The 121,896-nt window shown below is 53.5% G+C and overlaps 10 protein-coding genes and 1 long non-coding RNA gene across 19 annotated transcripts in view; 4 read left to right on the top strand and 7 right to left on the bottom strand.

Annotated features, from left to right (window-relative positions):
- Window positions 1–244: 244 nt before the first annotated feature.
- TMEM80 (transmembrane protein 80) lies at window positions 245–6,095 on the bottom strand. 2 transcript variants are annotated; one of them, XM_040066507.1, is made up of 5 exons: window positions 6,051–6,095; window positions 3,665–3,768; window positions 2,462–2,534; window positions 2,268–2,360; window positions 245–1,348 (listed from the first exon to the last, which is right to left on the bottom strand). In XM_040066507.1, exons 1-5 carry the CDS (start codon window positions 6,067–6,069, stop codon window positions 1,143–1,145), a joined length of 495 nt encoding a protein of 164 aa, XP_039922441.1. In that variant the 5' UTR covers window positions 6,070–6,095; the 3' UTR covers window positions 245–1,142. The 2 variants fall into 2 exon arrangements, with proteins under 2 accessions (XP_039922441.1, XP_039922442.1); XM_040066508.1 differs by having other exon boundaries at window positions 3,360–3,768; window positions 6,051–6,087.
- Window positions 6,096–6,681: 586 nt separating this feature from the next.
- Window positions 6,682–26,033, top strand: DEAF1 (DEAF1 transcription factor). 2 transcript variants are annotated; one of them, XM_058420926.1, is made up of 13 exons: window positions 6,682–6,892; window positions 7,688–7,785; window positions 8,820–8,949; window positions 9,799–9,945; window positions 10,698–10,837; window positions 11,434–11,499; window positions 12,430–12,556; window positions 14,432–14,560; window positions 15,286–15,414; window positions 17,232–17,482; window positions 22,675–22,740; window positions 24,316–24,405; window positions 25,342–26,033. In XM_058420926.1, exons 1-13 carry the CDS (start codon window positions 6,682–6,684, stop codon window positions 25,444–25,446), a joined length of 1,689 nt encoding a protein of 562 aa, XP_058276909.1. In that variant the 3' UTR covers window positions 25,447–26,033. The 2 variants fall into 2 exon arrangements, with proteins under 2 accessions (XP_058276909.1, XP_058276910.1); XM_058420927.1 differs by lacking the exon at window positions 6,682–6,892 and adding an exon at window positions 6,946–7,048.
- A 2,306-nt stretch (window positions 26,034–28,339) lies between these two features.
- On the bottom strand, window positions 28,340–37,292 carry DRD4 (dopamine receptor D4). The gene is made up of 4 exons (XM_040066423.2): window positions 36,986–37,292; window positions 29,847–29,959; window positions 28,959–29,506; window positions 28,340–28,542 (listed from the first exon to the last, which is right to left on the bottom strand). The coding sequence occupies exons 1-4, from the start codon at window positions 37,214–37,216 to the stop codon at window positions 28,340–28,342; spliced, it is 1,095 nt and encodes a 364-aa protein (XP_039922357.1). The 5' UTR covers window positions 37,217–37,292.
- A 14,749-nt stretch (window positions 37,293–52,041) lies between these two features.
- CDHR5 (cadherin related family member 5) lies at window positions 52,042–62,941 on the top strand. The gene is made up of 15 exons (XM_040066365.2): window positions 52,042–52,120; window positions 52,309–52,484; window positions 53,454–53,504; window positions 53,839–53,931; window positions 54,046–54,144; window positions 55,239–55,349; window positions 55,669–55,845; window positions 56,191–56,281; window positions 57,460–57,557; window positions 57,849–58,055; window positions 58,589–58,705; window positions 59,211–59,283; window positions 59,980–59,985; window positions 61,362–61,516; window positions 62,366–62,941. The coding sequence occupies exons 1-15, from the start codon at window positions 52,042–52,044 to the stop codon at window positions 62,939–62,941; spliced, it is 2,109 nt and encodes a 702-aa protein (XP_039922299.1).
- Window positions 62,942–69,895: 6,954 nt separating this feature from the next.
- LOC120753815 (uncharacterized) lies at window positions 69,896–71,340 on the bottom strand. Its single transcript, XR_005701234.1, has 3 exons — window positions 71,232–71,340; window positions 70,152–70,448; window positions 69,896–70,062 (listed from the first exon to the last, which is right to left on the bottom strand). It is a non-coding gene; the product is annotated as an uncharacterized LOC120753815 (long non-coding RNA).
- A 9,537-nt stretch (window positions 71,341–80,877) lies between these two features.
- On the top strand, window positions 80,878–83,278 carry MPEG1 (macrophage expressed 1). Its single transcript, XM_040067960.2, has one exon. The coding sequence runs from the start codon at window positions 80,916–80,918 to the stop codon at window positions 83,070–83,072; it is 2,157 nt and encodes a 718-aa protein (XP_039923894.1). The 5' UTR covers window positions 80,878–80,915; the 3' UTR covers window positions 83,073–83,278.
- A 394-nt stretch (window positions 83,279–83,672) lies between these two features.
- DTX4 (deltex E3 ubiquitin ligase 4) lies at window positions 83,673–91,812 on the bottom strand. Its single transcript, XM_040067961.2, has 9 exons — window positions 91,567–91,812; window positions 88,536–89,253; window positions 87,647–87,708; window positions 87,346–87,507; window positions 87,175–87,236; window positions 86,786–86,938; window positions 85,926–86,087; window positions 85,576–85,665; window positions 83,673–85,323 (listed from the first exon to the last, which is right to left on the bottom strand). Exons 1-9 carry the CDS (start codon window positions 91,775–91,777, stop codon window positions 85,090–85,092), a joined length of 1,854 nt encoding a protein of 617 aa, XP_039923895.1. The 5' UTR covers window positions 91,778–91,812; the 3' UTR covers window positions 83,673–85,089.
- Window positions 91,813–96,110: 4,298 nt separating this feature from the next.
- Window positions 96,111–97,122, bottom strand: CNTF (ciliary neurotrophic factor). Its single transcript, XM_040068592.1, has 2 exons — window positions 96,847–97,122; window positions 96,111–96,593 (listed from the first exon to the last, which is right to left on the bottom strand). The coding sequence occupies exons 1-2, from the start codon at window positions 96,955–96,957 to the stop codon at window positions 96,111–96,113; spliced, it is 594 nt and encodes a 197-aa protein (XP_039924526.1). The 5' UTR covers window positions 96,958–97,122.
- Window positions 97,123–97,965: 843 nt separating this feature from the next.
- On the bottom strand, window positions 97,966–112,308 carry ZFP91 (ZFP91 zinc finger protein, atypical E3 ubiquitin ligase). Its single transcript, XM_058421060.1, has 11 exons — window positions 111,974–112,308; window positions 111,275–111,300; window positions 106,116–106,331; window positions 105,870–105,906; window positions 105,335–105,424; window positions 104,874–104,996; window positions 103,269–103,319; window positions 102,658–102,736; window positions 102,269–102,383; window positions 101,676–101,775; window positions 97,966–101,348 (listed from the first exon to the last, which is right to left on the bottom strand). The coding sequence occupies exons 1-11, from the start codon at window positions 112,306–112,308 to the stop codon at window positions 100,838–100,840; spliced, it is 1,683 nt and encodes a 560-aa protein (XP_058277043.1). The 3' UTR covers window positions 97,966–100,837.
- Window positions 112,309–115,201: 2,893 nt separating this feature from the next.
- LPXN (leupaxin) lies at window positions 115,202–118,072 on the top strand. The gene is made up of 9 exons (XM_040067859.2): window positions 115,202–115,323; window positions 116,077–116,180; window positions 116,292–116,347; window positions 116,570–116,675; window positions 116,747–116,899; window positions 116,972–117,145; window positions 117,213–117,294; window positions 117,474–117,622; window positions 117,700–118,072. The coding sequence occupies exons 1-9, from the start codon at window positions 115,311–115,313 to the stop codon at window positions 117,964–117,966; spliced, it is 1,104 nt and encodes a 367-aa protein (XP_039923793.1). The 5' UTR covers window positions 115,202–115,310; the 3' UTR covers window positions 117,967–118,072.
- A 348-nt stretch (window positions 118,073–118,420) lies between these two features.
- The window catches only part of CTNND1 (catenin delta 1), a 26,870-nt gene continuing 23,394 nt past the window's right edge, over window positions 118,421–121,896 (bottom strand). For 3 of the 7 annotated variants that reach the window (XM_040066748.2, XM_040066749.2, XM_040066759.2), the window contains 6 exons: window positions 121,821–121,896; window positions 121,616–121,730; window positions 121,045–121,132; window positions 120,680–120,727; window positions 120,456–120,553; window positions 120,088–120,309 (listed from right to left, as the gene is read on the bottom strand). The exon at window positions 121,821–121,896 is cut by the window's right edge and continues 117 nt beyond it. In XM_040066748.2, the coding sequence (XP_039922682.1) occupies window positions 120,199–120,309; window positions 120,456–120,553; window positions 120,680–120,727; window positions 121,045–121,132; window positions 121,616–121,730; window positions 121,821–121,896 (536 nt within the window). In that variant the 3' untranslated portion in view covers window positions 120,088–120,198. Of the gene's footprint in view, window positions 120,038–120,087; window positions 120,310–120,455; window positions 120,554–120,679; window positions 120,728–121,044; window positions 121,133–121,615; window positions 121,731–121,820 lie in introns of those variants that run through there. The other 4 variants (XM_040066751.1, XM_040066754.1, XM_040066755.1 and 1 more) reach the window with 4 other exon arrangements.

Below are 121,896 nucleotides of genomic sequence, written 5' to 3'. Positions count from 1 at the left end.
CTATCCCCACCAGAAAGCAAAGAGCAGAATGGCTGAGGTGCCACAGGCCTGCATCTCACAATCGTCAGCCCCTGGTGAATGCAAATTAGCTCAGACCTTCTCAGGGAAGGAGAAGGGACTACACACCTCAGCAGGATCAGGATCAGAAGAGGTTTTCACACACACCCAGGCTTGCTCAAGTCTTCCTTTGGGTGACTTAGTTAGCCCAAGATCTGAAAAAGATGCTCTGCATTTCAAACACTCCTTAGATCTAAACCATTATTTATTTGAATGAATAAATAAATACAAAAATAGAAAATTCTGAATAGAAAATAGGCTTCTTCAAAACCCCAGGAACTCCCAAAGTTTTCCATTAAAACCTATTTTTGAAACAGTAAAAAACTCTGCCCTTGCACCAGTTAGAAGTTAAAACACAGGCTTGAATGTAGTAATTTTTGCAAAATAGTAGAAATAAGCACTTTTAACACGAAATATAAATAAACCTGCCAACATTCTGTTGGACTTTTAAACAGGACAGAAGAGAGAATGAATGGTGAATGGTTTTGTTCATTTTAAAGCCATCCTGTTTAACCAAACATCCCCTCACGTAGTGTGTAAGAACTGGCTGCCAAACCTTGTGGCTTGGCTCTCTGGGTATGCACAAAACCCAGTTCCACTCTCCCCCACTGGGATACATCAGGTTCTGCCCTACTAAAGTCAGGGAAATTACCACTGAGGTCTGGAAACAAATGAGAGCAGCAGAGCAGCTGTGCCCTCGAACACGGACGTGTGTGTGGCAAGGCACAAGTGAGCCTTGGCCTGATTCATTTCTGTGTCACTTGGGCTGCACGTTGCTGCTGTGCCATGAAAACTCCCACCAAGCCAGCAGCACTGGCTCCTGTCCTGTGCTGGGAATGGATATTTAGTACTGATCCCTGCTGAATGCCAGAGTGTGAAGTGTTTTGCTGTTCATCCCTTGCCTTTGCCCATAAATAAGCCAATGGTGGACAGCATCACACAGCTCCTGGGCAGGACATCTATGTCCCCAAAACTGCTAATTTAAACAGAGAAAAGCTTTGCAGGGTTTTTATATACAAAGGAATTTAGTAGTGGAAACGAAGGCCCGGTCTTTCAGAGAAGGAGTGGGTGGGAAGGGGCCGGGCTCAGCTGACAAAGGCGGCGATGGCCGTGACCTTGAATCCCGACTCGAGCCCATAGGCTGAGAGCAGCACCGCGTTGAGGAGCACATCTGCCCACAGCACGTAGGTCTGCCACAGCAGCAGGTACACACACAGCACCACGCTGCCCACCGTGATCCCCAGGCTCAGCCCCAGCGGCGCCTCTGCTTCTGTCAGGTTACCCTTGAAACCTGCAAGGAAACAGAAACCAGAGGTCTGATTTGTTCTGCTAACAGCTCGAGCTGTAACTTGACAATATTCCTGCTCAGAAAAGGCCCTGGTTCTGACTTTGCTCTTATTGACTCCTAAAAAAGCTCAAAATACACTGAAATACCAGCCTGAATCAAGGCTCTGCCAGCAAGCCAACACCAACACCAACGGACAATCCACTTCAAAACAGGAAAACTAATCCAAGTTAATCTAAGTAAGTTCATCAGGTGATAGTCACAGCCAGGACACCTTATCACAGAGAATCACTTTTGAAGATGCCTCCTTCTGAGTGCCCAGCTTCAACCATCAAAGTCTCCTGAGCCCCCAGCCCTGTGCTCAAACACGGTGACCTTGGTGCACTCCTGGAGTCCAATCCTCTTTTTCAAGTCTTATTCCCTGATAATCTATTCCTTTTTCAGATGACTGTCACTGTGGAGAAGCTGTCCTCTCTTCCTTGCAGCTTATTTCCAAGCCCAGCTCAGTAGATTTTGGTGTTTAACTACACTAGAGCTGAAACCCACTTCTTTATTCATGGATCAGGCTCCAAGCAAATACACAGAGAGCTTTAAGGCAGCAGAATAATGCCTTAATGCCTAATGCCAGTCAGATTGATTCAAGGGCCCCACCCTGCTTAAATGTCTTGGGAATATCGAGCAGATTTTAATAGTCATTTGGGCTTTTTAAAAATTGGACTTGAAGAAGTTTTAGCAAGCTCTGGACAAGGTCAGGAGGCCCTTCCAACCCTTCTTAGTAAAAGGAAGGTGTTGCTGCTTGCAGGTGTCCTCAGGAGTGAAAGGAAAGGTGTAGGGGTCTTCAAACATCTGCTCAACTGATGGACTCCCTTTCCAAATGATTCATGTTTACAGATTACATTCCAGTTGCACTGATAACATAACCTACCCAAGTACAATCGAGGCACTTCCAGAATGGCCATAAGGAAAAGCACGGCAAGATCAGGAGCCAAAAGATCATCTGGATAACTGAAAACTTGACCTGAAGAATAAAACAGAGCAAATAAAGCAGGAAAACACAGCAGGACAAAACCCAGCTGTGCATCAGCACAGCCTGCTCTGGGGACAATACCTGTGACTTACTCTTGTAAATGATCATTGCAAGAGTTGCCAAGAAGTAGACGATGTAATAAATCCCATTTACGTAAAGCAGGACCTGTAAGGGGAGCGATGATAGCTGAGAACTGTTGTTAAGGATTTCTCATAGCGATGAGGTGGGATCCGTTCCATAAAATCACCATTTCCCAGTAACCCCAAAATATACTGCACTCCCTCTTTATACTGAATGGTCCAGCTATGCCTGGCCTGTGGGGAGGGGTCAGGAAGGAAACTGAGGCTGTGAACACCACAGCCTGGGATAAGAGCTTGCTGTTTCAGGCTTGGCTTTAGTTCCTTCTGTAAGGAATTTTATTTGGTCTGTCGTGGGGCATCCGTTAGCCTGAGGAAGTGGGGGGGATGCATGTGTACGTTGCCCCAGACTACTTCAACCCTTCTTAGTCAGCGTTAAGGAAGTTGCCAGAGTGTTGGCAAACTCCATCAAACTTGTATTTGGAGAAGAGGTGGCTCTGTGCAGCAGCCAGGCCTTGTTCCTGCCCACAGCATGGAAACGCTGTGCTCGGTACCTGTCTGAGCCCAGCTTTGAGATGCAAATTCCTAAGAAACAGCCTTAATTCACTCCCCTCTCTCCCCCAGCCCTTTTCAAATCCTACAAATATCTCCAAGCAGGGATTTGATCCCAGGCATCTTTTACAGGAACGGCCCATCCCGTTTCTAAACCCACCCACGCGCTGTGGATGGATTCCAGTTCCCAGAGCAGCTCATTTTATTAACACAGAACCAGGTTTGGGGGTTTTTCCAGTTGAAGGAAGGTGGAGCAAAAAATTACTAGATAGGTTCTAAGCATGGAAATCTCCAGAGCCAAGGGTGTCTCCTCCTAGGAGGTTACTTGGATCTTGGCAGGAGTAAAGGTGGGGTGACTTACCATAAGAGAGGAGGAAGTTACTACTGAGAGCTGCTTTTACTACCCCTTGTCAGCTGTGTCAGCTGTCTGTGAGCTGTGATGCAGGGGGTGTGTCCACCAGTCCATAAATCCAATTTCTAACCTCCTTTCCTAAGAAAATGGTTGAAGTCATGACTGCAGAGGGGCTAAAGGGCTTTCAGCAGGAGCAGGAGCCCATCAGGGGAAAATCCCAGCTAAACCTGCACAAAACATCTTCCTTTGGAAGCAATGTGGTCCCAGTTGTGCTTCCTGTGGATGACACTGATGGAAAACTCAGGAGCACACACCCAGCACTGGGCAGAAGATAGGAATCCACTTGAGGCAGTTTTCTCCAGGATGCTGGCATGGAGGGACAAGTGGTACAGAAAGGATACAATCTCTGATGTTCTTCCTTTTCATGGAAGAGAAAATAAAGAGAAGAAAATAAGTCTAAATCCAGAGACATTCTAACAATGGTATCTAAATTCTGGGAGGAATCTCTTTTTTCATCTCCCAGGAACATTCATTGTTTTCCAGATCGTGGACTTCAGGTTCCAAAAATAACCTTTTCAACTAGACGAAGCCTCAAATAATTTGGGGAAAATCCCTACTGGGAAAAGCCACTTTCAGTGAGCGACTTGAGACTCTTTCAAAGCCTGAAGGAGTGCACAGGCATTATCCAGAACTTGTTCATCCTGTCTTTTCCTAGCAGATGATACTTCATCCCCTCTAACTATGCAGGAAGGAGATGAACATGGGATCCATTTGCTTGTAAATTGTGAGAAAGTTTGTGGAGAACACAGGGCTCCCGGGTTACTCTAAATACCATCCCTCCAAATGTCATCCCTCCAAACCAGTTCCCTTCACAAAGTCATTCCACATCCAACCTCAGTGTGTTCTGATGGCCCACAGAAATCAAACCAAGCATTTCCAGTGATTCAACCAACACATTTCACTTTTGTCTTTAATATTTTCTGCAAAAACCACATAAATTCCCACGCAACATCATAGCACTGACCTACAAAAGCACCTCTCAAGTTCCTCATTAATGTTTTCAGCCTCTCTCAGACACATGAGGAATTGCACATTTGGGATTTCTGTTCCAGGGAGAGTAAAACCTGTGAAAGGCCATTTCACCTGTCTCCTCAGGGAAAGCTTGTCATTGTCACCATGCCATCCTCATCCCTGGATTCCTGAGGTCAATGTCCTCTTCACCTCAGAGTTTCATGCATTCAGGCCCAAATTAATTCCCCCTAACTCCAGACAGCTAATTAAGGTGTCCAGTTTGGGAACACAGTGGGAACAGACACATGATTTTAGGTGATTCATGTGTCCATGATCTGAAATGTCTCCTGGACCTGATCCTCTCCTCTCATCTTTCTGTAGGGACTGGGGGCTCCCAACACTCATCCTGTCACTTAGGAGTGACAGGACAAGGGGGAATGGATTTGATATTGGGAAGAAATTGTTGCCTGTGAGGTTGCTGAGGTTAGCCTGGGAAGCTGTGGCTGCCCCATCCCTGGCAGTGTCCAAGGCCAGGCTGGATGGGGCTTGGAGCAACCTGAGATAAGGTGGAAGGTGCCCCTGCCCATGGCAGGGGGTGGAACTGAATGAGCTTGAAGGTCTCTTCCAACCCTAATCATTCCAGGATTCCATGTTCATTCAATATCCAAAACTGCAGCTACACCACTGATGCTGAATTGTATGATAGTCAGACTCATGGATTTCCCACAGGGAATTCTGAGTGAATTCCCTCAGGACAGTTCCCCAGCTTTATATGAGCTCTTCTTTCCTTAATCCTTTCCTAGGAGAGGGCAGTGAGCCTCCTGCAGCTCTTCCATGCCGGGATGGCAGCCACTGTTCCTGAGGATGTGCTGCCTCCCTCAGAGCAACCAGGACATCTCACAGGGATGAACCCTGAAACCCCACAGCACACCTGGCAGAGGGATTGACTTGAGAGGGATTATTAAACTGCCTGAATATGTCATTTCAGTTCTTTACCTGAAAAAAACCTTGGTTATCTATTCAGGCTGCTGCTGATTTTAGAGTGAGTGACACTGAGAATGGGGATTTGAGCTGGAACACGGCCCCCTGTCTAACAAAATGGTTTCATTTTTAACATAAAACTGTATTAAAGGCTGCAGCTGTGGTTAACATCACCCAGACGCATCCTTCTAAGGATGCACATTTATGCACCTCATTGCACAAACTTGGGATTAGGTTTTTTTTTACGAGTTCAGCAAAAATTTTCTAAACCACCTTATCTACCCAGGGCATAAATCTGCAGTTTTGGGAGAAAAGCTTGACCTCTGTGAAAGACTTGGAAATTAACGATTTTGACCACACTAAGGATGTTTGGTTTTTTGGTTTTTTTTTTCTTTTTTCCCTCTGAATCCAAGCAGTTCCTAAACGGAAGCAAAGATCTGGATTTTCACGAGGCCTCTCCCGGCCTCAGGAAAGCGACTTCCCCGGGGTCAAGGTGCTCCTCAGCCCGCACATGCGCCAAGCCCTGCTCACGGCGCCCTCTGCGTGTCGGGGTTGTCGCGATATGTCAACGGGGTTCGGCCTCGGCCCCGCCTCGCTCTAGTCGTGTCCCCGCGCGAGAGGTCACCTCTAGCACGGTGGGAAACAGCCCCCAGTGCCCCGGAAAGGGCTGTCGTGTCGCTGTCGTGTTGCTATCGCGACACCGCTCACCTGGGCTCGGCACCGCCATCTTGACGCCCCGCCCTGTCCGCCGGTCCTCCGCCGTCCCGGCAGCCCGCGCGCGGCCGTTCACCCCGCCCACCCCCCCTTCGGGCGCGATCGGAACGTTCGGCCCGGTTCGGTCGCTTTCGGGCGGATTCGGGCGCTGCCCGTTCGGGCGTCTCCGTTCGGGCCGGCGAGCGGAGCTCGGGTGCGATCGGAGAGAACTCGGCACACATCGGGGCTCCTCGCCACCGCCTTCGGCAGAGATCGGAAACGGCTCGCGAGCGCTCGGGACTCTTCGCCTCTCCGGGCCGCACCGCTCGGGGACTCGGCCGCGTTCGGGCGGGCTCGGGTCTCAGCCGATCCGTCAGGTACCGCTTCGGGCCGCGCCGCGCGGACTCGGCCGAGCCCCATTGGCCAGCCGGCAGGGAGCGCGAGCGCCGGCCGCCTTCGCGCGGGCCCCGAGCGGCTCGGGCCGCTTCGGGCCTCATCGGAAGTCGATCGGAAGGCCCCGAACACGCTCGTCAGAGCTCGGACAGGCTCGGCGCCGCTCGGCTCGCCGCCCCCCCTCGCCCCCAGGACCCCCCTCAGGCGCGCCCGGGGGGGCGGCGGGGCGGGCTCGGCACCCCCGGGCCCGCGCATGGAGCACAGGGACGGCAAGCCGGCCCCCCGACAGCTCGGCTTGCCCGCGGGACCCGGGCCGCAGCAGAAGCCGCCGCAGGCAGCGGAGAGGGAGGCGGAGCCCGCGGAGGAGGCGGTAACGGTGATGGCAGCAAACGCCGGGCACATCGAGATGGGAGCGCCGCCAATGCCAAGCACCGACGAGGCCGCCGCCGCCGCTGCCTTCGCAGGTCAGGGCGGGCAGCGCTTCCTCAGCCCGCCCGGGGCTCCCCCAGCCCGGGCTCCGGCCCGCACGCAGCCCCCGGGGCTCGGGCTGGGACAGCGAGCTCCCTCAGGGAGCGCTCCCACCCGCGCACCGAATCCCACACTGCGCCCCTTCACACACGGTAAAGAGCGGAACCCTCCCAGTGCACCTGAGCTACAGCCCCGAGTCACCAGCAGGGTCGTGCAGCCGAGCTGCGGTGCCACAGAATACAGAGCCCGTCCCTCGCCCGGGTGTCTCCGCCCGAGCGCCTTGTTCTTCCTGGTTGTTCTTCCACCTCATCCCACGTGGAAACCCAGAGATTTGAGCCGGGCCAAGCGCTGCGCTCCACAGAAAGGCTAGGCTGTAAATTTGGGCAGTTCTTAACTGGACGAAGTGCACAGGCCATGGCACCATGGGAGTTAATACATGACAGAGACAGAGTCTGTTGTTCAGCTTATCCTGATGTTTGCCAGTCACCCCTATTTAAGTAAAAGCACCACAGCTTGGAGGATTCCTAATATAGGTGCAATACTTATTTTTCCCTTAGTTCATCACATGCTGATAGCGACTGCCCTGGTTTCAAGGAGGTTAAAGCCTGTTGGGCCCAAAGATTAACAGAAATCAAAATGATTGTGTTCGTAACAACTTACAAGTGCCATGAAAAATAAAATTAATTTCGAATAGGAAGGAAGAATTAATTTATTTTTATTTTTGTTCAGCTATCTGTCAGGCTGTCTGCATGCAGCAGAACATTAAATTATAACCCTGTTTTGCATTCCAGAAGTCACCACAGTGACAGTAGCCAACGTGGGGGCCTCTGCAGACAATGTTTTCACCACATCTGTGGCCAATGCAGCTTCAATTTCAGGACACGTGTTGGTAAGTCTGTCCTTTCATTTCAGGGCATTTGACAAAATTTCTCAGTGTAAATGAAGAGCTGTAGTAAGGTCAAAGGCTTGTTTTTATTATAATATCCAGGCTTTAAGCCACAAACTCATTAGCTGGGGTGATTTATTAAAGAAATATGGGTATTGATCTAGTATCGATACCCAACTGTGACGGACAAAAACTCTCTAACAGTTTAAAGTTAGAAAGTGTATGTTTATTACGGCCGGGCAGCACACGGGATATTTCCCTAATTCGCACTGCGAAATTCACAGGTAATTACAAAGTCTTTTATTTACAAAAGTGTTGAATATCTAAAATGCAAATGCATATTCATACCCCTGTCACCTCCCATTCCTCGCTTCGTATGCTAATTGGCAAAAAGGCTATTAAGCATGCGTACTTTGTTTCTTAAAATGAGTCGGGGGTCTATTTTGGGGAGGGGTCACCTAAAATGAGGAAGTAAGATGAGTCTTCCTCGTCCTGACCTTTCTACCTTTTCAATGCATTCGTGACAAATGATTCCTTGGTAGAACTTACAGTTTCCTGTGTTCAATGGGTCCTTTAAGCAGGAAATCTGCAGCTATCTTATGTCTTATTTACCACATTCTGTTTTTCATGACAAGGACAACTACATAAACATAAACCTGACAAGAAATGAGTTACAAGATCCGGGGTAGCTTATCTAAGATCCGGCTTCTGTTAACTGCGAACAAAGATTACCTATCTACTTCAGCTAGTTCAGCAACTTATTATCTTAACTTTCCTAAAAAATCCTTAGTTCCTCAAAATTAACGTCTCAGGGGGACCTACAGGGGTTTTATTCCCATCTTTTTTTACCTTCCCACCTCCACGTACTCATTCTCTAAGAGAAGTGGTGGCCTGGAACATGAAATCTTTGAATTTGCTTGTCTGAAAACTCAAAAGTTAACCTAATAAATGCCATATTGATTGGAGGTTTTGGGGTACCTGAAATCAATTTGTGTTGAAGTATTTTAATCAGTTTGAACTCTTTATTTCTTCTGTAGTCTGGGAGAACAGCCCTCCAAATTGGGGACAGCTTGAACCCTGAAAAAGCCACTCTGATAGTGGTGCATACAGATGGCAGCATCGTTGAAACCACTGGGATCAAGGGGCCTCCAGCACCTCTCACACCAGGTATTAGACAGTCCGCTTGTGGTGGGTCACTCTCCCAGAGGGATAGCTTCTTCTCCACTCTGCTTGTCTTTCTGGAATCTAAAAATATTTCCATAATTTTATAAGGATGGTTTGCCTTCTCTTAAAACCATAAAGTTGTTGAGGTTGGAAAAGACCTTTAAGGCACCAAGTCCTCACACAGTATTTTGTGTATTTCTTGGGAGTGAAAGAAGGCTTATTATTTTTAAAATTTTTTCCTGTCAGAAATATGTTTAATTTTCTCATTCTTTGCCCTAACCCTGGCAAAGAAGCTGCTTGAAAAATCTTGCCCGGCTACTGGGCTTTCTACACCCATCCCACCCCCAAGGGCACCAGGATCATTTTGACGTGGTTAATAAAAATCCGAGTCTCCCAGTTCTGCACGTGTTCTTTCCAAGGGAACACATTTTAAATGTCCCGTTCAGGCCATTGGCTGGTACTTCAGCGTCTCTGTGGTTTTGTTCGGGGCTGCCTGGCAGTTTCCTTGATGCCCACGAGATGGCTCAGCAAACCTTCGGTACTCTAACACTTCCCGGCAGGATGGGCTCTGGGAAGGGCATCTCCAGCTTCTTACACCATAGCTTACAGGTGTGAGGATCAGGTGACAATCTCAGCTTTTATTCCCTGTTAGAGCCTCTTTCCTCGGGTCTTCTCTGCTTAATTAAGGGCCCTTCTCAGTTCATTCAGGCTGAGTTTTTTGTGCTGCTCCATTGTGGGGGGATTCCAGCTGCTACAGTCAAAGTCCTTGGCGTATCATACCCAGTTGAGTGTGGGATGGAACACCACTCTGCCTTTTGGTTGCTATCACCTTTCTTTTCTCTTTTCTCCAAGGACCACAGTCTCCTCCTACCCCTTTGACAGCTGTCCAGGGGAAAAGTGGAACCAAGTACAACTGGGACCCGTCTGTATACGAGAACGAGCTCCCGGTGCGGTGCCGGAATATCAGCGGCATTCTGTACAAGAACAGGCTGGGCTCAGGTAACTGCCACCCGGCCTGGGGGTGTTCTTCAGGGCTCATCATGAGAGGAAAAAAACCACAAGAGAGTTTCCAAGCCAGCCCAGTGCCTTTTGATTTTATTGTTCCCTTTTGGTTTGCTTTTTCTTCAGAGGCTTTTTAACTTTTTTTTTTTAACCTGCAGATATCCAGGCTGCCATGCAGTGAGTCTTCTCACTAATAGGCTGTCTCCTCTAATGATTTTTTTTTCTCTCATGAGTAGACTTGTATTTTTGCCAAGCTCTGAAGAATGCCTGCTGGAATGCAAATAGAGAGTTTGTCTGCTCATGGGGCTCCTGGGCTGTTCCTCTTGTCTTTTATCCCTGTGGGGAAGCAGCAGCAGAAATTGCCAGCCAGCCTGGCTGCCCAGTGCAGTGCTTGCTTCGTGGACAGAAAGTTTTCTTCAACACAGAAAAGCTCAGAAATTTAAGTGCAAATCAAGGAAATACTTAAACTTGTGGTGTTTTTGCAGTAAAGACTTTTCTTCCTTGTGGAGGAGTAATTTTAATAGTCTTTTGAGACCTAGCGCTGGAGCTCTGCCTATGCCCAGTTATTGTCACAGCCATGATAATTAATGGACATTCCCAGAGCAAAGGGAAGCAGCCAGTGGGCATATTTAGTGGTTCTTACATATTAACTGCTCTTTTATCCAGCAATTTCCATATTTTCTTCTTTAGAGAAGTGGCAAAATTATCCTTAACCTGGACTAAGAGTGTATTTTGGTGCTTTACTTCAGGAGGCCGTGGCAGGTGCATTAAGCAAGGGGACAACTGGTACAGCCCCACGGAGTTCGAAGCCATGGCAGGGCGAGCCAGCAGCAAGGACTGGAAGAGGAGCATCCGCTACGCTGGGCGGCCCCTGCAGTGCCTTATCCATGTAAGGTTAAGTTTGCTCCCTCCTTTCTGCAGCAAGGGGCAGCTGGAGCCAGGTGCTGATGGCACCAGGAGCAGCACTTGGTTTGGTTGAGAGTCAGTGGCGTAGGGGGATTGGTTTTGATATGTCTGAAATAGCACACTGGGAATCTTGCTTATACAAGGCAGGATGAAGCTCATCCCACAGGAACTGAGCTCTCATCCATGATACTGTAATTCAGTAACCTGAACTCCTTCAATGTCTTTGCCTGCCACGTGTTCTTCACTTTCACGGGTCATTATTTGGGTCCTTTATTTGAGTCTCCTGGAGAACTTGGCATTGCCACTAGGCTGACAGTCGATTTCTGTTTGGGCAGAAATCAAGTCTCAAATTCGTATAGCCTGGCCTTTGGGTGTGGGAAAGGTTTGGCTTTCCTTTTCTCCCCTCTGACCCTCTCTCCCCATTGCTCTGGTGTGGGGAACTGGCCTCTCTGTTACTGTACAGCATCCAGAAGGGAATGGATACCACTCTGGGAACCATCCACAGTTTTTAACAGGATCAAGGTGTGCTCTGGGTGATTTTGGTGATTGTCATGCTGAACTGGTCACTTCTGATTCCAGGACGGGATTTTAAACCCCCATGCTGCCTCGTGTACTTGTGCTGCTTGCTGTGACGACATGACTCTGGTGAGTGAGTGGGAGGCTTTACATCCATTACTTTAGCAGGTAATTATTGTTGTTGGACAAATTAACCAATCCAGCTGCCTTGGGTGAGCAGGTCATGAATGTCCTGGGAATTGAGTGCCTTGACACATGAGTGTTCAGGGACAAGTGCTTTGTCCCTGCCTCATGGAGAAAGGGCATAAGGAACTGCTGGCGTTATTGCAAAACAGCCTCAGTAAAACTAGATCATACTTACTGTTTTTTTCTTCTTTTTTTTTTCTTTTTTTTTTTCCTTTTCTAATTAATATATCTATGCAAAATGCCTTTTGGGGATGTCAATGCCAATCATGACTTTTGACTCAAATTTCACAGTATTTTGAGTTGGAAAAATATTTTTGTAAAGAACTAACATCATAATCATATGATAGATCAATATTTTCATTTTAAAACTGTGTGGGTTTTTTTGTTAGTTGATTTGGGGTTTGATTTTTCACTAGTTTGTTTCAAATATGAGGTTTAAGTCCTAAAGCAGAAGCAGAAGACTTTGGCTTGACCTGGCGCTTTGCTTTTCTTTTCTGCTATGAACTGACTGATGTGCTTGTTTTCTAGCCTGGAACTGATTCCTCTCTTCTCCTCCCTCTTCTTCTCTTTTCTTCCACCACCTTGGCCAGCAAGCTGACTATCTGTCCAGTTCTACTCCTTAAATAATAGTGGGAAGAGATTGGATTTGTGCCTCTTCAGGGAGCTGAGTTTAACATTTTTTTTCCAAAGTTCTTTTTGTTCGGAAAACTTTTAAGTGCTTTGGTCTATTGCTGCAAACCACATGGTATCCATGGGGTTCCATGCTGCTATTCCTGGAAAGATGAGAGTAAACTCAAAGACTCCAAGGAGATGCCTCAGCTAATGCCTTTTCCTTTTTTCTTTTTGTTTTCTTTCTGGTGTTTTTCCACCCAGAGTGGCCCTATACGACTCTTTGTGCCATATAAGAGGCGGAAAAAGGAAAACGAAATACCCGCAGCTCCAGTGAAGAAGAACTGCTCCAAAAATATCACTCTGCTTCCAGCCACTGCTGCAACCACGTGTAGGTTCTTTTCTCGTTTTTGGAGAAAATTGCTTCCTTTCTTTGGAGATTTGCCCTGCTAGGTGTTTTATATCTGTTAGTGTCCCCTTGGAACGGTCCAGCTGAGAAAGATGTCCTTTTTTTTTTTGGTCACATTCTTTTCATTGGGTGGTTTTATTGGCTCAGTGTCGCTTCCTATTTTATAGAAAGCAGCACAGTGTTGCCACATCTGGACACGAGCTGAATAGGAAAAAGTGCAGCTCTAGACTTCCAGGAGATCTCAGGTTTAAGCATCATGACATCCTTGTGCTGTGAACAGTAGGTTTCATATTTTGTGCTGAGAGAGGTTTGGATTATGTCCTGTACCTCAAAGTGTTCCAGGCCAGGCTGGATGGGGCTTGGAGCATCCTGATTTAGTGGACAGTGCCCCTACCCATGGCAGGGCGGTGGAAGGAGATGACCTTAAGGTCCCTTCCAAGGCCAGGCATTTCAGGATTCTCTAGTTATAGTCTATGATTATGTTGTCCCCTGTACCAGCTCTCAGTGGGAGGAGAATTATGGGGTCCTGGCCTGGATCCATAGTGGATTTCAGGTAGATTTTTCACAAATAACAACTGAGAAATTTCCTGTTTGAATTAGGTTTTGGGGGAGGATGGCCCTTCTCTGCTTTGCCAGAAATCCCCATCCTGTCCCCTGAGCTTCTTTGTGTCCCTCAGAAGCTGGAGTAAGATTTGTGCTATTCCTTGCAACACGTAGGAAAAAGAGTCTGGAAGCAGCTGGAATGAAACCCCCAGCCTGAAAGTCGTTAATGAAGGAGGCAGAAGGTGATGCTTTGATCTGTACATCCCTCTCCAACATTCAACTTTGTTAGTTACTGGTTTGATTGGCAAATCATCTGTGTGAGAACAGGAATTAATTTGCGAGCTGATCCAGCTCACACATCCCCAGTCACATCCATGTGTCCTCCTGCTCTCAGCACACTGGCACTCGTCATCTGCACAGTAACAGCACAAAGTGAGTCGAGGAGGAAGCAACAGAAATCTAAAAAAAAAGAACAAAAAAAAGTAAGCATCAGCAGCTTAAGTAAAAAAGTAAGATCATCAGCAGCAGTAGGAGAAACACACAAGGAGTCTGCAAAGTTGTTTTATGGCTTTGATTTTTTTTAGCCCCCAAATAGGTTTAATCTGTATGTGAGATGCTGTGAGGCTGCTTGTTCTCTCATGCTGGCACTGGAAGAGAGGACTTCTTGTTTTGGTGGCCACATAGTTCACCAGCCAGGAATTTGTAGCTACAGTGTTTTAAAATTTAATTACTTTTGTGCCACAGAATCAGCCCATCAACAATTAATGGTATCAGTTAACTAATCCTCTTTAAAATAGGTTTTAAGCATTCTGAAGCCACTCGGAATGATTTTGTGCCTTGTTCCTTGCATTGGCCAAGTACATTCTATCACGTTGCGCAGATAAACAGCTAAAATTGTCCAGCTGTCATGGAATTAGCTGTAATCCACAGGTTGTTAGGTTGATTTAAGTAGCAACAATCACTCTTGCTAAAATTGTCATAAAGCAGCCGGAAATTGATGGGGGGTGTGGCCTCACTGAATCTTATGGGAGGTGTTTTGTGGTTCATAAAATAACTGAAAAGGTGGTGATTTGGGAGGTATTAGGCTCTATATTAACATTTTGGCCTCATGCCCCCAGAGCTTTCAGAAGCCCATTGGGGCTTTTATTCCCATTTCCAGCTGCACTGGTCACAGGTGTGATCCAGACTGGATTATCCCAGGCTGGTGATCTGTGAGTCCCTGAGCTTGGATGGTGCAGCACAGGGATATCACGAACTGGACAGGCATGTCCTCCACGCTAAGTGTTAATTATGAAAGTGCTTTAATGTTTCCAGTCACCGTGACTCCCTCTGGACAGATCACAACCTCCGGGGCGCTGAACTTCGACCGGGCGTCCACCGTGGAGGCCACGGCCATCATCTCAGAGAGCCCAGCACAGGGAGATGTTTTCACTGGAGCCACTGGTAAGAGCTCAGGTGTCTCCTGGAGGGACACCTCCACAGCCTTGGGGAGAAGGAAGAGAGGTTTGGATGCCCGCTGCTGTGGGAAGGAACATTTTGAATGCAACACAAAGGATTTGTTTCACAAGGGAGACACTGCATCAGGCACTGTCCTTCCTGTGAAATCATTTCAGCAGTTTGAAATCTTAGCAGTTGCACCAAAGGAGAAGCTTTGCCCAGGTGTAGCAGCTGCTGATGTTCACCTCTGGCATTTATGTTCATCTCTATAATTTTTTTTTTTTTTTCACTCCCAATTTAACCTAAAATACTATCAAAAAAACCCCTGAACTAGGCGAGGGTTGAAACGGAGTGAAAAATGCCAGGATAAATCAAACAAAATATAAATGCATGACCTACATTTCAGTTCTCTCAGTCAGAGTCATGCTTTGGGTTGTGAGCTCTCCTGGGGGAATGATCCTGCTCTGAGAGCCAGAGTTTGGAGCCCTGGAGTGATGATTGTGGATATTTCGATGTGTGGGATGGAACCAAGGAACCTGTAGCTCCAAAGATGAAAGCAGAGCAGGGTGAAGCCAAGACCAGGATTCCTGGCTTGCTGTGTGAGATCCTGCTGCTGTTTCACACTTCTAACCCTTGGGAATTACTACTGAGTGTAGGAACTTGTATAAAATGTAACAAAAAAAGGGTGAGTGCAGCCTAAAGTGATTCCCAAGGCCCTTGTTCTCCTGCAGTTCAGGACAGCAACGTCCAGCAGCCTTGCCGGGTGTCTCATCCAGAGCCTCACTATCCCAGTTACCAGGACAACTGCCAGATCTCACCTTTCCCTGAGGCTGCACTGCCAACGTCTCATCCCAAAATCGGTACGTTTGCACTCACTGTGCTTCAATTTCCTCCCGTCTTTCTCAGCAAAGGTAAAGATTAAGAGCGGGAAATTAAACTTGGCTCTATTTTGCTTGTGAGTTTTACAGATACTAAGATTTGGACAAGTAGGTTTCCCCTCTGTGGGAAGTTTTTTGCTCTTTATTGAGAACTTTGATTTGTTGATTCTGCCAGAGGCAGCTGCTGTGATTCTGCATCACGAGTTGTCTTGCATTCCCTACCTTTCCTAAAGTTCTTGCTTCCAGACTTCTGTCCTCTCTGGGCATTGTGGCTGAACATTTATTTAGTGTTTGATCTGAGGAGAACAAACCCTGTTAAAATCATGCCGTAGAAGCTTTTGTAGACATCCTCATGTGGCTTTATGACTCCAGTGGTACATGCTGGGGCTACTTTTGGGCAGGTTTGGTGTCAGTTTTCAATTCCCTCTGTATTGTCTTTATTTATCTATTTGTTTATTTGGAGAAGCACAGGATGTTCCTGGTCTCCAGAGTCAGATCTTCTTGTGTTTAAGACTCAGTCAGATCTTGATGTTACTAATTAAACATTGATTGTTTTTTCAATTTTCATTGATTGGTTTTTTTCCTGGTGAATACTTTCTCTTGCCTGATGTACTTGTGCCAAAATGAGGAATCTGAAGTAATTCCTGTTTGATGTGTTATCAAATCTCATGCAGGGATAGATATTGTGCTGGAAATGGAGAGTGGGAAAGGCTCTTGTGCAAACAGACACTGATAAAAAAGACCAGTTTATCTCATATTCATATCTAAATGCAAATAGTTCCTTGCCACTTGTGTGCAAATTCATTAAAATTACCGTTTTAATTAAGAGTATTTTGAGGTAAGAACTCTGCACAACCCTGAAGCTGGTGGTACCTTCTTTTCACTAGCAAAGAATTCAGTGAGGAATATCGAGGTCAGTGTTGGTAGATGTGAGTGTCTTGGACTGAATTTTATGGCAGATGGTGAGTATTTATTGTTAGGGTTACATTTAGGAATAGTAAAGCCAGATAACATTTCTTCCTGGAATGTGACCTAAGCTGAGCTTAGGTAACTGTACATGGTGAAGTTCCTGGCTCTGGATTTAATTTCATCATATCCCAATCTCCCAGTGTACATGCAAACCTGAGGTGGAAAGTAGCTGGTTCAGTGACACAGTAACTGCTGGGTTATTAAAGGGTTGCCCAACCTATGGTTTTGGGAAGTCCATGTTTGGAATACACTCACTTGGAGGTAATGGTGACTGTCTGGGGTTAAATCCAGTGTCTGGCCAGGGTTATGTAAAGATCAGAATTCAGGAAGCACAGAGAGTGATGTGGATCAGTACCTGAGTTTTGTGGTTTGCAACCTGAGAATTGACACCTGGGTAGGAACATCAGGATGTTTCTGTAAAATACTGGGTCACTGAGTGACTTACTCTATCCTTACCTAGCCATGGCTGAGGGAAATGTTGGCGGTGGTGGAGGAGTTCCTGGGAATGCTGCTTTCACTGCATCATGGTGCTTCTCCACAGCAGTGCTGGGAGATGTTAAACTCTTTCCAGGGTCATCCAGGTCAAGAGGACTCCTGTGGGTTTGAGAGTGCCCATGGGCTTGTTCTGCACAGACCGGCACTTGATGTTTTTTTTTTTTTTACCAAAAACTTTCCTGGACTGGAAATTTTGCAAACCATTTTTTAGAAAAGAAACCAAACAGCACAGAAAAAAACCCCAAACCCACCACCACCCCCACACACCCACACACACTTTATGGAAATGAAACACCCTAACTGTCTATGTATTTTCTTTTGTTCTTTGTGTCCAGTGTTGACCTCTCTGCCCGCCCTGGCGGTGCCCCCCCCGACGCCCACCAAAGCCATGTCGCCGTCGGTGGTGAACGGGCTGGAGGTGACGGAGCAGCGGAGCTGGCTCTACCTGGAGGAGATGGTCAATTCCCTGCTTAGCACAGCACAGCAGCTGAAGACTCTGATCGAGCAGGCCAAGCAGGCCAGCTCCTCCTTCCGCGAGGCCGCTGTCACACAGGCCAAGATCCAGGCTGATGTGGAGAGGAAAGAGGTAACTGTGCCACAGGGGCTGAGGGGGCTCAGCCACAGGCAGCTCTGGGGCTGAGTGGTGAGCAGAGTAGCTCCTGGCTGCAGCAGTGACACTGGAAATGGTTTCTTCCGAGCCTTGAAAGCAATGTTAGCAAGAGAAATCTTCCCAAGTTATTTGTATCTTGGGGAAAGGAATAAAGCGTTCTGGGATTCCAGGTGTGGGCAGCAGGCTGGTTGTGCTGTCTGGTGTCATGATCCTGAGCTCTCCCATCAGCTGTCCATAAATTTATGGGATGTGAGCACTGAGTACTGGTCTGAGAAAGCTGGTGAGTGTTGAGCGGTGCAGTGGCTGCTCTCAGGTGAGCCGGGCTGTTGGAGCCTTTCAATGGGATATGCGGAACAGCTTATCCCAGAGTTGATGGGGAAGTGTTTTGTCTCAGTGTAAAAGAGGGAGTCGGGGAGGATTCTTTTGGATAGATTTCTCAGACAGAAATAAAGCGCAAATGCAACAGTATTATATCTGAATATAAAGAAGTGTAAGCGCCCTACTGAAGGGCACAGAAGAGAGAGCGCAGAGGACAAAAGAGAAACGGAAAAAGAAACAGAAGACAGGCACAGCGTTACCCCGGGAGCGCCGGCGCTGTGAGCGCCAGCCCGGCAGCGGGCGGAGCCTGCGAGTTGCGAGGCGCGGCTGTGGTTGGTCGGGCGCAATCTTCAAACGGCGGCGGCAGCGTGCCCCTGGCCCCGGGCGGTGCGAGCCGCCTTGCGCCGGCCCTGGGGAGCTGCGGGCTTGTCGGGCTGCAGGCGGTGGCAGGCGGGTCGGTCGCGGCTGGCTGCAGGCGGCCGCAGCCGCCCCTGGCAGGAAACACGGCGGAGGCTGCTGGCTGCGGCGGCGCCCGCTCCGTCGGGGAGGCAGCGGAGCACAAGGCGGTCGCGGAAACAGTGGAAGCAGGGCAAAACAGGTAGGGGCAGGGAAGCGGGACCATAGGGAGGAAAAGGTGAGGGGCGTGGGGGTGGAGAAGAAGGGCCAAGGTGACTCTCGGAGCGGGCCCCTGATCCCTCCAAGAAACTCAAAGCAAAATAGCTCACCGTTTTGTCGCAGTTAGATGCTTTTATGTGCTAAGGCTCCTTCCATAGCCGGATTTTCCGGGCATTCTAAGTGGGCTTCCCGGCATTTGCCCCGCTGGCCCGTGGGGCGGGTCGCTCACAGCCTGGTCATGGAGGCTTCTTCTGCCCTGATTGGCTGCCAGGCGAAGCCTTCCCAGGAGCGGGGTTGCCAGTACATGTACAACCCTTGGAGGAATCCTTCACCTCGTGTGTAACATGCCTTGAGGCGTAAATAAAAATCAGATTGATCCCTCTCGGGAAGATAAGCAGTAAAGTTTAGAGGTGGCTTGCTGAGAGCTGTGCAAGCAAAGCTGACTCGCGCAAGTCCTGTGGTAGGCCTGGCAGGCTGCCTGGCCTCCCAGGAGCCCTGACTGGTTCCCATCTTCTCTCTCTTGTGGACAGGGATTATCCACAGGGACTGCCCTCTTTTCCCTGCAGTTCTTCTCTGTGACTGACGCACGGTAGGGAACTCGGGTCCTTCTGACCACTAGCTCGTGCATGCACCCAAGTATGGCTCCATACTGAATGTGCTCTCCCTCTCCCACAGATCCACAGCTGCTGGTGTGGACTGGGGAGAGAGAGGTGAGGGGCAGTGTTGGAATTGGTGTCGCTGTGAGTAGCTGCTGGGCTCCCTTCCCAAACACCACATTCCTGCTGGTGCCATCAGCATTGTGCTATGTCAGCTTTCCACTCAATCCCTAGGCACAAGTGTGCAGCGACAGGCCTGGAAGAGAGGTGTGGGAAGACTTTGCTGGAAGCTGAGGACCCCTAGGACAGTCCTTGCAGCCTTCTTGATATTCTTTGCCACGTTGGCTCTGTTAAACTCTCCCGTATGCTGCATCTTTGATGTGCAGGTGTGTGATATGTTGGGAGTCTAATCCTTCACTGCCTCCCTCCTGCAGAACAGGTGCTGCTGCTGCTGCCCAGGTTTGGGCTGGTTATGGCTGGAAAGCTGCATAGAGTGTGGGACACTGACACACTGGAAGCTTTGGCACAGTTCAGAGATAAACAACTGCTTTTGTTTAACTTTTCCAGTCTGTGTGCATCTTCCCTTCTGTTTATCCTCACAGTGGTTTCTGGAATGGCTGTTCAGTCCCATCTTCACACCCTCTAATCCAAAACCAGCTCTTTGATGTTCTTCTAGTTACTTCTTGTCCTGGGAATGGGAGTTAAAATTCCTCCTGTGTATGGATGAAAGCTGACTTGACATGGGAAAGATGAGCATGTGATTGTTTCCAGAGAAAACCCCTTTCCCAGGAACTACTGCATCCCCATTTACACCACTTGTGTGTCACCATTCTCAGTGTGTAATGGGGACCTCCACACTTGTGCACTGTAGTGAAACCACACGCTCATGGTGGTATTTTTATCATCCAGACAATTGCTGCTGGAACGATCCAGGCAGTATCACAAGTAGCTCTCTCTGAATTAATTCCTGCTTGTGAATTCCATATTTGGTCAAAATTCTGTGTTCCTGGATTCAGGGAAGCAGTTGCACTAAAGGTCAAAGAGTTGGCTCTCTGCTTTTGTCTTGGTCAAAAGGCCTTTCCCATTTTCCTAGTGCTTTGTAACATGAGTCTCTTTCCCACTCCAAGTATGTGTGTGGTCCAGTGGCTTTTTGGGCAGTTAAGGTATATGAGAAGCAGATAGAGAGGTCTTCCTGCCCTTCAGGTAGGGTTTTTTTTTCTGGACTAGGTCTGAAGGACCTGTTCCAAGTGCTGGAGCTAAAGGCTTCACCAGCAGAGAGGTTTTTTAGCACATAATTTAGTATTTTGGCAGTTCTGACATGCACTCAGTTGCTCTCTTTGTACTTCTCAATTTCTGTAAATTTGTTCAAGGGTCATGGTTTGTTGGGCAAATTTCAGGACTGAGGATCTCCTTCAAGTTTTGTTTTCATCTTTCCCACAAGTCATTTTGATGGTCCTGGGTAAGTCCTTGGCCTCACTGTGTCTCAGATGAAAATAACACTTCCTTCCCAGAGAGCTCACGGGCAAGTTTGCAGAGCATTAGGATCCTCTGAGTAAGGGAACATTTGTGTTACTTAGAAGTCCTGGGGAATGATATCCCGAAAGAAAAGCAAACCATGAGTCCTCCAGCTCCATGTTTATGTGAACTTCCAAAATGCATCATGGTTTTGCAAAAAATGGAATTATGGAGACATTTATAAGGTTTTTCTGAATTGCAGCATTTTGTTTGGGATCAGTTAAATGCAGCTGCTCTGGTGGAATTTCATGTGGCTCTTAAGAAACAGCTCTTGAATATCATTAGTAATTAGGTTGTGGCTGAGTATCTGACCCCTTGGTTAACATCTCCGTGTTGGCTTTGCTGCATTTTTTGGTGAGGGAAAGACATTTAGGAATTCAGGGTGAGTGGGCTAACAAAGGTGTCTCTTGCAGTAGATATTTGACATTTGCAGATCAGGCCCAAAATGAAGAGATTAAAGGCAGGACTGACGTGTTGTGTACTTGGGCAATGTAATTCGTTTGAGTGTGCATTAGTCCGTTGTTTATGTCAGATAAACTTTCAGGATGGGGATATTACGCATACCAAATTCTGTGCCAGAATTGCTGGGGGATAATAAAGAGATTCAGGAGATGTGTTAAATGGATTTTCTGTCTAAGTTGAAGAGAATCAGTGTTGAAATCCCACAAACGTTTTAATTTTAATAGCCCTCTGTAAAGCAGGGATGCTTCCAGAGCCCTGCTCGTTTGAAAGCAAGGTGGGAAATTAAAGCAGCAAACAGCTGGGGATCTGAATGCTTTTTTAGAAAGATTAAAGCAGTTCAGGGCTGGAAAGTATGAAATTAATCTGGAAAGGGTTGGACAGTTAAGAAATGTGTCTCTGGTCAGCAAGCAGTGGCTTGTGTACTCCCAACTAGCAGTGGTATTCTTGGGAATTGGAGGTTCTGGGTTTTGTGGAGTTGTTTCTGTGAGAGATCTGAATGTGTCTGGCTTGTTCCTCTCTCTTATCACACCGTTTCCTTCTCCGTGGTTTGTGCGTGGCCGGAATTGCCTTTGTCAAATAGGGCAAAACCAAATCACACCCCTGGCAGGCCACAGCAAGAGGGTCCCCTGCCTCTGCCTCCATCTGCCTGGAGTTTTTTAACCTAATTTCTGTCATGGTAATATCAAGGTTTTGAAGGTTGTGGTTTCACAGGAAAATAAATACTGTGCTCTCAGGTCATACACTTGTGAATTAAGCCTTTAATCTCCTTATGTGTTGAGTCAACTCCTGGATGAACCTGCTTGGCCTGGAGGAAGGGGTTCAGCTTTTTTCGGACTTTCTAACTGTTCCAAATACATTTAAGCCAGGGTTAGCACATAATTAATTTGGGATTGGGTTTGGATGTCATTGGTTTGGGACTCCTGTCCCCCATTGCTGAGCGTGTTGCTGCTGCAACAGGTACAGCAGCACCTGGTTGGGCTTGAGCTGGTGTGAAGTGATGCTGCCAGGCAGCCGAAGCGGGCTGTGAACATCACCTCCAGAGGAGTGTTGGAGTCACAACTTGTTCTACAGCCCTCTCACTCTTTTGTTGCAAGGTGCAGTCATGATTATGCTTAGTGCTGCTCCTAAAGTCTATGTTGTGTTAATTTTGTTTGGACTTTTTTCCCCCCCAGTCCTTCTTTTTGTTGGGCTGTACCTTCCCTCCAGACTCCTTTGCCTCCTAGTGCATTAGGATCACTGGACTTGACCCTAAATTTGGCCCTGGAATGTGCCACTTGGCCCTGTTACGTTGGCATTTTCCTCATGTTTCCTGTGCTAGTTTCCCAGTTCCCATGTGTGGGGGGGGTTGCAGTTTTAAGGACATTTTAAGGACAAGTGTGTGGCTGGATGAAGTGGGGAGCTGGGCTTGGAGGAAAGGCTGTACTGAACTGGCAGTTTGTCACCTCAGGCCGTTTTCTCCCAGACTCCTTACCCTGTCTCCGTGTCAGGTGACAGTGTCCCTCTCCTAGAAGGGAGGGGTGAGGGGCCACCCTGTCCTCTTGCAACTGCAGTGTTGGGCTGGGCAAACACAGCTCAGTATGACCCTCTATCCCCGTGCCCTTTCCAACCCCTCATGTCATGCTCTGGCTGGGAAATGATATGCCTGGTGTGTTTTCCTTGCAGCAGTACCAGAGCCAGTTATTCCAACAAACAGAGGATGTGGATGGGAAGACAGAAATCATCATCAAGGTAGGCTGGGGATGTCTCGTGTTGTGAAGAGCCTTTTGGTCTTTGTCTCGTTCCATTTAAAGACACAGAGGTTTTGTCACTGCTGTGGATTCCTGTGCTCTTTGTCTGGCCTCCGGCCAGGGATCTGAGCCCTTCTCCCTAGTAGGGCCAGTGCTCCAAGCAGTGTCTCCCCTTTCCCAAGCATTCCAGTTTTCTATGCTCCTTCACTGTCACTTGGCCAGGTTCATCAGTCTCCCTCACCTCTGAGCAGTGGTGCTGCAGCTCTGGTGGGAGGCTGTCACAGAGCTGTGGCAGGAGGAGAACTTGCTTCCTTTCTGTCCTGTGAGCTGGTTTTCATAACCCCACAATTTCCAGTAACTGCACAGGTTATGGACAGCCCCAGTCAAGCATCCCCTCAGGGCAGGCTTTGCAAGTCCCAAATCAAAGCTTTAAGCCATTTTCGGTGTCCCAGATCCCCAGCTGCACATCAGGAGCACAAACACAGTTCAGTCTCACCAGCAGTACACTGCAGGTGCATGGAGAGGTGTGAGCAGGGGTGTTAATCAGAGCACTGATTTTTGGGGTGGTTGTGCTCAAAGAGAGAAGGAGCCTGGAGGAACTGAAGAGCCCAGGATACTTTCACAGCCCAGCAACGCTTCCTGTCACTGCTGCTGACGTGCTAATGATTTGTCACCAGTTTAATGAGCTGGAAGTGGAATGCTCTGTGAAGTGCTTATTTTGGTGGCAGTTCAGTTATGTTTCCACCTAAATATACAGGTTATGTTAATTGATGTCGCCAAGATAAGATGAAAGCGATAGACACAAAACCATCCCTTAAAAAGCAGGTGTGATTTTTCACCTATGTATCCTATCTCGCCTTGCTTCTGGATTTAAATCCTTGCTCCTGCTAGAGCCTTCTTAATTTGCCTTCTGTTTCCCTCTTATGTAGTCATGACCGGGAAGGGACCAAGGAACATATCCCATAGGAGCAGATCCCTTTTTCCTGTCTAAAAATAGGGGAAAATACCTGAAGGGTCCTATCCATATTCTCAGTCTGTTGCCCTTCCTCAGACCTTCTCTTAGACATATGCAGGATTATAAACCAAACCAAATCACCAATGAAATCTGCCTTTAAACCTTTAAATTTGGGATAAACTCAGAGCTTGTGTGTCAACAGCCTGTGCACAGCCTGACGTGTCTGGGTGGGATACACCCGACTCCTGTAGTTACCTGGCTGATGGATACCTGACCTATCTGGAGGGAGGTTTCCCTGGGGTGGTGGGGATGGATTTCCATGACCACTCAGTGTCCACACACAGTTTTGGAGGGCTTCGTGTCCAACAGAAAGAAAAACAGAGGTGCATTTCATTTTCCAAGGTGATCACTGCTAAAAGAGCAAGGACAGTGGGTCTCTGAGGGTGTATCCAGAGGCCACTGAGCCTGTTTGTTGTGGGGTTGGTGTGTTTAGGGTATTTTGGGAAACAGGAGCTTTCCCATCACTCTGGCATTCTAGCTGGTCACAGCGCCTCTGTTGCAGCTGGGTGACACCCCTGCTTTGTCTCTGTGTGACGTGTCCCTCTCCATCTCCTCCCACAGCAATCCTGCGTCAACTGCGGACGGGAGGCCACCAACGAGTGCACAGGATGCCACAAAGTCAACTACTGCTCCACGTTCTGCCAGCGGAAGGTATCAGCCAGCTTGGGACTTGGGATTCAGTACCCTGGAGAGGGCTGTGTGACCCTGGGGACAGCCAGGCTCTTTGGGCTGTCACCTGATGGGTGTCAGGTGACATCTGATCTCTGAGCAGCAGAGCCAGGCAGTCAGAGCATTCCTTGCATGCCTCCAAACCCACCCTGCCAATGGGATCACCAGCCAGTCTGTAGTGATGGGGCAGGTCTGCCAAGTCAGGACAGGGTTAAAAGGGTAAAGAAGATCCCCAGGTTTGCACACACCTTCCCAAAGGTGATCCAGAAAATCCAAGTAACACTAGAAATGAAGCATGGCCACCTCACTGGGATCTGTGGGGAGCTGGGAGCTCTTTTACAGCCTCTTCCTGATGAGCTGCTTCCTTCCTTCCCTGCTGCTCCTGCTGTGGCACTGAGGACATAGTTGTCTTTTCCATTATTTGTGATGCTGCAGGTGATACAGTGGGATAGACTCTAAAATTGTGAACTTGGGAGATGGGAACAGGTGTGGCCTTGGCCCCTGCTTGGAGGGAATGGTTCAGTTTAGCCAGTTACACACAACTCTGCTGGACGGCCAGGTTCAGGCTGAGTCAGCTGTCCTGAATTCAGTCAGTTTCATGAGGAGTCTCTTCCTGTCATAGCTGAGCTAAGATCCCGGCACAGCACTGTCCCTCAGCAGTGCTCAGTGTCAAGAGCTGCCTTTCAGGAGAGGCTTTAAGTCAAGGTTCTGACTCGGTTTTAGTAAATTTTCCACCTGACTGACACTGATATCCTGGATTGTGGTTTGTGTGGGGATGGCAGCATTCTGCTTAGTCCGATTCCACCTCGTATATTGATCCAGTGCATGGCTCCTTTGCCATGCAAAGTGAGGGCCCTTCTCCAAGGGCCTGTTCTGCTCATTCTGCTCCCAGCCTTTCCCTCTGCTCTCCCCTGGCAGGACTGGAAGGACCACCAGCACATCTGTGGCCAGTCAGCCACGGTGACAGTGCAAGGGGGTGAGGTGCACGTCCCGGACAATGTCATGGAGAAGGTCACCGTGTGAGCGCCCTTCCTCCGCAGCCATTCATGGACATGTGGGGCCGGCTGGATCGGCAACCGGCGGGAATGGTCTGTCCTGTGCCAACAGCACTCTCCTCACTAGCAGACTCATTTTTCATTGACTTTTTTGATATTGTGACAGTACTTGTCTATTCCAAGTCCCCTTCCAAAGCTTTGGATAATACAGAGACTGTGAAAATCTCGTCTGGAACCCGCTCCCTTCCGTCCCAGCCCCGTCTGGCTTTGGGAGGCTTTGCCTTTGCCTGACTGGATCCTCCACCATGTGGATTACAGCAGTCTCCTCATCTCTCTTGAGATGGATCTAAAGCAGGTGCTGCAAGAGGATCTGCAGTGCTTCCTCTTACCAGGGTCTCCCTACCTCTCATTAGAGAAGAGGAACAAATCTTCGTTTGGTTTTACTTAATTGCCTTGACAAAGTCGGTACAAGTTCTTAGTTTGGCACTGAAATTGGACTTTTGGTTTTCCTACGTTCCCTTTGTGCTGGGCAAATCTGGAACACATTGTAGCTTCTCCACTTAAATATAGTTGACAAATAACATGTTGTTAAATAAAATGCGGTGGAAGCACAAATGTGCCCAGTGGTTCCCCTTGATTCCCAGGGCAGCACTTTGCAGTACAGGTATCTGCACAGGTGAGTGCACCAACAGGTACACGTGTGTCTGTACTCCTTGTCTACCTGGGCGGTGTTTTCTCCACAGGGAGGCACAGCTTCATTCCATGGCGTGCCTGCACTCAAAACGTCCAGCTGGCCAGAATCAAATGGGATCAAGCCCAAGGTGAGCACACATGGATATGGGGCTGTCCTGTCCCTGCCCTGTAGGAGCTGCTAATTAGAGATGTGCTGACCATTAGGGAGTTAATTGCTTTGTTCACTGCAACAAAATAATTTCATTATTCATCTACTGCTTTAATAATTAAGTTAATCCTTTTTTTTTTAATTAAGTTAAACCTTTATTTCTGGCTGGAGACTTCGGAGGAGTCTTGACAGGTGCACAAGCCTCTGGTTGGTTGGTTGGTATTGTTTTTAGATCCAGGCATAGCCCCTGTGAGGGGTCACAGCCCCCATGAAGGGTCACTGTTGTATGCTCTGGTTGAGGGATCACTTGTCCTGGCTCTTGCTTGCTCCAGTTTGGTGATGGTGGATGAGGATGATTGTTCAGTGCCTGCTACAGGCAGGGTCACCTGAACCAGAGAGTGACCCAACCCAACATCACACACGCTGTTGAACAGAGAAAATTCCATCCTGAGTTACAGGAAATGTAAAAAGAGAGAAAAATGCCATGGAAAAGACTCAAAGGTGAACTCTGTGGAAAAGACTAGAGGTTTCTGACAAATCTGATTCTTCCCCTGTCTAAAGGTCTGTTAGGTTGCATTCCATGTGTTCCAAGGCAGTAGGAGCTGGTTTTCCATCTCTCTCAGTGGGGTCTCTCAGAAGTGCCCTTGGTGGGTTTGCCACCAGCACCAGCTCCCAAGGGGCATCAGTCACAAGTCTCCCACAGAGGGAGGTGGCAGGGCTCCCACAGTCAGTGGCAGGTGGTGAGTGTTACTTCCTGGCTTTTTCCTGGGAAAGTGATTCCTAACGCAGAACTGAGCAGACCCGGGGGGCAGCACTGCGGTGCCATGAAGGGTGAGGAGCTGGTGGCCACAGCATGCAGCTTTCCCAAAAGGAACAAAAGCCAAGAAGGAACTGAGGCAGGATGGGAACAGAAATTACCTGTGATACTCCTGGGAAGGAAAAAAACAGTCAACTCCTTCCATTCCCATAGTAAAATGCTCACTCCTGCTTCCCAAAGTAATACTTGAGTGTCGGGAATGGTTTCTGCTCCCAGTTAAATGCTGATTGCTTGTTGTCTGGAACTTGAAGACAGCTAGTTAATTGAGAAGACAGTCTTAATTAAGCCTACAGTAACACAGCTCATTTACTGGATTGCTTGTATCCTGTATTCGGATGCAGCAAAGGCAGCTCCGAAATAGCACCTCTAGAAATCCCACGGTGCCCTGGTACCTGGGACAGCTCTGCCCCAACCCAGTGAGCAACAGCTGAAAAATGCACAATATAATCGTGTGGGAACTGAGTCTCTTTGCTGATGAGAAACTGAGCACTTGTTATTTTTAGTCAAGAAAACACTGAAGACGTCCATTTTCTGTTCTGCTTCCAAGCAAATTCCCTCCTGGAAAGCCACAATCATTACTTCGAAGACTGTAATTTTCTGCAATATTCTTTTTCTCCCCTCCAAGCCCCAGCAATGAGCATCACCTGTTCCACGGGCTGCTGTGGCTGTCACTGCATGCAGGTTCACCTAAAGGGATGAAGGACTTTTTCCTGAGGCTGGAAATGGTTCCTAGCAGAAATCACGTGTCTTCGCAGGAAATTCTGGAGCACTAGCACAAACATTATGGTGCTTTTGTAAGACCCTTGTTAAACATGAATGAAATCAGGTTTTGGGTTTAGAATTATCAAGGATAAGGGAAAAGGAGGTTGCACAGGCATATGGACATCTGGAAATGAGCTTGGTACCCTTGTCTAGCATGTGGTCATCTGGGAAATGAGCTTAACAGCCCTTTTTCCCCCAGACTTGTGTCCATGTCACCTCAGAGCCCCGTTAATACCACCCCAGAGGGCAGAAGATTAGAAATTACTAGTATTATCCCAGCTTACATCAAGCAGCAAGTGTTAAAGAAGTGGCTACACTTGGAAGTTTCCCTTGGCAGTGGGAAGAGGATTCAAGCTGCATCCACTGGCCCTCACCTGTAACACCTTACTACAAGGACCTGAGGAAGCCCCATCCCCAACAGAGACAGCAGACCAGAGACAGAAATAGATCTTTAATGAACTATACAAAAAATGACCCGGTGGTTCTTCCTGCATGGAGAGCTTAGCAGAAGAGGTGCAAGACTTTGCGGAAGAAGTTCCTGAACTCGGCGTTGAATACGGTGTAAATGATGGGGTTGAGAGCACTGTTGACATAGCCCAGCCAGGTGACAGTGCTGGTGACTTGAGGGGGGATGGAGCAGGACTTGCAGAGAGCCCTGGTAATGTGCACCACGAAAAAAGGTGTCCAGCAGAAGAGGAAAGCACCTGCCAGGAGGAAAATAAAGAGAGAAGGTGATGTGAACGTTCAAAAGGCTTTAATTTAATAAAGCCTGAGCCAAAAAAGATAGCCACGACTCAGGCACTCAGGGAAAAGGCAGCAGTTGTGTTGAGATGTGGAGCTGGGCTTATGCCCAGGCAAAAAATTGGGATGTCTTTTCCCATCCTAAACATAGATGAAAAGTCTTAGGTTAGTCTCGCTTTGGCTTCGAATGTAAGATAATTGGGAGTCACAGGTTTGCCTTGAAGGGAGGTTGGGTTATAAACACTGCATGTGTTCTTTCCCAAGGGTGGCAGCTTTTGGCACTGCTCTGGATTCACCCAGGTCCTGCCAGTCTGAGCGGTGTGCTGGGACAAGGTGGCACATTCCCCACCCTCCCCAGCCATCCCTGACGGCCACTCACCGACAACGACCGGCAGCACCCGCATGGCCTTGCGCTCCCGGCCGTTGATCTTGGCCCGCTTGCGCCCGTGCCCTGGGTGCGGATACCTGAGGTGTGGGTAGGACACAGTCTGAATCCCATTGTTCATCCCACACTCCCCAGGGAGGCCGGCACGGGCATAGGGGCTGCGCTCCAGCAGCCCCAGCCGGGTCTGCTCTCTCTCCATCAGGGTTGGGGGGTGATAGAGCTTCCTGTTGGCTCCGTAGATGCAGCCTCTCAGCTTGGCCTTCCGGGCTTCTTCCCAGCGCTTCAGTCCTCGGAACATGCCACAGTACAGCACCAGCATGACAGGGCATGGGATGAAGAATGAGCAGATGGAGGAATACACGATGTAGTTGTCATCCTCCAGTTGGCACAAGCTGGGGTCCCGGTCTGGGACATTGTTGAGGCCAAATATGACTGGGGACGCCACAGCAAAGGCGAATATCCAGGTGGTGGATATAAGGATCAGCTGCCGCAGGTCGATCTGTCGCCGGTTGTAGTTGAGCGGGATTTGAACAGCGATGAACCTGCCAACACAGCCCCGGGTGAGTCAGTCCTGGTGTGGTGGTGGTGGCACCGCTGGTAATGTAACCGAGGGGCCCTGAGGTCCTTGTCACTGTCCTTCCCCCCATTAATTTACTTTACTAACAGCCGAGGCCTGGGCTACCACCAGAACAGCCAAGGGACAGCTCTGGCTCATTACATAAGCTTTCAGCTTGGCCACCACCGATGGGACACAGATCTGGTGGTGGAGGACATTAGGGCAGAACACCCTCCTTAGGGGAGGGCAGAATCCTCCCTGCTTGGGACACAGAGCCTGTGGAACAGTGTGCTGCCCAGGCACAGCCAGAGCAGGGAGCCACTCACCGATCCACGCTGATTGCACACAGGTTGAAGATGGAGGCCGTGCACAGCATCACGTCCATGGTCATCAGGGCATCGCACAGCACCGTGCTGAGGGACCACACTCCTCCCTGGAACTGAAAAGATCCCTGAGGTCAGCAGATGTGTGTCCTTTAAAATTACAGGAACACGGCTTTGCCTGGGTGCCTCAGCCACTCCAAACAAGCAGCCCAAAGCTGCGTGCTCTTCCGATGGCACAATGCTCCCAGTGCAGCAGTACATGGGAATCAGCCCCACACAGAGCCCACAGCCTGCTCAGAGCTTGTGGTTCTGGCCTGTCTGGAGAACCGAGACCGTCACTAGAGCCAGGTGAGTTGTGCTGGGCAGAGAAAGGGACACAGGACATTGCACTGAATTGGGTGAAGGCAGGCACCCCCAAGCTCCTCAAACCCCCCAGTTCAGGACCCTAAGATCTCCCCAACAAGGCAGTATTGGCTGCACAGCACGCTGAGCTCAGTCCACAAGCAAGAGAGAGCACAAAGCTCCTCTTCCTCTTCCGTGTCTCAACTGCTCGAACCCCTGTGTGCAGACGAAGTGAATGGTTTCCCTGTATCACACAGCTGTTCCATCCTGGCAGGCTAAGCACAAGTCCAGCATCTGAAGAGCAGCTCCAGGCAGTGAGTAACAACCTCTGATTATCTCTTGGTCACAGGCACCAAGGCAGAGCAGCAGGGACCGGTGTCAGTGCTCTGAACCACCTGGAAGCGTTGACTCTGCCATCCTTGATGATTTTCAGCTCAGTGAGGTCTCAGGCAGCATCACAGGCTCTGCACAGCCCATAGCACAGGATAGGCAGCAGGACAGACAGAAGGACAGCAATGGCTGACGCTGGTACAGCCAGAAACTACTTGCAGCGCTTTGTTCCAATAGAGTGCTTGTCTCACCTAGGTACAAACCCAGCTTGTTCTTTTAACATTAAAGCACTCTTTAGGCTGCCGCAGAAATAGGTCACCTTAATCCCATTCCTGTGCCATGATTCCCATGAGCTCCTTGAGTACAGGCAGAGACCTATCAGTTTGCTCATACCTTGCACAGGTAAACCAGGAAGTTCAATAGGCTGTCACCACAAGGACAGCAGGGAATTCTTCCTCTGAGTTTGAGACCGTGAGGAAAATTCCACCATCCTTTGGGTCCCTCTGCAGAGAGAGGTTCAGTTAAAAACCCAATCAAATGTACAGATAAGTATGATTTTAGCTTGGGGAAAAAAAGTGTTCTGTAGCAATGCCCCCTTGTCATGCCTGACTCAAACACTATATTTTGATATTGCAAAATACCAAGCACTATCCGTACTCTCTATATGCTTTTATTAAAATATATGATAAATATTACTATAGCATATATATTGCTACATGTAATATATTAAATTTTCTATGTATGCCTATCTGCAGATAATGTGCATAATCTAATATATATAATTTATTATATATTTTTATCTAGAGAAAATGTGCTGCATAAAAAATTATATATATATATTTTAAAAAAAAATCCCAGGGACTTTTTTCTCTATAGCAATAGCCAGCCAGTGCTCATACAGTCAAATGCCTGCTGCCCTTTAATGTTGCAGGTTTCAGGAAGCAGGTATGGATTTGTCCCTGTACCGGTGCTAAACAACAGGTCCTGGTTTCATTCATCCCAGCGCAGAGTGCAGCCACGTGGAGAACACGCTTCAAAGAACACCGGGAAGGTGCCGAACCCCAGCCCCTGCCAGCAACAGGGCAGGCAGCTCTGCAGGGATTAATATCAACCAGTAATGATGTCAAGCGCAGGATTATGATTAAAGGAGCTGGAAAGCCAAAGGAGTCTCTGAAGAAACTGTTTTGCTACTTTTGTACAGCATCTCCTTGAGATACCTCCAGGGGAGCTCTGGAGTCAGACCTGAGGGCTTCATTCAGCCTCTTCTCTAGCACAATGCAGCCTCTCCAAACTGAATCTGGGACCTGAATCATCAATTACCAAATTTCTGCCAAGCTCACTGGGATCTTAACAGGTTCGGTTCAGCTTGTGAGAGATAAAATTTGATTTTGGGCTGCAGTTTTCCAAGCCTATTTGTGATTTGGAGGAGCTAATTTGTTCTGAAAAGGACAAGGGTTCTCGGGCTGCAGCACCTTTGAATCATGTGAGATTAAGGTTGGAAAATGCTATAAACCCTTCCCTTTCCCTACCAACTCCCAAGACTCTGGCTTTGGGAAAGGTGCTAGGAGAGAATTTCCCGTTCTATGGGTTTTGTCACCTGCCCACCTTGGCAAAATGTGCCAAGGACCGCTCTAAAGAGAGAGTAACTTTGGATAAGAGGCTTTGCCGGCCATGTGATTAAGGAGTACCCAGTTCCAGGAGGCTGCAGCAGATTAGCCCATCAAGGTCCACAGTGTAAAGATTTAGGGATCACAAACAGCTCAAGCTTCCTTTAAGAAACGCTCCAGAGCAACTGCACCTTCAGCGGCTCTTTGGGTTCTCCCTTTTTCCAGAATACAATGCAGAAGTTTTTGTAGGATGGTGGATGGCAGGATACAGACTTGGGTTCTCAAACATTTGTAAGGAAAACTCTGCCTTCTAAAGCAGCCTGATGACAGAAGAGCTCCTGAGGGCAGGAGCCAGGACAGAGCCAAAGGTTTTAGTCCTGTTTCCTCTCATACCACCTCTTGTCTCAGTTCTGCCACATGCAAGGAGCAGCAGGAGCCTGAAAGGGAATTGGGAGATGCCCACCTGGACTTTGAACAAGTGTCTGCCTCAGTGCGGCCATGGCTCAAAGATATGGCATGGAGTGAGAAGGCTGTGACACGAGTTGGAAAAGGAATAGTCCTTGCCAGTGGGCAAAGTCCAGCATCCAAGCCAAAGAATTGTGCCCATGTCCACCAGAAGCTGACTTGGGCTTTTTGTCATGAGTTGTGACAACTGACACAGTCCCCAGAATACACAACACTACCTGCAAGAGGAGAGGAGACGGAGAAGAGGGAGTGGGACATAAGACAGAGGAGCCTCATGTCTGCTCTGATGTTGTTTCTTAACTTAAGTCATTGAGGTCAAGGTTTTTCAGAGATCATGAGCAAGCCTGATCATCCACATGAGGCATTATGAGGGCCAAGAATTCCAAGACACCTCTCCCCAATTACTTATATCTGAAAAAAAAAAAAAACCCCAAAGCACTGGTTTGTAATTGCTGGCCTGTCTCACCTCCCTGGTACTTGTGTGGCTCAGATACCAGCCAGGCCCCGAATGACATCTATTTCCACTAAAACGGTAACATTTTAGGAAAGACTAATCCCAAATCCTGCTGCAAACAAGCTGATATGCATTCACAGAGAGCCAGGAGAAATTTGGAGAGGGCAGAGGTCTGGCCTCTCATTAGAGGAGTGGCATCGCAGGCACACAGAAAATACTGCAAGAAAATAGATGTTTTGATACCAAACAGTGGCACCCTGAAAGTTTTGGGCAGAAGCCATCACCTTCACCAAGATAAGAAGATTGTTCATGTGGTTTTTACTGGCTGTTCCATTGTCATGCCTGTTGGGAACATTCTTCTCAGACGTGGAGAAGGAGCCAGGTAAACATGCAAATCTGCTCAAACTGTTTCCTCTTTTCCGTAATCACTTACACAGGTCTTAGTGGCAAAGATGTTTACATAACCAACACCCTCATCTCCTGCCAGCAGCTTCCTGGCTCAGGCCTGTTCCGCAGCTCTGCTGCTCGGTGGGGATTAGCAGAGCTGATCACAGGAGCAGCAGGTACAGGTACAGGTGTGCTCCCCAGCACAGTCCACGTGTGGAGCTGGTCCTGGTGCCTCCACTTAATGAGGACTGTAGAAACACCTGAAAGTATCCCAGAGTCATTGGGATTCCTGCCATTGTCACAGTCTCTGGGAAGAGGGAGCAGTTACACACAAGGCAAGCCTTTGGAGCCATGCAGCTCCCTCCCAAAGCCACCCAGAGCCAGGTGATATCCTGCAGTAATTCCACAGCACTGTAGCTCTGCTTCCTCAGGTAACCCCTGTTTCAGTGCTAACAATGCTCCAGGCACTCTCTGGGATCTTCTCCTGGTCTCTCTTCACATGAAAGCAGAACTCTGCTCCTCACAAATAACAGTTCATGCCTGGGAGTGCCCCAGGCCATCTCTTTCCCCTTGCTTCCCATCATCCCTGCCTTTCTGGCACTGGATTGATTGCTGGAAAGCACTTGCCACACTCATCAGAAAGCCAAGGCTGGCAGAAGAGCAGTACAACTTCCCCATGGAAGTTACCACTACCTCTCCCCATTGTACTGCTAAGATTCCCAAGCAAGCAGGAAGCTAAGTGCCTTCTGCCCACCAGGGCAGGCAGCTGGGTGGTGATTACGACTGGAAAACACTGGAATGTGTCTTTGTTCCATATTTGGATGAGTCCAGTGGAAAGAGAGTGTGTGTCCATAATTGCTGCCAATGTCTGAAATTAGCTTTCTTAGCAACCAGAAATAAAAGCCAAGATCAAGGATTCTCCCACTGTGCTCCAGCACAGGCAGCAAAGGATCATCCACATCCCACAGGAAGGAATCCCATCCCCACTGGGGCTTGGAGGAGATCTGCTGTTTGTGAGGATGTCAGATGTCACCTCAAAAGTTAAGTCCTTCCTGCTGTCTTCGAAAGCCCTGACTTGGAGGAATGTTTCCAAGACTGGAACACAAGATACTGCATCACAGGAAAACAGCACAAGGTGAGCAAGTTTCTGCTGAATGAAAAAATGCTCAGTTTATCGTTCTGTTCCTGCTAAAAAAGCAAGAACCGACTGCCTCAGCTGGTTTTCAAGTTTTCCAATAGGCCTTTACTGCACCAGGAGTTGTACTAAAGTTTAAAACAGCAAAACAAAAACCCCACACCAAGAATGAAGGTTGAAGGGAACATTCAGGACTGTCCAGGCCGTATTTTCAGTGGCTACCATGTTTGGTACAGAGCGCGAGCTGAAACCAAGCTAGTTTTAAAGAGCAATCACTACACCCTGCATCTTGCATCCCAACATCTAATTCTGAGGGAAACAAAAGACAACAAAGAAAAGAAACCACAAAAAATCTGTCCTCTGGCATGGATTCAGTTGTTATTCTCCCTTTTCCTTTTCTTATTTCAGAACAAAATGAGCTGGAATTCCTGCACCAGCATACAGGAGATGATTAAAATGAACATGGACACCTGCAGGCTCTGAACCCCCAGAGAAGCATCCCAGCATGGGATGGGATCTGCTGCAGCACTGGAGCTGGAGTTCCTCTACACCTCAGAGCCTCACTGCCTGCTTGAAGGGGCTGTGACTGATGCACAGTGCTCCTCTCTCTGTACCTGTTTAGCACTTCCCACACCTACTCTATGCATTCCCTCTGAGCACCAGGAGTGGTGCCTTGTCTGTTTTGTTGCTCTGAATGCCTGCCTGGCTGCAGGAGCTGCAGAGGATGGAGGGAAAGATTTCTGTCACACAGCACCTTCATTCCCCATGTTTAATATCCTGGGAGCAGAGACATGGAAGAATTCCTTCACAGAAGTAATGTTTGTGAACAGCCATGGAAGTGAACACACCAAAGGTCACCACAAGCTGGACAGCCCCAGTTTTGAAAGTGCACACAGGTACAAACATCTGTTGGCTGGGAATCCAGACCTTGTAGAATGTCTGGGGTATTCAAAGAAAGCCCCACAATACTCCTGTCCCATTGGAAGCATTTTCAGAGGTATCCCAGAATACCTGTATTTATGTTAACCTGTATTTTGTATATTCCAGCAAAACTCCCACCTGCAGGCAAAAGGAAACCACTCTGGTGTTAGTGACTAACCAGGGAGAGACCTGGGGTCTGAAAGTATTGAGAGACAACGGAAAGAGGAAGGAAGAAAAGGGATCCTAATTAGCAAAAAGTAGCTGAGCAGAATGATGAAGAATGTGCCTTTCTAACCAGCAAAATGAAGGTAACAAAGGAAAAGCAAATCTGCAAAAACCAAGAGGGCAGTGGAAAAAGAGGGGACCTAATGCTCCAGTTCTTCATTGGTTCTTTCCTTGGGTCCCCAAATGAACCTGCTGTTCCACAATACCTGTCTCCAGAGAGGTCACAATGTCCTGCAAAATCCTAGGACGAGATAGAGACCATTCTTAGCTCTAATCTGCAGCCTGCCTTGCTTAGGGGAGTACAGGCCTGCACAGACAGGGCCTGCTGAGCCGTGGGGTGCTCCGCGTGGCCTGCGAGAGAGGACAAGAGGGGAGACACTCTCCCACAGCTGGGAAGAAGATCCACACTACCAGCTACCACCAGGATGGGTAGAAAAAACTGCTGTTCAGCCCAGTGGATGCTTTCATCCTCTTGAGCAGGGAAGAGCCATCAGCTGGTGCTAACAGGTTCTAAAACATCCCCCTGCAAGCACAAGGGTTTATTCATCCCGGGCAGTAAATGCTACAGAGAGAACCACTCAACCTGGGGAGTGCCTGTTGTTCTTTCCCTCAGCTGTCCCAGTCTTGGGGGTGAACGGCAGCTCTGCCCCATGTCCCTGAGCTGGCTCTCCATGACCGCCATCGCATGCTGGCTCAGACCTGTGTCAATCAATGATCTGCCAACCAAAGCCACCTCGGTGCAGGGTGACCAAATCCCATCCAGCTCCCGGAAAAGACAGCTTCTCCTGCTCAGCCAACATGGAAATTTGTTTCTTGGCTAAAGATGCTAAGGATCCCCCTTCATCACCAAGATCTGCTCGCTTTATGTCAAACAGAGCGCTGCACCTGCCTCTTCCTGTCCATTTGCAGACGGCAGCCTGGACAGCGTGCAAGCCAAGGCACTGCCATCCCGCTTCGCCTCCCCTCGGGGCACCTCCGCTCGGCGCGGTTGGGACGGGGATCCCAGGAACTAGCACGGAGCCGGCTCGGCTCCCCGCCGCCCGCGGTCCCGCAGCGCTGTGCGATGCCGTGACGTTCGCAGGTAAGAGCCGGGGGATCTGACCGCCGCATCCCGGGGGACAGGGCTGTCCCGGGATGGCGGTGGGGAGCAAGCCCGGAGAGCGGCTTTGACCCTCGGTACTCGGTCCCTTGCCCCCCCCCGCTGCCTCGCAACCTGCGGGCTCGGCGGGCGCACAAGCCCCATCCGCCGTCCCCCGGTGTCCCCGGGCTGTCTCACCTCGGAGTAGACGTAGAGGGGCAGGACGAGGAGGGCGAGCAGCAGGTCGGCCACGGCGAGGCTGACGATGAAATAGTTGGTGGTGGTCTTGAGCGCCCGCTCCGTGCAGACGCTCAGACAGACGAGCCCGTTGCCGCCGACGATGAGGAGGATGAGGAGGATGCCGAGCACCAGGGCGGCGATGCTGTGGCCGGGTGCGGCGGGCGGGGGTCCGGCGGTGCCGTTGCCCATGGCCCCGCGGCGCTGCCCCCGCAGCCCCGCGCACGGAGCCGGGCCGGCACCGGGAGCTGCCCGCCGAGCCGCGGGAGGAGCCTCCGCCACCGCCCCGCCCGGCCCCGGGCCCGGCCCCGCGGGGACAACTGGGTCACCAAGCGGCTTAAGGGGTGGCGGAGGGGGGCAGGCTCCCGGTGTCCCGACTCGCGGCGTCCCGGTGTCCCGGTGTCCCGAGCGCTGCAGAGGTCTTGCTGTGTTCTCACATGGGGTTGGTCTCTTCAACAGTGTTAGAGGGAAGAATTGGAATTTGTACAAACCGGGTGAATAACTGGGAAATTGTATTCCGATGTGCGTGTAGAGTCTGGTAGTGTTTAGGAGTTTGTAATTACACCGAGTGAAGAGCCAGACAGTCCATAATGAACTTTGAAGACACTGCAGAGACAGGATCCTCTGAGCATCTTGGAGCACGGAGCAGGGATTCAAAGTGCTTTTGATAGGTTGGCAAATGCAAGATGCATTTCAAAGGGAATTTTGCACCTTACCCATGCTTGGGCAGGAATAACTAACTGCAGAAATGCAGGGTACAGGAAGAAACCAGATAGGCAGCAAGTGTGGGAGCAAAGATGGGGCAGCAGGTCATGAGCTGAACATGGGGGCTGGGGTGTCTTACAGCAGAAAATGAGAGAAAAATTCTCTTTGAGGGGGACCTATGCACCTGCAGGATTAGGAAGCACAGGGAGGTGTGACCTCCTATTTCAGGCCCAGGTGACTTGGGAGATGTGGGACTCTGTGGGCATCTCTGCAGCTGTGCCCCCAAACCTCAGCCCAGATGTTAATGTCAGGTAGGCATTCAGGTCAGCCTGGTGTTTGTGGAAGGCAGTGGGAAGAGAAGGCACTGAAGGGACATTTATACTGCATGGAAGGGAAAAATACATACTTGGAAGCTTTTTGTGAGACAAATTTCTTCTAAGATCTGTTTATAGGCTGCAGCTATCAGAGTTTCATCCAAACTATTGAGACTTGTGAGAGAAATCCTCTCTCCAAACCCTGACCTTGCTGCCCCAAGTATCTTTTTACTCTTTTTTGGAAAGGGTCATGGTTACCCCTCAGCATGTGCAGCATGGAAAGCCCACAGCCCTTGTGTCAGCCTGGTGGACACAGATCCAAGATTTGTTTTCCCAGTCATCTCCCTCTTCTAGTGTACAAACAAGGAGAGACAATTCCACCTGGCTTGAGTGAGACCAGGTCTTGCTCTAGATCTGTCTGGCACTAGCACTGTAGCAGGTACTCACATACCTGTATCTCTGCATTCCTTTTAGGAATGGTTTGTGTTGGACTCAGGAGAACAATAACACGGCTGCACATCACGGAGCTTGGTGATACCTCATCTGCTGGAAAGTTCAGACAAGGAAGATAGTTTCCATCCTCTGGCACAGCTTTTCCTATCTGGTTTGATCCCTAAAGCCTGACTCTTGACACAGCCCTCACTCAGTGAGGGCCTGGGACAGCAGAATGACTTTCACTATAGCCCTTTTTATTCTAAGAAATCAACTCAAAGTAGTAAATGAGGCCCTGAAGTGCATTAATGGAACTGTGTGGACAGAATACTCTTAATTCATTTATGTTTAAACCACCTGAGTGGCCAAGAGAGCTGTCCTCCTGCCTTCCCACAGGAATTAGTGCCATTCCTCTAATCCCCTTTACCAGTTAATTTACATTCACTATCTCAATTTTCCCTGTGGGTTAGTGCTGAATGACTCTTAATTCTCAGTGTGGAAGCTTATATTCCAGACTAACAGGGCCTAATCCTAAACTAGTTTAATCCTGGAGTGGATTAAACTGATGTGAAATAATGCTTTTGACTTCCAAAAGTGAGTAGCCATGCAAAGCACTAAGTAGGACAGTGCTTCCATGGCAAACATTAAATACAGACATTAAACACAATTCCTTTCTTGGATAAGGAGAAGGAAAGTCTGTTTTTCATCAGCATATCCAAAGAAGTCATGTCATGTCACTGCTCAGAAAACAGATGGCAAAGGACAGAGTCACAGGTCACCCTCTTGGAAAGCAGGAGAAGTCATGCCAGAGTGATGGACTGGGAATGCTTAGAGCACCTTTGGAGAGGGTCTGATGTGGTTGGTGTTTTGGAACAACCCTTTTTTGTTTGGATGCACAGGCTGCAGTGTCCTCGTTCACCATCCCGCTGTGACAGAAGCTGTGGAAGCACCACAGCTGCTCCTCGTGTCAGGAGAAGGGCAGCACCAGAAAAAAAAAAAAAAAAACAGTGGGAGACCTGCCTGTTTGGAGCGTTTGGAAAAGGAACTCGGGAAGATAAGCAGTGTGGTTTATGGCCGTGGTGGAGCTGGTCCCCAACCAAAGGGAGCTGGTCCCCTGCCAAGGAGCCAGGAGGAGTCCTGCAGAGACTCCCCCAGGATAAATTAATGGAGGATTTGATTCCCAGCCAGTTCAAAGGATCAGGAAGTTTGTGAAGTGAGACATCCGTCAGAGTCTCCACAAGGAGATGGAACTTTTATCACCATAATTTTTCACATCTCGGGCACTAGAAATTTAAATAGAAAAGGGGAACAATGTGGCTGCCAAAGTTTCAGGACTGATGTGCCAAACTCAGCTGATGAATAGTGCCCTGATAGCACCAGCTCTCCCAGCTGCCTTCAGGTTCAAAGGGAGGAAAACAAAGAGCTTTCAAGGCCAATCGTGTTCCTTTTATTTGCCACATTCAACCGGGCAATTCTCTTCGAGACACTCATCGGCAACAAAGCCATCCTGCTTTCCAATTTCCTGTAATGCATTTCTCAGAAAAGAGGCAGAGGCAGCATCCCCCCTCTCAGGTGTTCTTTTGCAGGAGAGGGAAGAGGATGGCACAGCTTTCTGGGCTTTTCAGGCTCTCCCAGTCCCCCAAGAAGCTGCAGGGATTTATTTACATGCTGAATGGATATTTTGACATTTACCATTCTGGTAAGTATGATAAATCCTCGTAAGATGTAAGAAACTAATGCCAGTGGTTAGCTGTGAGGGTGAAACTATGGAGAAAATGGCTGCATTTTCCAGTTCTGTTTGCTTGGAGTCAAAACTAGGTGTTTTTGTGCATGCCTGCTTTCAGCTTAACCACATAATTGATCTCACACAAGGGTGATCCGATGAGATACAAGGGCTTGTGGCACAGGACAGATCAAAATAATATAACTCAAGAGCTCCTACTGGGTTTAAAACATCACTGAGCTTATTAGAGCCACTTGTTGGGAAAAACCTCCTGGGCAGGGGGAGAAGTGGAAGACAACATAGGCAGGGAAGGACGTGACTGGGAGCAGCAAGCACCTGTAAGTGCAGCTCCCTCCATGCTCCTCTTGAAAAAGCCTATTCCTGTTTGCTAGGAAGGGTGTCCCTTCGGGTCCCTGCCAGAGTCAGGGGTGAGCCAAAATGCAGCCCGAGCTGCTGTGTCAGGAGCTGCTGTGCTCACTGCTGGGTTGGCACACCTGGGACAGCTGGCCCTGCCAGCCAGAACACAGTGCACATCGCTCTTCTAATTGAAATTAATTCCCCGAAGAGCTTTCTCCTCTTCCCCAGACACACAGACAGCTGGAGGCTGAGATTACAACTCTGATGCCAATTAGAGCCCTGATGAAGCCAGACACAGGGGAAGTGTGAGCGTGCTCAGAGCTCCTGTACTCCAGGTACAGGGAGTTTCCAGCTGCGCAGGAAGCAGTGCTGGGCCAGCAGGGCAAGGATGGCCAGAGCAGGCCTGGAGAAGAAGCCACCCAGTCCCTGGGTTAAAGGATCAAGGCATTATTTTCTTTGCACAACCCAGGCAATGTGTGGATGAAATGATTTCTGCTGCATATTCTGACCAGAATAAAGTAATGCCCTGATTCTCTAACACTGAAAGTGTTGCTGGAGAGTTTTTTTGTTTTCCTGCAGTTTTTGGTGATACCTGCACTGGGATCTGTTGTTCCACCTTGGGAACATAACCAGGGGCAGGCCAATGGTTTTTTCCCCCACTTGGGTGGGAAAACCAGCCCAGGGAAAACCAGGGGAGCTTTGGAAGGAGTTGCACAGGGTGTAAAATTCCAGCAGGTGATTGATGGGGGTGACAGCTTGTCTTTAAAAAATACTTTAGACTTCTTTAGTGATGGGGAGTCAGCAGTGATGCATTCATAAGTTGGGAAAACAGAGTTCCCTTCTTCCTGTAAAAAGACTGTTCCCTGAGCTTGGCTTTTCCTTTTCTGGATGACAGTGCCAGCCACAGTAAAACCAACCCTTCTTTCCTACAGTACCCATTCCCAAGCATGCAGGAAGAATTTCTTCTCAGGAAGAATTTTCTCATGGAAAATGTGCTCAGGCAATGGAAGGGGATGCCCAGGGAGTTGGTGGAGTCCTCATCCCTGGAGGTGTCCAAGGAACAACCAGACGTGGCATTCAGTGCTCTGGGCTGGGTGACAAGGTGGGGGTCGGGCACAGATTGCACTTGAAGGTTCTTTCCAACCTCAATGATTCCATGATTCTCTGATTTGCTTGCAGGAGGGAAGTGCCTCATGGCAGCCCTTCCAGATTCAAGGTTTGGTCACAAGTGTTCCTGCTGCAGGATGGGCCTGGCTCATCTAGCATCCCTAGGGAGGCACCCCAGGGGACCCTGCAGCTTAGCACCTATCCCTGCTCCAGAGGGATGTTCTCACTTGCAAAGCACCCCTTATCCTGTACTCAGGAGAGCCAAGGCACCCTACCAGCACCCAAGGTACCACTCCTGCACCAACAGCACACTTTTCCCCTTGTTCTTCCCAATTTTTAGCAAAATGTTTTTAGCATTTGGGTACTTTTTTTTTTTTTTTTTTTCCCAGTGTGAGCCAAACAACTAATATTTAATCTTTTCCTCCAGAAGACCTGGGGTTTACTGCAGATGTCACCCAAGGGTTTGGCAGGAAGCAGATACAACTTGGACCAAAATGACTGAGATCTGCTCCAGCACAACCAAGAGCTCCTGATAAATGTTGTGCTGTCCTTGCCCCTGGATAATGCTGCCAGCCATGGATGCCACCAGCGTGTCCAGCACCTTCCCTTCTGACTTCAGACCAAGCAGGCACAGCTCCAGGTATGTGACATTTTGTGCTCTTGTCCCTCACATGCAAGCCACCTCAGGAGCAGCTAGGTAGAAAGAGAGACACGCATATCCTGGATCTACATACCTTCTTAGCTTAATTTGCCCCTTTGAGATTGGGGATAAGTGTTTCTCTGAGGTTCCATGACCATTATGGGACTGTGATTTTCCTTCTTCTTCCAAGCCCACCTGCGATGCCCAGATTGCCTCTTCCTTCCATGCAGCCAAAATCATGAGATCAGGTGGTAAAGATTAAAACCGCTCCTAAAAGCATCCTGTGCAAGAAAGCAGCATTTAGGAGGCTAAATCCTCCAATCCCCTTATTCCAATTAGGGTCCTCTCTCTTATGGGCCTGGGATTGATGCAAGGGATCGCCTCCAATCTTTTCTCAGCTGGAGCAGCATCACCGTCATCGCAGTGGCGCGGGCCAGGGTCACCTGCAAACACACCAGAGACAATCCCCACTGCCCACGTGGCCTCACACAGACACGGGAAGGGGAAGAAAGGAGTGGGGGAGGTAGAAGTTCCTGAACACCCCGTAAGCTGATTAGAGGCTATTTTACGTAGGAAGGATTTAGCCATGCAGTTCCTAGTACCAAATGACCTCAATAAACTCCCCTGCCATGGGCCTAGTGCTGCCATTGCAGGGGGTACAGCCTCTCCTGGGCTCCCCAAAGGTCAACTACACCTGGACAGCTCCATCAGGATTTGGGACACCATTGCTGGATATGTGGGGCATGACATGGTCCTCCCGCAGCCTTCTTGGCCTGGCTTGGACCCTTGTGCATTTTTGCCATCCCAAAGCCATGGTGCAAAGCATGTCTGTAAGATTTTGGGATGTGTTTTGGCCAGTCATGTTGTCTCCAGAAAGAAGAGCAGCTCCAGCAGATCCTAGGGTCTGGGTTCTGGATGGGCTGGCAAGGATTGGGCAAACTTAGTAAGGATTGCCCTGAATAAACAGCAACCCCAAAAGCTGGATGGGCTTTCCTGGTCCAAGGCAGGAGCAACGATGTCCATGTGACAATAGCAGCATTTATCCAGCCTGTTCTTAATGCTCTCAGGAGGGGGATTCTGAATGCATTCCACTGCTTCTCCAGGGAAAAACTCTTTACTGATCTCCTGCATCAATTACTTTGAAAGTGAATGGGAATTTCTCCCCTTCAGAACTTAGAATGACCCCCCAGAGCTCTGAGTGCTGATTTTGGAGAATCTGCCTGTATCCTCCCTCTGCTGTAGGCCAGGATAGGTAGCTCTGTGATGAAATCCTCTTTTCTAAAATGCAATTTCTTGTCTTTACCTCCAACATCAAAAAAATGCCAGGTTAGCGTGTTCTCTCAAATATTGCCAAATTTGGGACTAAAGCATTTAGTGTTGTTCTAAGATGCTGCCTTTCACACTGCAAGATTTGGTGACCCCTCCTGCTGTAAAGAGGAGGAAAAAGACCTTCCTCAGATCCATTCTCAGCTCTGATGCCCTTGAGGCAGAGCAGTAACCAGAGCCTGGGTGTTGAAGGGGGTGGCCCCAGTGTTTCATAATCTTTACTCTCTGTTGGCACGAGGGTGGCCCCAGGCATCAGCGTGGCTACTGGGAATAGCCCTGGCACCCATGGCAACTGGATTTACTTAATGTATCCCATCACAGTTCCCTCCACACTGGGCATGTCAGTCGGTGTCAAGCCTAAGCACAAAGATCCTGATCCAAGCTTTATATCTGGCAGCATCCCCAGGGCAGATCAGGAATGGCTCCCAAAGCTCACAGATCCCTTCTCCATCTTCTCCTGGGGCATTTCTCCCTGCTGTGTTCAAGGAGTGTGTGTGTACAGCCTCAGCACTCCTCAGTGTCACCTGTTTGTGGCACTTTGCTAAAATCCTGTAAAATCATTGTGTGCTGTGGACAGGTCAGTCAGGGCAGCCAGGGGCTGGGATCAGTCCAGCCCTGACTTCCTGCGCCTGCAGGCGTGGCAGTGGTACAGGAGCAGGGATCAGGTGAGACCAGTCATTTCCTCTATCATCCTTAGAGCCAGAAAACAGCTGAAAGCTTTTCTCTGCAGTGATGCTGCCCATAGATAACGGGTTATAGATTCCATCTAAATGGGTGATTTAATTCTGCTTTGTGCCTGCTGGATGCGGGCAAGGGGAATCTCCACTCCTGCTGGGACTTGGAGTGTTCACACAAATGGAGAATGGGAGAAGCAAGGTGCAAATTCACAAAGCTCCTTTCAATGGATATTGTTGATATTGTTAAGCAGGATTCTTTATTACTCCTGTTTCCATAATGTCTCCAAACTCTCACTAGATGAGAGTTTGATGTAAATTCTGGTTAAGGAGAATCAGATGTTATTTCACAACTGAGGAATTGTTTTGGGCCCTGGTTTATTCAGTTATGAATTTTAGCTTGAAAATGCTTTTGAGTTCTCTCCATGGCCCTGAATTTCCTCATCAGGGGCTTCCAGAGCTGCACTGGAGCACAAGCCCAAGTTTGTCACCTGCATTAAGTTGCAGCAGCGCTGGGCATGGCCACACCATTTTTTACCCCATCACCTTTTCACTCTGCCCCTGCTGGTGGAGGCAAATCCCCTGTTTTGTTGCAAAGTAGTTAATCAGGTTACTTATTTCATGTTCTTCCAGTCCCCAGAACCTTTTAGTGTCCCGTTAAACACCCTCTGCTGCCATCGTGGGGCCACTTTGTCATTCCTACCTCTTCTCTGTCTTCATCCAGATTCTCATGGCAAACTGAGTTTCCCCAGAGCCTGGAGGCATTTCAGACCCACTCAGGTTGTTTGCAAAGGAAGGAAAATTCCATTAGTATTTTTTACCTCCCTACGTGTTGTTCAGCCTCTTTTGTGAACCTGAAGCTGCCACCACCAGTGCAGGCAGAAGCAGAGGCAGAAGGCTGCAGCTGGAGAAAGCAGGTACAGAGAGGAGAGGAAAGTGCTTGGGAAATGCCTGGAGCAGAGCAGGTCCCAGAGGAGGAAATGTGTTCCCCTGACCTAGTGCTGACCATGGCATGTCTTGGTGCTCCAGCCCTGGAATGGGTCCTGGAGCGTCCCTGCTGTTTTCCCCTGTCCCTGTTGCAGGGCTCTGGCTGCAGCCTGCACTCACAGGCTGGAGGGCTGAGGTTCTGCTCATCTGCATTCTCACAAGGGAAAGGTGATGGGGAAAATCTTGTCCTTCCCAGTCCTCTAGTTATGGGGATAGCCTGTGCTTTTCCAAGGAAAAAGAAAGATAAGTAGATTAAAAGTGTAATACAGCTCCCATTTCTCCAATTGGAAGGTTAAAAAAAAAAAAATTATGGTGCTTATTTCTTCCAAGCTACTTTATACCATATAAAGAAGGAAAGAAAGAGTAATCCTATTTTCTTCCTCTATTTCCATGTCACTTTTAGCTGCAGTATTTGAGACCAAAAAAACCCCAGCAACAGCAGGGAATAGATTTAGGGTGTTTTCCATACATGTATAAGTATGCTGGGTTTTGGACGCTATGCCAGAATTTGTACTTGGCAAATCTTTCCCAGTTGAAACCACAGTTCAAAAGGTGTTGTCCCCTCATGGAAAAGTCAGCCCTGAACCTACTGATCAGGCAATGCTTGCCCTAAAAAAGTGACACATCATTCAGCCAAATCACTGGTACACACAGGGACTCACTGACAGATCCTGGCAATCGCAAACATAGCCCAAGCCAGGATGAAATGACAAGAACAGAAGATTAAGCTCCTATCAAGAGGTAATTAAAGGCAGGAAATAAGGATGACAATCGTAGTGAATCAATTGCTACGAGGATGTTTGCCCAACAAATGTCATTATAGGCAGAAGCAGGAATTATTATCCATCAGCAGAAATATTCCATCAAATTGCTGCGAATGACCTGATCAGGTAATTAAAAGGACATTCCAACCCCGCTGCGTTATTTGCTGTTAATCATGATTGCTCATATCCATATCTTTACCCAAATAATTGCTTCTGATAAGACTGCAGATTTATAGAGGCCCCCAGGAGGAGCAGGCAGTGGAGCATCAGCTGTGAGCTGGGAGCAACTGGGATTGGTGAGTCCAGCTGGGGTGAGTGGGCTGCACGGGCTGCCTTTCCCCTTCTCTCACTTTGGGGGGTAGATCTCAGACCTCTGTGATGCCTTACTGAGCTATTGCTATGAGGCCATCCATGTCCTGAGCAGCAGGGCTGGAATATGGGGGGGTTCTCTCCTCAGGGCTTCCAGGCTGGTTTGGAGCATAGTTCTTTCAGCTAAGGGTCCCAGCTGGCCAAAGAGTCATTTAAAAGCAGCATTGATGGGGAGGAAATTAAAAGCTTGGAAGTATCCTAAGAATGTTAAACAGCCCTTTGGTGATGACACTGGAGATATATCTGCTCCTTTGTGGTCTGGCTAATTAAAAAAAAAAAAAAAAAAAAACAATGCAATCATTTTTGATAGGCAGGAGAAGTTCCCCAACAGCCATCGCTGCTCCTGGGAACTTTGGCAAGCAAATATGGTTTACCCAGGGGAGATAAAATTATGTCCAGGAAGAGAAAAGAGAAGCTGATCATGGATTAGCAGCTAAAAAAGTTATGAAGAGAGGCTAAACTCCAGAGCCAGGGTTGGGGTTTAAAATGGTCTCTTAAATATGGTGCTCCCAAGAAATGCCAGCCCAGGGGAGGCCAAATGCTGAGGTGAGATCCTGGGGCCAAGGGATTGTGTGACAGCTGTTGGGCAGATGGAGGGACAGGCTCGGGATTCAGGTTCCCCTTGCCCAAGGATGCTCTGGTTTTGGTGGCTGTTTTCAGCTCCCCCTGTGTCCCAGGACTAAGGAGTCTGCCTTGTTTGGACTCCAGTAAGATGCTGATCTTTGAAATGTCCTTCTTGTTTTACTATTCCATCCCGTCAAAGCTGGATCAGGCAGGAAAACACAACATTATAGCTCAAAGTGTGTGTGAGATTAAGCTTATAGTTCCTTCATCCTGTCATCTGTTTGCTCTGCTGCCCACATTAAATATTTGCCCTGTGGTTTACAGTGAATAAATTTCTGTATAAATCCCTTGTCCTTTCTCCTTGTGCCTCTTCTCATCTTGCAGCACCTCCAGAGCAGCAAACAGTCCCAGAAGGGTGGCTAGAAAGTGTTCAGAATTCTCGGACAGTCCTTTCATGTTCTTTGTACTGTTTAGCTTCAGAATAAAGTGAAAACCAAGTGGGAGGACTTTGATTTGGGGTTAGCAAAGTGCCATATTGAGAGATTGCAGGACAGTCATGAAGGTTTGTTTCTTTGCAGGAGGAAGGCAAATAATAAAGGAGTGTGTTATAAATTACGGGTAGAGCTGCTGCGTGATCCTTGAGGAAGGGTGAGCACCTGGGAACAAAGGGGGGAACAGCTTGGGAATAAAGGGGGAAAACATGCCATGGCTCTTGATAAACAAAATGTACTTTTCTTTTTATTTCAGTAAGAAAACAAAATAGGAGGGCCTGCTGTGACTGCAAATCTGTGTTATTTCATTTTTCCTTCTTGAAAGGTTAGAGCATAGGTGGATATGGGCACACACATGAGCCCTTCCTCTATATGAGAATGAATTTTATTTAGCACATGTAATTTTTTTTTGTCTGAAACCCCCTTGCAGATGTCTCCAGGTGTTTAACTCTGCTGGCAGGAATTCCTGCCTTATTTACTTGCAGTGGAGGTGTTTCCACAGTCCTGTCTCTGTGGGGCATGTGAATAGCACTAGACATACACCAAGGTCACTTGGCCTGCTGCTCACAAAACTTCATGCTTTATTTCAGGAGAGAACATGGTTTCCATTATGACAACTCTGTGGCAAGTAATTGTTCCCATGATTGTCCTGTCCCACTTCTCAGCATCTCTGCCATCCTGGGAGAGGTAAGCATGTCTTGGGACTCTGCTTTCTTTTTCTCCATGGTTTTTGTCCAAAAAGCCTGCTAGCTGAAAATCCTTTTAGCTGCCTTCCTGAACTTTCATCTGCTTGTTTGTGGATCTTCTTCTTCCCTAAACAGATTTAGTTAAATGAGTGCAAATATTGTAAATGTTTTTGCTTGCTTAAGAATGGGAACATTAATTTTATTTAATTCGGGAGAAAATCTGGGCCTCCAAAACAAAACACAGTTACAAGGATACTTCTGAGTCAGTTTTTCTCCTGTGCACTTACACAGCCTGATAAAGATGAGAATTTCTGTTTCCAATAGCCTGGTCCCATGAAAACATAACCAGAAATAGCCAACCCTGTAAGTTTCACCAAATTCACCAAGGGAGTCACCTGCAAGGGCTGGTCTTTCCTGCCCTTATCTAAGTTCTTCAGCTTTATGCCTCTGGATCTTTGTTTATTATTTCTCCAGCTTCTTGTCCTGCTCTTTTGTGCTGAATCATCAATAACCCCACATTCCCACATCTTTGTGGCAATTACATAAAGCAAGGGCAGGTCATTTTCCTGTGTGATGTTTAACAAAGACATTTCTAAAACTCCCTTTGTCCCCCCTTTTTTTGTGAAACTTTGCCCAAGTGGCACAAATTCTTGCCCACGAGTGTTCAGGACTCTCCTGCCTTGAGACAACAGTGTTTAATGCCTGTTCTTGTGTGTTTTTAAACCCTTCCTTTTGACCCCCCTTCCCCGTTCCGACACGCAGGATGGAGCGCCACGCAGACGGGCTCTTCCACAGCGAGCTCAGCAAGATGAACGGCAATGCCTACGTGCAGCAGTTGGTCAAACACCTGGTGGGCCTCAAGGACAGGTGAGGACCAACCCCACCCACCCTCCTGAGGCATGGAGATCTCCAGGGGGATTTAGCCCAAAGATGAGAGGGGAAGGGGAGGGATCCAGGGCCCCGCAGTGCTGGAGGAGAGGCGTTGCTGTGCCCCGTGGTGAGTCCTGCGGGCCGTGGCTGGGAGGTGCAGCCGCCGTCCCGTGTTGTCCCCTCACAGGTCCCAGAGGCACTCGGATGGGCTGTTCACCAGTGAGTACAGCAAGATGAGAGGCAACGCCCAGGTTCAGAAATTCATCCAAAACCTCATGGGCCGCAAGCGCAGGTGAGAGGAAACCTCTGGTGTCCCGGTCCCCACCCGGGGCTCTCAGTGCCACAGCAGCCCCCACTGAGGCCGTGTCTGTGAGCACGGCAGCAGACACAGCACGAGGTGCGAGCGCTGCTCTGCAGCGGTGGTGGTTTGGTTACGTGATTGGTGGTTTGGGGTTTTTAATTCATGCTCATTTTCTTTATCTAAACCAGCTCTCCTGGCCCGGTCAACACAGACATGCAGGGGAGAGAGGGAGTAAACAACACCGAGGAACTTTGCTTTCTCTGGTTGTACCAGAGCTTTCTGAACGCCAGGTGGGTGGGGAGGGATTGGTCACCTCTGTGACTCTAAGCCTCACAATACTGAAGCCAAAAGAGGATTTTTTATGAACAGCCATAGAAAAGTCAGTTGTTAAAAACAGTAAAACCCAGGGAAGCAAAAGAATATCTTTTCTGAATCATTTCCTGAGAGTTGTGTTCTGGATTGAACCAATTATTCATCCCGTTAGGAAACGTGATCTAATGGTTAAATTTGAAAGAAAGCCTTTGCTGCCCGATCTGGATTCAGCTGCTGATTGAAACACACACCTCAGGATGGGTTGTCCCAGCACCTGGATATTGTCTTTTCCTAATGCCCAACAACTTTCCCTTAGACATGTCACTCTTAAATCACTGTAATTAGAAGGAATAAGCTGGCCCTTAGTACCTTTCGTGTGCACAACGGGGGTGAAACACCGCTGTGCATTTGTAGAGTGCCTGGCAGCAGGCAGCCATGATGCCTCTATCATTCACCTGCTCCTTGAAGTCATCCTTGAATGTCACTAGGTGGCTTTGTCACACTTCCTGCAGTCCATGCTCCCAGAAATAATGGACTATCCCTGATTTTTCCCTTCCCACAGCCGCTCGGACAGAGATGCCAGGGAAGCTGCTGCCATTACGAGCCAGTACGTTTGCCCCTTCTCTAAGCAGCTGGCTGCAGACATGAAGGAGGATACAGATGGTTCTGAATGAAGGTGAAGGGAAAGAAACAGCCAAGGAGACAGCTTTGCACATGTTTGGCCTTGAAAATAAACAGGGAAGCTCTTGCTTGGGAAAAACTCTTGAGATAGGCAAATAAATAAATAAAAATAATCCCGGAAAGCAGTCAAAAGCCAACCTCAGAAACCTCTGAGATGACCCAAAGTGAAATGTATGTGAGTGTCCACTGCTGTCAGTAGAGGGAGCCTGGGTGAAGCCCATCCCTTCCCCTCTGGGTTGGCATCTGGCTGCCTGCTGCTGATCCCAAATAAAAACGGTTAGCTGTGCCTGTGCCTTGGCTGCTCTTTGGGAAGCTGGAATGAGGGTGGTTCCATTACAAGGTCTTGGATTATTAGCAATGCAGGGGAAGAGCCTTTTGCCAGGATTCCCCTGTATGAGGCGTGGTGGGACACATGGCTGGGCTTGGGCAGTGCCTACAGCGCAGCTGTGCACAGAGGTCGGAGTCAGGGCTCCGTGTAGCAGGAACAAAGCCAGATGTTCGGTCTTATGGCAAAGAAATGTTCTGAGAGTTACACAACGGAGATACTCGCTGTAAAAGTTGTTTCCTCTCCATTCTGCCCCTGGAGTTGGTGGCCCAGTTTTGTCAAAGCCACTAAAGACAAAGCTCCATGAGGAATAATTTGTTCCCACCACTTAATGAGGTTTATATGCTGTCCCTGTGCCACACAGGCAGATTGCTCCCCTTTGATGGAAGAGACATGCCAGCTTTCCTGTAAAACCAATGGATTTTGGAGAGCAGCTCTAAAATAAGGATCTTCAGCTGCAATCCTGTGCTTGTGCAGCCCTGCCCAGCCCATCCTGCTCCATCAGTTTGTGCCATCTATGATGGACCTGGCACCTGCAAAAGGAGCTGTTCCCACTCAAATGCACACCTGGGCACCATTCCCTTACTGAGGAGCTGAACGAAACTTGGCAGTTGTTCATTTTGGTCCATAGGAAGCCGCTGCTAGGAAAGATTCCTTTTGAAATACTTTTGGAAGGAGTGTTGACAGCTCAGATTTCATTAAGCCACTAATAAAACACCTGGCTGAGGTGCAACATCTGAGAACTTCCTGAAATCAGAAAGAATTTTAAAAGATCAGTGAGAGCAGAGGTCCCCTGAAAACTTCAGGAAGCTGCTGAGATTCAAATAGTTGAAGATTTCCTCGTGTGGAATCTCCTGGAAGGAGATTCTGGGAAGCATCTCTACAAGGGGCGGCTACCGGTAGAAGATGTGTTTTCTCTACAAAGTTGCTGGGCATTCCCTGGACTGCAGGTGAGCCTTGTCACTGCTGGGATCCACTTGCTTACCTTGTGGGATACAGACCCCACTCTCTGGCATGTCAGAAACCAAATTTTCCCTCTTCCCTGTGCTTCTCAAGCCCTTGTCCTTCATGCTCAGCTGGGCAAGACCTTGGCTCTGAGTTCTTAACTGCTTCAAATATATCGTTGTTGCCACAGTGAGTTTAGGGTAGGAAAGATCCAGGGAAAAAAGAAGCAGCGAGGATTTATGTGTCATCATGTTCCATGACTGGTAAATCCTTCAATAAGTCATCCAATGGGACAAAGAGACAAAGGTTGAACCACAGCAATCCACAGCCAGCTGGTGTTTCTTGACGCCATAAAGTGGTGAACGCAGACAAGGGCACAGGGCGGAACAGGAAAAAGATCAGCTTAGTTGGAAAAAGGGATTTTTCAGCAGCTGGCAGCTGACCATGGCTATTTCTCACTGGCTCCTCATGTCTGCACTCTTTCTGCTGCTCCTTTTGGCACAGGTTTCGGCACAGGCACCAGGTAAGCTTTTTCACGAGGTCCATGTCTCTGAGGAACATCTCCCATGGCGGGGGGGGGTGGCTCTGTTACAGGTGGGAGGTTGCTCCCCTCCAAGCCACCTTTGCTCCACAGCTTGTGCCCACAGCTCTCACCCAGCTCCTTCACAGGGTGAATCCTTGGGCAGTTTTGCATCTTGTGTGTTTTTCCAGGATGTTCTCTCGACAACAACAAACCAAGCGTTCCTGAGAATAAGTGTCCTTATGTGGTGACCACCATCCACGTGCAGCCAGGTTTCACCCTAACAATTGATTCCAGTTCCTCTGATGGCCAATTCTTCACCATTGAGGGCACCGAGCTGCAGCTGACAAAGTGTGTGGACTATGAGGTAAGCCTTTAGCTGGCAGGCTGGAGGGATGGGATGGATAATGCTGGGAATGCAATGAGTTTCAGCCTGGAGTCTTGGACTTCCAGGGATTCTTAACCTGCTTCTAGAAATAAGTGATTTCAGTTGTGTGAGTTTGGGAGCTTACAAAAAAGATGGAGAGAGACCATTTGTAAGGACCTAGAATGACAGGCTAAGGGGGAGTGACTTCAAACTGCCAGAGGACAGGGTTAGATGGGATATTGGGAAGAAATTCTTCCCTGTGAGGGTGGTGAGAACCTGGCACATGTTGTCCAGAGAAGCTGTGGCTGCCCCATGCCTGGAAATGTCCAAGGCCAGGTTGGACAGGGCTTAGAGCAGCCTGGGATAGTGGAAGGTGTCCCTGCCCATGGCAGGGGGTTGAAATGAGATGAGCTTAAAGATCCTTTCCAACCCAAATCATTCTGGGATTCTGTCATCTTGTGTGAAGCAGAAAGGCAGTATAAAAGGTCATTGTGTTCACTTAGGTTGCTGCTAAATTATTTTAGCTCCCTGGAGTGCTCTGTATACAGCCACAGGCATCCTTAAGTTCCCTTTCAATGTAAAAGCTCACTTTTACTTGAGCGAAGAGCAACAACAAGAATTAACACCCTGCAGGTGCAACTGTACTTGCTGCATAGAATGTTTTTGATTTATTCAATTTTAAAAGAAATCTGTTTGATTTCACCTGAGGTGAGAGAGAATAGCAGATTAACTCTGCCAGCATCTTACAGGATTTGCAGGGAAAGCACCTGGAAGATGGGGCTGCTTTTATATCATCACAAACAAGATCCCAGCATTAAGGAAATAAAGAAAAAGTTAGATACACCTGAAAATAAGATAAAGCCCAACAGTGTTTCTGATTCAGCAAAGCACAAATTTGGCTCATTTGCTTTAGCCAGAGTTTGTACTCTTGGGCTGTTTCTACAGTGGGTGAGTTTGTTTTTCATGCAGGAAGACACCGTGCTGCTATTGTACCTGATCTGCAAGGATGCTGCCAGCCAGGTGAGTGCTCTCCCACCGCTGAGCCCTGGGACAAGGCACTGCAGGCAGCGCCTGCTTCCCTCTGCTCTTCCTAATCCTGGCACTGGAGTGGGCAGATGTCCTTCTCGTTGTGGGCAGACGTGCTGTTCTCATTGCCACAGAGAGTGCCAAGGCTCTGCCAGTGGGGAGGGCGTGGCAGCAAGCCCACAATCCTGCCCCAGGATGGGGGCTGGCTGCAAACCCCAGCCCCATCCAGCCCCCATCCTTACACCATCCCCTCTGGTCACTCTGCAACGCAGGATCGGCCCCAAGAGTCTATTTTTGTCTTTGATTCTTTGATTTGCCCGTTCTGCAGAGCAATTCCTTTGTAATCCTAGTCACCGTTCTGAACGAGAACGACAACAGCCCCGTGTTCGCACAGCCAAACCTCACCAGGGATGTCCCAGAGGTAAGGGGTTTTGGGAGCTGCTCACTGAGGGCTGTGGGACTGAGGAAGAGTCAGCAGGGAGAGGACATCAATCCATTTCACACAGACATTAACTACAAAAATGTCTTTTTTCAGGATACAAAAGTGGACACAGCCATTGTAGCCCGTGAAGATGTAACTGCTAGTGATGCTGACCTGGACACCATCGACTATGAACTCACTACCACAGTGCAGGTGAGCATCTCCGGGGACGAACTGTAGCTCTGGAGAAGCTCAGAAGAGCCCCAGCTTTGAGGAGAAGTCACTGCATTTAGCTCTCTCAACAAAACCCAAACATTGATTTGGTTAGCAGAACAGAGCCATCAGTGCTGCAGGTATTGAATTCTCTTATGGCTCCCGCTTTTAATGCACTGTACAGATGAAATTTTCATCTAGGATATTCAGAGCCATAATGACTCAGGGAAGTCTTATTGGCATGATCTGTAATCATTACAGGAGACCTTTGGACCTCAGGGAGCTCAGAATTGCAGTGAGTCTGAATGGAGTCCTCGCCCTGATTGCCAACAGCAGCACAGAAAATGGATTGTGCACACAGTTAAACCACTGCCAGTCCAGAGTGCAAGGGCTGGCTGTAAACTAAAATCGAAAGGAAATTCAAGAGAAAAATCAATATAACTATATCCCCAGGGAATTTACGTTTCTGTGAACAGAAACCACCAGTTTTTCAGCTCTGGGATCAGACTTTGCATTCACATTGGTGTAAATCCAGAGGGATTTAGAAATTCAGAGGTATAAGATTAAAGGAGAACTGAAGCAACTGCAGAAGGTTATAGAGTAAAATGCAACACATGATAATTCATCTTGGCTTTACAGTTTCTTTCAAAGTCCAGCTGTGTTAGGCTGAGGCAAGTGATCCTGCCAGCTCTCAAAGGCTGAGCCAGCTTTGACCTTTTTTGTGCATGGAAGTGAGATTGATTGGCTATTAGGGATCCAAAATGAAGGATTGTTGGCAATTTGCTAAATGTAGGAAATAAATGAGGTGATAGATTTCATCCAGAAGCTGCTGAGCAGGTGGGCAGTCAAAACAGGAGGTCTGGGAGAGGAAATTCACAAGAACAAACCTTTCTGACAAGCCAGGCAACTCCAGTGTGCAGTACCAAAGATTAAGTAGCTCAGACATTCTCACAGTGCTCCTCATCCAGGTCCCCAGGATGAAAGGTCCAGTTGGGATGACGAAGACAGCAATGAGCAGGATTTAGAATGTCTGTGATTGAGTCTGCTATATATTTTATCTGCTAAATCTGTGATTTTTCCTTTTCCTTTGCCAGGACACAGACGGTTATTTTGCCATAAGAGGAGTTAATAACCCAGAAATTTATTTACAAAAAGCATTGGACTATGACAAATTTAATTCAACAACGTTGCTCTTGTATGCGAGGGTAAGTGGCTTGGGAGGAACAGAATGCCTCATTTGCATGGTCCCCCTTACCTGAAGGATGAGTGTGGATGGGACATCTCTGGGATAACAGGAGGGAGGGTGGGGACTTTTGGGGGGCGCATCCGGAGCATCCTTTCCCTCTCCGTAATTCCCATGACAGACCTGCAGCCGGCCCACCTTTGTCAGCAGAACAAGATAACTTTAGCTGCTCTCACAGTGTGGCAATGGCTAAAGGGCCCCAGGCCAGTGCTCTTGGCAGATGAGCCCTTGTTTTGGCAGTGAAACTTGTGTCTCACGAGTGTGCTTTGCCTTGGGGGCAGGACAGGCCTGTGAACAGCCCCGACCCCACCAACACGGCCACTGCAACCATAACCATCACCATCAGGCAGAGTGACACCCGGGCACCCTGGTTCCTGCCCTGCATCCTGCTCCACAACGACACCAGCGTCTGCATCAGCAGCCCCTACTCCGGCAGGGTCAACATCTCCGAGATGTCGGTGAGCAGGAGGGCTCAGTGCCCCCGGTGGGAAGCGCCGAATCATTTCCGTGAGCTTGTGCTGGTCTCCAGTACAATGCAGATGGTTCAGCAGAACAGGGAGCCTTCATCATCCCCCCACCCCAAGCAGCTCTGCTTCCCTCTGCTCCTGCAGCACATCACAGGAGAGGCAAGAGCTGGAACACCAGCTCAAGGCTGTGTCACCTCCGCCCTGCCACAGACACCTGCCAGCAATAAATCCCGTTCTGGCCAGGCAGAGCCACAGGATCTGCGCTGGGCTGGGAGAGCTCCGGTTGCTGATTTGGTGCTGGCTTGTGGTGTGTGATTGTTTGCCTTGTTGTTGCAGAGGGACCCGCTCGTCCTGGAGCCAGGACCCATCTATGCTGTTGACCCTGACTACACCATCAGTGACAGGATCGTGTACAGTATTGTTGGGGGTGAGTAGACCTTGTCACCTTCCACAAGGGACATTGCCCGTGTCTCCCGTGGTACCTGCCAAGAGCACTTGAGGGAGGGCCTGGCGTTTGCCCCTCTGTTTCTGCCACAGAACATAACTAGAGCCGCAGAACATCGTTCATTAAGTAGAAGAAACAGACTGTACAGAGAGGAAGAAAAAAATAATTACAGTCCCACAAACCGATCTCAATGAAATCTGCTTCAAAAAGACTTTGGGGTTTTTTTGTGAGACATGTTATATCTTTAAGCTTTTAGATGTGATTTTGTCAATCTGGTCATGCTACTTTCACGTGGTCTTTGAGCTAAACCTAAAATACCCATATTATCAGCCTAATTTCTATTCATTGCCCAGAATTATGTTTTTATTTCCCCAACACATTGCCTCTATCTTACCTGCCCTGTTTTAGTCTTGATTCCAACAGGATCGAGGCAAAGGTCAAATTGGTCAAGCGGGGTGTTCCTCTCCCTTTACCTATTATATCTCAGGACACCACAGTTGTGAATATCCTACTGATATCAAATGTATTAAAGAACATCAAATTCCACTGGTATTTGGATGGCGTGTGGCCTCCCTCCCCACAGTCAGTGACTCAGATACTTGTCAACAGAAAGCCCACAGTGTCTCAGGGTGGGGAAGAGAACTAAAAAATCTGCTTATCTTACAACATGCATCCAACATAGGTACTTTTATGATTCCCACACAGATGTAGGAATCTGATTTCTACCTGTATATAAATACAAGGTTTGTATCTAGACTCCCTTTGTAAATACTAAAGAGAAATGAGCATTCCCACAGCAGACCAGGAACTGGATGGAGATTTTCAGTCCTCAAATTGCACCAGAGGCTCTGGGCATTTATCGTACTTTAGACTGGCAATCTGTGGGTCTAGGTACTGGAAATGCAAAGCTTTGTTATCCTACCTCATTTAATTGGGTTCACACACATTCAATGTGTCCCTCTGCATCCCTGGCCAGCAGTCACAGTCTTTGGAGCAGCCAGGAAGGCAAAGAAAACAGCATTTTGCCTTGGGTAAATGGTATTTACCCAAGGAAAATTCCTTGAGGGTATTTTCACTAAGACATGGCAGAATGAGTCTGTGAGCTCCAGGTCACTTTATGAAGGAATGTGATGGTTGAGTGGTCTTTGCATTTTCTCTAGGGAATACAGACCAAGTGTTCTCAGTGGATGCAGACACAGGGAATCTAACCATGAACAAAATAGTGACTTCCCCAGATTCCTTTCTGTTGCAAGTTATGGTAAGTGATGACATTACAGCTAGCCACCCAGCACAGCTGGATTTCCAGGAAACAGCAGCCTGGGTGTGACAGGAGTCAGTGAACTCAAAAATAACTCAGTTATTCCCTTTCTTTGAAGGGCACAGTGCTTGACCTATGTCTTGCACCAAGCCACATGTGAAGCTCCTGCAGCAGCTGAGAGTTTCCCCTCAGGTGTGGGTGGTGACAGCAAAGAAATTTCACCCTGGGCACATTCTGCTGAGTTGGGAATTGCAAGGGGCAGAAGTCTGGCATCTCTCTCTTTCTCTCCAGGCCACCCAGATCAGCAACATAAGGAAATACTCTGTAGCCACTGTAGAGATCAAGGTCATCAATAAAAGCAATTTTCCACCCTACTTTGAGAAGGAGGTCTACAGCGGGACGGTGTTTGTTGGGCTGCCTCAGAGAAGCTTCGTCTACCAAGCTGGTGATCCTTCTACCCCCCTGATGATAACAGCAATGGATCAGGATTTCTCTGATGTAAGAAACTAAAAGTGCTCTTGTGCTCTCTCTGACTGTTTCAGGTTTAAAGCAGGATCAGGAAACATGAGGGAGGGGAGGTGGGCAGAGGCAAACACATGTTGTCCTTTAGTGTTCCATGCTATACTCCCTTGGAAATTCCACAGATACCGGAACCACTGACGGTGTGATGTAATTGGGGAGAAGCTGCTGGACTCCCCTCTTCCAAAGCCAGTCCCACACAGATCAATTGCATAGGTGTGTGTTGCTTGGGCAAGTACTGAAGTTGCCAACCCAAGCTGGGTTAAGATTTGGGATTTTTTTAATTTATATATATATATATATATAAATGCTTTTGTGATACATTTTTTGCCTCTGAGCAACATGGTGAACGCAGTTGAGTTCAGCCTTTCTCACCTGCTCAGCCCAGGTTTATTTATTACTCTCCACACCTGCTCATACCTCAGGTGTTTTGGACAAATCTTGCCAAGGGGTGGTTGGGAAGATGCACGTGAAGCACGGTGTGGTTTTATCACCCATCTCTGGCCTTTCAGAAAGTCAACCCAAATATCAAGTACTATCTCAAAAACAGCACCGATTTCATCGCAACCAGGGATGGGCTCATCCTGACCAACGTGGTGCTGGAGTCCCCAGGAACTGTGACTATCCAGGTAGAGCACCTTTCTTGGGTAATTTGTCAGGGACGTGGAAAGAAGGAGGAATTCAAATCCTCTTTTTGCTTGGGTCAAAAGAAGCAGTCAGTATCTTTAGACTTGTAAGAAGGTAGATGTTCCCTTTGTCCACATGCCTGCCTGGCACAGAGCCATGCCCTGTGGAGCTGTCTGAACCAGCCTGGCCACAGCACTGGAGGAGCTCCACGGTCAGGCACAGAGAGGTGCCAACACCTGCTGCTCCTGCCCCACACTGCCTCAGAACCTGTGCTCTGCACTGTGCTGGGAACTGAACACAGAGCAGGCACGAGGTTCAGCTCACCCGCTCCCAGGGCCGGGAATCTTCAGAGCTCTTGTTCCCCTGTGACCAGGCTGTCCAGCCACAGTGAACAGCTGTGGTGAGGACAGGGACTAGGTACTTTCTCCTCAAAGACCCCCCCACAGACGATGAGAGTGAGTTGGAGATCTGGAAGTCCCTAAGCCATCTCTTTCCTGTGTTCCATAGGCTGTTGGGAAAGATGTGTTGAGCCTGCAGGAAGCAAGCACCATAATTGTGGTGGAGATCATCCTTGCCACAGGTAGGCTGGGGAGGAGGGTCTCTGTTTTCTGCTTTGGGGAGTCTTTTCTATTTCTGTGGCAAACTGGCCATGATGGGTCACCTGCTGAAGTCTGTGGGCCTGGGCTGAGGCCAACCCTGACCCTACAGAAGGTTCTGTGGTGGCTTTAAGAGGGAAAACACTCCCACAACATCCTCACAGCATAGTCACCATGTGCCTCAAAAAGCCTCCCGAGACTTTAAGAGGTGCTGTGTATTGGAATGTCTTTTCTCGTTGTTCCAAAGATAAATCTGGGGTTGGTTCATGCTGGGAAATAACCTAGGTTGTCTTATCATGGCAAAAGAGACCCTGGCACACCATTGCTCCTTTTTAGCCAAACACAGAGAAAACTGCAATGTTCTTGCCTGTCTTAGGGAGAGCAGAGGGCAGCTGGCACACCCCAAAGCCAGGCTTGCCCATGAGCCAAAGAATTTCTGGTCAGGTCAGGTCAGTGTCTTTTACACCAGGATTTTATGGTCTTAGAGGAGAAACAGCCCATGAGTGGTAAGAGAGCTGTGAGGCTTCATATGTAACCCTCCAGCTACTCTTTAACCTTGTCAACGTAAAAACAGCTCACACTTCCATACTGCTGAGAAATGACTCTTAAATTGGTCTTCAAATAAATTAGGATTGAAGTTGATTAAACTTCTTATGCTTTGAGTTAAGATGAACCAATAGCAGTGAGTTTTTATCTCAGGATAGGCAGACAGTGCCCATACTCCACTGGATTCTACACAGTGATGTGTGATTGAAGTGCCATCACTTCACCCTCTTATCACAAAAACAAGTGAGTTCCTGAGTGTAAATCTGGATTCCCCTAAAGGTAGTGTCATTTCACAGCTAAAAACCACTGGAACCCCATTTAAGGGCACATAAAATACACCATAAAAACTAGTACATGTATGAGCTCACAGAGTTACAAATGCTCCAAGCATGTGCCAATGCTTCTGGGCAACCTTGAAATGTCGCCCTTGCTGCTTACGGTACACAAAGCAATGTTGAATATGCAGAATTACACAGTTCTGTGATGCTCTGTGGGCTGTGGCTCCCCAGGAAACAGGATTAAGCAGCAAAAAATCTCTGAGGTCCTAAATCCTTGCCGAGTTGTTAATGATAAACTCAGGGTGGATTCCAATGCAGAGGGAATACTCCAATTCCACTGCCATAAACAGGTCAGCAGGAGAACAAAACCTGCTTTCATTAATCATTAATGAGAGTCATTTTCACTACAAAATGAAGCTGGGAAACTTAAAGAATCCCACCACCAAGCAAAGCTCAGAATGGTACTGTCTATCCAGTCTGGTGTCAATCTCTATACAGATACCTGACACTGACCAGTGGCTGGAAGCAGAAGCTGCCCCTGAGCAGACTGGGCAATATTGCTACAGCTACAAAAGGCCATGAAAGGTTTTTCTTGTCCTGGGGATTTTCTAATGCTTTTCCTATTTTCTATTTCTGTTTTTTTTTTTTTTTTTTTTTTTTTTTGTTTTTGTTTTTGTTTTTGTTTTTGTTTTATTTTGATGTGCTCATCTGTAATGGAGGGCATGTTCCAGGTGAAAGGAAGCATTGCATTTTCATACACAGATGTACAATCAAACCTCATTTTTGCATTCAGGTGTAAAAGAGTGAAGTGGGAAAGAAAGAACTAAATAGCTTCACTCCATGTAGCATTTCTTGCCTGACGCAGTCAGGTATTTATTAACTTAGTTAAATCATGGGGTAAAAGTCACTGTCCTGTAAATGGCTGCTATGAATTCATGGAATTTATTGGAAATGACAATATTCTGTGTAATAAAGAAAGAAGCCCCCTGCTTTTAGGACAGCAAAAATGATCTTCTGTTGTATCAGATATATTACTGTTACATTCTGCAGCACAGGATGCTTCCTTGCCTTTCAAAAATGGGTTGGAGCTTCTCCCACAGTGAAGAGTTGTGTTGAAAAATGCTGCCTGCCAGTTTTAGGCTTTGTAACACTGTTGTTTTGTTTTGTTTTGTTTTGTTTTGTTTTGTTTTGTTTTGTTTTGTTTTGTTTTGTTTTGTTTTGTTTTGTTTTCCTGGCAGCCCCCTCTGACAAGATGTACTCTGCTCAGGACATGGCTGTCTTAGGGGGCACATTAGCAGCACTGCTGTTAATTGCCCTAGTCATCCTGGGAGTGCTGATATGGAAATCCTGCAGATGGTACGGAAAACCTTTCAAACACCTGATGAAGAAAAAGGTAAGTGCCTTGTTTGTACCTGAACTTCTAAGAGTTAGAAAGTGGGATCTGAGGAAGCTTTGAAGTATGGATGGGCTGCCCAAGTACCATGCATTTGTGTCAAGGTGGTGAATCACTCCCAAGATGAAGTCTGAAGAGGTGGCATCACTTTGGTGTTTGCTGCTGTTCTTTCTGCCCCTGAGGCTGGAGCTGTGTGGTGGATGATGAGCAGACACGTTTAAGAGAGCACCACAGGTCCATGGAGCACAAAATCTAGGATAAACGTGGCACACATCAGGGGCAGTCTCTGAAAAACACCTGTCTGTGGTATAAACCATTGTTCATTCTCCATAGTCAAAGGAGAGGAGAGTTCCTTCATACCTGATCCCAACGCCTGGCCTCAGACACTGCCCTGCAGCTGAGCTATTTAATTTTGGACCTCTCAGGTCCCTGGCAGATTGGTCACTGGGAAGTTTAGGGTGTAATTTGTCTGACCAGATGTTGGTCTGTGCCATAGGCTGGGCCTGCCAGGAGCCCAGACCTGAGTGCAGAGCACATAGCTCAGGTGGGTAACAAAAGTCCTTCACCCTGAGAGAGGGAAATCCCGCTGCAGAATGGGGTGGGTAAAAACCACCACATACATGGTGCTGGAGAACAAGCCCACTTACCTGAGAAAACTCCAGAAATTAAGGAGCCAATAAAAAATTTCTCTTCCAGAGATCTGGATCTTTCCCTGGCTTCAGATAGGTCTAACTGCAAACCAAGCTGAACTTTCCTGAGCAGGAGCTCAGTCACTGCAGCCACCCCTTCCCTCCCGCCCCCAATTTCTTTTCCTGTCACTACAGTCACAATGTGTCTCTCCTCCTCTAGCTCTCCAAGGAATTCTCTAGGGGTTACAAATATTACCAGGAGGATGAACTGTCAGATGGGAGCAACAAGCAGCATGAGACATCAGAAACCAGCAGCGTCCAGGCAGAGACTCCTGTGCCAGAGCAGCCAGCACTTGCCCTGCACTCCTCCAGGGCAGAGGAAACGGAGAGTCTCCCAAAGGGCTCCATAGCTCCCACTGTTATCTTTGACCAGGAAGAGAAAGAAGAAGAAAAGGAAGAAGAGGCTGGACAGGAGAAGGAAGTGAAGTCAATCCTCAAAACAGACCGGCACGTGGCAGATGATGGCTACAAAGCCGTGTGGTTTAAGACTGACGTGGACCCCGAGGCTGGAGAGAGGGTTGAGGTGATTGAGGACAGTGCAGCAGCAGATGATGATGAAGATGACAGTGACCAAGATCTGCAGAAGAATGAAGAAGAGGAGGAAGAAGGTTCTGACACAGACAGTCACCACCGAGGGCTGGGAGTGTCCTTTGCCTCAGAGAGCTCGTCACCCCCAGCAGTGGTGACAGTCAACTTGCCCCACACAGATGCAGGAACAGATGACTCTGAGCTATAACAGAAATTGGGTACATACCCCCAAAAATGAGACAATCTCAGCTTCTCTGCTGACATGAAGCCCATCTTTCTGCTCAGGGGAAAAACTGGAATGCAAAAGGGAGAAGTTATCTGTCCTGCTTGTCTGAATGCAGCAAATAAGGCCAGAAGAGATTACCACTAATTTAACCCTTCAGTGAGACCTTGGAATATCACTTCAGATTTTCAGGGTGAAGCGTTTCATCTTTCCACCTTCCTGCCTGTTCCCCCTGGGTCCCTTGACATCGCCTTTCCTAAACTGGCTGCAGGTAGAGCAGAGCTGTAGCTGACCTGGCCCGGCTCACAGGAGCGGTTGAGTTGCACAGTCCAATGTTGTTTGGCTCTTTCCTCTGAGGTGGGACCCTGCAGGTGCTCCTGTGACTATGCAGGAGCTGACTTCAAGGCTTGGCTCTGTTTTCCCAGCACAAGCAGCTGGAATGTGCCACCAGGCCCTTGTCCTGCCAGCCAGGAGGTTCTGTGCTCAGGACCTGCTGTTTTCTTTGTCACTGGTAAACAAGGACTAATCACGTGTTCTTTACTGAAGGACTTTGTCATCAATTTTCTATGTCATAAACGCACTAATTGTGCAGTACTTTAGATGTTATCTGCTATCTGTCAGGCAAAAAAGCTCCTAAGATATTATCTTCAAGTGCCAAGTCAGCACTCTGTTTCCAGGTAGCAGAGGGAAGGAAATATTTGATGCTCTTGTCTAGGTTTGCACCTCCCATCAACCAAACTCTTCCCCCAGCTGGCAGCCAAAAGCTGGGCTGCTTTCCACCAGCTGAGAGCATGGCTGTGTGTATTTGCATCTTCTGATCATCAGCATAAGATTTGTGCTGCTCCTGGAGAAAGAAACCAAAGAGTGACTGCTGGGATCTGCAGGAACATCAGAGCACATGGTGATTTCCAGGGAGGCTTTTATCCTCTTGGGCCATACATGTCCCTGTCCCAGTGTTCCTGTGCTCACTCCTGCCCTGCTGTCTCTAAGGAATGCTGCCTTGGACTCCTGGACTTCAGGAGATGTGTCTGTGCGGAAGATCAAGCCCAGGACCTGGGAAACTTTCCCTACTTCCTGCAACAAAGCTGTTTGCCCAGGAATTACAGTGTGGTAATGGAGGGTGGGGAGTGTGCCCAGTGTTTCCCATATGAAGAGTCCCTCCAGCAGCTTTGGGATACGTCCAGGAAGCATTTCCCACAGGACTATGAGAACTCTCAGGCAGCTGCTCACTGCCATGCCAACACCTCTGGCCACCAGCAAGGCTGAGGGTCGATCCTGCCTGCCCCCCATGCTGATGCTGCTCGTGGCAGGGTTCTTGATGCGTGGAGAAGCTGGAGTGCTTCTCTGCTCCGTTTCCTTGGTGGCTGTGCCACGTGTGGTCCATTCCTGTCAGTGCTCTGCTGTCTGCCTGCAGCTGTGTACTCTGGATTTCTGCTGGCACACTGATTTATGAGCTCCCTGTGACTGCAATCTGTGTTCAGCTCTTGGTGCTTCCTTTCCCCTCAACAGTGTGCTTCCCATACTCTGGGAATGGGACTGGTCCCATCAAACCAGTCTTTGTTCTCTCCCAGATCTCATCAGTGCCTACAGCCACGGGATTTGGTGTTTTTCAGGGTTTTGGGTGTTTAATTTCAAATGAAGTGATGTTTGGTAAATATTGTGACTGTGGAAGTGGTGGTTGTTGTGAGGAGAAGCACAACATGATAATAAAACGCGGCAGCAGGCAGAGCTCAGCTGCTTCCAGCTATCGCCTGTTAAAGCCTCCACATCCTGTGTTCTTGACTCTTGTCTTTTTTGGAAAGAAATGAAGAAAAATGTGTAAGGAATGAGAAAATTTTAACCTTTTAAGTTCAAGCCATGTGAGCTTGCACTCCAACTCTCTGGGTTGGTTTGTCTGCTGAGGCTGGAGAGGGTGACAGTTTTTGCATCCTTGTACAACAATCACGTTAATTCATAAACATCTGCATAAGAAAGAAAAATGTACTGATAGAAATGTTTTTAGAAAATTGGATCAACTTAAGTGGGTTTTGATAGCAAATAAGTATCTAAGTACCTTGAGGATCTCATCCTTACACTCCAAAGACATTCCAGTGCTTTTGGAAGTTTACAGGTAAAACCCCATCGCCAGTCAAGCCCTGTTTTTATTTCTGTACCTTTTTTTAAAAAATATTTGTAATGCAGGGCTATGAAAAGCTGGTCAGCAAATCTGCAGGGTGAGAAAGAGCAGTTCCAGTGTGGCCATGGTAAGTGTGGATTTGAGGTTTTACAGGTGGGGGTGGCACAGATGCCCAAGGGGAGGGTCCTCACAGCTTTCCAACTTTGAGCACCTTCTCCTGATGTAGCACAGACCTGGAATGTGCCTGTTTCACCTTCATTTTCACCTCTAGAAAGAAAAGATGCCTCTCAGCTGCCTGGGAAACTCTAAAGCTGAACTGAAACCAGTGGGTGCAAGCAGGGAATTGAAAAACTCAGGTGAGAACTGGGGCGGTGTTTGAGGCTGATCCGGCTCAGGTCAGTGCTTACCTGTGGGGGGTGGCCCCACACGCTGAGTTCAGCCAGGACCAGGGTGACAGATGCTGCATTTTGTGTCCCCTGAGAGTTTCTGCCCCCCTGGAGATTTCCTGCCGGGCCGCGGCAGCGCAGGGAGCGGAACGAAACCCGCGCCTCCCGCGGCAGCGCCGGCCTTTGGCTCTGCCGTGCCAGGGCCTGGGAATTGCTGCTGCCGCTGCCGCCCCAGCTGGGGCTGTGTCCTCCTGCAGCCCTTGCCAGCCCCACACACGAGCTCCAGTGGTGCCTCTGGGCCGCCGTGGGAGCGATGGCTGGGAATGGGCCTCAGCCCCGGGAGGATCCTTTTGTTCCAGAGCAGCTGCACAGAGCTCTGGGGCTGGTCAGCTTCAGAGACTGATTGCAAAAGTCCCTGAAGGGAAGAGTGACGGTGAGGTTTGTCACAGTACTGCTTTCAGAGCCCACCTGACAGCGTTTGCTGCGTGCTGGAGGCGGTTGTGCATTTGCACTGCAGGGAATGAATGTCCCCTTCCCAGCTCAGCCCAGCAGATCCCAAAGGCTCCTACAGGAGTATTTATCCTTTACTTCCCTTTGTGATAACTTCATCTCCCCCTGCCATGAGCCAGTCCTGGAGCTCTCCTGGAGAAAACCTCCTGGCAGAGGCAGTTTGCAGAGGAGCCCAGGGCTGTGTTTGGAGCAGGGAGCGCCGAGAGCTGTGTCTGCCTGTGCTGCCCCAGCCTGTCCCATCCACATGGAACAGCCTGGGCAGGTGGGATTAGATGGAGCAAAATCCCTCCATGGAAGAGGTTTTCTGCCGCGCAGATCAGGCAGGGGCAGGCAGTGAACTTTGGAAATGAGCGGATTTCCCCCAGAAAGCGTCGCTCCCATCAGCATGAATGACCAGACCTGTGCCCACTGCTCAGGATTCACCCGGCCAAGAGCAAGAGCGAAGGGTGGTTTGGGTCTGAGAACTTGAAATAACTTTGAATCAGAAGAAATCACCTTCTTCTTCTTCTTCCTTTCTTTCAGATGCTGGAATTGCCTCTGGATGTGCGCTGAGCTCTCGCTGCAGGGGACTGCCAGGCCTGAATGTCTGTGAGTTCATGTTCTTCTCACTGGGGAACTGGAAATAATCATTAGTTATTAACTGCAGAAATGTTTTCTGAAGCCTTTCCCAGTAGATCTTCTCTTTCTGCCTTTGAATTTACAGCTGTTCCCTGCTGTCATTTGCCTGAATTCCTTGCAGCTCCTCACTGGGAAAGCCTGGGCTGAGTTAGAGGGGACAGAGGTGACAATTTTAGCTGAAAACCTGGGGCAGTTGAGAGGGGACACAAGAACTGTTTGTGTGTCGAGGGGAGCACGGTGGCATTTTTGAGGGAAAAGCTGAGGTGATGTTTAGGGGAGAAAATGCACATTTTGGAGTAGAAAAGAGTTAATCCATGTTGTACCAGAAGGAAAATTTTGGGGGTAAAACTTGATGTAATCTGTAGGGGACAGAATGAATATTTTGGAGTAAAATGAGGTTCTCAGTAGTAGATAAGTAAGGAAAATTTTGGAGAAAAAATTTGCCAAAATCTCAAGAGTAGAGAATGAACACTTTGAATGAAGAATAGGGTGATGAGTACTGAGCATGGAGGGAAAACTTGGGGGCTAAATCTGAGCTAATCTCTAGAGGAGAGCATGAACATCCTGAGGTAACGTGAGGGAATCAGATGTGGGCAGGTGGGGAAATATTACATGAAACAATCTGTAGAGTGATCATTTTGAAGTAAAAATTAGGTAGAGATGGACAGTTTTGGGGGTAAATCTTGACAAAAGCTACATGGTAGAAAGTAAACACTATTGAAGCAAAAATGAGGGAATCAGTAGTGGACAGGTAAGGGAATTTGAGGGGGGAAACTTGAAAAAATCTAAAGGTTGAGAAATATTTTAGGTAAAAATGAGGTAATAAGTTGTGGACAACTAAGGAAAATTTTGGGGGTAAAACAAGGTAGTCTCTAGGGAGAGGGAACACTGACAAACTGAGGCAGTCACTGGGGGTAAGCAAGGAAATTTTGGGGGTAAAACTTGGGAAGATCTGTAGGGCAGGGAATGAACATATTGAGGTAGAAATGATCAATATTCAACACTGGGAAGAATTGGGGGGGGCAAACCCTGAGGTAATTATGTGGAACAGTAAGTGTTTTTGGGAAAAAATCTGATGTAATTTGCAGAGGACAGAATGAACATTTCAGGGATAAGTGACATATCTGTGTGGTTTTGGTTTTAAAATCTGGTTAGCATACAGGGGACAAAATGGAAATTTTGGTAATAAAATCTGAGTTAACCTCTAGAGGAAACAATTGATGTTTTGAGGTAAAAAGGAGGTAATCAGTATTGAGCAGGCAGGGAAAATTACGGGGCTAAAATGTGAGATTATCTCTAGGAGAGAGCAGGAACATCCTGAGGTAAACTGAGGGAATTGCTGTGGACAGGTGGGGAAATCTTGTGGATAAAACTTGAGGGAATCTCCATGGTAGAAAATGAATATTTTGAGGTAAAAAAATGAGGAACTCAGAGGTGGAGAGGCAGGGAAAATTTCAGGGGTAAAATCTGAGGTGATCTGTAGCAGAGGGGATGCACTTCATGGGCCAAACTGAGGTAATCAATTATGGACAGGTAGGGAAATGATTGGGGGGGTAAAAATTGAAAGCATCCATAGCATAAAGAGTGAAAATACTGAGGTGGAAATGGGGTAATAGGTAGTGAACAGGTAGGGAATATTTTGGGAGTAAAGCTTGTGGCAATCTCCAGAGTGGAGAAAGAATGCTTTCTTGTAAAAAATGAGGAAATCAGAAGGGGACAGGCAGGGAAAATTTGGGGGGGCAAGGTGAAAAATTCCCCAGGGAAGAGAATGAACATCATGAGGTAAACTGAGGCAATCGCTCGTGGACAGGTAATGTAAGTTTTAGGTGTAGAAATTGATATTTTCTCCAGGAGGGAGAATTAGTATTTTGATGTAAAAATGAGGTAACGAGTAGTGGACAGGTTGGGAAGACCTTGGGGATAAAGCTTGAAATAATCTGCAGAAGTATTCTGGAAAAAATACCTGATGTAATTTGTAAGGAATAGAATTTAGTGGATGAGACATACAAAACCGTGTGGTTTTGGGTTTTAAAAACAGGTAATATATAGAGAACAAAACACTGGCTGCTGGGATTTAGATAATTCCACACCTTTGGCTGCTGAAATTTCCCAGCCATGGGGCTTTGGCTGACAGGGCAGCACAAAGATTGTTCCCAGTGTGGGGCCCAGATTTGGGGTTCAGCCTTGCTGTTTAGATTCATTATTATAGCTATAGCCCTGAATTCCTGCTGGAACAAGCTCACAGTGCCTCCTGGAGCCTGGATATTCCCATGCAGAGCTGCCTATTTAACACCAGCTGTGCCAGGAACCAGCAGAGGTCCAAGGAAGCTCAAGAGGAAGGGATAAGGACAGGCTGATGTTCCATAGAAGTTGCTGTTTGTAGCCCTCATCCCCAGCCATGTCCCTGGGGGGCTCTTGCCAGAGTTCCCTGGAATTCAGCAGATTCCCCCCGAGCTCGGGCTGCGGTCGATGTTTCCAAGCAGGAGAAGGCGCTGGCCGGACGCGCTCCCGGCCCCTGCTGAGGCAGCTCCTGTGCCCAGGGGAGGAGATCTCTCCCTGCAGGAGCTGAGTTCATTCCAGAGCCTCGGGAGGGGCCTCTGGGAGCTCTTCTCCCTGAGGAAAGGGATGCACATCCCTGCCTTCAGGACACCTGCAGTGTGAGCCACCTGTGAAAGCTGGCCCTCAGTTCTGCAGTTCCAGCTGGCTCCCTGGAAAACTCCAAACTTAACCCAAACAAAACTTCATCCACCTCTGACCTTTTATTTTAAGGCACCTCCGAGGGCATTGCTCGGGATTCAGTTTCTGTGAGGGAAATTCCCTCGGCTTTAACGCTGCTGCTGGAGGATGGCCCCAGGCTGGAAGGGAAGGGATTGGAGCTGGCTGGGACATACCTGGTGGGGGTGTGGGAGCCCCAGGAGCTCGGCACCGGGAATTGCTGTCTGAGCTCCTCTGCAGACCCAACGTGCCGACATTCCCAGGCGCTGCCAGCCGTTCCTCGGGCTGGTTTTGGGACGTCAGCGGGCTCTGTCCGGGCCGCAGCGTCTCCGGGGGCCCGTTCAGAGCAGCCCCCGATCCGTGTCCATCCCAGCGCCCGTGCCCGGGCCGTGCGTGGGGCACGCTGCGCGCCACGGGCGGGACACCGAGGCACGGCTCCTCCCCTGCACGGGCCGAGGACGAGAGGGGCCGGTTCCCTTCCTGGGGCTCCCGGCCTCCTCCCGCCCCGCCTTCCCGGCCGGCCGGGACACACGGAGAGAGCACCGAGGAACGCTCCTGGCGCCGAGCAGGAGTCACCCAGGGCTCCCTGCAGCTCCGGGGCCGAGAAGCAGCCCCGGCCTCGGCCCCCACCGCGATTTTGGGCTGTGAACACTCACCCGCAGGAAACGCCCCTCTGCAGGCGGAACCGGCCCTGGCACTCTCCAGAAGAACTTCGGCCACGGACCAAGGGAACCCTCAGGGCTTGTCTTGATCATTTCTCCCTGGAAAGGGACGCGGCACAAGCACCTTTACAGCCACCGGGGAAATGAGGGTTATGGGAAGAGCTTTGTGCTGTCACACAGCTGCTCACCTGTGTTGTTCCATGGTCAGGTACCAGCCACGGAGCTCTGCCCTATGGCCATTCCAGGGGCTGGGGTGTGAAGCAATATCGGCATAAAGGAAGGAGCTGCACTGGCACAGGAATTCCCTCGCTGGTACTTGGCATTCCCATCCCAGGCAGGACATTGCTGTAACTTGAGATTGGCTCGGTTGGAGCAGGGTGCTGAAGATGCCCAGGTTGTGGGTTCCATCCCCAGATGAGCCATTCACATAAGGGTTCAACTCGGTGCTCCTTCTGTGTCCCTTCACACTCAGGATATCTTATGCACTGGAAAAAAAGAATAAACAGTTTTCACTGACTTCTTAAACTCAGAGGTTTTAGCACTGGAGAGCGCGAGCCACGGAGAAAGCGGGGGAAAGGCGGGAGGGAGAGCACCGTGTCTCACCCGGCAGGCGTGTCCGACGAGCGGCCCGAGCCCCGGCAGGGCCCCGGTCGGAGCGGGAGCGGCAGTTCGCTGGGCGGGGGCGCGGCGGGGGCAGCCCCCGGGGGCGCGGGCCCGGGGCAGGGGGCTGCGGGCGCTGCTCCGCCCGAGGCCGGGCGGGCGGGGGCCTCGGGGCCGCGGGCGGGAGCAGCCGCCGCGGGGCCGGGCCGTGTCCGCCAGGGGGCGCCCCGCGGGCGGGCGGCGCTGAGGGAGCGGCGGCGGCCGGGGGCTCCCGGGGCCGGGAGCGGCGGTGCCCGCGCCCCGCCCGCTTCCAGCCGCCGCCCGGAGCCCGCTCCGGGGAAGCGCCGCCCTCCCGCCTGGCCCGGCACCGTCACCTGCTCCCCGCGGCGGGAACCTGCCCGGAGCCCCGGCGGGACCCCAGCCCCGCGCCGGCCGCGTGGGAGCAGGAGCGGCAGCGCCGAGCTCGGTCCCAGCGCCCGTCCCGGAGCGGCTCTTCCCGCCCGCGGCGACCCCGGTCCCGATCCCGGCCGCGATCCCGCCCCGGTCCTGCGGCCCCGGGACCCGCAGCCCGCCCGCCGAGGGAGAAGCGGCTCCACCCAGGACCCTCAGCAGCCACCGGCAGGACCCGGACCCGCATTCCCGGGCCCGGGTCCCGTTCCCGGCCTCACCTCAGCGCCTCGAGCTCCGCGCAGCGCCGGGAGCAGCCCCCGGTCCGTGGCTCCGCGCAGCGCTCCGAGCGACGGTCCCGCCGCATCCCGGGATGAGCATCCACCGCACAGAGCGGGGCGGGCGCGGATCGGCCGGGATTTAACGGGCGCGGGCGGGGCCGGCACCGGTGGGAGGGGCGGGGCCTGCACAGGTGCGCGGGGCCCCAGAGCGGCTGCGCGGGGCGGGGCCTGGGGGGATTTAATGCACGGGGAGGGCCCCGCGGAGCCATTTGCCCCTCGGCGCTCGGCGGGGGAGGATGCTGCCGCTCTGGGCTCCATATCTCTTTTTCTCTGTATTTCTTTTTCTTTATATCTCTTTTCTTCTACACTTCTCTTCTTCTACCACTCCTCCTTTCTCCCCTCCCTTCCTCCCCTCCCCCACCCCCTACACCCTCCCCCCCCCAACCCCCCCCCTCCCTCTCCCCCCTAGCCCTCCCCTCCCTCCCCCCCCGGCCCAGCCCGGCCCGGTCCCCCCGTACTCCTTCTCCATACCCTACCCTACCCTACCCTATCCTACTCCTCCACCCTTCCTTTCCTCCCTCCCCAACCCCGGCTCCCACCTGCCCCCTGTCCATGCTCCTCTTCCCCCTAGTTCCTCCCTACCTGCCTTCAGTTCTCCCCCTCCTTCCTCCCTCCTCACCTCCCCCTATTCCCCTTTCCTCTCTCGTTCTTTGCTCCTTGCCCCGCCACCTGTGCTCCATCCTCCACCCTCCACCCGTCCTGCACGCCAACCCCACCTCCCCCTGCCCCCTCCCTGCTGCTCTGCACACCCCGACCCCCTCACCTGCCCTCCTTCCTTCATCCCGGCCACCCTCTCTGCCCCTCATTCCCACCCTCTGTCCCCCTCTCCCTCTTCCCCCGCAGCCGCGGGGTTCGGGGTGCCGGAGAATAAAGCCCAGAGGGCCGGAGCCCGGCGCCCCCACCCTCGCCCCCGCCCCACACGGGGCCGGGCCCGCTCGGCGGGTCCCCCCATGCAGTTCACAAGCACGGCCCGACACCGCCGGGGCTCCGGCTTTCCCCACATCACACGGGGGCTCCCCGGGGAGGTCGGGGCGGGGGGTTTAGAGAGGGCCCCCTCCTCCGGAGGGGGTCCCGGGGGGGGGGGGGGCGGGTGGGGAGGGGGGGTAGGGGGGTAGGGCCCCCCTCCGGAGGGGGGGGGTCCCTGGGGGGGGGTCGGGTCGGGCCCCCTCCGGAGGAGGGGCCCGGGGGAGGGGGCGGGGTGGAGGGGGGAATCCCCCCTCCAGTCCCCGCCTCCTTCCCCGGCCCCCTCCTCCGGACGGGGCTCGGCCCGGCCCCCTCCCCGGGACCCCCTCCTCCGGACCGGGGCCCGGGGGGAGGGAGGGGGGCGGGTGGGGTGGGGAGGGCAGGACAGGGGAGGCTGTTCGTTTGTGTGGTGAGCTCTATGTGTTCACGCTGCAGAGCAACGCGACCCCCTCTGCTTCCCCCCCACCCCACCCGCCCCCCCTCCCTCCCCCCGGGCCCCGGTCCGGAGGAGGGGGTCCCGGGGAGGGGGCCGGGCCGAGCCCCGTCCGGAGGAGGGGGCCGGGGAAGGAGGCCAGGACTGGAGGGGGGATTCCCCCCTCCACCCCGCCCCCTCCCCCGGGCCCCTCCTCCGGAGGGGGCCCGCCCCGACCCCCCCCCAGGGACCCCCCCCTCCGGAGGGGGCCCTACCCCACCCCTCCCCCCCCCGCCCCACCCGCCCTCCCCCCCGGGACCCCCTCCGGAGGAGGGGGCCCTCTCTAAACCCCCCGCCCCGACCTCCCCGGGGAGCCCCCGTGTGATGTGGGGAAAGCCGGAGCCCCGGCGGTGTCGGGCCGTGCTTGTGAACTGCATGGGGGGACCCGCCGAGCGGGCCCGGCCCCGTGTGGGGCGGGGGCGAGGGTGGGGGCGCCGGGCTCCGGCCCTCTGGGCTTTATTCTCCGGCACCCCGAACCCCGCGGCTGCGGGGAAAGAGGGAGAGGGGGACAGAGGGTGGGTCAGGGAGGGATGGGGTGAGGTAGGGAGAAAGGGGAAGGGAAAGGCCAGGTGGGGACGAGAGATGATGGACAGAGGGAGGGTAGGGCGGAGAGAGAGGGAGCAGAGGGGGAACAGGGGAAACAGAGCAAGAACAGAGAGGGAAAAGAGTGGGAACAGGGGGAACAGAGGGGGAACAGAGAGGGAACAGAGCAGGAACAGAGGGGGAAGAAACAGAATACAGAGGGGGAACAGAGAGGAGTCGGGTTGGGGAGAGGGTAGTGAGAGGGCCGAAAGGAGGGAGGGGGGACAGGGAAGTGCAGGGGAGGATGGCGAGAGGGGAGGGGAGAGGGGAGAGCAGGAGGGGGGCTGGGAGGGACAGGGAGGACGGGGGGAGAAGGAAGCTAGACAGGTAGAAAAGAGGGGAGAAGAGGGGGAAGAAGGAGGAGGATAAGGACAGGAGAAAGAGGAGGAAGAAAAAGGGGTAGAGGAAGCCCCGCCGGTGGAGCCCGGTCCAGCAGCAGCCCCCTACGTCGCAGAGTGGGAAAATGGCGGCGAGAGCGAGTTCCAGGGATTAAATCACCTTGGCCCCGCCCCACGCATACGCGCTGTTGCCCCGCCCCGCGCAGCCGCGCTGGAGCCCCGTGCACCTGAGCAGGGACCGGCCCCGCCCCTGGAGCCGCCTCTGAGACCGCACCTGGCCCCGCCCCAGGACCGCCTCAGGCCCCGCCCCACAGCCCGGCCCCGCCCCACAGCCCCGGCCCCGCCCCACAGCCCCGCCCCACAGCCCCGGCCCCGCCCCAGCGCCCCGGGCCCCGCCCCTCCCGGGCTGGCGGCCGCGCCGTCGCTCCCGGCCCCGCCCCTCTCACTGGGCCGGACCGGGGCCGCCCCCGGGACCGGGGCCTCGGCTCCGGGTGCTGCCGGGGTCTCTGGGGGTCCCGGGCGGTGCCGCCTCTGCCCCGCCGGGCGGGGTGCGGGTCCCGGGCCCGCGGGACCGAGGCGGGGCCGGCACCGGCACCGGCAGGAGCCGCTCCGGGGCGGGCGCCGGGCCGCGACCCGCCGGGGCTCCGGGCAGCCCCCGGGGTGCCGCGCTCGGCCCGAGGCGCCGGGCCGGGCTCCCCCTGAGCCCCGCGCCCGCCCGGAGCCGCAAAGCCGAGCCCGGAGGCGGCCCCGGGGCTCCGCCGCCGGCCCCGCGCTGCGGAGCTCTCGGTGCGGCCGGGGGAGCCCGGCCCGGGGCCGTGCCCGAGGCACCGCTCGGAGCTCGGAGACACCGACTCGGCCGGGCCAGAGGGGCCCGCTCGGAGCACCGAAACGCCGCCCTCGGGCTTTCGTTCAAGCCCAACGAAACGCTGCGCTTCAGCTTCTCCTGTGAGCCCGAACGCGCAGCGCTGGGTCTCTTCCTCGAGCCCTGCAACCACAGCGTTCGGTCCCTGAGAGCCCCAGCTCCGGCCGCAGGAGCCTGCTCTCCGCACTCCAAAATGCTCCATTTAGTCTCTGCTGTTAAGCTCGCAGCCTGATTTAGCTCCCCCAAAACGCAGCCCTGGCTCTCTCTGTGAACCCCAGAACTGCCCCGGTCCGTCGGGTTGGGAGCCCCAGGAGCACCCCGGGCCATGGCCGGACCCCGCCGGGCACCAGCAGCAGCTCCCTCAGCCCCAGTGGGATGGGAAGAGACCAGAGACAAAAATCCAGCTCAGAACAGTTTAATAATGGAAACCAAGACAAATATAGTAATTTAATGACAACACACAATAAGTAACAGTGAGAGCAACAAGAACAGTGAGTACAATAATGAACAGGAGAGAAGCCACTCCACAACTCCACTTTAACATTATAAATCCAAAATGTAATCCACATGTAAACTCTCAGTTGTGGGGGATTTCCACATTCCTGTATTTTCTCCGTGTTCCATCCTGGAGATCTGTGGACTAAGGGAGGCACTGGCTGCTCCTCTGGGCAAGGGAAAGGCTCCTGTGCTATTCCCAGAAACAGAACACCTGGAATTAGTGCCCTGGGAGCCCAGTCCGGTCCTTCCAGTGACTTGGGGTCACCCAGAGGGTCTCTCCCTGCATGAGATGAAAATGACATCCTGGTCCAGTGCACTTCCAGCAGGACTGGACACTCCTGGCCACGGTGACCAGTGCATGAAAATCGGACCGGTGGCAATCCAGGGCGGATTTTAAGTTGGAGACTTAAAACCAGAAGCTCCAATTCTTTTCAGCACCTCTTGCTCAAACGTTTCCCTGCTGGAAAAGCTCAATTAATATTTTTACTGACCACACTGCCAAAGCGAGGGAAGAACAGTCAGCATTCCCTGAATGCCTCCATCACTTCCACAGCCATCTGCAGCCTGTGGCGAGGGGCAGGAGCCTGCCAGGAACAGCCTCGAGGGCCAGTGTTAACTCCATGATTCCCAAGGCTGGAATGATTCTGGCATTATCCCACGTTCCTGAGCGTGCCAGAACCCCACAGCTCCAGGAGCTGCAGCCAGCCGCAGGCAGGTGTGTTCCCTTCTCAGCTTTTCGGGAGTGTGGGTGAAGGGCCCCTCCCCTGTCCGGCTCTGGAGTTGTCCCTGCCACAGAGCCCACAGTGATCTTGGGCCCTGCTGGAGCCAATTCCCTGCTCATGGCCCACATCCTGCAGGAAAACAAACGGGAAAGTGCCCAGTCAGCCCCAGTTCCAGTCAGGACCATCTCAAACAGCACTGGGGGTGCTCCTCTTGCTCTGGAAGGGAAGCAGGGATGAGCACATTCCCAGGGCCTGTGCAGGGGCTCCCTGTGGAACAGCACTCCGGTCTTCCAGTCAAGGGCTTTTCCTTGAGGCACAGGATGATCCACACTTTTGTCCCTCCCTTCTTATTCCTCACACACTCACAGACTGAGCTCCTGCAGGTTTTGCCCTCCCTCAGGGGCTGCAATTGCCAGCGGGATTTCCCACTTTTCAGCAGACCTGGGATCATTCTCCAGTGTCTCCAGGAAATTTCCAGAGCTGACCAATTCCCGAGTACAGAGCTCAGGACAAGGGAAGAACAAAGGTTTTAGCACTCACTGTCTTTAATTTTCCTTTCCCACAACTTGCTCTGGGTCCTTCCATCCCAAAAGGTTCCTCGTCTTTGTTTCACCCTCAGAGGATTCTGTGAGAAGATTTCACACCCACAAATCAGGATCCCAAACCCAGAGGATTGTCCATAAAAGTGGAGCAGTGTTGGCTGCTCCAGCGAACTTCCTCCATGTGCACAATTTAAAACCATTACAACATTTCATAATTACCTCAAGCCAGTGCCGTAGCAGTGGAAAACCGATTTTCCATGTCCAGAGGCAGGAGATTGTCCTGGTCAGGCTGTGAGACCTGAAAGTGCTGATCTGGGGCTGTGGCTGGGATTCCAGCAGGGATTGAGCCCTGTGTGTGAGCAAACCCAGCATGGGGCTGGGCAGGTTTGCACTGGGGGAGGCTCTCGCTTTGTTCTCTTCGTTCTTTGGCAGTTTTTCCCTGGAATATTCAACAAAGAGCGAGGCCTTGTCCTTAATCCAATTACCACAGGGCACCAATTACTGCTTCTTGTTTACAGCTACGAACTGAGCTGGGAGCAGCACTGAAAAGCTGGGAGCTGCTGCTTCACCACACGGTGTCAGCAATGGAGAGGAAACACAAAATGTGAACCCAAAACCAAGGATAAAATGATTCCTCCTGCTTTTAGTGGGACCAGGGCTAATTCTGCACTGGAATGACAAAGAACTTCTCCCTCAGACCCCCAGAGACCCCTCAAAAAGCCAAAGTGCAGCAGGAAAGGAAGGAAGGAAAGGCACCTCTGCCTCACCTGCTGGGGACAGCACAGGTCCTGCTGCTCCTGGGGACTGGGAATGTGTCTGGAGCCAAAAGCTCCTTCCCAGCCTGGAGAGCCTTTGCTAAAGCAGCACCTGTGGTTCACATCCTGCTGGTTTTCTCCTCCCTTGGGGAAGGAAGGACTCCATCTGGGGCCTGGAAAAGGAGGAAACAAGGAGGCCCGGCCCAAGGACTGCTCAGATGAGCCATGGGGGGACACAGAAGCTGTGCAGGGATTTCTGCCCCAGGGTCACGTTCCTTCAAACCCAGTGCAAACTCACTAAAATGACCTCTCCACAAATCTCCCCTGAGGCACACGAGAACCCGAATACGAAAATGGAACCAACCCCTTTGTGCCATTGCCCTCACAGCCCAAATCCCAACGGGACAGACGAGTCCCTCTCCTTGGAAGGCAACGTCTCCTACCTGGAGCTGTGCCTCCCCCAGCCTTCGGTGGCCGCCGTCTCCATCCTCCCACACCTCCTCCTCTTCCTCCTCGGCAGGGTCGGCTTCCTCATCCTGCGGGGCAGTGGCAGGGACAGTCAGCAGCCTGCTCATCCCAAAGCTGGCAGCAGGGACGGGCTGGTGGCACCCTCTGCACGCTCACCCCTCTGCCCGGTGCCATCCCTGCTCCTGGCCTGGCATCTCCTCTGCACGGGATGTTAAACCACAGACGTTTGCTCTGCTGGGGTTGGGACATCAGAGACTCCCCCGAGGCAGTGGGAAAAGCTCCTGTTCCCACATCCTCTGCCTCCCAAAGCCCTGCTGGGGCTGGGCAGAGCAAAGGAAACGTCTCAGCTCCTGCTGGAAATTTCCTCCTCTGCCATAAACCCAGAGAAATCGTGGCTGCTCCACCCCTGGAAGTGTCCAAGGCCAGGCTGGATGGGGCTCGGAGCACCCTGGGCCAGAGGATGGAATGGCAGGGGATGGAATGAGGGGATCCTTAAGGTCCCTTCCCACTCAAACCGTTTGGGGATTCCATGATTTCTCCAAGCATTTATTTTGCACCACTTACTCTCAAATTCAAATTCCCAAATTTAAATGATTTGTTGGAGGAGTAATCTAAAAATTATACCAGGAATAAAAAGAGGAGCGTGAAACATACAAGAATCATTCCTACACCCATCAAATCATTATTAATTGGAAGCCCATTCCCTCATCTCGGTCTTTGTTTTGCTTTCCTGGAAAACCTTATGGTCCCAGAGTATCTCAGGGAGATGTACTGGGATTACTGGAAGGTTTGTTCAGTCAGAGAGCCAGGGGAGTTCACAACACTTGCTCCTCTGCACCTTGATCCTTTACCCAGCTTTCCCTCCGTCGGCACATCGATCCCTCCCCTGGAACTCGGTTCCATTCGCCGAGACACAGACTCCCCCCGCCTCCCCCGGTCGCTCCGTTCCCGGCCCGACCCACGGCCCGCCGGGGCTGTCCCCGTTCCCGCCGGGGCTGTCCCCGCTCGCACTCGGGGCTGTCCCCGTTCCCGCTCGGGGCTGTCCCCGCTCCCACTCGGGGCTGTCCCCGTCCCCGCTCGGGGCTGTCCCCGGTCCCCGCTCACCTCCGAGCCCGGCGCAGCCGCCCCCGGTGTCCCCGGCCCGGCCCCGCTGCTCCCCGGGCTCCGCCATTGCCGCTCCCGGCTCCGCGCCTGCGTTCCCGGCACAGCGGCCGCGGTTCCTGCCGGGAGCGGAACCGGGAGCGGCCCCGTCTGAGGGTGCTGCGGCTCCGCACGGCCCGTCCCTGTCGTTGTCCCGGTCCAGTTCCATGTCCCGGTGCCGACGGAGCCGCGGGAAGCGCTGTGAGCTGCAGTACCGTCTGTGCCCACGCGGCGGCAGCACGGAGGGCTTAGCGGCCACCGCGCATGCGCAGCCTTTTTTATCGGCGATAAACCCCGATTTCAATCCCGTCCCAGATCCCGGATTTCGGGGGTTCCCGGTGGAGGAGACGGAAAAATTCCGCGTATACAGAGGCGCTTCTAGTTCCGTCATACAGATCATCTTAACTTTTTTCAGGCCCTTTATTGTTTCATTTATATATATTAAACATTGTATTTTTATTTTCAAGGCCTACGGAGCCATATTCAGAATTCCTCACGGCCTAAAATCCTGTCTATAACATCAGATTTATCTTGAAATAACTTATTAGTAATTTTGATATATATAAAAATGAGAATCTTTACACTTTCTACTATATTACCCATAAACAAATTTTCAGGAATTTGGGGGCTATAACCACCCTTTTTCGCGGGGATCCCGCCTGTTCCCCCCCTCATTCCCCACTCACCCGCTCCCCCACCACAGACATTAGGTGGGGCTGTTCCAAATGACACCATCACCTCACGGGCTCACCCACCGCTCATTTTCCTCACCCCCAGAGAAGGCACAGAATGAGTCCAAGTGCCCCCACCAGCAGCTCAGTGCTTCAAGCAGGTGGACATACCCCCCCAAAAAAGGGAGGGAATTGAGGGCAGGGCACCCCCCAAGTGTCGGAGTCCCACCCAGTTCCCGTCCCACAGGCTGGCAGCTGCCCCATGGCACAGGGCATGTCCCCAAGGATGGTGTCTCCTCTCCCCACTCAGGCTCCACCACAACATCCCTCCACTCCAGGCAGTGGACTCTTCAGTTCCAGGAGATGTCTGATCCCTTTCCTTGGCTGCTGTCACAGGGAGGTCCCCGGGAGGCTCCCAAACACGGCTGGGCCGCGATGGAATCTGTGCTCCCAGAGCCACCCGACAGCTCCGGCCCTTGCGCTGCTGCTGCACATCTGGCCCAGCCAGGGGAGCTGAAATAAAGCCTGGAAACTCAAAGAGTAAACCGGAAATACAACCCCAAACCTCACTCCCTTGATGGTAGAAAGGTGTCTCTGTTTACACACAGCCGGGAAAAACCGTGCCTCTGGAGAAGTCTTGGATTTCCTTCTGCATCGATTGGGCTGGCACAGCTGCCAGCAGATGCCACTCAATTCTCCATCCCCAAAATCCCTGGTCACCCTTGGCTGTGGGGTTTTTGGTGTCACAGGTGGGAGGGACCCCTGGCCAGCTGCACATACCCAGGAGAGATGCCATGGGACTGATGGGAATCTCACCATCGGAAGCAAGGCAGGAACAGGTTCATTCAGAGCACAACCTCAAAATGTTGGGGGAAAAAAACTGTAACATTCCCCTGCCTCCATGGCACAGTTGGGTATGTTTTAGGTGAGGTGACAACATGCTGGATCAGGATGAGAATCCGTGCACAAGGGTTTTCCTGCTACTCCAGGGCCTTGAGCCAGCAAGAACATCCCCACTGGTGTTCCTGTTATCCCTTCACTCCCCGCTCCTGGCATGATGCTGCCCAAGAAACACAGGCACCTATGCTCTCTCTGCCTCCATCACAGCTGTCACTTCAGCCTCCTCCCAGGCAGAAGTGTCCTGGAAAGAGGAACTCAGGAGCAAAACCAGGGGAAGTGAACCCGTCTATATGGAAGGAGTCGCAGTTTTCGCAGCAGAAACTTCCTTAACTGCTTATTCCCCAAAATTCACAGCACCTTCCCAGTGCTGCTGAAACCAAAGCCCTGCCAGTCACCGTCTGGGCGGAGCTGGCTCAGCATCCTCATCACCTGTGGCTCAGCATTCCCAGGCAGGGTGTGCTTTCCCCAGCCGGTGACACCGCAGACCCTGGGGGAAGGACAGGAGCGGAGGCCCTAATGTAGATTTTGGGGCAGAGGGAGGGACAGACACCTTCCTGCTCCCCACCCCCTGGTCTCGGTTTCCACTCTGTCGTTCCTCACACGTCTCAGCTCTCACTTCTCCTTTCCCTTTTGTCAATTCCCTCAGCCCCCTCATTTGCCCGGCTCCCGTCCCACCGCTCGGACTGCTGCGGGCCCAGCACCGGCTCAGCCATGGGCCGGGGGCTCTGCGGGGTCTTGCTCACCTGGGCACTGCTGGCGTGGGCGACAGGGGCTGGGCAGTCCCAGGAACTCTCGTCCTCCTCAGCGTTTGGGGCGTGCAGCAAGACCTCGAAGCTCTCACGTTTGGAAGTTCTGCCTGGAGGGGGCTGGGATAACCTCAGGAATTTGGATATGGGCAGGGTCATCAACCTGGGCTACTTGCAGTGCAAGACCACAGAAGACGGATCTTACCTCATCCCAGACGAGGTCTTCACTATCCCCCGCAAGCGGAGCAACCTGGACATGAACTCCGAGATCATCGAGTCCTGGAAGGATTACCAGAGCGTCACCTCTGCCTCCATCAACCTGGAGCTGTCCCTCTTCTCCTACATCAACGGCAAATTCTCCGACGACTTCCACCGCGCCAAGACCAACCACGTGAGAAACCAGGCCGTCACCACCCGGGTGCAAGTCAGGAACCTGGTTTACACCGCCAAGATCGACCCCGGGGCGGCCCTGGACGGGGCCTTCAAGAAGCAGCTGCTGACCATCGCCAGCCACCTGGAGAACAACCAGACCCAGATGGCCGATTTTCTGGCCGAGGTGCTGGTGCTCAACTACGGCACCCACACCATCACCTCCGTGGACGCGGGAGCCACCTTGGTGCAGGAGGACCAGATCAAGGCCGCCTTCCTGAGGGACAGCTGGGCCACACGGACCACTGTCACCGCCTCGGCCGGCGTGGCCTTCCACAACATCGTCGGCGTCGGGACCAAGGAATCCCTGGACGTCAGCTCCGGCTTCACCAAGCAGTACCTGGAGAACCGCACCAACTCCAGGGTGGAGAGCATCGGCGGGCCCCCCTTTTACCCAGGCATCACCCTGAAGGCGTGGCAGGAGGGGATTCAAAACCAGCTGGTGGCCCTGGACCGCTCGGGGCTGCCCCTGTACCACTTCATCAAGCCGAGCACGGTGCCGGAGCTGCCGGCGCCCACGGTGCGGAGGGTGGCCCGGCGGGTGGAGCTTGCCGTCCGCCGCTACTACACCTTCAACACCGCCCCGGGCTGCACCGACGCCTCCTCGCCCAACTTCAACTTCCACGCCAACACCGACGACGGCTCCTGCAAGGGCACCGTGACCAACTTCACCTTCGGGGGAGTCTTCCAGGAGTGCGTCGGCCTGGGCGGTCCCGACACCGACGCGCTGTGCCGGGCGCTGGAGCAGAGGAACCCCGTCACCGGGGCCTTCTCCTGCCCCTCCAACTACAGCCCGGTGCTGCTGGGCACGCAGGAGCGGGAGGAGGGTCACAGCCACCTGGAGTGCCACAAAAAGTGCACCCTGGGCGTCTTCTGCCACCGCAAGTGCCAGGACGTCTTCTGGCTCTCCCGGGTGCGGTTCAGCGCCTACTGGTGCGCCGCGAGCGGGCCGGCGGCTCCGAACTCGGGGTACCTCTTCGGGGGGCTGTTCAGCACCCACGGCGCCAACCCCATCACCGGAGCCCAGTCCTGCCCCTCGGGGTTCTTCCCGCTGAAGCTCTTCGGCGAGCTCAGGGTGTGCGTGAGCCAGGATTACGAGCAGGGGGCCCAGTACGCGGTGCCCTTCGGGGGCTTCTTCAGCTGCCAGGCGGGGAACCCCCTGGCCGGGCAGCACCGGGGCACGGCTGAGGACCCCCACGCCAAGGGCTGTCCCCCGGGCTTCAGCCAGCACCTGGCGCTCATCAGCGACAGCTGCCAGGTGCAGTTCTGCGTCCAGGCCGGGCTCCTCACTGGGGGCTCGCTGCCGCCCGCCCGCCTGCCCCCCTTCACCCGGCTCCCCGCCAACCTGCCGGCCGTGGACACCCTGCTGGTGCGGGACGGGGACAGCACCTGGGTGAGGGACGCCCAGAGCCACGTGTGGCGGCTGGCACGGCAGGAGGAGGTCCAGCACGTGGCCGAAATGGTCGGGGGCAGGGGGCTGTCGGGGGGAGAGGTGGCCGGGGTCACCGTGGCCGTGCTGGCGGGGCTGGCCACCGGCCTGGGCACAGCCTGGTACGGCCGCCGGCGCTACAAGGCCAGGGGGTACCAGGCGCTGGGCCCAGGAGACAGCCCTGCCCCTGCCAGCCCCGAGCACAGCACCGTGCTGAGCATGGGCGAGGGGTACCAGCAGCAGCCGGAGGGGACGGTGCCCTGAGCGCCGCCTCCCCTGGTGCCCCAAATCCCCAAACCCACGTGAAAAGGAGGGAGCAGAGGGGCCCCGTGGAGGGTTATCTCCCAAATCCTGCATGCTGCAAGCTGCCAACCCCCGTCTCCATGTATATCTATCGGGATAGATATACACACGCATGCAGAGAGGCACGGAGCAGTTTTATTTCAGCCAGCAACTCATCGTGTAGTCAACAGAGCATTAAAAAAAAAATTAAAAAAAAAAAGTCACGTTGTGGAAAGACTTACTCACAGTAAGAGCCATCGGGCTGGCACCGCGGAGGGTGGGGGGATCCTCCCCCTCCTCGCCCGGAGGGTTTTGCATAGCTCCAGACAGGCTTTGTCTGCACTGGGGAAAACCCAGGGCGTGAGCGGAGGAGAAATCACACCGCTGAGAACCACCCAAACAGGGGCGTGTGTCTGCCTGGGGAAAGAGGGTTTCTCCCTTGAGGTAGAAGATAGCAACCCACGCTGAGGGCGGCTGGGCACACGGGTCGGTGCAAAGGGACATCACGGGGGGACTCGGGGTGCCCACAGTGCCCCTGGCTCGCCTGGCCACACAGACGACTGACAGAAGACAACGGAGAGGCCAGGCCATGCAGGGACCGCCGGAGTCCCCCGCCATCCGCTTTATTGACCCCCAGCCCCTGCACGGGGCGGCCGCGGGGGTAAGGGGCCCTCCACACCACCGAGAGGAAAAACAGCAACAACAACAGAACGATGCACAGCAGGACGGGCCCCCCACCACCAGCACACGGGGCCAGGGACCCCCCCAGCACCCGGGACAGGCGGCTCCGAGAGGCCCCAAGAACCCCCAGGCTGGGATGGGAAGGACTCCGCAGACTCCCTCATTCCTAACCCCTGCCCTGGGCAGGGATGCCCTCCAGCAGCCCAGGGCGCTCCACGGCCCCGTCACCCCAAGGGGCCGACAGGGACCCCCAGAGCCTTAGAACACACTTCCCCCAGCCCCATCACCCACACTCTCCTACCCACACCACCCTCCTGGCCCAGCCCGTGCCAACCCCTCACCTTCCCCTCCAGACCCCCCCAAAGCCTCTCCGGGGGCAGGAAGGGAGAACGCTTCTCACCACACCTGCACCTGGCCCCATGGGGACCCACAAGTGACAGCCCTCCCGTGGGCAGAGCCCTGTCGGGGAGGGGGAGGCCCCACAGCCCCCGTCCTGACCCCGAGCACCACCGTGGCCAGCCCCCGCCTGGCTGCAGCACCACGTTCTCCCAGGCTGTCCCCCACAAATGCCCCCCCCTATATGTACATATATACGACAAAACCCCAAAACACGAGGTATATAGAAATTCCAACGTGGGGACGGCCCCATACGAACAGTTCAAGGAACCCACTGCTGGGGGGGTGGGATGCCACTGTCCCCACCCCCACACTCACTTCCTACCGCCCACCAGCCCCTCCCTGGCATGCAAAGGCAGGGGCAGCCCAGACGAGGGGACCCTGCGGGGCACAGCTCAGACACAGCCAAGAGGAGCGGGGGGCGCAGGGCTGGGGGGAGCTGGGGCAGCCCAGGGCCCCCCAACCTCCACGGACACAGGAGACCAGTGGGATGGTACCGGACAGAACAAACAAACAAACAAACAGAGGGACGAGGCAGAGCGAGGGGAACTCCTGTGGCCCCAGCTCCCACCCCGAGCCAGGTCCCAGCCCCAGGTGGGTGGCAGGGGCGTTGGGTCAGGCCGGGACCGGCACGGATGAGGAGGGAGGGGAGCCTGGCACCCCCCAAGCCCTCAGCACAGTGGCGGCGAGGACAGGACGCCATCCAGAGGGGTGGCCACGCCAGCCTGAAGCCCCACAGCTGCGTGTGGGGATGTTCCTGCCCTGCAGGAGTGAAGGGGACGGCCAAAATGACCTTCTCCCACATTCCCAGCCAGCCTGGGGCACTGTGTGCCCTGAAAAGCCCCCAGGCAGGTATCTCCAGCAGCTTTATCCTGGTGGGTGCTGGCACAGGCAACCCTTTCCTTGCCTCCTGGCCAGGGCCTCAGTCCTTCTCCTGCGCCAGGCTCTCCTCCGTGATGCCCTGGGCTGCCAGCTCAGCCAGGACATTGTCCAGGTAGTTGATGTCGGGGTAGCCGTGGCCAGTGAGGTTGGAGCCGAACTCTGTCTTGTGGTGGATCTCATTCCAGATCACCGTGTCCGACTCGCCCGTGGTGCTGGAGGTTCCGATGGCGAAGATCAGGCGTCGGTCCCAGGCCACCAGCAGCAACTTCAGTACCTGTGTGGAGACCAGGAATGAGGCAGGCAGCCAAGCAAGCAGGGCAACATGGATGGGCAAGCCCTCCTGGAGCATCCCAGCACAACCTCCTGCCCCAGCCGAAACAGAGGGACCAGGCTGCCAAGCCTGCATGGGAAGGTCCCAGGGCTCCTGCAGAGCCTGCTGGATGGGCTGTGGGGAAAACCTCCACCCACATTCCCCTGCTTGAGCCATGTTTGCTTTTCCCACCCTGGCATGCCTCGGCCAGCTCACCTTCCTGCCCTTCTCGCTGTCTGGCAGGTAACAGTGCCGGGGGAAGCCACGGGCCGTGAAGCTCTTCCCAGGGTTTGGATGCTCTGGTCCCTGCCATGGGGGAAGTGGGAGAAGAAAACCCTTCTGGAGCTCAACCGGATGCTCTGGGCACAGGGCAAGCCCCCAAGCCTTGGTGGGCACCAGTGGTCACCACCCCCCTGCCATCAAGCAGGCAGGGACAGCACTTTCATGCGGATACCACCCCAGACTTCCCACAACATCCTTATGGACAAGCAGCTCCCCAGTCAAGGCACGAGCTGCAACGGGACCTGGGGGTGACAGAGCCCCCCAGGTGGGCCCCCCAGACCCACCTGCACCCCTGGGGGGATGTTGTAGATGATGCGGATGGTTTTGCAGTCGGCGTGGCCAGGCAGCGCGTGGGGGATGATGTGATATTCCATCTTCCCGGGAGGCTGCGTCCCCGTCTTCACCCCATAGATGGTTTTGCAGGTGGGACACTGCAGACTCCCATCCTGAGAGTGGAAAAAGGGGGACACAGTGAAACCAGAACCTCCAGCACGGAGCCACGCCAGGCACTGAGTCCCTAAGCGGCACTGAACGCTGGTTTAATCGGGAAAAACATCATTTCAAAAACTCTCAGGAACCTGGGCTGGAAGAATTCACTACCCAACTTCAACCAAAAACCTGAGGTCTGCATTTCTCTTCCCCACCAGTTTTCCAATCCTCATTGCTTCCCCTAGCTCTGAACCGGTGGTTTGTTTTGCTTTGTTTTTTTTTCAAAGAAGGAAATATAATAAATATTGTAAATCTCCAAATGATGCATTTTCCAGGGAATGTCAAGAATGAGGGGTATTTGCAAAAACCCTCCCGTGGCTGGAGAAGCACTGTCTGGCACCAAATTCCAGGTAGCTCTGCTGAAACATGCAGGGATCAAAGTCCACCCCAGCAAGGAAAACAAGCACAAAAACCCGGGCACAGTGAGGGGAAACACACCCACACAACCCCGAGTTCAGATTTAGCAAGATTTAGCAGTCCCCCCAAAAAATTAAAAATGGTAAAAATTAAACTCTGATAAGAATGAAAACCCCGAGTCAGGGTGGGAGCTCGGAGTCCTCCAGGGCAGCCAGGCTGGAGCTCTGCCCCATGGAGAGCCCGTGGGGCTCAGCAGAGGTGGCTGAGCTGGGGGTCCCCCGGGGCCGCGGCCTCTCACCTTGTTGCCGTTGTTGTACATGGCCACCAGGCAGTGGAGGTGGAAGACGTGGCTGCACTTGACCAGCTTCCCCACGAGGTCGGGCTTGACGGCCGGCTGCGGCCCCTTGTAGCCAGAGGGGGCCGAGAGCCGCTCCATGCAGATGGTGCAGTCCTGTGCCGGAGGGAAGCACAGGGATCAGAGGGATGGGTGCCGATGCGCTGCCCTGCTCTCACCCAGGGACCGGCACCCAGCCCTGGGCCGGGCTGTCACCCTGCAGGGGCTGTCCCTCTTTGGGGACAGGGCAGAGCCACGCGGGGCGGTGGGACATCCCTGCACGTGGCATCGCCCGTGTCCCCCGGCGCTCATCCCAGGGCAAAGCCCCCCCGGCACAGCCCTGCCGCTCGCACCTCATCCGGCGGGTGCCGCACCTTCTGCAGGTATTTCTTCAGCACCTCCTCCGGGGTTTTACCTGCGGGACAGCGAGAGTCAGAGGATGGGAGAAACCCACTGCCAGGGGCAGCAGAAGGGATGGGGGGCACGGGGGAACCAGGAAGGGCAGGAGGGACGGCGTCTCTCACCCTTCTTGGCCTGTTTCTTGGTGGTCTTGCGGCAGGAGTGGGAGATGCCGGGGATGGACTGGATCTCGCTCTTGCTGACGGGCGGGGGGTGCAGCACCAGCTTGGGGGGCCGGGTCAGGCACACGGGCAGCCCGGCCGCGCTCATGAGGATCCCCGTGATCCCTGCGCACGGAGGGAACAAACGGCACTGAGGAAAACCAGCAACGCCTCGAACCCCGGACGCTCCCCAAAACCTGCCCCACTGGGGCTGTTTGTCCCCCCACCCCGGGGCGACCGGCACCTGCTGTGGCCCCGTCCTCACCTGCCAGCGCTGGGTTGACGGGGCTGGAGCCAGTGAGGTTCTTCACAGGGACGGTGGGGACCCTGAGGGGAGGCAGCGGAGACCACGTCAGGACAGGCAGGAGGCACCCACGTCCCCACGGGGCCCGGGGCCCACACAACTGTTGCCTGAGCAACTGCACAGGCCCTGGCTGGAAACAGAGAATCCCCCGATGGGGCAACGCGCCCCTCCCTGCCCCACCACCGCCTTTTCTCTGGCGCTTTAGAAACCCTGACTGCGTCTCCATTCATGGCCCCTTTTTGTCACAGCTCCCCGGGCCAGTCTGTTGTTTCTTTTCCTCTTTTCTCCTACGGCCACGTCACTGCCACAGCTCTTTTCCCCCCTCCCCTTGGGGCTCTCTTCCATGGGAAAGTTTCCCGGCAGGTCAGGAGCGGAGGGAAGGGGGAGGATGGAGAGGGAGAGGAAAGGGGCCAGGCTGCGACAGAAGGCCGACAGCCGAGCCAGACAAAGGGGAGAAACAGGCCCATTAAATGTCCACCCCAGCACAAAAAAAATGCCTTTGGAGGGTGGGGGTCTGGAGGGACCCCTTCTCATGGGGCCTGAATGCCTTTTCTTTTGGGCCTTTCGCAGTCCCCCACCCAGCCCCTGACTCCAAGAGAAAGAGCAGTCTCGGCCTCTTCATTGAGATGCAGGAGCCACCCCATCCCTGCTCCAGTCCCCAGGCACCTGGGGGGAAAGCAAGGGGCCCGGCAGAACCCTCTGCCCTCCACGGGAGGCTGGGCAGCACCGAGGCGTCCCCCACCACGCTCAGGGGTGACAGACCCCCGCAGCAGCAGCGGCAGCCACAGCCCCTCAGTGCCCCAGGGAGGGGGCAAAGCCCGTGCCGTCCCCTTCTCCGCCCGGGACTCACCCGGAGGCGATGAGCACGCGGGACTGGGCGATGGCCAGGCGCTGCAGGTGGCTGCGGTTCAGGGTGCCGAGGCTGGCCCGGGAGCCTTTGGCGCTGCCCACGCCGGGGGGGCTGCCGGAGGCGCCGGCCGAGCTCAGGGCGGGCGCGCTGGCCGCCTGCCGCCGGCCCCCCTGCGCCGCCAGCGGCTTCAGCGAGCCGCGCGCCGCGGCCACGCCGTCCGCCGCCTTCGGCCCCGCCGCGGGCGCCGGGGGCTTGGGGGCGGCCGGCGTGGGCGCGGGGGCGGCTTTGCGGGGCTGCAGGGCGGCGGCGCCGGGGCCGGCGGCGGCTTTGACGCTCATGACCAGGAGGCACTGGGGACAGGTGCAGGCGGGCACCGGCGGGGCCGCCGCCGCCCCGGGGCTGGCCGGCCACGACTGCGACTTGGGCAGGGTGCCCGACACCAGCGGGTAGACCATGTCGAGGCGGCGGCGGACGCGGCGCTTGCGCTGGGTCTGCCGGTTGATCTGGCCCATGGTGGCGAAGTCGATGACGTAGCAGAAGCCGATGGCGCTCAGGTCCACCCAGGGGTGCTGCTTCTCGTAGGCGCGCTGGATGGTGATGCCCACGTCCATGTCGTAGGGCGTCCACGTCCCGCTGTCATTCTCCCACTCCCAGACGACTCCTTTGCCCGGCGCCGAGGACGGGTCGTAGTAGCTGCGCCGGACGGGCCGGATGGTGCCTGAGGGAGGGTGACAGATGCCGTCAGACCCTGGCGCCAGCACCCGCCCGTGGGCAGGCGGCAAAACCACCCAAACCCGCCCCGCCGGTGCCATTCCACGCGGGGACAGCGCGGCTTTCCGGCTCTGCCGCTGTCCCCGCCCTGCCAGGGGACCCGTGTGCCTCGGTTTCCCCAGAGGGCGGGGAGCCCCACAGCCTGGGGGTGTAACCCCAGAGCAACTGGGCTGAAGGGAAGGGCAGAGTTCACTCCCACCGGCCCACAGGCCCAGCATGGAGCCGCTCAGCCCCGATGGGGAAACATGGAACCGCAAGCTCGGCTGCTCCGGCCCGCTCCCGTGGGAGCCTGATGAAACCAGGCATTAGGGCACCCGAGTCCTGCAGTGCCCGTCTCCCTCCCAGCTCTGGGCTGGAACAGGTGAATGGAAGACTTGAGCGGCAGCTCCGAGCCCCAGCGGTGACACGCACAGGCCCTCACACACTTAGGGGAGCGGGGCTGGTGCCGGCCCCAGCGTCTGCAGCTGCCAAACCGGCCCGCGATGAAAACCCCAACTGTGGCACAGGGAAAATCCCTGTGAGCCCAAGCTAAGGAGTCTGAGCGGGGCCCCGTGCCCAGCTCCCGCTGCCCCATCAGCAAACGTCAGAAGTGGAATGAGAGCACAAAGCACCGAGGCTTTGTGCCTCGCATCCTTATTTTGGCTAGGCGTTTCCTTTCCCACCGCTCCCAGTCAACCAGGACGCATCCGAAGCATGGACGCAAATTTTGCAAACTCCTACAACGAGGAGAGAGCGTTCCTCTTTGGGATGTCTCACAGCAGGGCAGGGCAGGCTGTGCTGGCTCCCGGGGTCCCATCCTGAGCGTGTCACTAATGCCCAGAGGTGTCTGCTAACAGGTGGGACAACCACCACTGCCTCCAGGTCCTTCTGCAGATCCCCACGGCTCAGCCCAGCATGAGGAACAAGAAAGCACTCAAAGAGAAGCAATAACAAGTCTGCTGCTTCGGCTTTTCACCACGTGTCCTGCAAAGCCTCCAAGAATTTCAGTCCCTTCTCACCCCCACCTCTCCGCGGAGAGCAGCCGCCACCGCAGGTCCCGCAGGGACACGAGTGGGATAAGAGGGAAAAGGTGTTTATCAGCACTCTGCTAAAAAAAGGGACATGGGGTGCAGCTACAGCCCAGCCAAGCCAAGCCACCCGCCTTGTCCTGCCAAGGGGCACCCGGGGCAGAAGAGCCGAGGGGAGCAGGGCAGTGATTTATCCTAATCCGGCGGCGGCATGCGGCATCTGGCGGTCCCCAGGCAGCAGTGTGGGAATGCTGTGCGTTCCCCCAGCCCCTTGCCGCCAGCCGGCCTCCCATTCAACAGGGGAAGAAAGGGAACAATAGCTATTCAGGGCCTGCCAGGGTCGCGACCCCCCCCAAATCAGAGCTGTTTAATGACCCAAAATACCAACATCCCCAGCAACCCAGGGAGAGACAGAACAATCTCCCTTTCAGTCCTCCCTCCCGGGCAACAATAGCCCTCAGAAGCTGGCCCCCAGCCACCCTGCTCGCAGAGGTCCCTTGTCCCCACACCCACGGGCAGGGGAGGGTCGTCGCCAGCCCCCAGGGCTGCTGGGGAAAGAGGGACAAAGGAGGGTGTCTGGCACTCTGCTGCACCCCAGGGACAAAGCACGCTGGCCATCACGGGGGTGCTGGAGGGGGGTCACAAGCCCCAGTGCTAACGCCCTGCCATGGGTGCTTGTGCCCCACATCCTCGACAACCCCGGGGAGGCGCGGGACAGACAACCCCATCACGCTGGGGACCCACCCACCTGCCCGTGCCCTCCCTGAGCATCTCTCCACCTGCTCGCGTCCCTATCCTGGGGCTGCCATTCCCCAGGACAGGATCTGTCACCCAAGTGCCATTCAGCTCTAGGTCGATGGCGGCTCAGAGCTAGCACAGAGGGAGCCGGGCACGGCCCCGGGGAGGGAGTGCAGGAGACGGGCTCTCCCGGAGGGAGAAGGAAAGGCCACGGGGCGGGTGCAACAGGGCCCGGGGCGCCGCAGCAGCGAGGAGAGCGGGCAGCACCGACCCCGGGGGGGGACCAGGGGTGCACGGGCAGGGCGAGGATCAGGCGGGGGGACATCGGGCGAGCCGGCATCGCGGCCGGGCGGTGCGGGATCGGGCACGACGGGGCTCGGTGCAGCCCAGCACGGCCCCCGGAGCGGGGGACACCGGGAGCCCCCCGCCCGCCCGCCCGCCCGATCCCGCACCGGCCGCGCGGTGCCGCTGCGGGCGGGAGCGCCGAGCGCGGCCGGGCCGCGGGGCCGACTCACCGGTGTCCTGGCGGAACTGGTGCATGGACTGCAGGTCGATGATGTAGGGCGCCAGGCGGCTGTCGGCCTGGCCCAGCACCACGCTGCCGCCCGCCCGCGGCCCGGCGCGGGCCACCGCCTCGATGTGGTGGCTGACGGCAGGGCTGTAGGGCCGCCAGCGCCCGTGCTCGTTCAGCCATTCCCACACCACCACGGCCGAGGCCAGCAGCATGGCTCCGCCGCCCCGGCCGCGGCCCCGGCTGGCTGCGCCGCTGCCGCCCGCCCCGGCGGCTCTCGCATGCTCGGCGCGGCGCAGGGCTCTGCCCGCCCCCGCCCGGGGCCGGAGCCGCGCACGGCCGGGCCGCCCCTCGCCCCTGCGCGCACCCGCGGCGCCGCTCCCGGCCCGCTCCGCCCGGCCCCGCCCGCGCCCGGAGCCCCGGGCCGGGGGCGGCACCGCGCCACGTCACCGCGGCCCGCCCCGCCCCGGTGGCGCCCAGCGACCCGCGGGGGGCGAGGGAACCGTCCCGCCTTTTCCCCCGTACCCGCATCCTGCGCCCCGGCGCTGCCCGCCGTCCCCGTGTCCCCGTCCTGCACCCCGGGTCCCCGCTGTCCCCGCATCCCCTGTGCCGCCACCCTGCAGCCCGAGGACCTCCCCGTAGCCCTGAGCAGGAGTGCAGCCCAGGGGGCCTCTGGTGGGCACCCAGCCTTGTGGGGTGCCATCGATGGGACTCGGGGCGCTGGTGGGTCACGGGGAAACTGCTCCACGTTGCTGTGCCAGAAAAATGTGGTCCAAGAGCTTCTTCAGGAAGCGGCGCCCTGAGCTGCCCTTGCCTGTGGCCCATGACACACACACAAATGGTTTCAGAGCCCAGAGTTGCCTCATGTCTGAGGGACACGTGGGCTGTAAGCCCAGCTCCTGCACCCCAGCTCTGCCAGCTGCCTGCCTGGCTGCCCTGCTGTGACGTGGGCACCCCCCGTGTTACAGCAACCCTCGGCCAGTGCTGGCCCTTCCCCGCAGGCCAGGAAAACATTCCCGAGCTTGCTCTTCCACGGAGTCCCAGAAGCAGCTTCCCAGAGCAGCCCTGAATGGCAGGATATTGGTGACAGACTGGTCTCACCTCCTTTCATGATCCTGTGCTCAGGCACGCCTAACACTGATTTCCTTGTACATGAAACACCTGGACTTTCCTGGTTCGGGAGAACTGTACAAATTGCCCCCGTGTCCCAGGTTTGGCAGCACAGAAAATCCCCCAGCCCGTGGTCCACCTCGGCTTGGAGGCGACTCATCCCCAGGCAGGCGGTGAAGCTCCCATCCTGACAAACCTGTTTCCCAGGCACTGCCCGTCCTGCTGAGCACCTGCCAGTGCCGCTTGTGGTGAGAAACCATTAGACAAGATCCAAAAGAGAGGAAAAAACGAAGGGAAGAAAAAGGGGGAAGGAACAGGTGGAGACTAATTGCGGTGATGCCAGCTGGCGGGCGCTGTGGTGAGAGAGGATGAGGTGAACCTCCAGCTCGCACTTGGAGAGACGCGGGGCTACGCTTGAGGCACATTTTCCTGCAAGAAGGGAGGTTTCCTGGCCCTTCCCAGGAAAGCAGCACAGCCACAGAGAGAGCCACTCCTCTGCGTTTTCACCTGTTCCTTTGAGGCAGACAAGTGCAGCCAAGGCTATGACGGGGAAACCCAGGGAAATCCTTTCTACTGACTCAGAGAGGAGGAAAAGGCTTTCCTGCTATTAAAAAAGGAAAGTGTTGGTGAACATCCACCCACCCCAGCTCCAGCTCAGGATCAAGAAGTCAGAAGCCAGCACGGCAGTGCTGTGAGTGCAGTGGGACTGTGAGTGAAGCAGTGGGACCAGCACAGCTGAATCCCACCAGCCTCTGGCGCACTGTGGGAAAGGGGCAAATCCATTCTCACCCAGCACCAAGGCCTGAGGTCAGGGAGCAGCCTCAGTCAGCTCAGAAACCTTCCCAACCCCACAAAGTGTGCCCAGCCACATGTTAAGCCCTAAAAACATTTATTATTTTGAAATTAAACACGTCCATGGGTTGCTTTTGGTGGCTCCATCCCTGCTGCACTTTGGGGGCGCAGCCCTCCCTCCCCCCTACGTCCCTGTTCCCACCAGTGCTGCAAATGCCTTCTCTCTTCCCAAAGCACAAAGCTGGATGGTTTTGGTGGGTTCTCAGTTAGCAGGAGGCCACTGCAGGGGTCCTCAGCAGCATTTAGCCACACGGGTGCAACTGTCCTCCCCTCAAACTCCTAATTTCTGATTCCGAAATGAACAGCTTCATTTGCCTTCAGCCACCCGGATCAACTCCACTCCAGTCTGTGGCAAAGCTAATCCAAGGGCCTCCTGGCACCACGGGAGCTCAGCTGTCGGGCGTCCCCGTCCTCGCCAAATCACTTCACTGGTGATTCCCTCAGGGCTGCAGCTGAAAAATAGCATTAAATCCCAGCCAGCTCAGACGTCACTGCCTCTGCACGGCACGGTGGGGGCTGGCTGGCAGGGAAAGGCCGGGAGCTGGAGCCTCTCGCTCAGCCAAAGCATGGAGGTTTGGATTAACGGATTGCTTTTTCCCATTGTTTCTGCTTAGGGCGGCCATTCCCAAGCACGGTGGCTGCTCCACAAATGGAGGTGCACCCAGCTGGCAAGGTCACGGGGAAGGAGTAAGGAAGGTTGCAAAAGCCCAGGGAAATCCCTGGGGCAACACCATCGTCCACCTTGTGTCTCCATTGCCGCTTTCACCCTGGAGTGCAAGCGCGGCACCCAGCTCAGCTCTCTGCCAGCAGCTGATGTGGGAGGATCGGATTGCAGCCCTGGCCGGCTCCCGGGATCTGAAGGTCACCTCGTACCCGGCCTGTGCTGCCGGAGAAGAGAGGTCTGTTCCCACCTGCTCGGGTGGTGAGGTTCAAGGACACACCGCAGATGTCCCTGCCCACCCCCGGGAAGGTGAGGAGGGTGTGAGCGCCCGGCCACTGCTAAGCTGGAGGGTGGCAAGGGGAGAAGAGCAAGGTAGCTTCAAGCACACAGCAGCGGGCAAGAAAAAATACTTGTCAGAAAAGGGACTTGCCTTGACTAAGCCTGAAAAAAAATAATGGCCATAAATTGTTATTCCCGAGTGCAGGGAAGCGTAAAGATTGAAATAATCCAGTCTGAGCTGCGAAAGCTGAGGGCAGGCAGTAAGTGGCGATGAAGAAGGCGCACGTTCTTCCTCTCGGGCACCACCCATAAAAAACCAGACCCCATCAAACCACCCTTGCCCCAGCCCTGTGGCCCCGTGTGGTCGGTGGGGTGGGCAGGATGGCACTGGGGGCTCATTCCCGGGCTGCTCTTTTGTGCTCTGGGAGACGCTGCTGGTGCTGGGGCAGGCGCTGTGCCCGGTGCGGTCCCAACCTGCCACCACAAAGCTGCTTTGTGCAGAGCCGCCCGGGCACATCCCCACCCTCCTCCCTGCTCTGTGCCCCCGGTCTCCCTGCATGTTGCCTGTCCTCTCACAGGCCAGGGAAGAAGGCAGGGCCACTCCAGGACAGGGCACAATCCCAGTGACCCACCACCTCCTCCTCATCTTCCCACCATCTCCTTCATCCCCAGCTGCTTTGTCTTCCCCATGACCTCCAAGTGGGTCACATGCCCCCAAACCTCTCACACCACTGGGAAGGACCCTTCCCTGCAGTGGGAACTGGGCAGCCCAGGCTCTCTGGTGAGGTAACTGCCCCACCTCCCCGCAAGAAGTACATCACCCTGGTAGATCTCCCAGCCCTTTTATTCACTCGGCAGCCGGCAGCCATCACATCCAGTCGGCAGGAGAACCGTGGCCCAGGAAGCTGTGAAACATCCCAGCACTCCACAGGGAGAGCGATGTGGTTGGGGCTGTTAAGATTCTCCCATGCCATTCCCAGTCCTAAAATAAGCCCTGCAGGCACTAACCTCCTTGCAGAGGGGCTTCTGAATCACAGCTAAAAGATCCCCTTTCAGTTAAAAGATCCTCTCCATTATCATGTCTAAGCAGTTAAGAATTCCCCTCCTGATTGCTTCCCCCCCTCCCCAAAAAGCCCCCAAGCAGTTAGAGCAGAAATTCAATGAGCAGCCAACCAAGCTGGGCAGAAGGAGAGTCCACGTGCAGGAGGCCGAGCCTTGTGCCTCGCAGCCGGCGGGCAGGTACCGAGACTCCTTTCACCAGGTGATGCTTTTCTGTCCCTTCGCTCCTGCCCCGCATCAGCAAGAGCCCCAAGGCAGCATCTGCCTGCCATAGGCAGCGTCCAGACTCCAACGGGCAGTGCTGCTGGTCACGGCCTCTAGGCCCTGGGGTGAGCAGCAAAGCTGCTTCCTGCGGGATAATTCAACTGCCCAGCAGGAAGAGCCCAAGGACCCCCGAGGATCCCCGCTCCCTCCAGGCTAGACTGCAGCCCGTGCCTCAGTTTCCCCACGGGGAACAGCACTAAAAGCACGGGGATTAATGACACTGTCCCTCCCCTCCACGTCCCCTCCTTCGCCGTCTGCTGCCCTCTGAGAGGGTGGGCAAAGAGCCCCGGCGGCACCCACGACCCCCCACCCTGTGCTCGCCTTCAGGGGCTCTCGGCCAGGCCGGGGGCCGCGCCGGTGGCCGGGCTGGGCTTGGCGAGCTGCCGCAGGTCCCGCACGGACCTCACGGCCCACTGGGCCAGCTCCCGCAGCACGCCCAGGCCCCGCAGCTTCTGCTCGAAGAGGCTGAGGCGCGGCGGGGGCGGCGGCCCGTCCTCCTCCTCCTCTTCCTCGCCGGGGATCCCGCGGCTCTCCAGCCGCAGCAGCTCCTCGAGGTGGTAGGTGAAGGCCGAGACCTGGAGCAGGACGGCCGCCAGCGCCCGGCCCAGGCCCGCGTCGGCCTCGCCCAGCTGCTCCCGCTGCTCCTCCAGCATCTGGGCCAGCAGGGCGCGGAAGGCCCGGTAGGCCGCCAGGTTCTCCAGCAGCCGCTGGGTGCCCGTCTGCTCGTCCCAGCGCTCCACCGCCGCCAGCGGCACCCCCTCCACTGCCGCCACGCTGGCCGAGGCGTCCAAGCCCTGCTGCTCCACCTGCAGGGTGAGACCCGCCGGGGATCAGCGGGGGCAGGACAAACGTGGGGGGACCCCCAGCCCTGAGCCCTGCAGGTGTCGGGGCAGCGCGAGCTTGCCGGAGCCTCGCCCAGGCGTCGGCGGGCCCGGATCCGCCAGGACTCCGTGCCGCGTTCCTGCCACGGGCCAGAGTCCTCGCACCCCAGCACGGCTGCCCGGATCCCACCAGCGCTCCCAGCCCCGCGGCAGGCGGAAGGGAGCGGGGCAAACTCACGTAGGCGTCCAGGAGGTCAACGACATCCGCACGCATCTTGCCGGCCAGGCGGATGCCGCGGCTGCAGAGGTCGCGCCGGAGGGCGGCGGAGGGGCTGTCTGCGGCCGCCATGGTCCGGGCAGCTGTCACGGCCACCAGGCTCCGGGCGCAGCACCCGCCCGGCCCGGCGAGGACAATCCCTTGCTGAGCTGGTGCATTCCAGCCGGGAGCTCCGCTCACACGTCCGCTGGCCTGGTTCTCCCCCTCTTCCGTGCCTGGGGCCTGGCACCACGCTGCAAATTCCCGCCTCTGGGATCAACAGCGACAGATTATTTCCCTAATTCCCCCACGCATCGCTACTCCAAGCGCCTTGCCCAGAACTGTCTGGCCCGGCAGCAACAGGCTCCCAGCCCCGGCTGACCCACTCCTCCCTCCCGGCCACACAGTGAGATTAGCAGCACGCTAATCCCTCGGCTCATTCCAGAGCGCGGGAAACCACTGCCGGGAAGAGGTGAGCAAAGCCCGGACATTGCTCAACACCTCAGCCCGGGCAGGCGGCTGGAGCCTGAGCAGGGCCCAGCAATGCTTGAGGGGAGTCCCCAGGCTGGAGATCCCGCAGCAGCCCCAAGCCAAACCGCAACCCAAACCCTGGCAAAAGGATCTGTGCCAGCTGCTCCTAGCCGCCCTTTCCCAGAAGGGTCCTGTCCGAAAGAGGGGATGCAGATAGGGGAAAGGTATCTCAGCCACCCCAGGACAACACCGGCAACCCCACAGGTGAACTGCACGCACCAAGTCAAAAACAGCCCTTCAGGTTGGGTTGGTTTTTCCTCAGTCTGTTTATTTTGGTTATGCATTACCCAGATCGAGTGAAAAAAAGCCCAGGAGTTGAAAAGCAGCTTCCCGTGAATACCACAGTGTGCCTGGCTGGGGGTCCCAGGGCTGGGGGGGGTCCCCATATGCCCAGCAGCCTCCCTGTCACCCCACGGCTGCTGCAGAAGCTGCTGAGCTTGGGGAGCCCCTGGCCACAGCAGCCCCCAGCCCGGTGGCCAAGGGCCCCCAAAGTGCTGCCTGTGCCAAAGGGCCTCGTGCCCCCTCCGATCCCCTCCCCACGAGGAGAAAAAAAAAATAAATACAGGGGAAAAAAATACAAAAAAGTTTATTGCAAACTACTACAATAATTTATTGAAGCAAACTGCATGCGAGTGAAGGAGAGACATCGAGGGGAAGAGGAGCTGCAGGAGGGCTGTGTCAGTTTTAGGACTTCAGAGGGGTGTGGGAAGGGAGCTACACATCTCTCCTGCATCAGGGGCGAGCAGGCTGTGGTTAGAGGACAGACAGGCACCTGGCCACGGCCAGAAAAAGAAAAGGGAGAGCTACAAGAGGTGTCATGGAAGGACAAGGCAGGGAGCGGCAGGGATCAGAGGTGTCCAGGCCGGGAAGCAAAGGAAATGTTTGATTTTGCATCCCAGAAGTGCAGCCAGGGGCAAAACTCAGCTCCACTGGGGCGGACATGGGACAAGAAAGCTTCTCCCAGTCCGGTGCCAAGTGCTGGGTCATCAGAGGTGAGCAAGCCCTTGGCCTAAAGGCATTTTAGTGCCATCCCTCAACCAACAAACCCCCGAGCTCTCCTTTAGTGTTCTGTGCAAGGCTCTGCCAACCCCGCACCTCCCACAGGCACAGGGGCCGGCAGAGACGCAGCTCCAGCAGCACCATGTCAGGAGGACACGGCCAGCCTGCCCCGAGGGCCACCAAGTGTCCCCAGAGAGAAGCCCCGCACTGCCGGGGGTAGAACCATCAGAGCTGGGCTGAACTGCTGGCCTCAGTGCGCTGCCCCTCTCTAGCCTGCAAGCTGCCACCCGGAAAGTTTCCTGCTGGAAACCACAGTAAAGCAATCCAAGCAAGACACTGGATCATCTCAGCTGAAGGAACTGGTTCAGTTTAACACCATTCCACCATGGACCTGCCCCCAGGTATGCTGGGCCCTCAGGTGAGCCAGGCTGCTGCCACAGTGTGAGGACGTGGGATGCCCACACCCAGGGCACGGGACAACCCAACTGCTCAGCCTCCAGCCGCCCCAACACCAGGAAGTGCTTCGACTTGCTCTGACAAAGGTAGCAGTGTAAGGGGGTAGGGAGGAAGGGGGCAAACCAGGACAAACAGCCCGAGAAAAGCCAGCGTGTTTGAGCCACAGTTGGATTTCCGGGCATCACAGGGGACAGAGTGGGTGATCAGAGTGAGTTTCCTGTTAATCCAATTAAATTCCACGTTTTATTGTGGTTTTCCAGACCCCAGGTACCCGATTTCAACAAGCTGCTGTGTGCTACAGACCAACTCAGCTGATCTTGTGCTCCGACAAGATGCTTCAGCTCTGCTCCCAACCCCAGAAACCCAACCAAAAATACCAGCAAACAAACAAAAAACCGGGTTATTCTTCACCTCTTCCAAAACTGCTACGAATTCAAGGCCACTGAATCTCCACACAAAGTTTCAGAGAAGAGCAAAAAAAAAAAAAAAAATCCAAGTCTCCTTAGCAGACACTTTCTTATCCTATGTAAACTTTTCCAAGGGCTCAAAGCTGCCCTAACTACACCAGCAGGCAACACCTGACCTGCCACGTTTCAGGGAAAGCTGGGGTGTCTGTGCAGAAAAGAGAAGCTTTCAGAACACGGCTACACAATCCCTCCCCACACAATGAGGGCAGGGAGAAAAGCTGACAGCCCCTTAGTCCCACATCAATCTACTGCCTTGGATAAACAAGCCTGAGAAAAACCATATCCAGTCCCTGCTAACTATGTCTTTGTCTAGACCTGGAAAGGAGAGGCAGAGTTGGATGAGGAGCACCACATCCCTCAGCAGCAAGTAGCTCACAGCTGTCCCGAGTCACAAGAACAAGTTCCTGGCTAACAACGTCCTTCCCCGAAAGGCTGGAGGCAAAACAGGCATTTAATGCAAGAAGAGCTCACCCGGAGCCGGGAGGGAGGGAGAGACAGCCCATCACTCACCTCATCCTCCTGCTAACACGCTGCTGCAGAGACTCCCACTGCACACAGGCTCTTCTCCAGGGGTTCTCCCTCTACTCTGGAAAAGCTGCGAGACACATCTGACTCCAGAGCGCTGCCTTCACCTCGGCTCTCCCAGCTGCTGGCACGATGGCACTGGAGCTCCCTGCACCGGAGCCAACTGGGAAACAGCCTGAACCCCTTCCATCCCCGCCCCCTAAGAACAGAACTAAAAAATACCGACCCTTTTTTAAACAATAAATAAGGAATCTTGTTACCACAACACAAAAACGAAGCATGTTCAAAGTGCAAATTACTGTCGTCAAACTGGGATGCTCCTCCTTGCCTCTCCCACGCAGGGCTCCTGTAGCCCCCGGGCCTCTCCAAGCAAACATGATCTATGAGCCAGGGCGTTCCCTCCCTCCACTTCCTGCCAGGGCTGGAGCAGGGGAGCGCGGTGGGAGCGGGACGTGCACTGCGGCTTCACAGCTCACCCTGCCGAGGGGCTAAGGTGCCAAACTCCCAGCCCCGGCAAGGAAGGAGGAGACTGCAAGGACCAGAGTGCAGTGGTGCATAGAAGTCGGGACCAGGGGCAGAGGGAGTCCTAAGGAACTTCTCCAGAGCAGGTCCAACGATTTTTAGTTTGCCAGTGGGGCCACGCCAAGGAGGCAGAAGGGCAACTGCTCTGGGGTAGAGCGAAGGGTTTCAGCAGTGCCCCCTCCCTTGGAGGAATCCGCCACTCAATCCAACTTGCTCTGGCAATGGCAGCACGTGCCCCTTTCCACAAAGGGGCCGTGGGAGAGAGAGAAGTGGTTGGGAGAAAGAGGATGTGCTGTGATCCGCGCTGGAGGGGAGCAGACCCTTCAGTTATTTACTAGTATTGTAAGTTTTGTTTAACTTTCCTCTCTTTCAGTAAGTGCCTCCTCCTTTTTTCTTTTTTTTTTTTTTGTTTTTCCTTTTCCTTTTAAATACAGAGTCCCAACTGTCCCAGCTCCCAGGTGCTCCCCCTGCCACTAGGGTCCAGTGGAGTCTGAATCTTCGATGAGCACCTCCGTGCTGGCTCCCAGCATCTCTGTGTTCATGACCAGACCCTCTGGGTTCGCGCTGCTGCCGCTGCCCACGAAGAGCTTGCCGTCAGCCACCAGGCTCACACGCTCTGCCCCGCCACAGTAGGGCTTTGGCATCCCCTCTGGGCTCAGCAGCAGGCAATCTGCTGGGGGAGCACTGCCCAGGGGGTCGGGGAGCAGCGGGAGGCCCTGGCCATCCGTGGGCGGCACGATGGCCTCGGGATTAGTGCCCAGGATATCGGTGCTGGTGATCAGGGCACCCGCGTTGGCAGCCAGTGCTTCAGCAATGAGCACTTCGGGGTGACTCTTGGCTTTGTGGGCAACGACGCTGTCCTTCTTCTCGAATTTCTTGCCACAAATATTGCAGGAGAACTGGTAGAAGGAGTCTGCATCGTGCTTCTTCATGTGCCAGTTGAGGGAAGCCTTCTGCCGGCAGGTGAATCCGCAGATCTCGCACCTGGGAGGGGACAACCAGGAGGTCACAACCAAGGGACATTCACACATGCTCACGGGGACAAGTAGTAGCGAGGTGGCAGCCCAGGAAAACAGCAGGGGCTCGCTAATGTCACAGCAGCTCCAGCTCTGATTTCATTTACTGAGGGTTTACGTACCCCAGATCCGCGCCAAGACGCTGCCCCGAGGAGCAGGCGACACAAGCGCGTGTCCAAAGAGAGCCGGGACACCAGGACCAGGCTCCAGCCCCGACTCCAGAGCTGCTCTGAAATGGGGGTTTTGGGGGTCCCTCAGAGCAGGAGGAGGGCGAGGCACAGGCAGAGGTACTCACTGCAGGGGCTTCTCGCCTGTGTGGATCATCCGGTGCACTGCCAAGTTGTGGGAGCTCTTGAAGGCCCGGGCGCAGTACTCGCAGATGTAATCCCTTTGATCTGAAAGACAACAGCAGTTGCAGCATTGCTCTCCCACAGACCTGCTCCCTTTCCCAACTCTCAGGCGGTGCAGGTAAAGCTACCCAAGAAGGAGCAGAACTACAAGTTCTGGGAGGAGGAGGTGTCCCACAGCACAGCTGCTGGTCTGGAGAGGCGAGGCGTGATTAAAACTCTCCTAAGAGCTAATTATCCACTCCGACCAACACTGAAAGACCGGCAATTTGAGATAAATCAGACTTTACCTGTAGAGGTTTATTCCTCTACAGAGCCCCTGAGTGATGCTTGCCAGAAGGAGAATTAAAACCTCTATAGTCTATTTCTTCCATTTATTTCAAAGATGGTAATCCAGAAGACAGTAATACCCTGCTGCTGCAAATCTACGCCACCTGACTTGGCTTTACTCTCCCCAGAAGTCCCAGAGGCTTTTTCATTTTCCCCCTGTGTGTTCACTGACCCGAAGTGGAGTTTGTATCTGTTTCCCACCCCCCTGTACCTGTGTGATGTTTGGCATGCCGCAGGAGCTGCTTCTGGAGCCGGAAGAGCCGACCGCAGGAGGGATGAGGACACACATATTTTTTCTTCAGTAAGTGCTGATATTTTATGTGATGCTGGAAAGAAAGAGTGGAAGTTTGCAGATTGTTCCTGGCCAAGTGAACAGCTGAGGTTCACTCAAGTTTAGATCTCCACTGGAAAATGAAACACACATGGACATCCAGCAACCTGACAGACACACACACAGGGCTACAACTGGCCGCAATGAACTCTTCCAAAATGACAGCGTCAGGAAGGGGTGTGAGTGCCAGTGGAGGCTTAGCAGCCTGCTCCAAGCACCCCTTCCCTGCCCTCCCACGTGCCACAGAGGTAGTGAACACCTCCACAAACCTGCAGGTACCGCGGGTGAGCCAGGACCGTGCCGCAGCCTTCCATCTCACAGCGGACATACTGGATCGGAGGCTTCTTCCTGGGAAATCAGCAAGGAGAGGGGCAGAGTGCTTGGCTGCTTCTATGACCAGGTAATTCTATAGATAAAGATTCTATATATATTCTATTTAGAACCACAATTCTCTGGGTCTGTGAGGGGCTGATGTGTCTCATGACACAAGTAACAAGTGCAAGCACAGCAAAGCGCTGTTGCTCCAAAATCCCTGCCTGGGCTGTGACAGAGCTGCTGTCCAAGAGCCACCTCTTCTCCTACTTGAGGGCCCTCCCTAGAGCTGGAAAAGCCTCAGGAGACCCACAATTCCCAGAACCTTATTGCTGGGCAATGCCACGGGAGGGATCAACTGAGAAGTGGGGAGGGGGCCAGTTCACTTGGAAAAAAAATTGAAGCCATACTTATAGGGGAGGGAAAAGAGGGAAGACAAGGCATGCTGCTATTTTTGAGTTTTATTTCCTTTAAGGCAGAGAGATGGCTTTGGGACAATCCTTGTCTGCATGCAGGACACAAGGGAAGCAAGTCTGCAGAACAGAACTATGTAGAGAGGATCACTTACCTTCTCTTGGGCAGCCTTGGGCTTTTGTCATCCTTTCTCCTCCTTCCCCTCCTGTAACAGGGATACAAAAACAGAACTGAGAGAAGCTTCCTCACATTAGCAGTGGGCAGAGACTTTGAAGTGTATGCTGTACAGCCTCATTAACAACATGGTCTAGAAACAAAACTGAGTGCAAGCTGGAGACAGATTCAGAGAACGGCGAATTCCAGAGAAATAAATGCTTCAGATGGTTTGCTCTCTCAATACTTCCCATTTCCTAATGCATTTTTCATAAACACACCATTTCATCTCATAAACATGCCAACACAGTCTAGAACTGACAGTGCACCTTATTTCCTCTGCTCTGCTGGGGAACATTCCACACCATGGGAACACATCCATCTGCCTGATCAGGAAGAAGGGGATTAATGACCCAGCAGCTATTTTACAGGTCTCAGAACTAGCCACAGCAGCTTCTGTACCTGTCAAGACAAAAATCTAGGCTCTGTCTGAGCAGACCTGTGCTCACATGTAAACTGCAACCTCCCAAGCCACAGCTCTGCCCAGCTCTGCCTGCCTGATCCCATTGCCGCAGAGACACTTGGAGCAGATCGATGGAAGTATTTTCTAGACTCTGCTGAGACATCTGTATTGATGGCAAGCCAGGAACACACTGAACACACACTCAGCATTCAAGCCAAGCCCTCAGAAGAGCCACAGGTTTTATTACGCACAAAAAGTAGTGTTCTGATTCAAACAACAAAATTTTCCTCAAGCCTCAGAAAGCAGCCTCCAACAGACAAAAATGTTCTCAAAACATCAGCCTCCTCACTCCTCTCCACTGTGAATCAGCAGCAGCTCAGGAACAGCAGGAGAAATTACACTACCAGTGTGCAGCAGGTCAGCAGAGGGAGCCCGGGCTGTTCCAACCACCCAGAGAGGAGCTGAGGTACAAAACCAGCTCCTTTTTCTTTTTTTTCCCTCGCATTATCGCCAAAGAATGGCTTTGACACAGTCACATAAACCGATCTCCCTCTGTTGCCAGGAGGAATGCTTCAGCCAGGAGTTCCAGTGACAGCACAGTCGAAGGTGTCGTGCCACTGGTGACTGACTGGGTGGCAAAAGTTTGTTGTTTTACTTCTCGAAAGCAAGGGGAAAACAGCTGATTTTCCTGAGCTCTGGTAAAGTCCCAACTGTACAAAAAGGACACTTGCCACACACACAAGGTATTCCAGTGACAAGATATCCCAGTGTCTGGCCCCAGCACACAGCAGGAATGCTGCCCTCTCGCACTGGATTTCAGAATCCACTTGAGGCATCACAAGGAACCCATTGTAAGAACACCCTGAAGTATTTCCCACTGTGTGGTCATACCCAGGGAGGCTGACTAACCACAGGATGATGAAAAACCCCTCCACTTAAGCTAAACTCTGATTTTTTTTGTGGCTGAACGAAGGCAAGATGTGAGGGCACAGGATAAACAGTGCTGCCCCATCAGCTCTCAGGCCCAGAGGAGGAGGAGGAGGGGGATGGGGGGAACCAACAACAATTAAACATTGTTGTACGCCAGCAAGAATGCAAAACAGACAGCACACAGTGGCATGTGTAACTGCAGAGTTTACTCACTTCCTTGGTGGCTCTTCATCCTCCTGAAACTCATTTTCTTCTTTCACTTCCACTTTAATATCTTTCTGCCTTTCTTTTTCCTCTTTCCCCTTGCTAGCTTTTCTCCTTTGCTTTGGTGCTTCCCTACAAAGACACAAATACAACACATTACTCCAATACTCTTCCCAATGCCTGCTTTTTATAAAGGTTTAAGCAAAAACTGGACCCAAGTCCGGGTCTATTCTTCAAGTCCCACTTCCAAGCAGAAGTAAGGACCAGGCTTAGGGAAGCACCCAGCAGCCAGCAAGGCTCTACAGGCTTCAGTCCCTGAGAGAAGAACAGTTCTGGCCAATGCAGGCAATGTTTAGAACCATTCCACCAGATCAACTAGCACAGGTGCTCTGCGGCAAATCAAGCTAATTCAGGTAACATGCCCATATTTTTTTGGTCTAAACCCCCAGTAAATACATAATCCAATATACTTCTCTAGGTGGGGCTTGTAGGTCTCATCTCTGGGATCATCTTTGAAAGGAACTTCTTCCTCACTGATGAGCATCTCCTCATCATCATCGCTGCTGGGAGAAAAGGAGAAGAGAGGACTTTGGCAGCAACAGCTCGGCCACTGCTGCAAGGATATCTGTGCACCATCCCCCAGCATGGGAAGGACACTATTACACAGCACTTCCCCATCCAGCATGACTGGGGAAAGATGAAGGCTTGCACTGACCAAGGAGCACAGTGACAACCAAAACAGGCCAGGCAGAGCTGTGTCCTCTCCTGAAGCCACCCACAGCAACAAAGCTACCAGGTGGAACGCCCGGATTAAATCTTAATATCCATTTCTCCACAGTATCTCCTGACATCTGTGCACACTGGAACTGCAAAGGCGAGGAACCAAAGGAGACAGAGCTACTGTCGGTCCCACGGAACGTTTAGCACAAGGGTTTATTTTCCAGCAACTCAGGCCCACTTTGAGACACCGAATAGGAAGAAACACCACAAAACAACGTGTCCTACCTGACTCCACCTGGAGACTGATGCTCTTCTGTGACCACTGAAAGGAAAAGTCACCATTAGGTTTCAAAGTGTGTTCGCTGCAGTGAGCTCATCTGTCTCACGGTACCTCCGTCGACATTCAGAGCCGGGAGTGCTGGTGGCAGAAGGTACCCGTGACAAGCAGCACCACGCCATCACCAGCCACACGCCCGGAGTGACACCCGCAGCCGGCTCCCTGACTGTCCCCGGGCCCTCCGTGCCACGTACCGTACTCCAGCTGGTCGGCGTTGGGCTCCGACTTGCAGATGAGCTGCAGGGAGCTCGCCTTAGATCTGGAGGCGCGGGAATTCTCCGAGTCGCGCTGGCGAGCGGCGGCCGCCGTCCGGCTGCTGCGCCAGCTCCGGCTGGGCCGGGCCGTGCCCACGGGAGAGCCATGGCTGAGCACGCTGGACACCTCCTCCTCTTCCTTCTCTTCTTTGGGAGCTGAAACGGCCGTTTGCAGACTCTTTCATCATAGCACAAAGTGCCTAAATCCCATCATTAAATCACACCTTTAATCACAGCAGCCCCTGCCTGCTGTGGGAACCTGCCCAGCCCTCGCCTCAGCAAACCTCCCCTTAAAACTATCCTCACATTCCCTCTAAGGAAAGACACTGATATTTAAAAACAGCTTATATTTCCCTTGGATAAAGGCTTCTAAGATGATGATTTGCTGGCTCTAAGCACAACAAAAGAGACACTCGTAAAGCTCAGCAAGTGCTTTATGAAAGGCCTGCTTCAAAGCCGGGCCATGTGAAAAGCCATGTTTAGAGAATGCCCCAAACATACTTCATTGGAATTGTACACCTGGCAATATCCCTGAGGGATCTGAGACGGATGTCTCTGATGCTGTGCTAGAGCAAAAAGCATCACAGACGCTGTTAGCCTGAGGTCTCCACACTTATTTACAGCTTGCACAGGTGGCTTCCTTTTGGCTCGTGGCTGATCTCCAAACATGCTTTGGCAAGACAACAGAACTGCCTGAAATGTCTTGTGAGCAAGTTAATCCCTTAAAAACTAAAATTCCCAAGCACGGTTCATTTGATCTCACTTTCTGGTGCTTGCTGTGGCACTGGGCCTTCATGAACTCAATGCCCTTTGAAATGTGACAGATGATCACAGAATGGTTTGGGTTGGAAGGCACCTTAAATCTCATCTCATTCCAATCCCTGCCACGGGCAGCAGTACCTTCCACTAGCTCAGGCTGCTCCAAGCCCTGTCCAATCTGGCCTTGGATACTTCCAGGGATGAGGAATCCACAGCCTCTCTGATTCCTCCCAGCCTGCAATCTCCAGTTCTGCATAAGGCCTTCTGAACCGAATGATCCTTTTTCTCCTAGTACGCAGTCTGCTTTGCATTAATCGCTGTCTGATCCTTGATTAACAGGGTGGGAATAAGCAACCAACATTTGGCTGGAAAAGCCTGACTGGAATCCTGGATGTGAGGCATCACACTGTGTTGTACACCATCAAACTGCTGTCCTGCACGTACAAACTTCACCATCAGAGCGTGAACTGCACCTTCCTGGCTTTCTTTAGCAGATCTCAAGGTGACTGCTGCATGTTCTCAGACCTCATGGTGAATATCTCAGGTTTTTGAATTCTAAATCAAACCCAAAGACACTTGAAACCACCCTCTAGAAATCCCCCCCTCAACCATTACTGTGTTGGCAGGGACAGCACACACTGCTGCTCTGGAAGAGCTGTATTTCCTTGGAAGATCAAGCATTCAGCTGATTACTTATCATTTTAAAAACCAGGCTCACAGAGCCGAAGCAGACCTGCCTCAGAACACACCTGGACTGAGCACGCTCCTCACCCAGCAGCTCTGCTTCCTTCCTCTAAAGTGAAGGTGTTTGATAAGCCTTCTCCCAGGATTTCTCCTTCCTACTTCCTCTGCCTCAGCACAGCTGTCTAACAGATTCAGGGCATTTTCACGTGCCGAGAATACCCAGGTACCTCCCAAACCCCATCCTTAGGAGGTGTGTCCAGTATTTGCCACAGAACTCACAGTGATACAGACCTATGAGCTGAAAAACCTTCTAATTCTAGACCCTCCCAACATGGTCCCTGGTCCCTATCCAAGAGTCAGGGCTGCACCAGGAAACTTCTGTCTGTCAAGGGCTCAGCTGCAGGAACAGCTGGAATCAGCAATCACCAAGGCCTTGCCCAAAATATGGGAACTCCTAGATTTGGAATAAATTTTTGTCTCTTCTTCCTTCACAAAAAAATAACTTAAAATTTTTGACTGAACCTCAGTCCCTGGGAGAAGGGACAAGAAAAGGAAACCTGGAAGGACACTCGCAGTGAAGTTGTGGCTTTGTTTAGACAACCAAAAGACAAGACCCTGGGCACTGCTCTGCTCTTCAACAGAGTTGGGCTTTGATTTATAAGGCATTTGAAAGCTTCTTACTGGCCCTGCAGACAATTTCAGAAAATACACGTGTGCAATTAAGTGAAAGGAAAATAAACTATTATTTGCTAAAGTTAAAAAGCTGTTATAAAAATAAATGCACCACAACATATGCACACCTCTGAAATTTAAGGCAGCAACCACGCAACAGATAAGGCACCAAACACCTGGCTTTATAAAGGCATGGACAAAAATGAAACTCAGGAAAAATATCCAAGTGCAAAGCTCCGTCCAAAGGGCTCTTCCCCACCAGAGCACTGTGGAACGGTACAGATGGAACACAGGAATATCCTTGGAGGGTTTGGGCACTCTGAGCTATTTAAATGCAGTGCATTTTTATAAGGTTTGGTTTTATGTAATGACATTTCTCTCTCCAAACACAGGCAAAGCCTTAAGGGAAAACAGTCACTCCCAAAAGGAGCACGAAGCATTAAGAATAAAACTCTTAGGTATTATGTGAGTCCTCTGTACAAACCCATTTGGTACTACCTGAGTCTCAAAGTTTTCCATCTTTTTTTAAATCTGCCAAACCTGACTGTTTTCTTAGCAGAACCCCTGGATTCGAGAACGGGCTTCCAGGGAGGTGACTCTCCAGACTAAAATGAAAATTATTCCCACAAGGATACAGATTGCTGCAGCAAGCCAGACGTGCATCTTACTGCACAGTGACCGTAGCTGCACAAATTCATTTGTAAGCTGAGATTAAACGTTCTACTTATGCATCCAATATTCCTGCAGGCACACGTTGGGAAATCCTGCGACTGCATGACTAAGCAGGCGACAGGGAATAGCCAGGGAGCACGGGCTGACACTGCAGCTGCCCCCATGCACGCCGCTGTGGTGACAGTCACACTCGGGCTGTGACACAACAAACACACCATCGGCTCTCATCTCCCTCCAAACTCCCTGTCAGACCTGCACGGCCAGAACTCCCAAGGGGATGCTGCAGGAGCCCGATCCCATGGCTGTCCCAGGGAATATTCCAAACTGGATTTAGCTGTTGACAGTAAAGGCTAATACTGCAATGCAAAAATTAAAAAAAAAAAAAAAAAATCAATTCCACATCAGGGAGCACTAGCACAGAATTCCAAGCCTTCACCAGAACCACTCAGCACCTTATCCCAGCTCCATTCAGGGTGAAAGGACAAATGGGATTGTGCTTTCCCGGCTACCAAAAACCCTGTTGTGCAAGGAAAGCTGCTGCTTGCTTAAACTGGTCTGGCTCCTTCAAAAACTTCTGCTAAAGCCCAACAGGAGGAGGAGGGAGAAGCCCCTCTCCTGCTCCTGCACAGCCTGCCCAAGGAAAACACTCCTCAGCCCTGTTTCCAGCTCCTCTCTAACCAGCACAAGGGGCACGAGGGCTCCATCCAGCGTGCAGCCAAGACACAGGAGTGCAGCTTCCTCCCTTCTGTGCTTCTGTAGACTAAAAAACTAACCAGAAACAAACAACCCCCGCCCCCCACGGCACAGATTTCCTCTGGCCCAGAAGAAGTCAGCACTTCCCAGTGCCAATTTCTACGCAACTATTCCTGCCATCATTTTGGCTGCAAATCTAATCGGGGGAAAAAAAAAAAAAAAAAACCCAGAAGGTTAACAAATAATTTTTCCACTCTCACCTTCAAGCAGAGCTGAAACTCTCAGAGCCCAAGTTAAAGGCTAAAATGGTTTGAGTGCAGAGAGTTCCCAAACCTGGGAATTTCAGTCGGACAGCTTTCACTTCCTGGAGTAAAAATGGAAATATTCTGCCTGTTTTCTACCACTTCCAATAAATACTTCTCCTTAAACCAAAAAATCAGGCATGACCATTAAAGTCTTAACTCCATACACAAATGAAGCCAAACTTCTTTAGACATTTCGGCAACTGTGCTTTGACGTAAAAGGCTGAAGCTCTGACGTTATGCTGCCCTCCCTTTACACAGCGAGGGGTAAATACACACAAGCAAGATCTGGGCTCAACACACAGTGGTTAACTCTGCTTCAGTCTGTAAAAACACACCTTGCCAGCTGGAACTGTGATGGATTTCCACACCCAAACGAAATAAACACTTGTAGGAGGAAAGCTAAAGAGTTACCAAAACACGAGAGTAACAGCAGCCTCGGAGACACAACTGCTGGCAAACAAACCCAGACAGCTCCAGCAGAAAGGGGAATTCATCTGCACAGGTGTGTGACCTCCTTTCCTCAGTGCTCCATTCTGCCACAATTCTCTGTGCCAGATCGAAAACAACACTACACAAAGCCCTTTACTTGGATCTGTTTCAAAAGTCATCACCAGGTAAGGAGCAAAGCCCTCTAACTTTTTTTTTTTTTTTCCTAATTTTGCTTTTTGGGGTTGTTTTTGGTTTTTAAAAAAATGTTAAATAGGTGCACAAAGTTCACAGTGTGCACCAGAAAACAAAAGTTCTGCTCCAGGCTGCAGATCCCCACAGCTGGGGCTTTTGTGTTGAGACCCTACTCACGCCCCCAGTTCTGAATAAAATTTTCTCTTTTGCCCTTAAAGACATCAGCCTAAAAAATCCACAATCCACTAAAGCTAGGAAAAAAAAAACAAAAAACCCAAGTGTGAATATCTGAATATTTTGATTTCCACACAACTTTCCCAGATCTCTCGAGGATCTACTCCTACATTTCTGAGCGCAGAACAGAAGTGAACCCAGGATTTGCCAGCTACTTGGGACTGCTGTGCAACAAGAGCCGTCAAACCACGGAGCAGCACAGCACAGCTCCAACAGCCATAGAAAAGCCCGAGTGCTTTTTACGACAGTAAGATTTTGCAGCTTGGGCACGTGCCAACAGCAGCAGCAGCTTATCACAGTTCCACAGTCTTGAGAGAGCTTCAGATAGAAACTGCACATCACCCAGCACTAAAACATTCTCTAAAAGGAAGATCCAAAAGGAGGACTGGGCTAACCCGTGCAACAGCCCAGACTTTCTAAAAGGAACACAACCCCAGGAGTGAATAATTCAGCTCTTACCTTTACCAGCGACTTTATCCGTGCACCTGAAAAAAACACAAAAGTAAGTGTAAGAGCCAGACTCTGTGGGATGGGGGCAGCAACAAGGAACTGAATGACGTGGAGATGAGCCTCAGTTCCTCAAAGTTCCGGTGCCTCTCTATCGGATCACCGTTTAAAAGCCCTCATGCCAAGGTAGACTGTTTCAGCCACAGCAAACTGAGGGGAACTACAAGGATATCCAGCAGCAAAGGCCCAGCCATGCCCAGGACAGTTATGACCGATTCGGGTGGATTTTGTGCTTAGAACAGGGCAGAGCAGCTGCACTTCCAAACGCTCCGGTGTCCTGCTCAGGATCGAAAGTGCAGCGAACGCAGCACCTCCTCCCGAGAATGCAGACCCCACCGCCTCCCTCGCCCAGACCTTTGGCAGAAGGGACCGGACCGCGCTGGCGCCGCGGGGCACCGGGACAGCGGCCGCTGCCCGAGGGCGCTGCGCAGCCGGCGATTCCCGGGACACTGCCCTTCCTGGGAAGGGACCGGCGGGGCCGGCCCAGCCCAGCTGGAACAAAGGGGCGGCGGCCCGGGACACCCCGCGGCCGGAGGCGGCCCCGGGGCCCAGGCCCGTTGGCACGGGTCGGGCAGGGGCCGCCCGCAGCCCCCCGCCCGGGGCCGCGATCCCCGGAAGGCGCGGGCGGAGCCCGTCGCTGCAGGGACTCACCCGGCCCGGGGGGCCTTCCTGGCCGCGGGCGGCGTCTCGGCGGCGGGCTGCTCGGCGGCGGGCCGCGCCCCGGGGCTGCTCCGCCGGCGTCGGGGATACTCGGCCTTACGGCGGCGGGACGCGGCGGCGGCTCCCCCCGCGGCCGAAGCGGCGCGGCCGCGCTCCCGGCCGCCCCTCAGCACCCGGCTGCCGCCGGACTCCTCCCCCTGGTCGGCGGCGGGCTGCGGCGGACGGCGGCGGCCCGAAGCCGGCGGCCTGTCTGCGGCGGGCGGCGGTCCCGGGGCGGGCGGCGGCTCGGCGGCGGCGGCCCCCGGCTGCTCGGTGCCCGCCGGCATCGGGGCGGCGGCGGCGGCGGCGGCGGGGCCGGGACGGCCGCGCTCCACCCTCGGCCGGGCACGCCCGCCCCCGCCGCCCGCGGCCAATCAGCGCCCGCCGGCCGCCTTCACGCGCGGCCCCTGCGGCCCGCCCCCCGTCCGCGTCCACCAATCCGCGGCGGGACGCGGAGGACGACCCTGCCCCCCGGGCCCGAGTTCCCCCGCCCGCCGCGCTCACGCCTTTCCCCGCCGCTCGCGCGCCGCCTGGCCAATGGGCGGCCCGGCCGCGGCGGGGCCCGCCCCCCCCACCGCCGAGCGACCAATCGGCGCGCCGCCCCCGCGCGCGCCCCGGACTCGCGCCGCCTCTTGCGCAGGCGCTGCGGCGGCCGCTGCGCTCGCGCTCCCGCTCTCCCCCCCCGGCCGGCCCCGCTCGGCGCCCACTCGAGCGCGGCCCCCGCGGCCGCCGCCCGGAAGGCCCCGCCGCCCTGACCGCCCTTCCGCCGCGCGGCCGCCGCCCGGCCCCCGGCACCGCCGGGCTCCCTACCGCCGCCGCTGCCTGCGCCCCTCCGCCTGCCCCCGGGCCCCTTTGCCCCTCGGGCGAGGCCTGGCAGGGGAAGCCGTTCGCCGCCCCGCCCCACGCGGCCGCTCCGTGCCGCGCGGCTGCGGCGCTGCCCGCGGTACCGGCGGGGCTTGGCGGTCGGGCCGCTTTTGGCTACCGCTTCTCCTTTAAGAAAAAAAAAAACGCCCCGTCGGGCGGCGGGTGAAAGTCGGTGACAAAATGGTGGCCGGCGCAAGGGGGGCGGGGCACACAGCCTCAGCCCCGCCCGCTTCCGTCCCGCGGCCGCGCATGCGCGGTGCCTGCCGGGAGTTGTAGTTCCACCGGAGCTGAGGCCGCGCCGGTTCCCCGTTCCCGGTTGTGTCCCCGCCCCGAATGGTCTCTGGGCAGGAACCCCGGGAGCGGCTGTGCTGGGGGACCCGCCCCCATAGTCTTCAAGGCCTGAGTCCTTCCCCAAAACAACCCCAGCAGCGCCTGGTTCTCCCACAGGAATTGCACTAATGCATTAAACCCGCACAAAACCCCAAAACTTCACCCCATGGATGCTGAAGGCACCACACAGAAGCGGGTTTTGTCACGGTCGCCACTCTGTTCCCTTCCCTGCTGTCCCAGCCGCCTCGGTGTCCAGACTGATCCTGGCACAGTATTTCCTTGCCCTGGCTACAGCGGGATGTGACACCAGGCCAGGATCCAGGGCTTGGAGTGGGGAAGAGGATGGGGTGTGCTTGCTCTGGAGAGGAGGGTTTGGCTGATGTTACCCACCGTTTTAGGACAGGAGAACAAAGGGTAACACTTCCCCAGAACAAGGTGCTCCTCATCCTCCCTCGGGAGACAGCAGAAATCACAGGGTTTCAAAGAGCCCACAGCGTTCAGCTGGAAAATCCTGTTTGCTGAACTGGTTCCCACCAGTGAGAGGGCTCCGAGCGCCTGGTGCTTCCTTCTGCATTTCAAGTCCTTTCTGCTTCTGCATTTCAAGTTCTGGGCTCTGGTGTGTTTCCTAGAAAACAAAAGCGTCTCCAGCAGTTCCTGAGAGTGTGGTAATAAAACCCCTCACTGCGGAGAACCATGTTCCCCTGACCCAGACACAGGAGGAGAATGTCCTTGCATGAAAGTGAAAGAAAACCTCGGGATCCTTGCACACCTTGTCCCTGGTTTTTGTCAGCCCCGTGACAATCTGCCCCTGTCATCGTCATGACTGATTTCCCCTCTGCAGGCAAGGCTGGTGTCGCTTGATTCTTGTTAGAACAGGGGAGGGGAGCCCAGGGCAGGGCACAGCTCAGCCTTTGGCCTCTGGGTTCTGTAAGGACGAGTTTTAAGAAGTTCCAGCTCCAGATGCTCGTGTGCACTCGAGCTCACGCATCACTAAATCACTGAGAGAGCTAAAAATAGCCCCAAACCTTCCGCAGGCAGGAAGGTTCTGCTGTGGGCAGAAAGGGAAGCGCCTGACACAGCGATCCCATCGCCAAGCAGCCCTGAGCCGTGACAGCAGCAGCTCCTCCTCTCAGTTTTGGGTGGCCCTCAGCATTCCCGGCCTGAAGCGCAGCCGGACGCAGCGGGCTGGGCTGGATATCCCTGCTGTGAGCAGGCGACAAAATGGTGTCAGGAATGAAGTGACCCCTGAGGTGGCGGCTTGAGGGGCTCAGCTCCAGCCCGCCCCACCCGTGGGGGATCAGCAGTGCCCAGGAGCAGGGCCAGCCTGACCCGTGTGGGTGCTGGTGCCTCCCCACGGAAAGGATGGAGTCTGTGGCTCTTAACCTTTACTCACAAGGTTTTTCTGGCTGCACTAAAGAGGAACCAAGCCAGGACATGGCAAAGCTTTGGCAGGGCTGGTGGCCAAGGTGACAGAGATGTTGTTGGTCACCTACCAGGTGCTGCCTCCTCCAAACACCCAGACAAGAGCCCAAAGAACACTCCAAGTCACCTCTGGCATTATCATTTCCCCAGTCCCTTGGAGCTGTTTCCACATCCACTGCCTGCTCCCAGCAGTGCCAGGAGGTTTCTCTGCCAAAAAGGGATTTGCTGTTACCTGGAAATCGATGATGAAGCTCCAGAAGCGTCCCCCAAAGGCGAGGCTCTGCTGCAATGTGACGGCACTGCTCCATCATGCTGCCACAAATCCATTTCCACCCAGCACAGGGACGCCATCCCTTGTCACACATGGCCAGTGGCATCTGGAAAGGGCCTGGGTCAGCAGGACATCCACGTCTTGGCTTCTGGAGCTCCTTGGCCAGCCCATTGGCCAGTTTCTCTCATCTGCATCTCCAGCCTGGGCTGTTTGTGGCTCCCTGTGCCCCAGCTGTGCCCGTCACACGTGGTGTGAGGCACGCAGCCCACAAAGGAAGCCCTGGGTGACAAACCTCGGCACGGGGGGCGGAGGCGAGACCGGAACCGAGTCGGCGCAGCCTCGGCTGCCATCTCAGCACCTCGGGGTGCTGCTCCTGCCCTGGGACCCCCACGCCAAGGCAGCATGGAGGATTTGGGTAAGTTGGGCCTCTCCGGAAATGATCCTGCAACAAGGCCTGGCTTGGGGGCACGTTTTCGGCACCTCTGGGGAGCCTTTTCCTTCCTGTACCTCAGGACCAGGAGAGGATGCTGCTGAGGGGCAGCCGTGGAGCCCTGCTCTCTCCTGTGCCTCCCCCATCCCAAGGGATCCATGGAGCTGGTGGTCGAGCGAGCACTAGGCCAAAAATGGAGCAAGTTTGAGAGCAGGAAATGAGCTGCAGCAGCACCGCAACCCTGGCGGCACCCAGCGGGAGCTGGGAGCCATCCCTGGCCTGGCATGGGAGAGGCAGGGTCAGGGAAGCAGCCACACTGCTGGGGGCATTCCCTGTTTCCCAATGTGAGGGACAGCCGAGGCAGAGAGGCAAAGGCAGAAAGGAAAAGGCTTTGGCCCAGTTTGGTGGAAGTGGTGCTCTGGACATGCAGGATGGGCCCAGGGTGAGCTTTTCCTTGGCAGGGCTTTTGCTGGGTCAAGCTGAGGACTGGCAGAGGTTTCTTCGCTGGCCAGGGGATGGTGTGTGGGGGCAGGACCCCTTGCCCCACTCTTTGGGAAGTTGGGCACATCCTGCACCTGGATGGGGCCCTCAGGGAGGGTGCTCAGGGCCTCTCGGGGTGCCAGCAGGACAGGACGGATGTGGTGTGACACTCTTTCTGCTCCTGAGATTTTGGGGGTGGTACAAGACTGCTGCTCGGGCACCTGGTGGCTGTGGGGCCTTACCTGGCTATCTGTGCAGACGCTTTGCTGGCAGAACTGGAGCAGAGCTCCTGTCTGGCCTCCAAGGACTGTGCGCTGCAGGGACCAAGCTCCTGCCAGGATGCCCAGCAAGGTGCCCAGAAGGTAATGCCTGGGAACAGAGACCCCTCAGCTCGTGATGGGGGATGGAGCTGGGCAGGGGAAGCTGCCAGGGGAGCACCCTGAGGGCTCTGCCACAAGGGCTTGTCCTTCCAGGCGCCGCTGCCGCCTCGAGCTCAGCCTCCAGGAGAAGGTTTGGATTCAGTGTACAGGTAAAAAGGGCCATGGCAGGGCAAAGTCATATGGGGCCATCTGTTCCTTCATTCCTTGCTGGGATCTGCCATCCGGGGTCACCTGGAATAGATTGTATCCTGCATACCTGCACTGTTCCCTGCGGTGGCCTGTGAGAAAGGGCTGTGTTGGCAGGGGTGGAGGGCTCTTGGTCCCTGCCTTGGGGCAGACACCACAGCACGTCCCTTCTCTGCCGTGCCCAGCACCCCTGTGCCAGTCCCAAAGCCGCTGCTCCCCTCACCCCCACCCACGGAGGCCGCCTGGCAGCTGGATGAGCTCCTGGCCGACCTGGGCCACACGCAGAGCAAGGTGAGCCTTGGCCCTGGGGCAGCAGGCCGGGGGGCTTGGGCTCACCCCGACCTCACCATCCTCCTTCCCAGCAGCTGGCAGCTGCAGGGCGGGGAGCCGGGGTGCGCACAGAGTCCTTGCTGGACAACATGCTGGACAGCCTCACGCGCGACCTGCAGGAGCTGGGCATCACAGCCGCGCCCACCGGCGTCTGCGCCGCGTGCCGCAAGCCCATCGCCGGCAAGGTGAGCCCCCGCCGCCAGCCCTGGGCATCCCCCCGGAGCTGCCCTCACAGCTCCCGTGCCTCCTCCTCGCAGGTGCTCACAGCCCTGGGCAGAACCTGGCACCCCGAGCACTTCACCTGCGCCCGCTGCGGGCGGGAGCTGGACAAGAAGCCCTTCTTCGAGCAGGGTGGGCGGGCGTTCTGCGAGGAGGATTATCACCAGGCCTTCTCCCCGCGCTGTGCCTACTGCGCCGGCCCCATCCGCGAGGTGAGCGAGTGACCGCCCCGGCCACCCCCCGCCACCGCCGGCTCCCTCATTTCAGCTTTTCCTGCAGAAAGTCCTCACGGCCCTGGAGCGGACCTGGCACCCCGAGCATTTCTTCTGCGCCCACTGCGGGAAGGTGTTCGGAGATGAGGGTATGTCCCGAGGACCAGGTGCGGGGGTCCTGCCCCCTGCCCAGGCATTCCCTGCTCTTGCACTTACCTGACAGCTCCTCATGGTCTCTCTTGCCTCCCACCCCGGGTACCGCCACGTCCCACTGGCCCCAGAGTGAGCCGTGCCCAGGTGGGTGCCCATCCCAATCCCCTCCCCACAGGGTTCCTGGAGCACAACGGGAAGCCATACTGCCACCAGGACTTCCTGGCCATGTTTGCCCGCAAATGCCAAGGCTGTGAGCGCCCTGTCCTGGACAACTACTTGTCGGCCCTGGAGGGTGTCTGGCACACCGAGTGCTTCGTGTGCACGGTGAGTGGGATGGCGGGGATGCACGGGAACGGGGGTGCTCCGAGAGCCACGCCAGCCTTCCCCTCTCCTTGCCCCAGGAGTGCCTGACTGGCTTCACCGGCGGGTCCTTCTTCGAGCTGGAGGGGCGGCCCTACTGCGAGCTGCACTTCCACCAGCGGCAGGGCACCATCTGCCACGGCTGCGGCCGCCCCGTCACCGGGCGCTGCATCACGGCCGCGGGGCGCAGGTACCACCCCGAGCACTTCGTCTGCACCTACTGCCTGGGCCGGCTGCACAAGGGCACCGTCCGCGAGTGCGGTGACAAGATGTACTGCCAGCCCTGCTACGACAAGCTCTTTGTCTGAGCCCCAGGCGCCCAGCACACGGCCTACCCACCATCACCACACCAGGCTTTGTCCCTGCTGACCCAAACACACCTCAGATCCTGCTCACCAACATCCCTGGCGCTGGTCCCGCTCAGCCAACTAGCCCCAGACTTGTTGCCGCCAAGCCAGGCATCATTCCTTGTCGCCATCCCTGCAAGACATCCCTGGCATTGCCCCTTGGACCTGAAGCAATAAAAAACCTGGTTCTGCCTTTTCTCTGCTCACTGGTAGCTTTGGGGACAAGGGTGCAAGGAATGGTGGGGAGGGCTGGGAAATACCGTGTGGTTTGTGACAAAGTGACGCCTCTGGGAGCCATAGAGACCAGCACCACACCTGGAAAAGGCACCTGGGCCCAGCAGCAAAGCCAGAAACACCAAAGGGGCAGGCACACATCACACTTTAAAAACTTTATTTATATAAAAAAATCATTTTGTTTTAAAAGCGTTACAAGAGTGTGCACAGGAATCAGACAAGGAACGGCTTGGCGCTTCCCCCTCCCCACCTACTTGGCCCCCCTCCCCACCAGGGCCAAGGAGGAGAGAAGGGGGACGCTGTCTTTTTGGTTCATTTGGAATCAAAAATTAAAAAAGGAATTAGTGTTTTACATATTTAAAGGAAAAGAGAAGAGTTAGACCCCAGAACAAAACCCAACCGAGCTGAGGTGGGGCTGGAAGCAGGGGCAGGCCCAGCAAGAGCTGGGGGGGAACTGGGGCAGAAGCAAGGCACCAAGCTCTGCCCCTGCCACCTCCCCATGCCCGGAGAGCCCACCCTGGGGGGAGCCCCGGGCTGGGAGGGCTCCTGCTCCAGTTTGCAGCCTCCTACCGAGGCTTCCAGTTGCACAGGGAGCCCCAGGGCCCCCCGAAAGATCACAGCACATGGATGTGCCCCAGCACCACAGCCAAGAGGAGGAGGAGCACATCCCAACTCTCCTGGCAGCCCAGGCCAGGATGCAGATGAGCACCCTGCACCCTCGCAGCGAGGGCAGGGGGGTTGGGTTCCCCCCAAAACAGGCTCCCAGCCCCACTGCAGACAGTAAGGCTCCCAGCGGGGAAGGGAAGAGCTGAGCCCTGCTGGAAGCCCAGGAAACTCCCCTTTCCCAGGGAAGCAGCCAGACAGTACGATTCAAAGAGCTATTTCACAGTGGCAAAAGAAAGGCACGTGTCAAGAGAAAGTCAGCGGGGCAGTGCCGCGGGATCCTGGCTCCAGGTGCCCGGCACAGCGCGCCCCGAGCCGCCCGCTCTCCCCAAAACCCTGCCGCATCTCCTCCCTCCACGGGGACCCTGGCCTGTGCCCCAGCACTGACCCCCCCCTCCCTCACAGAAGGATCCTCCTCACACAGGCAGTGGGTGCGAGCCAGGGCCTCATCCAGACCCCGCTGCAGGATCCAGAGCGGGATCCCCCTTCCCACGCCCCAAAAAGCCTCATCTAGAGCAAAGCAAGAGACGTTATTGCTGGTTTTCCTTCCCCTGGCCCCCATGCCTGCAGCTCCTGGACTCTGGTCCTGCAGCCCTCAGGGAGGAGGGATGCTCCTGTTGTCCCCACGGCCCTGGTTGAAGAGTCATCCTGCACGAAAAAATATATCCTATAGGCAACAAAACCAAACCAAAAACAAGGCGGCGGCGAGTGAGGTCCCAGTCCCTGTCCCTGCAAGACACCTCGGAGCAGGGGGAAGGCGTGGGAGAGAAGGCAGCTCCTAGTCAAGGCAGAGATCCCAGTCCTTGTGCAGCATCCACGCCGGCTGATCCGGCAGAGTCAGGCAGGAAGGTTTTACTCTCGGGAGGAAGGAGGTGGTGGAGGATGGGAGGAGGAGTTCTCAGTGGTGATGTCCCGGAACAGGGAGGTGCAGCGGCCCGGAAGAGACTGAGTGGCCCGGGCTGCCCTGGGGACCCGGCCCAGGCGTTTGGCTGGATGGTTGGCACAGAGAGTCCAGCAAAATTCCAACAATAAGATAAGGTAAAAGTCGGTCCATTCCACCATGAAGAGTTATATATTTATATATATATTATCAACCCAAACGGAGCAGAGGCAGGGAGGCCAGCTAGATCTTCTGCTGTGGGGAGAGAGAGAGAGAGAGAGGGATGGGTGTTAAGGCTGGAGCGGGAGTGGGGGTGGAGGCAGGATCACAGCAGCAGTGATTGCAGCAGCAGTGATTGGAGCAGGATTTGGCTGGCCAAGCAACCCCTAAGAGCACAGCAGGATCTGTCACCACAGTCAGATCGGGCAGGACACCGTGGGACATACCAACACGGGGGAGGGCACAGCAGCATCTTCCTCCTCCTCCGCCTCCTCTACCTCAGGCTGTGACTCCTGCCCCTCCTCCTGCTGCAGACACATGCGGTTAGTAGGGGCCATGGCACAGGGGGTGTTAGTTGTGGGAGCCCAGCTCTCCTCTCCTCTGCCAGACAGGACAGTGACGTGGCATTTCCTGCACCCATCCCACTCTTCCCGAGTTAAAGAGAGCTGCTCACCATCAAGGGCGCTGCCTTCACCGGCTCCATCTCTCCGAGGTCACCGGATCGGTCCAGTGTCCTGCTGTGGTCCCTCTCGTTGAGTGTGGAATAGTTGTCTGGAGCAGGAGAGGGGACAGGCAGTCAGTCAGTCATGTCACCTCCCTAGGGAGGCTGCACCACCCCTGCGGGAGATGTGAACTCCGCCCCGCTCCCCACATACTGAGGGGAAGTCCCTCTCCTACCTGGTCCCATGTTGCTCATCTGGATCTCCTCCCGGGAGGATTTCTTGTCTACAAGCATGGGAGAGCACATCAGGGACAGTTCCTGCAGCCAGGAGCCACAGAGAGCCCAGGGCCAGCTGCAGCTGCAGCTCTGTCACCCAAGGACACCTACAGTGCCAGCCCCAAGAAGCCATCTAAGGCCCAAACAGATGGCTCTAATGGCCAGGAATGCCACCCAAGGCCCATACTAACGGCCCTGTGCGAGCAGCTGTGGCTGCCAGGGAAGCCAAAGCTGAAGGGCAGGGAGGGGACAAACACCAGCTGCCCCGAGTACCCACGAGGCAGAGGGATGACGGCGGGCACAGGTGCTGAAGGCAAGCACATACCTGTTTTTTGGTTCCTGTCGATAAGAGGCAAGGTGCTGTCATCAAAGGAATTCCCTCCCTGGGTCCGAGAGGCATTGCTCAAGTTCACCTACAGCAAGACAGCGACCACTCAAACCCTGGGCCCAGAGGTTCCTTCCTCACCAGCACATCCCACCCCTCCAGAATCAGCACAAGCCCAGGAAGCCTCCCACAGCCTTTGAGTAAGGGGCCCAAACTGCACCCCCATCAGAATGGGAGGTGCCTGCCTGGACCAGGGCAGTGCCTGGCCCTCCAGCAGCAAGGGCAGGCCCTGCTTTTGGGAAGGAAACAGCCAGGGCAAACCCTGTTCAACACTGCCACAGCAGCACTTAAGAGTGACAAACTCCTGCCTCGTGCTCGTGTGGGACACAGGGCATGACGCTTTGCAGAGTGTATCTAGCAGAGACTTCCAGCTGGCCATTGGCAGAGAAAGAGCACAGTGCCACCAGAAAGGTGAAGAGCTGCAGGCCAGTACTGCCAAGCTCCAGGGACCGCCTTCCCCCTGCTGCAGGACCCCGCCTACTGCCCTGGCCACCGCAGGGCATCCCCACACCTGGAAATCTGACTTCTTCCAGCCTTCTTTCTCAAGGGGCTTCCGCAGCTCCTTATAGCCCCAGATTGTCTGCAAGACGAGGGCAGCTGCCCGGACTTCTCTCTCTGAGCGGTTCCTAGAAAGAGGCCAAGGGAGGGATGTTTGGAAATTGAGAGAAAGCGAAGCCCCTCTCCACCCCTGGCATCATCCTTTGAGCAGAGCCTACCCAGATTTATTGATCAGCACAAGCTTCTCGATTCCCTGTGTTTCCCGGAGCTTTTTGGCCGCCTCGAGGTTGTCTA

Source organism: Hirundo rustica, chromosome 6, assembly GCF_015227805.2.
Source record: "Hirundo rustica isolate bHirRus1 chromosome 6, bHirRus1.pri.v3, whole genome shotgun sequence".
Taxonomy (NCBI): Eukaryota; Metazoa; Chordata; class Aves; order Passeriformes; family Hirundinidae; genus Hirundo; species Hirundo rustica.
The sequence above is the reverse complement of the archived record's forward strand: the minus strand, read 5'-3'. Positions and strand labels throughout refer to the sequence as shown.

Excerpts from the sequence above, each read along its gene's own strand:
- DTX4 (XM_040067961.2), bottom strand. The coding sequence starts at position 91,777 with ATGCTGCTGGCCTCGGCCGTGGTGGTGTGGGAATGGCTGAACGAGCAC. Across the intron at positions 87,237-87,345 it reads CAAGAAACAGGCCAAGAAGG|GTAAAACCCCGGAGGAGGTG; the intron begins GTGAGAGACGCC and ends GCTGTCCCGCAG. Across the intron at positions 85,324-85,575 it reads ACAGCGAGAAGGGCAGGAAG|GTACTGAAGTTGCTGCTGGT; the intron begins GTGAGCTGGCCG and ends GTCTCCACACAG.
- DEAF1 (XM_058420926.1), top strand. The coding sequence starts at position 6,682 with ATGGAGCACAGGGACGGCAAGCCGGCCCCCCGACAGCTCGGCTTGCCC. Across the intron at positions 6,893-7,687 it reads CGCCGCCGCTGCCTTCGCAG|AAGTCACCACAGTGACAGTA; the intron begins GTCAGGGCGGGC and ends TTTGCATTCCAG. Across the intron at positions 17,483-22,674 it reads CTGATGTGGAGAGGAAAGAG|CAGTACCAGAGCCAGTTATT; the intron begins GTAACTGTGCCA and ends TTTTCCTTGCAG.
- TMEM80 (XM_040066507.1), bottom strand. Across the intron at positions 2,535-3,664 it reads TATCTTCTGCCCAGTGCTGG|GTCCTGCTTTACGTAAATGG; the intron begins GTGTGTGCTCCT and ends CTCCCCTTACAG. Across the intron at positions 1,349-2,267 it reads AGTGCCTCGATTGTACTTGG|GTTTCAAGGGTAACCTGACA; the intron begins GTAGGTTATGTT and ends GTTTCCTTGCAG.
- LPXN (XM_040067859.2), top strand. Across the intron at positions 116,348-116,569 it reads GGTTTGGATTCAGTGTACAG|CACCCCTGTGCCAGTCCCAA; the intron begins GTAAAAAGGGCC and ends TGCCGTGCCCAG. Across the intron at positions 117,295-117,473 it reads GAAGGTGTTCGGAGATGAGG|GGTTCCTGGAGCACAACGGG; the intron begins GTATGTCCCGAG and ends CCCTCCCCACAG.
- MPEG1 (XM_040067960.2), top strand. The coding sequence starts at position 80,916 with ATGGGCCGGGGGCTCTGCGGGGTCTTGCTCACCTGGGCACTGCTGGCG.
- ZFP91 (XM_058421060.1), bottom strand. The coding sequence starts at position 112,308 with ATGCCGGCGGGCACCGAGCAGCCGGGGGCCGCCGCCGCCGAGCCGCCG. Across the intron at positions 105,425-105,869 it reads CAGTCTCCAGGTGGAGTCAG|CGATGATGATGAGGAGATGC; the intron begins GTAGGACACGTT and ends TTCTCCCAGCAG. Across the intron at positions 104,997-105,334 it reads TACAAGCCCCACCTAGAGAA|GGAAGCACCAAAGCAAAGGA; the intron begins GTATATTGGATT and ends GTGTCTTTGTAG.
- DRD4 (XM_040066423.2), bottom strand. The coding sequence starts at position 37,216 with ATGGGCAACGGCACCGCCGGACCCCCGCCCGCCGCACCCGGCCACAGC. Across the intron at positions 29,960-36,985 it reads CCCTCTACGTCTACTCCGAG|TTCCAGGGAGGAGTGTGGTC; the intron begins GTGAGACAGCCC and ends GGATCTTTTCAG. Across the intron at positions 29,507-29,846 it reads TGTGCAATCAGCGTGGATCG|GTTCATCGCTGTTCAAATCC; the intron begins GTGAGTGGCTCC and ends CTGTGTTGGCAG.
- CDHR5 (XM_040066365.2), top strand. The coding sequence starts at position 52,042 with ATGGCTATTTCTCACTGGCTCCTCATGTCTGCACTCTTTCTGCTGCTC. Across the intron at positions 54,145-55,238 it reads AACTCACTACCACAGTGCAG|GACACAGACGGTTATTTTGC; the intron begins GTGAGCATCTCC and ends TTCCTTTGCCAG. Across the intron at positions 55,350-55,668 it reads CGTTGCTCTTGTATGCGAGG|GACAGGCCTGTGAACAGCCC; the intron begins GTAAGTGGCTTG and ends CCTTGGGGGCAG.
- CNTF (XM_040068592.1), bottom strand. The coding sequence starts at position 96,957 with ATGGCGGCCGCAGACAGCCCCTCCGCCGCCCTCCGGCGCGACCTCTGC. Across the intron at positions 96,594-96,846 it reads TTGACCTCCTGGACGCCTAC|GTGGAGCAGCAGGGCTTGGA; the intron begins GTGAGTTTGCCC and ends CTCACCCTGCAG.